Raw genomic sequence first — 144,179 nt, 5'->3', positions numbered from 1 at the left:
TACAAACAGCATGCTCTATTCTGCAAATGTACGACAATGTTAATCTCGTCCTGCCAATGTTTCGCTGTAAAACCAAGTTAGAAGTTTCGTGATTATGTGAATTTGGCCTCGAGTTCCATACTCCCATATTACCCTTGTGTCAGTTTTAGACTGGCGTTTGTCAATATGCTCTGTAATTGGCCATCCTTAAGCATTCTATACCCCCTGTTATCCCCTCCAGTTTGGGATGAATTAAATTCGTCTTTTGCGCTTTCCGCTGCTGCGGTCTCATTACCTGCATGAACACTCCTTTAGACTCCTGGTGGAAGTGCCTCTGGGTACTTTGGAGCTGTTTAGTGGTACCGGGCCTTATGTTGGGTCTGGCTGTTGACACACCGGGAGTCCAATGAATAATACAAACATCAGGGATGCTGCGCTGTGTTTTGAAAATCAACCCGAGGTTTATAATGAAACACATGCAACGTGGGGAGTGACACGCATAATCCGGCCCTAATCATTTCAGACGTTTTAACAAGGCGGACATGTCACATAAAATCAAAGTCAGGAATTCTGCTATAAAATACTGCATATAATAGTTTGCACAGGTTTGAAAAGTAAAAAAAGAAAAAAAAACAAAGACATTATTACTGCACACACACAACTGTTTGCCAAACTACCACTTTCTTTTGTTTTACAATTGTTTTCAAATAAAACAAAGCCGGCTTTCTCAGGGGAGGGGAGGCGAGGGCTCTCCGAACTCCTTTCCCTCTTTCTATAAAGACCTTGTGCTTAGCATACCTGCAATGTTTGATTCCACATAATTGAAACAAGGCGAGAGTGGGTTCTCGCCAGAACATGGCCTCACCATTTAAGGTAATGTTTGCGCTGCTAAAGCGGCTAATGAATCCAAGTCTTGGGAGCTGGCACGGTGACTCTCCTCACCAGGGCCTGAAAGCGCCTGAGGACGCTGTCCCCTTCCCTTCCACACAGCTGTGAGAGGTTTAAAAAGTCTGACCCCATAACATGAAACGGTTAGGGCGAATGCAACTGCAATTAAAAAGGGGGGAAAAATATAACTTTGGCATCCTGAGGTCATTATCCGAAGTTTATTGCCATTTGTACAGTGCTTTTATTTTGCTTTATATGAGGAGGATTGGCCTTGAAACACAGCATTTGCTTATTCCTCCTTGTAGTGTTTTTAATTTCAGAACGCTCGTATGCGTCAAAGGGGAAAAAATGGTCAGGCTACCATTGATGACCTTCCTCGTTTCTGCAATAGGTGTCTTTCATCCAGTCTTATATGTTCTTCCACTGGGATTGACCACACAGCTCATGACAAGAGGTATGGCATGCTAGACAGGCCTTGAGAACGCAACGCTCGTAACTAGCGCTCATTTAATAAGAGGTCAGACTGGGAGTCAAAGTAAGATAAAAAAAAGTTAAGTGTTGTTACTTACGGCTTGTTTGCTCCACACCATGATGGTTTTTATTCATAACAGCATCAAGGATCACAGATACATCGAGTCTATCTGTATCACGTCAATCTTTGCGTAATACAATTTAGGATCTGAGGACCTTCGGGGCAGAACCATTTGCGCATAATATGCCATAATAAATACCGAGTGCTCCTCTCATATGAAGGAGGTTTTGGCGATCTCATTCTGTTTGTTTAGTGTTAGCGTGGTTTATTTGTATTCTCTCTAAATGGATTAGGCGGTTTGTGATGAATCATTTGAAATTATATTTCTAATGGATCCAGCTTCCCCGCGTGCAACATTTAAATTCCAGTCAGCTATGTATGTCATAGATTACAAGCTGGCACGTCAGCAGCTTTGACGGGGACAAAGTGAACGAGTCCCTGAATGAGACCAGCACTGCCACATTTTTCAATACAAGTTGTATTATTATTATTTTTTTTTTAAACAGCTTTTCTTTGCGGAGGAGTAACACAATACAGACACGGCCGACACAGGACCAGACCGCGTTCTGCCAACAGTACAACAATTACATCTGTCCTCAAAATTAAGAACACATTCGAGACCACAGGCCGCAAATTTGCTTCAGAGGAAACACTACTTTTCAGCCATGTTAAGTTTCTTGTGTGGCTTACATTATTGAGCTGTCTGAGGAGTGGACCTAATCCACTAACTGGACCAGAGAGCAGCACCCTAACAGGGCTAATGCAGAGGCTCTCTGGGGCTCGCCCAGCTCCTGATTGACTGATTGGTGAAGATTGATTCTATCTGGTGCAGTGTAGATCCTTTGGGCATTTAAACAATATTAACATTGTTGGAAAGGGAGAGGGTGAGAGAGGGTGCGAGAAACAGAGAGGGAGGGAAGATGAGTGATGGCACCTGACAAATCAGTGTACATCATGACAAAGGCAGTTTTTATGACACTCTCTTGTTCCCTCTGTCAGCATCAATGACAAATGCTGCTACTGATCGTGTGTGTAGTCGGGAAGATGCATGAATGACTTGTGCCTCTAGCATAGCATTTGTTTAGCAGCGTAGCAGGAGTAGGTAGTAATTGTCCATCATGTGTTGTTTGGCCATAAATTGCAATTCAGTGGCTTTGCCACTCACCCAGAAACAACTTACCCTGTCGTTTCAGCCTTCTTTTTCTCTTCATTGGTTCACCATACGGAAATATTTCCAGACTGACACTAGACCAAGTGACACAGAAGATTAACAACTGGAGCAGTTTTAAAGCTAAAATCAAACTTGTGTGTTGTGAGGAGTATGGCTGTGCCTTCAAGTGTCACAGCTAATCACAGCCATACCACAATTCCACAAACCGGCGAACTGACCGCAAAGTTCAGACCTGTGTAAGCTGCAAACTTCACAGGTTTTAAATAACTGCAAACGACCAGGTTTGCAGACACGCTCACAAACCTGCTGTCCATCATACACTTCCAGACAGGCTTTAATTCAGAGGATACCTTCACTGGTATGTTGGGGTGGTTATAAACACATCCCTCAGCCTGGTGGGTAAGCAATACACGCTTCCACTGGGCTAACTGCATGTCGCATGTGTTGTCATGACTGGACTGTAATTCTTTAATAAATGCAGGGTATGAAGCTTTTCTGAAAGAAATGGCTATAGCATGAACACCCCAACCTGTGATATGCACTGTCCCATGAGTCTGTTGAATGTTGCAGAATTAAAGATTATGCATGTGTGCATATATTAATGTGAGGCCTCAGATGTCAGCTAGTTTATACAGCACACATCAAGGCAGAGACTTTCTAAGCAATTTGTGCGTGTGTATGCCCATCATTTCAAAGTGTAGTTTCCTTAGTAATTCAACATGTTCAAGATCTCTTATGTTTCAGTGTGCATTATGTTGTGCTTTCCACATTTTTATTGCAATAAAGCAATTACAGTGTTTTAACTTTTGCAACGGATACCTTAGTTTGAACCGTTCAAAGTTAAGATCTGAAACTTTTCCTGTGACGAGAACATCACAAACGCCTTCCGAGCTTCCGTTGAATAATCACAGCAAACCAAATTTACATTGTTTTCCAACTATAGTCCATCCTTGGCGAAAAGAGGCTGCAAAACCATCTTATGGTGATTTTCCCAGTTTGTTTCTTAGCAGCATAATGTTTGGCTGTATTGAATTAACGACGGTGAACAATTTAGATAATAAAACGGGAGATGTTTTGCCGTGGCACAATTGAGCGGAACAATATGGGGGCCATAATTAAATTACACCCCTCCCCTTTCACAGCTAAATGATCATCATCGCAAAGATTCACACGCCCATTTGCTAATTGATATGTTGAAGTTATTAAAGTAATCAGCAGCAAAGGAAATCCATTCAGAATTGATTGTGGAATATGCTGATTGCAGCGTGGTATTATTTGGAGGGAGACTCCAGTGTGGGAGTGATCATTAAGAGATCCTCCAAATGAATGGGAGTTATCTTTATCCTGGAGAGGGGGGCTTACGCAGGAGCGAGGGCCTCTCACTGAAACCAACCTTAATTAAGAGCTCCAACGTCGTTATCCAGCACCGGGAAACAGGCTAAATCTATGCCACAGCAGAGTGCCTTTGCAGAAATGGTGCAAGAAACATTTGACTGTCGTTGGTTAAGAACAGCGTCTGTGTTGCAGACAGTCTCCACATGACCGAGGCAGCGGTTTCATTCACCGGGCATCAAACTGATGTATGTCCCTTAGATTCCCTCCGTATGCTGAGATAACTTTCACTTTTAGTTGATTTGATGACACTTGGATATTACCGTTGCTACAGTTGTTTTCTTTGTTAAAAAAAATCAATGTTAATTAGCCCAGTGATATGATTTTGCATCTAAAATTGATGTTTACTTTTAAAGCAGTCGAAGCCAGTTAGCTCTGAGACCATGCATTCATTCACACTAAATCACATTAATAGGGGCTCGCCCACGATGATGGAGAATTTCAACTGGTGACATGAACACTTACCCATTTTTTTTTCTCTTTGCATTTTTTGCTGAAAACCCATTTGAGCGCTTCAATTTGACCTCGGAATAAAATGTCAGGTAATTCTCTTAGTTAAGCATTCACATTCAAGTGACTTTCATTTACAAGTGCAAGCAAAAGAAAAAAAAATATCAAGAAAACTGAAATTTCCCACTGAAAGAAGAAAAAAAAAGCATCTGGTTTTGCCTGCCGATATTGATAATTGCAGTCTTGAGGCGTTTGTCAAGGTTCACGTTACGATTTTTACTTAAAAAGCAGCAGAAAGAAGCTGGAAACAGGAAAAAAAATACATGTACAAACTAAAGTAATATTTTAGAAAACGCTTTAAAACAAATCAAGGACATTCAACAAACTAAATGATAGTGAAGAATATGTGGAGTTAATAACCTGTATTTAGTCATGCAAACTCACTGATAGAGTGGATTTAGAAAACATTCAAGTGTAACAGGAAAAAAACAACAAAAAACAAAAAACGATGGCATAAGCATATAGTTTACTGTAGAAGATTTGTTATTCTGACCTATTTTGCACCCATCTAATCCCACGCTGAGGTAGACTGTGCGAAAGCTCATCTCCCATCCCAGACCGTCCTACCGCCCATGTGATCTGATGAGCTCTCTACATGAGATACCGAGCCAGGCCAATCATGAGAGCTGACCACAATGTCTCTGTCGCTAGATGGGGGGGGGGGGGGGCTCATTGAGATGGAATCATAATTAAGGGCGGTTAAAGACACATCCCTGGATTAGCTGCTCCCATCATGCAATGTAAAAAAAAAGGTGGCCCAATTAGTGCCTGCCCAGGAGCACTTTAAGTCCGACCTGGATTTACACGCTCCAGTGCTGTGATTAGTGTCCAAATCCTTCATGTAAGGCCCCACTAAATCTTCCTTAGGTCTGTTTCACAACTCTATCTCCCCCAAAAACAAAAAACAAAAAAAGAAAGATAAAAGCCAAAACAAACTCTGCTTGCTTTTGAAATAATTTCCACTTTTTTATTAGGACTGCAATAGTCTTTAAAATCATGGCAGTTTACTGTAGTTCCCATGGGATTAGGCTCTGCAGGATGGTGACACATGCTTTGCTATTCAATGTTTTCGCACAAAATTTACGTGTTTTGTTTAGTTCGCACACTTTTCATCCGATAATGACGATACAGTTCCTAATTTCTCATTGAAGAAGTACGGTGCAGCAAAGCAAAGCTGCCTAGCTGTGATCACAGCCTGTCATCTATCCTTTGTTGAGAGGAGCTCAAGCAGAGGTGCACTTGGAGATGGAGGGTCCAGGAGAGGGTGCCATAGATCAGAATTCTCCTCCCTTCCTATCTCGCCCTATGGTAACAGATGCACAGACATGCACAAACACGCTCGTAAACCCACACACACACACACACACGCATGCACGCACGCACACATGCACACACACACACACCACACAAAAACAAATGCAAATGCCTACAGATACACACACAACTACACATACTGCCAGACGCACATGCACACACACATATGCACACACACACACACGCCACATGAAAACAAATGCACACATATACACACATACTCAAACCTACACACACGTGCATGCACACACTCACACCTACACACAAACACACACGCGCACCTACACACACACACACACATGCACGCACACCACACGAAAACACGCAAATTCATTCACGCACAACCACACACACCCCCAGACACACATACACATGCACACACGTACAAAAAACGCACACCACATGAAAAAAAACACAAACCCATATGCACACACACACATACACACACGCACACACACACACCAGAGGGAAAAGACCAGTGATGGGAGCTGGATCCTAGGTAGCTGTCTATCCTCCTCCAGACCTCATAAGGGTGTTGTTGAGAGGTCAGCCTCTAATTCGCTACGGCAGAACCGTGTTAATAACCATACAGTGAAGGAGCAGGAGGAAAGGCATTGGGAAAGGAGGAAAAGTGTACTTTTGTGGTGAGGTAAGTCATAAATGCTTTTATCCTGGACAATACAGAGATTTTTTTTTTTTGTCTTTTCTCCAAACCAGTGTGTGTACTCTCCCACAGGACCCAGGTGAAGAGTTATTTCTGCATCTGGCTTGAGGTTCCACTGAGCTTTTACATAATCAAATCAATATTGCTATGATTCACCCTCTGGCAACGACAGCCTCGTGCAAGTTTCACGAAAAAGAGAGCAAGTTGGGAAAGAAAACCATAGTTAAAAATCTCTGGCCTATTGATTTTATTTTTCCTCATTGGTCCTCTCACTATACCACCCTGCTACTCATCTTATTCTCCTTCTTCCATTTTTTACCTTTGTTGTGTCCTCCATGTCCGCGGTTTAATTTTTCAGTCAGGCGGATGAAGAAGTGGTCAAGCAGCAAGAGGCGGGGTGCCGGGCACAGGTGAGGCCCGAGGTGCACTGAGGTTTCTCTGTGAAAGGAGCACAGGAGAAGGCGGCATGATTTATCCTGATAAGTTGACGGGATATGGATGGGAGCAGCGCACCAAACAGAATCCTGAATGAAAGCAAATATGACAGCCAAACGTCGAAACCACCCTCCACCCATCCCGGCCCCACCCTGCATCTGCAAAAAAAACCCAAAACAAAACAACAAAAAAAAACAAAGAAAAAAGCCCCTGGAAATACTATGGTGAAAAGGTGGGTCTCAGCACTCACGTTTCTCCTGGGTGGTGGTTGTGAGGTTCACAATGCTAGATATCATTACAGACGCCCAAGGAGGGCACGGACGGAAAGCAACAGCAGTCGATGCACCGCACTCCCAGAAATCAGCGGCAAGACCACAGACGGACAAATCAGGACGCAGGGAAGAAAGGAGTGACAAAACGTGTGATTGACCGTGCCCTCTGCCTCCCTACTAGCAAAAGAGGGCTCGTTAAAGTGCACAGTTGAGTAACGTTATTTAGTTTCCAACAGATACCATCTTGGATTAGTCTTCAATGAATAGAGTCCAGGAGGACCGAACAAAAAGAAAAAAAAGAACATTTCTCACAAGGAAAACTCGCAATTTTTAAAAAAAAATCTCTATAGGTTTATAAATCATGACTGAAAAGAACTTAATTAAAGGTTCATCGAGAGCTTTGGGAGTTCTTCCAGCTTTTTCATCTTCATGCACTTACACTGTCTGAACAGGTACGGTGCTGCGCCGGAGCACATAAATATCCTTCCTCTTTGTCACTTTGATCAGGTTCCCCCTTTTTCCTCAAGTGTCCATCAGGAATGCAGGCGAGGCGGGGGGGGGGCAGCGGGGAGGGAGGGAGGGTGTGTGAGGTGAGGTGACAGGAGGTGGGGGTAGAGGGGATAGGGTGGGGTGGGGGGGGGGGGGGGTGGGGTGGGGGGGGAGATATATAGCATGTATCGCATCGCATTGATTTGGTCCATTTGGTGGACTGAACATGAACCCAATAATCAGATCTTGCTTAAGCACGCGCTTCCTCAGTAATTGACTCTCGTGTATTGATTAAGATGTTGATGTGTCCCAGTTCTGCTCCTGTGCTAATGCAACTGAGAATGAGCCTGACCCTCCCAACAACATCACCCCCCCACCCCACCCCACCCCGCCCCACCCCAAACATTCCTCGCATCCAACTTGCACACTGACACCCAAACACACAGCCACTCCAACAGACGCATGTACGCACACAAACATGCGTATACAAACACATGTACAGCCACGCATGGGAACAGGCACACACACGGAGGCCTACTTGTGTGTGCATGCACACGCTAACACACACACACACACAGCCGGAACCAGGCTGTCGTTGGGCTCAGACTAATAGATAAAGCTGTCATGCCGATGCTGCAGTGTCTCACCGGGCCGGCAGACCAAATTAGCCAGTCAATAATTTATGTAGAATGAGTAAAGAGGAAGAAATACAGAGAGAGAAAGCCCAACAACATCGGATGGGAATGGCAGATCTATTCACATTACTGGTGGGTATGACTGGTGCATTAAATAGATGTCAGTGTTATTTTTATGCATAGAGACAAAAGTGCGAACCGCTTTATAAGAAAAGTTTGGGATTAGTGAGAAGCAAATGTAAATGGACAATAGCCGTGCGTGCCCACCATTATCATTCTATAGGAGACAGAGGTGTGGGATTTGGTGGTGATGGTAAATGATACATATAAAGCCAGTGCACAAGATGTTTGCTATGCAATGCACCCATCCTCTTGATCCACTGCAACCTCACTCATAATAGACCTGTTACAGCGACTGTATTACGACAGGCTCAAGTATAGTTTCACGATGACATAATTTTGGATTGGATATATGATTTACTCCATACTTCACTTAGGCGGGGAATGACCTGTGAAAGTAGAAAGCATTTAGTGGAGGAAAAATATGATGTGCACGCAATACAACTTTCCTTTAATACTGTCGCCGTCACATCTTTTTTTTTTTTTTTTTTTTTTGATTTTCTCCCAAATTGTATCCAGCCAATTGCCCAACTCTTCCGAGCCATCCCGGTCGCTCCTCCACCCCCTGTGCCAATCCGGGGAGGGCTGCAGACTACCACATGCCTCCTCCGATACATGTGGAGTCGCCAGCTGCTTCTTTTCACCTGACGGTGAGTTTTGCCAAGGGGACGTAACACGTGGGAGGATCACGCCATTCCCTCCCAGCTCCCCCTCCTCCCTGAACAGGCACCCCGACCGACCAGAGGAGGCACTAGTGCAGCAACCAGGACATACCCAAAGCCGGCTTCCCACCCGCAGAAACGGCCAATTGTGTCTGTAGGGACACCTGACCAAACCGGAGGTAACATGGGGATTCGAACCAGCGATCCCCGTGTTGGTAGGCAACGGAATAGACAGCTACGCTACCCGGACGCCCATCACCATCATATCTTGACACGTCATTGCAACATATTGATAACGGAGCAAAATAACTGCAAAATATAATGCAAAAAAAAAATACAAGGGAAAAAAAGTAAAACCTGCATCAATGCAATAAATTAATCTCCTACTACTTTCGGCTGCTCCTGTTAGGGGTCGCCACAGCGGATCATCCGTTTCCAACTCTTCCTGTCCTCTGCATCTTCCTCTGTCACACCAGCCACCTTCATGTCCTCTCTCACCACATCCATAAACCTCCTCTTTGGCCTTCCTCTTTTCCTCTTCCCTGGCAGCTCCATATTCAGCATCCTTCTCCCCATATACCCAGCATCTCTCCTCCACACATGTCCAAACCATCTAAATCTTGTCTCTCTTGCTTTGTCTCTGAACTGTCCAACCTGAGTTGTCAATATACTCATTCCTAATCTTGTCCTTCATCACTCCCAGTGAAAATCTTAGCATCTTCAACTCTGCCACCTCCAGCTCCGCCTCCTGTCTTTCCGTAAGTGCCACTGTCTCTGAACCATATAACATAGCTGGTCTCACAACCATCTTGTAAACCTTCCCTTTAACTCTTGCTGGTACCCTTCCCAATGCAGTAAATTAATAAAAACACCAAAATGTTGATGGTGGGTTTACAGTTTAGCAGATGTTGACAGTTTACATCTTTACATTTTACAGCATCTACACGGCCCGTGCAGAATGTGCATCTTCAGCTTTGGACATTAGGAGATAAATGGTGTGGATGTGCATGTGTACTCTGCCAGACGTTAACGTGGTCCAGTGTGCACTTTAAGGTTATAAGTGTGAAAAGTAAGTGGACAAGCTGCTGACACAGCAACAGTGTGCTATCCACCTTAAAATCCACCTTAAATCACACAAGGTAACAGTTTTGCCTTACTTGCACATATTTATGCTTCAAACATCGTGCCTCTCGCTTTTTTTTTTGTAATTTACCAGCAATTTTTCAAAAGAAAAAAATAACCACCGAAGCATCGACAGAATTCATCGTCTTTAATGTGCAGAAGTTGGAGAACAAGAGTTTGACGTTAAACATTAAACAGCTCAATTATTTCATTCGGTTTCGGTACAGTGGACTTATATGTTCAAGAAATAAGTTATTTTATATTCTCAATAATCACTGTCAGCTTTATTTGTGAGCTGTCTTTCTACTGGGTTGTATTTATTCATTAAACAAATCAATACAATGCTGAGGGGAAAAAAACAACAACAACACACAACTGAGTGTTTTATAACAGCAGACAGTGAAGCGCTGACATTTTGACCAAAACAGCTGTTGATACGCCGTAAAATGCCTGACGTAGACGGATGTCTTGTGATTGTGAAATTTAAATGAACTTTGAAGAAGAGTGAGTTGGCTAAAACCTCTGTCTTGTATTCGTTGGGAAACGTTAGTATGTCTCCAGTACAACATAGGTATACAAATGTGTATTATTGTCTCCTCTTTGGGTTTTCATATGCATTATTAGACCTTACATAAGATAAGGAACCTGTGCAATTACGCTCATATCATTATTACCGACTTAACTTTTTTTCTCACACACACACACACACACACACACACACACACACACACACACACGCACATACACGACTCCTCCTCTCCACCACTTCAGACTCCAGTATTAAACAAGGCAGGGTTACAGTAGGCAAAGCTTGAATGCATTCTTGTTTGGTATTAACCCTTATCTTTTTGGGACTGCGGGTCCCATGATAAGAGGATATGTTGCCAAGGATCTGGGAGGAGAAAAGAACACAGTGTGTATTTGTGTCTTCACAAAAAGCATCATGTGATTGTGTGTGTGTGTGTGTGTGTGTGTGTATGTGTGTGGCCTTCAGGCCTCTGTAAGCCTGCTCCTGCCCTGATGGGAAGGCTGCCTGTAGCGAGGTGAAGCATCACTCTGAACCACCCACCCCCGCCCGTTTCTCCTCCCTCCCTCCTCCATCTCTCCAAGGAGTGGACCAACACCTCTCCACTGGCCAGAGGGAAGCCCAGCACCTCTCCTGGGCCTCTTCCGTGTCTCCAATCAGCCCGCACTGCCATGGCCCAAGGGCTGCAGCGATGTGATAATCTCTGCCTTTTGCGTTATGCATTGCCCTGATGATTTCATCTTGTGACCACCTGGCACTCGCTGTTAGGAATTCAAGTGCTTTTTTTTTTTTTTTGCAGTGGAGGCTGGGGCGAACGCTGTGAGGGACTGTTTTCTGACTGTCAGACAGACCCTCTTTTCTTCGCCAACCCCCCCACCCATCCACCCCCTTTCCCTTCACCTTTCCTCCTCCTCAATCGGCAGAATGTTTTAACCTCTCAGAAGACCCCACTGTATCTGCTGTCGAGGTGGCAGGAGAAGGATGCTTCACCTCGGCAGGACCTGTGTGGGAAAAAGCAGTGCCGGGTATTTAAAACGAAAAGAGCTGCATTGCTCTAAGACAAATTGAAACGCAAGAAGCTAGAGAGGAATGTGGCTGTCAGAGTCAAAAGATGCCAGCCCCCCCCCCCCCCCCGCTTGTGAATAATCACCAAGCTTGACCCGTGGAAGCTAAGGATTGTGTAACTGCACATTTTGTGAAATTAAAGGTCAATGCAAAACATATGGCCAAGCTTATGCCTTGTAACATCTGACTTTCTACAAAGCTGCTTTCTTTTGACCTCAATTAAATTATGGAAATAGAAACACAGGGCGGACTGTATCACTGTTGTGTTACAGGGTTGGGTCCACTTTATAATACAGGTTCAATCGAAATAATGAATTAATAGATGCATTTTTCATAAACCCTCAGCAAAATTGTGCACCCCTACACTGAAGAACCCAAATTTGAATACGGTCTCACATGTATGTAGTCACACTGCACTTGAAATAGCTTGTGGCTCAAATATTAGAAATTCATATTTTCTTCCTGGCTGCTTGTGTGTGTGTGTGTGTGTGTGTGTGTGTGTGTGTGTGTGTGTGTGTGTGTGTGTGTGTGTGTGTGTGGGAGAGAGAGACAGACAGAAATAGACAGAGATGAGGAAAAAGGAAAAAGGGTGAGAACGCAAGAGAGTCTCCATGTTTAGTGCATTGCACTAAATCTATAGTTTACACTTCCTTATAATTGGACTTTGCTGTTGCTGCTTATTGATTGCGGGTCCATATATTCTTATTTCCTGCAAGCGACAGAGTAGGATGTTTTAATTAACCACTTGGAAAACTTGTTTGACACTACACCAAGACTTGGCTGGTCTCGGTGGGAGAGAGAAAGGGCGAGAAACAAAGCTAGGTAGCGAGAGAGAGAGTGTGCGTGAGAGAGAGAGCTAAATAGAGAGAAATAGAGAGGAGTGAGAGAGAGAGAGAAAGCTAGATATAGTGTGCGTGAGAGAGAGAGAGAGAGAGAGAGAGAGAGAGAGAGAGAGAGAGAGAGAGAGAGAGAGAGAGAGAGAGAGATGAGAGAGCGAGAGAGCTAGATAGCGCGATAGAGAGGAGCGTGAGAGAGAGAAATCTAGCTGGAGAGAGACTGTGCGTGAGAGAGAGAAGAGCAAGAGACACTGTGAGAGAGAGAGAGAGAGAGAAAGCTAGATAGTGTGTGATAGAGGCGAGTGTGTGAGCGAGAGAGAGCTAGATAGAGAGATAGTCTAAGCGAGAGAGGAGATTGTGTGTGTGTGTGTGTGTGTGTGTGTGTGTGTGTGAGTGAGAGAGAGAGAGAGAGAGAGAGAGAGAGAGAGAGAGAGAGAGAGAGAGAGAGAGAGAGAGAGAGAGAGAGAGAGAGAGAGAGAGAGAGAGAGAGAGAGAGAGAGAGGGAGGGAGAGAGAGAGAGAGAAAGGTTGAGTGGGGAGACCAGCAGGTGATGGCATACACTGTGCAGAAACCAGGCGTGGGTCAGCTCTTTTGATTTCACTCTCATTTAATCATATTTCATATGAGCCAGACCAGGACACTAAACAGAGACACACCACTCACCACTTGGTCGCCTAACGGCATATTTTTTCAAACCCTAAAGAATGTATTTTTCCTGCGAATGAAAATAATCAAATGGAGGTTTGCCCTGTTTATTATGCCAATATGTTGAATTTTAAATGGATGATAAATTGCACTACACGGCAGCCATGCCAGGAAAATCTGATAAGAGACATATTTACCATCATTGTTATGCCAGTAAACCGCCAGTGATGGATGGACAAAGGACAGAACGGGACAAACTGGCTGGACCCTGCAACCCTACCTCCCAAAAAACAAAAAGTAGCTATTAAAGAACAAAAAAAAAATCTGTTCGTTCAGAGTTGTAATATAAATGGCTCCCATACTTTTTTGTTGGACCGTTCCTGAAACTGATGAAATAAAAACATCACCGTTTTATTAATTTTGATAACTTTTTGTCAATGCAAGCATTTAAATTACAGTATAAATCAGGATAAAACGATGAACAATACGTACAGGAAGACAGATTGATAGATGGATGTAGGATGATAGAAAGATAGACAGACAGATAGATAGACAGATTGATAGATGGATGTTGGATGATATATAGATAAATGGATAGATCGATAAATAGATGGATAGATTATGGATGGATGTGGAGGATAGATGGATGGATGGATGATGGATAGATAGAAAGATCTGCATCCCTGCTTTGTCAGTTAAAGCACATCTCACATGGTTGCAGGAGACATATTTTAAACAGTGTGGAAGGTCTTTTGTGGTCTCAGCACCAAGTCATGTAAGACTCAGACAGGTATGATACATCTTTGGGCCAAAGTTTCAATCACAATGCAATATTAATTAGAGAGGGGTAGGTTGCCAGGTCGCTGTCACTCTCTCATCATCCACAGGACTTTGGACTTGTTAGCTGCGTAGCTACAGGCTAAGCCCCATGGTAGGAGCTAGACAAGGAGCTGCTGAGTGGGCAGGTGTCTTTGTATCAAATCTCTCCCTTGTTTTTCCTGGACTAACTGTTTGTATTGCCGTGCCTCTGATCGTGAGGGGCAACCTTAATCGTGGTGGTTGAAGCCAAGCCAGCTCTGTGAGCTGTCATTAAAACGGCCCCCAAGGGCTCAGCACTGTGGTTATAATATAACACTCAGGGCTATCGAAATCGCCATCCAAGGAATCTTTCTCTCTAGCTGACTTCAAATTCCTCTCTTTTTAATCATCCTAACATTGTTTGATGGAAAAACGACAGCACTGTAACTACACTTGAAAGGGGCTCCAGAAACACACACCGCTGTTGTGGCTCGCTTTGGACGTATTGTATCATCAGCTAAATTTGGGTGGTTTGAGGAGCTGAGATTGGCTCAAAACCCAAAAGTTGAGCATTCGCCCCTTTTGTGGCGCTCCTTTGATGGAATGTTTTACAGGACTGAGAAACCATACGCATTACATTTAAAAGTGCAATAACTAGTTTGAGCATTCACTTGCTTTATTTTACATCATATTGCATACACAGGCATTGCTGTATGCAATATCACTGAGGTCCAACTAACCCAATACATGAGTGAGCCACAGTTGATTTGAAAAACTTCGCCGTTCCTCCATTTTGAAATCCATGTGCACTGATTTAATTTCAAGTATGGAAGGTACTGATTGCAAAACTGCAGATGGATTTTACAGAGAGCATTAAAAAGAGTATGGACGGGACATCCAGGTGGCATGGTGGTCTGTTCCATTGTCTACCAACAAGGGGATTGCTGGTTTGAATCCCTGTGTTACCGCCAGCTTGGTCGGGCGTCCCTACAGACACGATTGTCTGTGGGTGGGAAGCCGGATGTGGGTATGTGTCCTGGTTGCTGCACTAGTGCCTGCTCTGGTTGGTCAGGGCACCTTTTCGGGGGGGGGGGCAGGAGCAGGAGGGAATAGCATGATCCTCCCATGCGTTACATCCCCCTGGCGAAACTCCTCACTGTCATGTGAAAACAAGCAGCTGGCGATGCCACATATATCGGAGGAGGCATGTGGTAGTCTGCAGCCCTCCCCGGATTGGCAGAGGAGGTGGAGCAGTGACCGGGATGGCTCGGAAGAGTGGGGTAATTGGCCAGATACAATTGGGGGAAAAAGAGGGGAAAGCAAAAAAAAAGTATGGCGTACCCTCACCCACTCACCCACCAAGAAACCTGTGTCAGGTTTCTATGTAAACTCTCAAGCAACCAAGTACCAAGGGTCGGAGATTTAAAACATCAGGCAATTACACTTAATTAGATCAATCAGTTCCCTTGAAGTCTGCTATTATTTTAATTTCACCTCTCAAAGTTTGCAGGTGTCAGGCTACATTGGTTTTCATATACTGGGCCAAATTCTTGGATGAACAGTACCCTGCATAAGGCACACAGCTCGAATGGCGAGCTGTCCATGAGTGAGACAGTGTGACCTTGGTGGAGCAGAGCATTGGTCGAGAACAGACTAGGAGTGCTCTGCTCTGTGGAAGATCACCAGATGCCAGGAGCAATGGCATCAGCCCAGTCCTGACTTGTAGCCCACAGACTCTGAAATACCACTCAAGTGAAAGTAGTCTGTCAGCGAACCGATTAGACCCAATTAAGTATAATTGCACAGAGTCCATCATGGTTTGTTTAGAAGCTCCAACCCTGTTGTTGGGTGGTTTTTTTTTCTTCAACCTATTTCTCGTGGAGCCTTGCATCCTTGCGTTGGTTTGAGCACAGTAAGAGCTTTTTTAAAGTAAATCAAAATAAGGTACCAAGAAAGTCCTTGGCAACAACACCTGTGTAGAAATGTCCCAAGCTAAGATACAACATATAATGTGATGTGGAGGCAATGGCTCCTATACAGTTATATTGGATGCACAAATGAATATTACAACGAGCTGCGATGCTGTAAATAAAATGGATATAAGGACGTGCTTCAAACATGTACATAATACGAGCACCACGAAGGAGTTAAATTTCAACATCTAGATTATGAGGCAACCCCAGTTCCTCAAACCAGCCAACATTTTATTTGATATGCGACCTCAAAGGCAAGTTTGATAAGGATCTTAATAATGACAAATGTTTCAACCGGCTGGACTGTCATAGATAATTGATTTGGCATTTTATTGACAGCATTCTTTTCAATTCATTCAGGGTGTGTGTGTGTGTGTGTGTGTGTGTGTGTGTGTGTGTGTGTGTGTGTGTGTGTGTGTGTGTGTGTGTGTTAGGCGAGACAGGCAAGAACAGAACCACAAAGAAAGGAATTGGATGGAAGTGTTCATGTGTGCTGCGAGTGTCTCATAATCAGCTGGCAGAAAGAGTTCTCTCATTTAGGGTCTGTCCTCCTGCTCCTTTCTGCTGCTGCAGTCTAATAAGCATATCCTGTAATCACGTTAGCCGCCCTATTGGCCCCCAGCCAGGGGACCTAATTGGGACAGAGCCTTGGACAAAGTGAAAATTAATAACTTTTGTCAAGCTCCTGGCACATTGTCTCATGAAGCTGCACAGGTCAATTAGAATGCGTGATACGATAAGGTCCAAGCAGCAGAGGAGAGCTGACTCAATTAGGACAGGGACTGGACTGCTGAGCCCCTAGCCAGAGAGCAAGATGGAGAGAGATTACAGCCCTAAACTGCAGATTAATGTGCTGCAAAAATAGACTCTGTTGGTTGCATTTGAATAGCTTTTGTAATGTTCACGTGCCTGACCCCTCTATAGATTGAATGGAGAAATGTACTGTGCGGGAACACTTTTGTTGCTGCGTGTGTGTGTTTGTGTTTCTTTCTCTCTCTCTATATATATAGTGTGTGTGTGTGTGTGTGTGTGTGTGTGTGTGTGTGTGTGTGTGTGTGTGTGTGTGTGTGTGTGTGTGTGTGTGTGAAGCTGTCACAGAGATGGACTGTTCCCATGAAGTGCAAACCCCCAAAGCTCATATCAATGATGTGCATCAACGGAATTGTGTGAAGGCCTTTATAGGTGTAATGGATGGTCCCTCTTCTCTTTCATTTTTGTCTCCTGAAGATGTTAGTGTGGCGGTTCAACAACCCCGGGAAGACGACAAGACTCACCGGGATCTCCCCCGTCCTCTCCTCTTTGCCCTGCCATCATTAATGTTTTACTTTGTCGTTTAGGAATGCTTCCAAATTGATCGATGACAGAGCATTCTCTCTCTCTCTCTCTCTCTCTCTCTCTCTCTCTCTCTCTCTCTCTCTCTCTCTCTCCTCTCTCTCTCTCTCTCTCTCTCTCTCTCTCTCTCTCTCCCTCTCTCTCTCTCTCTCTCTCTCTCTCTCTCTCTCTCTCTCTCTCTCTCTCTCTCTCTCTCTCTCTCTCTCTCTACTCGCTGCCTCTATCCCTAACAGCTGCCTCTCTCTTGCCTGTACATGTGCAAATGATTTGTTGGATCTCCAGATTCCACAACACATGTAATTGAATTATCAGCTTGACTTTGTGTCAGTCTGTATTGTCTGCGAAGCAAAAGTGGTCTAAGGGTCTAACAACCGCAGGACTGTTCTCAGGGGAAGAGAAACATGGTAATCTTTGGGTCACCGTGTTGTTGTCCTGGGTTTCCATTCTTTCCTCAAACTTTTTTCCCAATTTCCGCTCATCATCCATTCTTAGCTTGAGAGTGTGTCACTGCAGTACCACAGCAATCGATGTCAATACATTTTTTTTAAATTCTTTAATATAAAGCACGAATAAGAAAGTGATTTAACTCATAGAGGGCAATAATGACCCGTGACTAATAAGAAGCTGTGGGCATAAAGTTAAGTGAGATGAGGCCTTCGTAAAATTACTTGACATATCAAAATTTATATTTCTGAAAGTCTACTGTTGTCTAATGGTTTCAGTTGTAAGGAGTAGTTACTACTGGTCCAATGACAGTGCCACTACACTGATCAGCCAGTGAATGATAATTTAAAATGTCATGCTTAACACGTCATCTCAATTAAGTTCACATGCAAATGAGAAATCGGATTGTTTAGGAGTTATCAGTTGAGGCAAATATTTTGATCATTGCATACACATGGATATTGGTAGTACGATTACAGGGGGCATCCGGCTGGCATGGCGGTCTGTTCCATTGCCTGCCAACATGGGGATCGCCGGTTCGAATCCCCGTGTTACCTCTGGCTTGGTCGGCCATCCTATAGACACAATTGGCCTTGTCTACGGGTGGGAAGCTGGATGTGGGTATGTGTCCTAGCTGCTGAACTAGCGCCTCCTCTGGTCAGTCGGGGCACCTGTTTGGGGAACTGGGGGGAATAGCATGATCCTCCCATGTGCTACATCCCCCTGGTGAAACTCCTCACTGTCAGGTGAAAAGAAGCAGCTAGCGACTCCACATGTATCGGAGGAGACATGTAGTAGTCTGCAGCCCTCCCAGGATCGGCAGAGGGGGTGGAGCAGCGACCGGGACAGCTTGGAAGAGTGGGGTAGCTGGACGGGTACAATTGGAGAGGAAAAAGGGGGGGGGGAATCCAAGAAAAATAAAAAGAGATATTGATAGTATGATTGCTATAATAGCATTGTCCATGATTCTTTGCATAATCGCTGTATGTTCAACAGAAATTACGTAGACTATCCACCCTTTAACCTGTGCAATGGATTTCCGGGATTTTAATTTATTGGCAGTTTTATTTTTGTTACTAAAAAATAGCTGACAACATAGCAAGTGGGCATACACCGATCAGCCAAAACATTAAAATCACTGACAGGTAAGTGAATAACTCTTATTATCTTGTTACAATCGCACCTGTCAAGGGGTGGGATATATTAGCCAGCAAGTCAGTTCTTGAACAGTCAATTCTTGAAGTTGATGTGTTGGAAGCAGGACAAAACGGGCAAGCGTAAGGATCCGAATGATTTTGACAAGGGCCAAATTGTGATGGCTAGATGACTGGGTCAGAGCATCTCCAAAACGGCAGGTCTTGTGGGGTGTTCCCGGTAGGCAGTGGACACTCCCTATCAAAAGTGGTCCATGGAAGGACAACCGGTGAACCAGCGACAGGGAAATGGTCGCCCAAGGCTCAATGATACACATTGGGAGCCTGTCTGGTCCGATCCCACAGAAGAGCTACTGTAGCTCAAATTGCTGAAAAAGTTGAAAGGTGTCAGAACACACAATCCATCACAACTTGCTGTGTATGGGGGCTGTGTAGCTGCAGACTGGTCAGAGTGCTCATGATGACCCCTGTCCACTGCTGAAAGCACCTACAATGGACATGAGCATCAGAACTGGACTATGGAGCAATAGAAGAAGGTGGCCTGGTCTGATGAGTCACAATTTCTTTTACATCATTTGGATGGCAGGGTTTGTGTGCATTGTTTACCTGGGGAAGATATGGCACCAGGATGCACTATGGGAAGAAGGCAAGCCAGAGGAGGCAATGTGATGCTCTGGGCAATTTTCTGCAGGGAAACCTTGGGTCCTGGCATACATGTGGATGTTACTTTGACATGTACCACCTACCTAAACAGTGTTGCAGACCAAGTACATCCCTTCATGGAAACTGTATTCCCTGATAGCATTGGCTTCTTTCAGCAGGATAATGCACCCTGCCACACTGCAAACATTGTTAGGGAATGGTTTGAGGAACATGACAAAGAGTTCAAGGTGTTGCCTTGGCCTCCAAATTCCCCAGATCTCACTCCAGTCGAGTATCTCTGGGATGTGCTGCAAAAAAAGTCTGATTAATGGAGGCCCCACCTCACAACTTACATAACTTAACGAATCTGTTGCTAACGTCTTGGTACTAGATACCACAGGACACCTTCAGAGGTCTTGTGAAGTCCATGCCTCGACAGTTCAGAACTGTTTTGGCAGCACGAGGGGGACCTACACAATATTAGGCAGGAGGCTTTAATGTTTTGGCTGATCAGTGTAGATGAAATTGTCATCAGCTTGTGTTTTTGCACCAGAGTACTGAAGAACTACAGAAGCATATTCTGCACCCTAGTAGTCATAGATGTATAAAACTCTGGATAATGTACCAAAAACAGCAGCCCATTCATTACAATGAGAGCTGCTCACTCAACATATATTCCTGGTATGGACCAAGGCATCTATGTTTGTTGTCATCCTGGATCTGCGACTTTCCCCTGACATGTGCAATTTCAAAAACTGACAGAAATCAGAGTAATCAGATGGTTACATGCATCAAAATCTCGAAAGATTTGGCAAAACTCCAGAGCTCCAAATCAGGTTTTGAATACGTTACGACCTAATGTCAATTTTCGAAATCAGATAAAGGCGTGCACATGAATATTTCAACAAATGCAGCATTACCATAATCGAGGTAAGATCGGTGTTGGTGCACAAGTAAAGGCACCAACTGAAACATGAAGTAAATGTCTGAATCTGCATTTTCCGATCCATTGGCAATTCAATCTTGGACTACAGTTGAGTGTAACTCAGTAAGCAGTCCCCCTGCCACCACATTATTGTTCTCTCCCATCAGTGTTCCCTCTCATGGAAGTTTCTTCTCCCCTACCGTCTAAGTAATGCAGACAAATGAGGCTTTAATGCTATTCAGGGTCCCATCCTACATTCCCCCGCTTTGTCATCAGTTTGCCTCCCTTTTAAACACATTTTTCCACCTTAAGCAGCACTTTATTGTGGCGTGTTAGTTTGTTCAATTGGATTAAATGGACGGTAACCAGGAATCCATTTGAACCTGATCCTCGCTCAGGCCTCCTCAGTTGACTCCATTAACTGTCGTACTTGTCCAGAAGCATCTCCTCCCCCTACGCAATGGCCAGATTTGTAAGTTGATGCATCATCGATAGCCACATAGAGAGCATTGCGCAGACTTTAAAAAGTAAAACCTTATATTTGATGTCTTTCCACTGAGGCGGCTGATCAAATCAGCACCAGCACAGCCCCTGGTCTAATGAGTTTAAACACTGATGAGAAGCAACTCTAGACTCCCCTGAATGGGACCGCGGTACTTCCACCCTTGGTGTCTCAGCTGTAATTGGTTTCATCCATGAATTTGGAGTGTGAGTGAAGGTGCAGGGAGGAAGAATCTCCTTTTTAGGGCCTTAGAGACCCGTCCCGTTTTATTTTCCTTCTATGGGAAGGTCTCTTTTGTGGAACTTTGAGTGGAGAGGGGAAGAAACTCAGCCGAGTGAACCCACGTAGTGAATGCCCCTCTATGGGCTTGGAGTATGGACCTCCCCCTTTTGCCTACTGGGATCCTCCATGGATGCTGTAGAGCGGAGGAAGCCACCGCCCTGAGCAGCCTGGAGCAAGGAGCCTCTCAGATTTATTGAAACTTCTTGTCCTGTCCCAGTAGCTCATTTGTCAGGAGACCTAATTTACACCGACCCTTAAGACTAATTGCAAATTTGCAAAAAAATGCTGATGTCGCTGGAACAGAGAAGGGCTTTTTCTGCCCCCTCCTTCAGTGTCCCTTGCCATGCATTCGCTAATGCGTTTCATCTGTGGAGCACAAAATAGGCAGTGTTTTTCTCCCATAGCTCTGTGTGTGTGTGTGTGTGTGTGTGTGTGTGTGTGTGTGTGTGTGTGTGTGTGTGTGTGTGTGTGTGTGTGTGTGTGTGTGTGTGTGTGTGTGTGTGTGTGTGTGCGCAAGAGAGAACGAGACAGCATGTGTTTCAGAGAGAGAATATTTTCTCTGCCCCCCTACCTAATGGGACTCCAAACAAATAGGAAACCATGACAAAAACACAAATGGTGTTTATCATTTAATTCAATTCTGGGAGGACAACACCCTCACATCTTCCCTACCGGGCTATCTAGATCAGAAACAAACCTCAAGACACCAGGCCACATGGCAGGGTCTATTCTTGGCACCGGCAGACAGCACGCTACAATTAGCACCACAATTAGCCTGGCCGCTGTTTGGATCTATGCGTAGAAAGCAATTCCTCATCATAAGAGGGACATCTTTCGATGGTCTGGTGTTACATGGAGTACATTTATACATGTTCATACATCAAAATGACGTAGTCTATAAAAGGATTTGACGATGCACGTCAGCAGCATTCCACGCAGAGGTGGTATGACTTATATAGTTACATGGAAATGTCTCAGTCAAAGAAATGCAAATTCCCGAGGTTCTGTTGATAATTCCAATACAGCCATAGAATTATACTATATAGATGAAAATAATGAATAATGGTTTATTGTTGCAGACAGATTATGGTTTCATGTTGACCAACAGGCATCATATTTAATTAACACCATCCAAAAATAATGTTTTTGACCATAAGGTAGTCTTCAAGAGGGTATGTGCCATTTCTATTTGAGTGCTGACCTATATTGTTCAGTGATGTGAGTAAAGACTACAAATCAAAACAGTCATGGCAAGCAGAGTCAAATAGAAAGGTAACAGATTGCCTGCAGGTTTCGACACCTACACCTTTCAAACCTCTGATATCAGTAGATAAGAGTTTGATGTGACCGCTTCATAGTTTACTGTTGACTCCTGCAAGTGCTTTTGGGGGATGTCTTAAAACTTCAAACAACAGCTGGCCCACCTGTTTTTGCAAAAATGACTCTGCTTTGTTTCAGTTGTTACTGCTAGGCAACCCCCTACTAAAATCTACAAGTGATCTATTAGCTTTAAATTTTCGTAACACTTCGATGGCAAAATAGCCATATTATGTCACAGGGAAGCCAGGATATGACGCAAACCCCCTTTAAGTGAAAGTTTTATAAGCTAAATGACAAAATGTCGCTGTTCTTGTTTTGCAGTTTCACTATATTTGAAATTTTTTTAGCTTTTCAGCTCATCACATGTGGGATGATGTGTAGCTCCATGACTCTTTCCCTTTCCTTGAGGGTTTGACAAGTCTGGAATTACTTGTGGCCATTTTCACATGCAAGTATTTAGAAAACTGACGCATTCTTGCCCTGGAGAACATGTGTGATATCTCTACATATGGCACAGCAGAAAGTTTGACTGAAGTTTCCCACATTTTTATAAAGATCAGTTGTGTTGCTCTCATATTTTACTTGTACTTCTTCCAAACCCCTCGGAGTATTGAAACCTACCCTGGGACATCGGCATGTAAAATAGCTATATACACACTCACATACACATAGACAAAACCAAACTGTGTTTTCTTTTGTGATTTGATGAAACACTTCTGAAGCTGGTCCAACACTGCCTTCTACATTTGTTTGACAGCAAACCATATGCACACACACAGAAAAATAATGGGGCGGGGGCAATTATCTGATTACCGAGGACATTATCTGTCAAAAAGAACAACAACATGTAATTGGGTTGCAGTGTTCGCTTAGTGAAGGGCCAGATGGAGGACTGTGTGCATGCCTGTCAATGTAATGGCTAACAGCCTGACCACAGTCCGTTAGGCATGCACCAGGAGAGCCTAAATAATAGCAGTAAGAACCGATGCTAACATTTGTTAGGACTACACGCTCAAATGTGATTGGTTGAATTGATACTCTAATGGGCATATAAATGATTTCTTGAGCCCAGAACAATGTGCTGGAGGGCAAGAGCAATGCCAGGTCATGGACACCCAGCGATTCACAACATCCCCCCCTTCTGGGCATACTTAGTTGCTTCCATTTCCACTTGTTGCCCTCTGCAGCCTTTTTCAAAAGTCAGTTGGGATGTTCTAAAGGCATTTATTAGCTGTGTGTGTGTGTGTGTGTGTGTGTGTGTGTGTGTGTGTGTGTGTGTGTGTGCGTTCGTGGGGGGGGTGGGGGTGGGGCTCTGGACCTCCCACACTCAGGTTCAACCACAGAGCCATGACTTTTCTGTTATGCCCCTCCTCACTTCTGACTCTCTCTCGCTCTCTCTCCCTTGCTCTCTCGCTCCCTCCCCCCCACATGTGCGAGAGTAGAAAAAGCTCTTTAACCAGAGGCACCTTTCCCTCACACCTTGCCCGCTCACTCTCCTTTCCATCGAAGACAACAAAGAGGGCCAGTGAGTCTACACATAGGGAACACATTTGCTCAGGCGAAGGGCCAGAGCATTACATTCCCATGGACCCGTGAAGGGAAAGAGCTGCAGAGCACATTTTACGCGTAAATATTCCGTATTGGATGTGGCACATCATTTTTTCTTTGTCCTCTTTTCTTCTCTCTCTCTCTCAGATGTCTCATCCCCCTTTCACTCAAATCAGGTTCCCATGTTTTGACTGGCCTCACTGACCATGGTGGACAAAACAGGAGGAGTAAAACAAAGCAGATAGAGGCTTTGGATTCATTTGATTTTGATTTGTATTGCATCAGGAATTCAGACTTACATTTTACGCTTGTTGTCCACATAAAACGGCCAACTTTACCTCATGGTTCAGATATTTCATGGGAGGGAGGGGGTAGAGCTTGTTTAGCACCGCTCCTCTAGAACCACCATGTGTTTTGCATGTAACCTTACTTGTCTTTGTGTATTTGTGCATGCGTGAGTGTTTGTCGAACTGTCACTGATGACTGAGGGCCCGAGGGCTTGTTGCCTTGTGTGTGTGTGTGTGTTTGAATGTGTGTGTGTGTTTGTGTGCTTGTGTATGTAAGCCTTGCCGCCCTGGTGAGACCTTGGTGTATAGTAACGTCTCAGGTTCCCCGCTGAGGTCCTCGGAGCTGATGCTGATCTCTATTTTCATCCCTTACGTAAGTAACTGGCACTAATGACTGGTGAGCTCCGACAGTGTGTTCATATGACTGCATGTGCATATTATAATGTTTGTGGTAGTAGTTCAGTTAATAGGAATCTGCTTATTTGAGTACTCATGTGTATGTGCTGCACACATTTCGTGTGTGTGTCTGCGAGAGAGTATTTCTTCGAATGTGTGTGTGCGTGCGTGAGTGCGTGCATGCATGCGTGTGTGCGTGTCTCTCTCGATCTCTCTCCCAGTGGTGGTGATGGTGGCAGTGGTAGGATTATGGAGTGGGTGTTTGCTCCCTTTCAACAGCCTCTCCACATGGCCTCCTGCCTCCTTTGTCTTTTTATAGCCTCCTTCTGGGAGACGCTGCTCTCTCCCCAAATGCTACACAAGCCAAAACACCCCTCAGTTCCTCTGCCAGAGCCTGCACTCAGGGAATACTGCTATTCCTCCCCTATTTTTCCACACACACACCTTCTCTCATCTCTCATCTCTCTCCTCCTCTCTCTCTCTCTCTCTCTCTCTCTCTCTCTCTCTCTCTCTCTCTCTCTCTCTCTCTCTCTCTCTCTCTCTCTCTCTCTCTCTCTCTCTCTCTCTCTCTCAGCAGTGTGAGCTGGACACAAATTTGCGTGTTTGTAGCAAATGTGGCGGTATGTGAGTCATAGCGTTGCATTAAAACCCCCCTCTCCACCCTTGGGTAGCATCTGAGTGTTTGAGGCTTCAAGTATGATAAGTTAAACTGAGATTCTGAGTCACTATGTCCTGAATCATTACGTCCACCCTTCACACATTGGTGTATTATTCTTTGCGGTATGAAATCTATTTAAGGGAAATTTCGCCAGTTTTTTTAGAGCTAGAAAAATAGTTAGATAGATTGTATTAATCTCCATGGGGAAATTCATCCTCTGCATTTATCCCATCCTAGCCGTGTAACTAGGAGTAGTGAGCAGTCACCGTGCAGTGCCCGGGGACCAACTTTAGTTCTTTCACCATGCCTTGATCAGGGGCAGACCAGAGTATTAACCCTAACACGCATGTCTTTTTGTTGGTGAGCGGAGACTGAAGCACCCGGAGGAAACCCACGTAGACATGGTCAGAACATGCAAACTCCACACAGAAAAGACCTGGGTTGGCATGGGGTTCAAACCCAGGACCTTCTTGCTGTGAGGCAACAGTACTAACCACTGGGCCACCGTGTGGATGCCCAATCAGTGTTGATGGCAAGTGTAGTCAATTGAAGCAAAAAATTCATAAATAAACTTCTATATTGACAGAGAAATCTGAGTTCTCCTGGCTGTGGAGCTGTGCCGAGAGTACCTACATGTACCAGGATGCATTGCGCGCAATTTTCTGACAAACAACCCCTAAATCCTTCCAAAACCTGCCCAGCTCGTGGAGGTGGGAATTTCTTGTGGCTCTGTGTAGAAAAAAGTTAGAGCGGCATCTTAAAATCTTCACTGTTCAACCAGAAAACTGAAAAAGACAAATTGAATTGGATTGGTTTTATCGACAACAAACATGCTTTGATCATATACATGCCCTGAAACATGAGCTGATCATATACAGTAACGTTGGCAGCTATTGTTAACACAAAACACAGTGGTCATTGTAACTGTAAGTTACCTGAGTGAAGACAACAAACAATGTAAGGGTGACGATACACCGGAGAAATTTTGGCCTATATGACAGCGCAGTGTGCTTGCCAACAGAAGATTTAGTGAGGCATGGGAAAATGTACTATAGAATTTATCTGGGTAACAAGAGGTTTCCATGCAATCAGTACAAACATGTTGAAAAAAACCGGTTGCCCAATGTTGCCGTGTATTACCACACCAGCCTATAGCTATTACTGCGTTGGCCAAAACATAGTGTACTCACTCAATGGTCATCTGCCGGCCTTGCTGGTCTTGGTTGTCTTTTCCAGTTTATCATCAGGATCCTGAAAAAGTGTTGGTGTTGGCGACAGCACCCAAAAAAACTGCTTATGCTGAAATTCATTGCAGCAGAATGATTCAGTTTCTGTTGGCATCGGAGGGCAATTTGAGCAAAGGCACTACCAGTCGCTGTTTACTCTCGGCAGCAGAGGTCTTCATGGGTCCAAAAATTCGTGCCCGAACCCAAAAAAATTTACCACCCAGAACCAGCAGCGTACCGTGAGATTTCAGTCAGGGCCTTCAGTAACGAAATGCAACCCCCCCCCCCACACACACACACACACACATACACACACACACACACAAATACACAACTTTCTCATATGGATGCCGATACAGCCAACAAAGGCACATACTTAATACACTATCTTGCACGATATGCACTACTGGATCAACACCAAGAAGACAGCTGATTTCTGATCTTCAACAACCACAACACACACCACTGTGCACTATAGCAGCTATTGCAGCATCACCATCAGATCTTCCTTTATGTCACTCAGCAACCAGACTGCACCCGCACACCACATGGCACAAAAACAAAAACAACTAGAAGAGTGCACTCAGTAGAGCACAGATCTTCACCAGGCGTATCTCTCCTTCTATGGTGCTTGGACTTGGCGACAAACCACCCCTTTTTTTACCTACCGGGAGAAGGGGCCCTTATTAAAAGACTTCAGATGTGTTTAACCTTTGCGGTTTTCATGATATAAAATGAATGAAAGCAAATGACTTTCATTCATTCTAAAGCAATAAAACAACGGTGAGAAAACATAGCTCAGCCATGGGAAATGTTTTATTGTAGCTACTGAGGTGATTTCCAGCTGTGACTGTGATTAATCCTACTCTTGAAAATGCATTTTTATAGCATAGTTTTAACATTGGAGTCTGTGGCACCTCTGCGTCTAATCCCCCTCATGATGTCAGTTAAACATGGTGGCGAGGTGAATAAAGAGAATTATTTTTGGTTCATCCAGTGTTCCTCCAGTTCTCCTGTGCTGAGATCAGTAGTGGATTTTTTGCTGATTTGCTAAATACGATCAACGTCTCGTTTACTTTCAACACTTGTACCCGAATACATAATGGACACTGTTGCTGCCCAAGCTAAATCAACGTTGCACATGCGTGCAGCGACAGAGCAGCATTGGTCGAGCGAGCTAGAGTGAATGAAGAAAGGGAGATGATACGGTGATAGCGAGAACAAATGTTTTCTGAAAGTCTGTAATCACTGCAACCACGAGAGGTTCTAGATCATATAGCTGTAACTGTGCACAAAAGATCTTAGGCTGGTTGGCCCATTAGTTTGCGGGATTAGCTGCAGACAGATACACATGCTACCAAACGCATACACCCCTCCAAGCTACCTCCTGGGGGAGATAACAAGCAAGTTTCCACAGTTGATGTAGTGTTCACCAGTCACTCACGCAACTTCAACAAATTCAATAAAGTATAGCCACAATATTGTCAGTACACCACCTTCAATTCAATAAGAAAAATGTTTACACCAATCTGGAGTTGAAGTTCCACCTCACTTGAGAGACTTGTGGCAGCATTCTCTTGCAAATTCATCCAGTAATTTAGTCCGTTTGGGAGAATGTGAAAAAAAAAAAAATGCAGACAATCCTACCAGATTCATTGAGTGATCGGCAACAAGGTCGTCAGTAGCGGTGAATGCGGTGGCCATTGCGCTGTGTTTGCTCACAACCCCCCAAAGGCTCAAGCTCAAAGTTGATGACGACACTGAGGCTAGCACCGATACATTGCAGGGTCCTGGGGCGTTCTGTCACTACACATCAAAATTTGATTGGCTGATGATACGGTCACTCAAAGTTGTAATCAGTTTGCAGCTTTGGGCTTCAACGAAAGGCTAGCGATACCACTAGTGCTGGTCCAAAGAGATGTGATACATTTAGATGACATAGTAAATCCCTGCTCACCCCCATGTGAAAACAAGCAATTGAATTCAGGCACATTTCAGGCACACTTCAATTTATCTAGGAAAAACAAATTATGGTTTTGATTTTGACAGGGCCAGCAGAGAAGGCCCTGATGGGTCTGACAGCCCACCACTGCCCAGAACTGAACTGGACCCTTCTATTATTTGAAAGCTGGGAACTGGACCCATGCAGAACTGAGAAACGTCGGACGATCAGTACTGATTTCACAGCTGATTATTATTAATAAGTTAACGTTAATTTATAAGTTGTCAAAACAAAACTTTGTGTCTTTCTTAACATTAGTAGCCTTCTCCCCTGTACCTGTGCGTGGCGCAGAAAAATCAATTTTCCATGCCTAGAAAGTTGGTAAAATAGATTCAGGTTTTCTGTTATTCCTCTCTTGCTGATTTTTTTTGGGGGGGGGGTTTCCCCTTTTTCTCCCCAGTTGTATCCACCCAATAACCCCACTCTTCCGAGCAATCTCAGTCATGGCTTAAACCCCCTCGGCTGATCCGGGGAGGGCTGTAAACTACCACATGTCTCCTCCAACACATGTGGAGTCACCAGCCGCTTCTTTTCACCTGACAGTGAGGAGTTTCGCCAGGGGGACGTAGCGCGTGGGAGGATCACGCTATTCCTCCCAGTTCCCCCTCCCTTCTGAAAAGGCGCCCCGACCGACCAGAGGAGGCGCTAGTGCAGTGACCAGGACACATACCCACATCCCGCTTCCCACCCGCAGACACGGCCAATTGTGTCTGTAGGGATTCCCGACCAAGCAGGAGGTAACACGACGATCTCTGTGTTGCAACAGAATAGACCGCTACGCTACCCGGAGGCCCTGTTCTTGCTAAATTAAATAGCATGACTCATTATGTCATCTTAAAATCCCACTTGCTGTCACGGTGACGGATGACAAACGCGACTCATTTGGAATCAGCTTTGCAGTTATGTTGCATCTAGCACAATAAAGATAGCTTCGACTGTTTGCCCTTTCGAACTATAATTACGAATGCCTGTTCATTGCCACGGTTGCTAATGTTAGCATTGCTAATCTGTGCTCTTCGAAACGAGTCTGACCTCTGCTCTTTCGGTGCTGTTTGATCACTGCTGGGTCTTCTCAGATTCACTCGGGGATTACTCATGATGTTAAATAGATCTAGGACCCGCGGTAATTGAACAGGACCCGACCCAGACCCAACTGACTGTATAAAACATGGATCTAGACCTGTACAGGTCCTAGGTCGGGTCTCAGGTCTTATGGTTCGAGTGGACCCGTGAAGACCTCTACTCGGCAGCTCAGGTTCTGGATCCCACTGACCATACCCTCTTGCTCGGCTAATGCAGCAAGCAGCTTTGGCCTCTCTCTGCTGCATTTCTTCAATCATGGTTGAATATCCAAGTCAGCCAAAACACTGTAAAATGTATATATCCTTGTCTATAAGATCCTTGGCACTCACATTTTGGGATGCCATTTTCGCTGTTGGAAACGTAGCTAGTTTGCAATACAAGGTGAAGAGAACAAGAAAGTTTTGTTTCTGAGTGGCATCTAGGGCATGCCCCCTTGCTGGGGCACAGGCGGAGACTAGAAATCCAAGCTGAACTTGCCCGTGGTTCTTCCTTGTCACCAACTACGTCACTGACTCGTCAAATGTCGGCGCTGGTGCCAGAAGAAGAACAGAATTTGCAACTATGTCCCAGAGACACAGAGAAAATTGCCAACAACTGCAGGCGTTTTTCACACTATATCTCCAATTTGGATCGATAGAGATGAGGCTGAGAATTGACAAAGTGGTATTTTAACTGTAAATTATAAAAACGTGCTGGTTGTTATGAGGCAAAAGGTTAGTTTATGTCACCTAGTGCTGTCATCACCCCCACTCCCCCCCCCACACACACATTGTTGTTTGAGAACGAACTTGGTTTCTTTCCAGAGTTGAGTGTAAATGTAGACAAGTGTATGTGTCTAGTACCAAGACTATTTTGATGCTTGGAACTGGTGAGTTTGTATGTTGTTTTTCTACACCGACTCTGGCAGCTACATCAACCATGCTGTGACTCATGCGCCTTATGTATCTCACGTGTCTTGCAGTTTAGATAGCTTATTGCCTTTCTCTCTGTCGGCCAGTGGCTTTGCTTAACCAGCCCATCCTAATCTGGCCCTGGCCCGCTGGCTGGTGCTTGCATTTCTCACCACACCCACCCTGTGCCCCTGGGTGGCATCAGACATACAGGCGGGCCACTGCACTGACATGGTCGTTTGTCTTATGACCACAGTGGCATATGGAGAGGGCTGGCACTGCACAGATGTCCACTAAGTGCTGATGAAGGGGCTGAGGAATGAATGGGCCGCGTCTAAGAGTTTTTGCAGCTGTACTGTACTGAAGAGAGAGGCAAAATACCAGTTCAGTAAACTGAGTGTATCTAAATATCTTGGAAAAAGAGTTCAAAAGTGAATGTTCAGTCCTTCTCTCTCTCTCTCTCTCTCTCTCCCTCTCTCTCTCTCTCTCTCTCTCTCTCTCTCTCTCTCTCTCTCGCTCGCTCTTTCTGTCTCTCTATCTCTCTTTCTGTCTCTCTGTCTCTGTCTCTCCCTGTGTGTGTGTGTGTGTGTGTGTGTGTGTGTGTGTGTGTGTGTGTGTGTGTGTGTGTGTGGTGTGTGTGTGAGTGTGGGTGCGCACAGGTTAGTGGGTGCAGCCCTGGTATACTAAAGAGAGTGAGGCAGTGGATTAAAGCCATAGGTAGAGCAGAGCAAGCCTGAAAAGAATAATTTGCAGCTTAAGGCCAATAGCTTCAAAGTCATGAATCCTCATGGGTAAGCCAGCCAGGCTCTGAACCTGTCAATGGTAACTTACTCCTCAGATACCACGCCAAAGACTTCAATAATGACATCACCCAGGCACTGCAGTAGGGGATAGGGCCTGGGGGTAGGAGGTGGCGGGGTAAGAGAGAGCCAAGAGATGGGCCAGCTTTATGGGGTGCAAGTATGGCCCCTTCAGGACACTTTGAAGTCCTGCTTGACGAGGGCTTTGCAGCTGCCTGATACCGGCCATGTTATTCTCTGGGACGATTGGCCATGGAAGCCACCAGGGTGGCTTATCAGATTTATTACGGCTTAGTTGTTGAAGTTCCATGTGTGTATATGTGATGTTGTGTTTTTGTGTGTGTGTGTGTGTGTGTAGGGGGATGATGATGAGGAGAAACCGGATGAATAGATAAAGGGTCATCCCTCTAACAATGCACTCGTTCCTGTTAACGTACGCCAAAGTCCAGGTCTGAGAGAGAGGAGTTTCTGCACCAGACCCTCATTAGAGTCCAAAAGAGTTCGAAGTGGAATCCGTATATCGTCTCAGATGAAATCCATCATTTTTCACTTAATAATATTGTTTTTGTTGTAGTGGTGTTGTGAAATTAAATCAAATTGAATTAAATTTGTCAGACCTGCTGTTTTTTATATGATGTGCAATATGATTAAATTTTTTACTGCCTAATACCACAGTCTGCCTGTATTCAATTGGTGAGCACACCACAAACTAATAGGATGTGGATACGTTACCTTGAATCGCGGTGTTCCTGGAGGAGAGAGTGTGCACCACAAGCCCGTCTCTGTCAGATTTCCCAAGCTAAGGTTTCATACATCCACTTCAAAGTCCTGCTAATGAGTGGAAAAACATCACCGACTGCTGCACGACATTAAAGAGAGCCATTTTTTCTCGTTGTTGCGTTATATTTCACAAGCTGTTCCTTCCAAATGTTAGCAACTCATTTTCACCTCCAGCACAAACAAACAGTGAAATATTGCCTATTGTAGCAAGATTCAAAGGCAGCATTTGTTAACAATAAATTGTTGGTTTGACAATGCTCCAACACAGATTTGTGCTCGTACACGTGGGCCAACAAAAATTTTTATGTCCCAGAAATTGAAAAAAGGGGAGACATGGTTGGAAGAATGAAAAAAGGTGATATATAAAGCATGCACAGGATTTGCCAGACACTCTACAGTACCTGAGTTTTATTTGATTGCTGAATTGCTGAGGCCTTTTTTTTTTCTCTTTTGGATGTCATGCTTTTTTTTTTTTTGGTTAGTTTTCCATTTTGACAGGCGCTGTGTCGTTTGGAATACTTGGCCCCTATTAAAAGCGTATCGGATTTAGGGATGTCCTTCCTGGCCTCCGTAACAGATATGGAGAATCGATAAGAGCATCGCAAGTCTGTGACAGAACCCCCCCCCCCGCCCCACACTCTCAGGTCTGGAATGACGGCAGTGTGACAACGGGTTGTGCTCGTGCTCATGAGAAACCTGTCCAAAGCGGATCACATTAGCGGCTAGGTGGCCGAAGCTGTGTTTAACCCCTTGACGACCACGCCCGCTTAGGTTGTCTGATTAAAGCGCCAGTGCGATTCAGCTGGCCCGCGTGCTAAATATCCCCACGTTGGAGGAGTTTTCACACTGGGTTTTGATGATGGGTTTTTGTGACGGTGGCTTTCTGGCTCCATCGGTATCTGTTTCTCCATAGTCTTAGATGCCTAAGTAACTTTGAGCTCCCTCTGCATCAGTATGAATTCCATTTAGGGGTAAAAATGTCAAATTCTCTCTCAACATGTTCCCAGGTGGAGGTTGGGGGGGGGGATAAAAGACAAAGAGAGATGGAGAGCGAGAGAGAGAAAGAAAGGAGGAGAGAGAGAGAGAGAGAGAGAGAGAGAGAGAGAGAGAGAGAGAGAGAGAGAGAGAGAGAGAGAGAGAGAGAGAGAGAGAGAAAGAGAGAGAGAGAGAGAGAGAGAGAGAGAGAGAGAGAGAGAGAGAGAGAGAGAGAGAGAGAGAGAGAGAGAGAGAGAGAGAGAGAGAGAGAGAGAGAGAGAGAAAGCAAACATAAAAAAATGAGCAGTGGGGTTTTGTTCAGGTTCAAGATGCATTGTGTCTATTGGCAGCTTGTTGGGCCAACATTGTTTGACGTTCCACCCCTAGTGCGTTTGTGGGCCTTTGAGGGCTTTATGGCTCGGTGTGACTCTGCCGCCAATAGGTTCCAGATGCCGCCGGTGTGGGAACCAGGGAATAGAAATAGAGAGGAAACAGGGAAGAAGCATAACCAGGTGTGACCCATCGCAATCCGGGATGTTCTCCATGGATATTCTGACTGATGTGAGTGTGGTTGTGTGTATACAGATGTGTGTGTGTGTGTGTGTGTGTGTGTGTGTGTGTGTGTGTGTGTGTGTGTGTGTGTGTGTGTGTGTGTGTGTGTGTGTGTGTGTGTGTGTGTGTGTGAAAGAAGTACAGTCACACAACTGAAAAAATTAAGGAGGGGTCAAATGTCTGACATTAAAAAGACAGACAGAAAGGCATGAGTACACACACACACACACACACACACACACACTCTTCTCTGTCTCTCTCTAACTGCTTTCGCCTCCACTCCTGCATGTTGCCTCTGTGCATACCCTCTGCCAAGGCACGGAGCTCATGGTTTGAGTCGCGTTGTTCAGCACATTTGCTGCTGGCACCGCTGAGGTTCAACATATGGCAACACTCTGAGTTTTCAGACCCAGCGTCGAGTCTCCGACCAGAACCTGCGAGCTCCACCGTGGCCTACTTTAAGGGAAAATCGTCAGCAGGCCCGTTTAAGGTCCCAAACCACAAGGACTGATAAATGTCTGCATTTCTCAATGTAATTACCTTCAATCCGGTGTCCCTTTTCCAAAAGGCCCGGAAGGAAACAACTGAAAAGCTTAGAACAACAACCGGGCTAACCGGTAAAACAGAAATGTTCCGAACATTGGATATATGGAGGTATGGTTCTGCTTTGTATGATTGGAAAAAAAGGAGAACTTGTGGGACGAGGTAGGGCTGAGTTCAGCAAATGTGCTTTTCATTTGAGGAAAGGTAATTTATATTGGGGGAAAAAATTGAATTGGCAAAACTTGTTTAGTTTAAAAATCTATGGTCACTTAGGATAACTAGATTAGGATATCAGTTGCCTGGAGCAGTACAGTGTTATTGTCCATATTTATACTGTTTATATGTTGTTGTGGTCCCACCAGGTAAGAAGAGAAACATGGCATCAGGAGTCTGGGACCGCTTTAGAAAACTGAGAGTTAGAGGTCTGATTGTGGATTTTACCTGTCATGTGGATCGTTTTTTATTCACTTCTCACATCAGGTAGGTCTTCTTGCCAATGTTCAATATCAATATTCTACATGGATTCGCAGAGGCCACTTATAGGCAGAAGGAACCAAAAATAGAGGAACCAATTAATAATTCAAAGCACCAATCAAGTTTACTCCTTAATCTAAATCATATCAGAATAAACTTGCAGCCTGAAGTGTCTGTGTATGTTTCAGAGACTGGCTTTGGGATGTAATGTTTAGTCTTGGGCAGATTAAAACGAGTCACAATTTCTTTTAGAGGATCAGCTCAAAGCTTTTGTGAGATGTACATTTTTACTGAGCCACCGTCTAACCGCACATACAAACCCCTTCCAAGTAAAATTACGGAAATTTGGACAGTAGGTAAATAATTTGAAAAATCTGGTAAATGTTCTCAAAAGTGATTCTGAAATAGCTGAAGCATTTTATCAACCAGGAACCCTCACCTTCCCTGACCCTGTTTATTTCTAAGCCTCTTTGTATTGAAATAGTCCAGGCTGGGTTTTCTCTCTGTGGCCTGCGGCATAGCCACCGGTGATAAGGCCTTCATCCTCAACCCCTATTCAACAAAATAAACACGGGCCACCCCGACTAGCGGCGGTCCGACTCGAAGGGGCGAGTGCCCAGTTAACCTGCTCGTAGAGGCCACCGGCTTGATGTGCCATCACCCCACCGCCGCGCCCCACTGTTCAGATTACTTCCACCAGAGCGGGGGACTCTCCAGCGTCACCGATAAGAGCACAGCAGGGAGGTGGCAAGAGGGTCAAACCACAAGGGGAATCAAAACTCGGGAAAATGCTCGAAAAATATCTCTTTTATCCCTTGGAAAAGTACTCCCCCCAAAAAAAAACTTCTTCACCATGGCACCAAGGCTATTACACTGATAGAAATTCCCCTCCCTGCCGGCAGTCTGGCCCTGAGTAGCGCGAGGGGGCTCAAGTCTTGGCCACATCTCGAGCTAATTTACAAAGATCACGAATTATTCTCTTATCTCAGGCTTTAAAGGTTCTAAGGTTGATTAACAAGGCCCCGTCCTGTTTATCAGTTTGGGGCTGGGTTTGGAAAATAGCCTGAGATAAGTGCACAGACCATTAAACACTCTATTTCCCCTAATATTTGTCGGCAACCATCTGCTTAACTGATCTCCCCTCACTTTAATTAAAAGGGATTCCCGTCTTGTTGGGGTCATTACGTGCCGGCGGACGCCAGGAGAGGGGTTTGTGATGAGTTCAGCGTTCCCTCTGTCCCTGGGTTGCCAGAGGGCTTTTTTTTTTCATCTTCCCATCCACTCTATCCTGAGTTAACCCCTTCCTGTCTTGCGGCACGTTTGTGGTCAAAGAAGGATGGGAGGGTTAGTCCAAGCATTTTATTGAAACGGATTCCAGGGTGTGCCGCTGCAAAGTTTTCTCTCCACCAGGGAAGCATATCCATAGACGCTCACACTGTCGCTCTGAACTCCAAGGCATAGGACTCAGGCTGTAATGGTTTGATTTGCCCGATGCTAGTTGGATCGATGCGCCTGTTTACAGTTTCTCCCTCTCATCCCTTTTGTCTTTTTTCTAATTTAGTGTTCCCAAACCATGGACAGGAGTCTGAGTCTGTCTGCTGCGCTTGCATCTTCGCCCTCCACCCAGCTCTCCATCACTGTCCATTGATGTTTTTTTCCGCTCTCCTTCCTCTCTCCTCTTCCTCTCCCCTTCGCTGGTCGGCCTGAGAAAAAGAGCTGCATGCCTCCACACTTCTGGACAAGACTGATGGCTCGTCAATAGCATTAGCCAGCACTGCAGGCCTCACTGGTGTAGAACCAAATCAATAGAGCCCAGTAAAAAGTCTAATACATGGACACGGGCTATCCTGGACCAGGCTCATGCTACCAGAGATTAGTTTTTATAAGGAATCGGGAGTCACCAGTCAGTTTAGTCCCCTTTAAACATCCTCAATGCTTTGCAAAGATTCATTGCTGCCTCCGTGCATACTTACTATTCTCCTATATACAAACGATCTTTTATATATCTCATAAATCCATATAATTTTGTTACCCTGTTTCAATGTTATGTCCTTCTCTCACTCCGATGTGTGACTAATGTCTTTTCTTGTCTCTTCTCCCGTGTATGTGAATGGTGCAATGTGAGTCTCCCTTGTGTGAATGTGTAGTCTGTCCTCCTGTCAGGTTTCCATGGTGATGGTGGTCGCATGGTTCAGGCTGTTCTGGTGGCATCTGGACACTGCTTGGTGTCCTCCTCATTATATTCTTCATAATTCTGTTATCCTCTTTCAATGTTGTATTCTGTAAATTGTGTATGCACAACATCCATTGCATGCAGAGATGGGCACAAATACATCAAAAAGTATCTTGTTACAAAGTGCAAATACTTGCTCATCAAATGTATCAAAATAAGATACAAAATACGGGTATGAGAAAATGTATTTAATTAAAATACAAGTAATTTGTAATTTGAAAATACAAAAATACATTCTATACAAACTGATATCACATTTTAGGAATTTAGTAGCCTTAATACGGGTCTGACCTTAACCCCCCCACACATTGAAAAGATGAGCTCTGCTAATTTCCCCACATCATAGATTTGAAGTGGCCAATCAGGATAACTTGGAGGTGGGGGGCTATGAAGTCAGGGGTGCATGCTGGGTGGTTCTGTCAGTCAAAGCGACCATTGACTGACTGAGTGAACAGCCAATTGAAATGCAACTGGGGGAACTGAACAGTTAGGCCACAGTGATACACTAGTTCTTTCAGAAGACGATAAGACTGGGCATTTGGCAGATGCCTTTTTCAAGAGCGATAAATATAAGTGCAGTAGAGTAAAAACTTTCTGAGATCTCCAACTTTACAAGCAACCAATTGAACAAGTGCAAGAGACACATAACAGTACCATTACAGCAGAGTATAATATAGTACAAAATAGTAGAAGAGAGAGAGAAGCACCCCCTGCCTTCCCAATGCTAACAAAAATCTAAAAAAAGAGTATACTCCTTTGTGTACCTCGTAACAATGCAGTCCTCCCATTTCCATTTCAGTTGTTTTTCAGCACAACTAATTTCTCCATCAGTTTAGCCTTCTGTGAGGGTGGTCAGTGGCGCTGGCAGCCGTAATTTTGTATGCACCGTGCGTACATTTTTTTATGATTTTGTTCATTTTTTTTAACATTTTATCTTGAAAATAAAATTGTGACAACAGCAGATCCTGTTAACGTCACTGGCTAATAGCGCACGGTGCATACAGATCCCTGTACGCATGGTGCGTACAGGATTATGGCTGCCAGCGCCACTGAGGGTGGTAAATCATGCCTGCAAAGGAAAAGAGATGCTCAACTAGTCCCGATTATGGCAAAGTGGGCTCGAATCTCACAAAAAGTGGCTTGATCAGCGGATATGAATCCAGCTAGGAAAGGTCCTTTCTGGGGTCTTCCAGAAAATGAAGAGTCTCCAACTCTGCTTGGCTGTGGCTGGGCAACGTCTCTCTTTCCAACTGGCTCTCAGTTCCTGTTGTTAGGATTGGAAACAGTAGAGGCAAACAGCAAAACAATGTTGCTATCAATTTACATTACAATCATTTTTGATATCACAAAAACATTTAAAAATGTGACACGGAACTAGCTATTCGTTTATTTTTTAATTGATGAATATTAATTTTTGATGATTAATTCGTGAAATTGCGGTTTAACCTTAAGACATGGGAAGTGAGAACAGTTTACCTGTACCCTGGTCAGAGAAGATGAAGAAATTACCTTCATTCTCTTCAGTGTTGTTTGATGAGGAAGTCTCACTTTCTGACACAAGGCCAAGCTCTTCAGCTGAATGCAGAAACAGTTGATGTATCCTCTTCTTCTCTGCAGCTAGTTTTGGAGGGAACCATCTCATCTTGAAAAATGGGTGGATTGCTGTAGCCAGGAGGGCTTCACTGACGTCAATCTTCAGCTGTAAGAAGCTATTGAACCTTTTCTCAAAGCCAGCTATGGTGGCTTGTAAGATATGTGAGCAGTACCACAGGTTTGAAGTTTGCAGGTCATGTAGTTTAGCCTGAACAGCAAAGACGGTAGGTATGAGCTCACCGTAGTAGCATGAGGTCTAACCTTGAAGGCAGTCAATTGCAATGGCAATGGGCTTGAGGACTCTGCAATATTCCTCAAGGAAATCAAGCTCTACCTCTTTGAATGGTGGGAGTTGCAAGGCAGGCATGATCTCAGGAAGCTTCTCCCAAAGAAATGTCAGCTGACTCAAAAAGTCATAAAGAGAATTCCACCTACAAACACAGGGTGTCCTCAGTTGCTGATTGGTCAAGTCATTGAGTATTTCCGCATATTTTGGTCTGCCAGAAGCATTCCATAGGCCTGAGCACTTTGCCATGGACGAATGATTCAGCCTGGAGAGAGTTGAATAGTCTTTAATTGCACTTTTGGCATTAGCGGTTGAAACCAAACTCAGTGTGAGTTGAACCCCTGACGTGAGGTGGTAGAATGATTGCACACTCTGACACTTCTTCTCCCTCTAGATCTATTATTGCAAATGAAAGATCCTGTTCCTGCCCATCTATCTCATCCTGTTCCTCTGAAATGACTGTGCTACTGAACTCTTGAAATGCTTTTGAGAAGTTGGTTGCATAGTCAGTTACAGTCCCCACAATATTGTCAGTTGTGAGTCCATATTTTGAATGGATTTCCTCCAGCAGTTCTGCAATGTGATTGTAGATATGTGGACTGGGAAAATGTCTGCAAGCAAGAGCAGCCAATTCAGGTTCTAGCATGTCTGTTTATATCCAATATACAGTGACTCCCATATAACTTGTTTTTTCAGTTGTCCAGATATCCGCAGTGGTGCAAACATGTTGTAGGCATGTTGTTGTTGTTTTTTTTGTTCAAGTCTTCATTGATTCTATTCCCAAGTGTCCTCCTGGACATAACTTTAGCACCTTGGCAAAGTCTCTGTGGCAAGTCTAAAAATTATTTATGCTCAACAGTGGCTAACAGGCACATGCCTTTAATGACAAAGGATGTGACAAGAGTTGATTTTATTTTGTCACTGGACCATGTTCAAAGAGAATAGTTTGTTTGCATGAGTCCTGATTGTTTTTGCTTTCCCCACTGGCACATTCCTTTTTGTGGTCTTCAAAGTCTTTATTTTATCAGGGTCCTTTCGTTTCAAGTGGGTTTTAAAATGTGATGTTGCTGCAAGAGAGCCACATATTATGGCCTTTTGTGTAGCTCACAGCTGACACTTGGCCTCCATCTTTCCGTTCGGGATCCACTTCACTATTTGGAAGTATATCCCATCCAGCATTGCACATTTGAGCATTGGTGTGGCTTCTTCTGCAGATGTGGCAGATGATGGGCCAGCCTGGCCAGGCTCTGATGGTTCATTGCCATTCATCCCCTGAGATGACTGACTTCTACCGAAAGAAAAATGCATAAAGATATCATTAAATTGATTAGGCCTACCAGTTGCAACTTAAAACCAACAGCATTCAAAAAACACTAACAACCCACAGAATAGACACTAAAACTCAGTCATTTATGTGTTACTTAAGCATTATCTAGGAATGGAATCAACTCACTTTGAATTGTATTAACTCTCTATAATCCATATTGTAAAATATTTTGTACAAAAAGATGAACAACAGATCAGAATGAAAGATTTTTAATTTAGACATGACTTGCTTTCTTAAAATCTGTGTTTTTTTTCTTCTTTTTTTTTAACCTGAATATTAACCTGACCATCCCCTGGCATAGCAAATATTGTGAAATTTTATCCTTATCCTCAAGAGGACTGCATAAGCTTTTTGCCTGACAACTATGAAGAATTGACACTATAAAATGCCTAAATGTAGCTATGCTAGAAAGTAATTTTCTCTTGGGTTACAGAAGTTGCTAACAATTAATCTCGCTAATGAAGCTTCTCATATGACGACAAACCACGATATGCCACTGTTCCAGGTGCCTGAGTGTGTCTGTGACGTTAGCTGGTATGCTAATGTCACTAGCTAGTAAGTATATTTGGCAGTTATAGAGCACATGTGTTTGCTAATTGCTTTTTTTTCTGTTTTATTTTAGAGTCATTCAGAAAGCTTGCCTTAGCATGCAATATCAGATCATATTTTGATTACATACCTTAGGGGAAATTTGCACCAAACACCAAAGCAGCTTCTATCCTCAAGCTACTGGTCACAAGGAACACAAATGAAATACAGTAGTTCACAGTGAGCGCGTTGCTGGATTTGACACATCACATGATTCATTTGCATTTAGCCAAAGACTGATTAGGCTAATTGTTTTTTTTTCCAAAGTTTAAACCTTGGGATGAAAATTTCTTATTTGAGAATAGAATTACATATTAAATAATGTATTTTAAGTATTTCAAACACACAAATACAAGGCCAGAAAGAGTTGCATTGTGTCTTTGTAGATTTAGAGAAAGCATATGACAAGGTGCCGAGAGAGGAGGTGTGGTATTGTATGAGTAAGTCGGGAGTTGCAGAGAAGTATGTAGGAGTGGTGCAGGATATGTATGAGGGAAGTGTGACAGTGGTGAGGCGTGCGGTTGGAATGACAGATAGGTTCAAGGTGGAGGTGGGATTACAACAAGGATCAGCTCTGAGCCCTTTCTTGTTTGCGATGGTGATGGACAGGTTGATGGACAAGATCAGGCAAGAGTCTCCATGGACGATGATGTTCACGGATGACATTGTGATCTGTAGCGAGAGTAGGGTGCAGGTTGAGGAGAGCCTGGAGAGGTGGAGGTATGCACTGGAGAGAAGAGGAATGAAAGTCAGTAGGAGTAAGATGGGATACCTATGTGTGAATGAGAGGGAGGAGAGTGGAATGGTCAGGATGCAAGGAGTTTAGGTGACAAAGGCATTTGAGTTTAAATACTTTGGGTCAACTGTCCAAAGTAACGGGGAGTGCAGAAGAGAGGTGAAGAAGAGAGTGCGGGCAGGGTGGAGTGGGTGGAGAAGTGTGTCAGGAGTGATTTGTGACAGAAGGGTACCAGCAAGAGTTAAAGGGAAGGTTTACAAGATGGTTGTGAGACCAGCTATGTTATATGGTTTGGAGACAGTGGCACTGACGAAAAGACAGGAGGTGGAGCTGGAGGTGGCAGAGTTGAAGAGGCTAAGATTTTCACTGGGAGTGACAAAGAAGGACAGGATTAGGAATGAGTATATTAGAGGGACTGCTCAGGTTGGATGGTTTGGAGACAAAGCAAGAGAGGCAAGATTGAGATGGCTTGGACATGTGTGGAGGAGAAATGGTGGGTATATGGGGAGAAGGATACTGAATATGGAGCTGCCAGGCAAGAGGAAAAGAGGAAGGCCAAAGAGGAGGTTTATGGATGTGGTGAGGGAAGACATGCAGGTGGCTGGTGTGACAGAGGAAGATGCAGAGGACAGGAAGAGTTGGAAACGGATGATCCGCTGTGGCAACCCCTAACGGGAGCAGCTGAAAGTAGGAGAAGGTCTTAAAGTATTTTGTTACAAATACTTTTTTTTGTCCAGCAAAATACAAATTAAAAAATACTCAAAAGTAATTAAATACGTATTTTATATAAATTTAATTGAAATACTGCCCATCTCTGATTGCGCATCTGTCCGTCTTGGAAGAGAGATCCCTCCTCCCATGTTCTCCCTGAGGTTTCGTCCTATTTTTTCTGCCTGTTAATTTTAATTTTAATTTTATTTTTTTAAGGAGTTGTCCTTATCCGATGCAAGGGTCTAAGGGCAAGATGTTGCGTTGCTATAAAGCCCCCTGAGGCAAATTTGTAATGTGTGATAATGGGCTATACAAATGAAATTGACTTGATCTAACTTGACTTGATGGCTGCAATATCTACTACTACTACTACTACTACTACTACTACTTTCGGCTGCTCCCATTAGGGGTCGCCACAGCAGATCATCCGTTTCCAACTCTTCCTGTCCTCTGCATCTTCCTCTGTCACACCAGCCACCTGCATGTCCTCCCTCACCACATCCATAAACCTCGTCTTTGGCTTTTCTCTTCCCTGGCAGCTCCATATTCAGCATCCTTCTCCCAATATACCCAACATCTCTCCTCCCCACATGTCCAAGCCATCTCATTCTTGCCTCTCTTGCTTTGTCTCCAAACCGTCCAACTTGAGCGGTCCCTCTAATATAATCATTCCTAATCCTGTCCTTTTTTGTCACTCCCAGTGAAAATCTTAGCATCTTCAACTCTGCCACCTCCAGCTCCACCTCCTGTCTTTTCGTCAGTGCCACTGTCTCCAAACCATATAACATAGCTGGTCTCACAACCAGCTTGTAAACCTTCCCTTTAACTCTTGCTGGTACCCTTCTGTCACAAATCACTCCTGACACTCTTCTCCACCCAGTCCACCCTGCCTGCACTCTCTTCTCCACCTCTCTCCTGCACTCCCCGTTACTTTGGACAGTTGACCCCAAGTATTTAAACTCAAATGCCTTTGTCACCTCCACTCCTTGCATCCTGACCATTCCACTGTCCTTCCTCTCATTCACGCATAGGTATTCCGTCCTGCTCCTACTGACTTTCATATGCAATATATAAGTTGCAATATATGTGTAATGTTATAAAAGAGGGTCATTGTTACATGACCTAGGGAAATGTACAGCAGCCTTACTGATGGGTCCCCCCCCCCCCGCACAGGGATGATGCCAACACAAGCTTCTCTGATCAGTCCTTCCAAATTCAGGTGAATTTTGCTCTAAATTGAATTTGCAGTTAGAATCAATTGGACCTGAATGAGGATCGATTGTTGCTCACATTGTAGTAATGATGTGTGTGTGCGTGTGCGTGCGTGTGAGTGAAAGACTTTTCTACATCATTAGTTAACAAAAATCTAATATTACATCTCTCTTTTAACTCATTATTACAGAACCAAATGGATTCATGAACGGTAAACCTCCAACACAGGCTGTCATCATTAGTCACCACCTTTTTTTCCCCTTATAACACAAATGTTATCTAAACATTACCATTGTTTATGTATAAGTCACTGATACACCATTAATACATTTGCATGAGAAATAAAATTGCTGGCTGAATAACTGACCCTGCAAACCAAAAAGAGCACATTTTTTATTGCACTTTTTAAAATTCACAAAACACATTGTCCATAATGATCCTGACTGTTCCTTTTCTTCATGAGCGAACTATATCGCTCAAGAAAATTAAACTTAAAGACAGGGACAATTAACCATCACCAGCTAATATAATAAAACATGTTCACCCTGATAAGACAGTATTAAACCTTATTTTCACACGCATGTTTGTCTTTCAGTAAAACAGCGGCTGTGCTTTGCCACTGAGTTTGCGTGTCTGGCTTTAAAGGGGCTCCCGTTGGCAGATGCTTCCTCCGTGCACATGTCGCTCTTGATAAAGTGCTTCTCTAAAGAGCCCTCTGGAAAATAGACCTGCTGAACTGGCAAGTCCCGTCAAAGGTCCTCTCGCCCTCTCCCTCTCCCTCTCTCTCTTCCATATGTCTTGCAGTTTCACTCTGTGTCGCACACCTCAACAGCCCCAATCTTCACAAAACCCAACCCAGGCATTAGTTAGCAGACTTGAACTGGGAGACCAGGCAGCACTAGATAAACTGAATCCACATCCAGCATCCCTGTGTCGAGCTCATCAAGCCATGAGGCATGAGCTGTGTCAGAAATCACTCCCTGTTGGCTGTAAAGTACATTACATTCACCTTAATCCATTTTGTTTGTGTTCATCATATTCACAGTAAAATGGGGCGTCCGGGTGGTGTGGCGGTCTATTCCGTTGCCTACCAACACGGGGATCGCCGGTTCGAATCCCCGCAGAACCAATTGAGACACAATTGTCTGTGTCTGCGGGTGGGAAGCCGGATGTGGGTATGTGTCCTGGTTGCTGCAGTAGCGCCTCCTCTGGTCGCTCGGGGCGCCTGTTTGAGGGGGAGTGGAACTGGGGGGAATAGCGTGATCCTCCCACGCGCTAAGTATTCCTGGCGAAATTCCTAACTGTCAGGTGAAAAGAAGCGGCTGGCGACTCCACATGTATCGGAGGAGACATGTGGTAGTCTGCAGCCCTCCCCGGATCGGTAGAGGGGGGTGGAGCAACGACCGGGACCGCCCGGAAAATATGTTAATTGGTTGAGTACAATTGGGAAGAAAAAAAAAGGGGGGGGGGAATTCACAGTAAAATTCATTCGCTATTTAGTGCCCTCAAAATTACCCACAATGCAACTGGAAATGAAACGTAAATTCCAATACATGTACACCATTTTGTGCTTAAAAAACACACAATGCAGTGCTTAAGCTCTTCTCTGTGCAATTTTTTTTGACTGTCAAACATCAACGTGATTGGACGGGAAGAAGCTGCAAAATGATGTGTCTGTAGTGTCCGGAATCGCCGTTTATTGCCCCCTACAGAGTAGCCTTTTGAGTGTTTCATACGTATCAATTCCAGACACAGCTATGATCTCACAGCATCCTGATGATCATAGTTTATTTGTATTGCAATGCAAAAGAGCATAAACCTGTGCCTCAAACAAAACAATAACATCTGTTAATGCGGTATAAAGTCATCATGTTCTTATTTCTTACTTGCCGTGCCAAACTTTTTTGTTGTTTAAAATGTTCTTTGAAGAGAAAATGCAATGTTTTTTTCTTCTTCTTTTCATGACATTCTATAAATTCTGTGCTAAAATTTAACTTTGGTCAAGATCTGTGTCACCTAGATCCAAACTCTTAAGCGGAGACGCAGAACATTATTAATTACTACTGTGGCTCGACCCAAGGGACAGGAGGATGCTTTGATCGACATCATACCCCATCAACCACATCCCATCCCTCACGCAGCATCTTATCCTGCTCAGATGCAACGGAGCACACCCTGAAGCCTGTCTACCTGCCTACCTGCATGTCTGTCTGTGCACACCTGCTGCAGAGAACGCTCCCTCTCAAAGGTCATCTGAGGGCTGCCGTGTTTGGCAGGTCAATCGATGGCCTGCCACGTCAGGAACACGCTTAGTTATGTATCAAGCGGGTTGGCTGACGGGCCAACAGCTCCCACCAATACCCCTGGTGGGAGGCCCTAGCCAAAGGGAGGAGGGAGAAGGTGTGTGTTATTTTACGTGAGTACTTGTGTACATGTGCAATTGCCTGAAATAGGTTGTGGGGTGGTGGTGAGTATCTGCACGCAGTGGAGGGATATCTCCCGCTAACCGTCCAAATAATCAATACTAGCCAGCTCTATTAATTCTGAAATACGGTGTGTGTGTGTGTGTGTGTGTGGTGCATATGCCTGTATGTTGTGGGGTCTGAAGCAGAGACAGCAGATGGCTAACTGGCATGTGACATAGAAAAATTGTGTTGAATTCAAGGGCGCCAAGTCCTGTCACTCCTTTACTTACTTTCAATGAAGAAATGGAGAAGGCATTATATTGGTATTGGTTACTACAGCAAACATGAAAACCCCACTGGAGCTCATATCAATTTGTAACATATCCCCCACTCACAGCAAATGATGTCAGCACGAGTTCCTTTTTCGAGAGTGTCCCTCTAATGAGGTTGTCGATTTTTGGCCTTTATATCATCCTCATTGTTGTTGAATTACTTTAAACTGACTGGTGTAAAAATGTGTTCACTGTTTTGTCTGATGTGAGCAGCTTCAGGGCTCGTAGACAGATTAGGTCCCACTGCAGAACTTTTGTAGTATCGATGTTCCATAGTGGGTGCAGAGATGAGGTCTGTATTTGAGGCTCTTCAAACCTTCGGTAATTTCCCAGCAATCAGCATAGAGGGATTCGTATGGTGCGCCTAATACAGCGGTCTTTGTATGGATGTATTCATCTCAAAATACCCAACCATCATCGAGTTAAGGATAAGGAGTCATTTTACAGAATGCAAACTCCCTGCTCTGAGTATTATTTAGATGTGCAGCATTGGATCGATACATTTCATACTGCCTAACAAAAGCCAGTTTTATTAGATTTCTGCATTTGAGTGGCAAATGCATGCGCTTTGATTTTTCCCGTATCCCATGACCTCCTTGCTAATTTGCTAACACCGGCAACTGCTACTGCTGCTAACCTGCTGCTCAGTATCTCATTTTCAATGACTCTATTAATCTAATCGTCCACTAATTGGTCAAGATAGACTTTTCCCTCATGATTTTTATCGTAGGCTAATTAAAGGAGTCCGGTAAAACCTGCTGAAATCATGCCGTCTCGTTAAAATAGCTTGACTGACATATTGTCCCTTTGCCTCTCTTGTTAATTCTCTACGGTTTACTCTGACGCCGATTCTTTAAATCTGTTAATAACGCCGTAACTTTTCACAGCCCCGACCTCCACCAGGGAGGGGAAAAATGTGACGTCAAATGGCCAGTGACTGATAAATCTTTAATATAAAAATTGTACAAGAATTCTGATACAAATTACAAGAGGTATTTGGACAAAATATGAATAAAATTCCATTTACATCCCAAAACCCTTATGCATTTTATGCAAAACCATAGACCGTTATGATACAGAAACAAGTACAAGGAAAACAAAAACTAAAGAAAAAGGAAAGAAGTAATCATTAAAAAAAAAAGAGGAAAAAAAAAAAAAAGAGGACCACTTTTTCCTCCTGTCTGCAAATAGGAAACACCTGTCCAGGTTACATACACTATTCATGAGGCCGGCCAATATCACCATAATGTAATCAAAGTGATGAGCTCCTCTGCTGTAATGGGTCTTTGCAGTGGGACTATGGAACCATGCTATGCTATGCTATGCTAGCAGAAATAGGGCTGTCAAGTGTCACTGTGGTAACATGGGCATTTTACAACACAAACACAAATGCATTAGATACACCAAAACACAACTGGAACAAAATAATTGAAATTTCCAAAAGTCTTCAAGCTTATTTATACTTTATGACAGGACTATAAAAATAGGATTGGCAATGGAAAACATCACTTCTTGAACATTTTTTTTTACCTTGAAATATTCGTTTTCAGGAGCATTGTGTCATAGTTTCCAGTTCAAAATGTAATAAGGTAAACTTTCCATTAACATATTACACGTTAATTAAGACTAAAGCATCTACACAAACCCACCTTGCTGTGTTATTTGTGTGCACCCATAGAACATGTTCGTTCAGATTTGCTCCATGAATGGTCTTAACCAGATGGTTTGCATGCAGCATAAACTCCCTTCCTCTCTGCTTGTACACCTCCTGTCCTCACTCACTTAGTGACAAGAACAAAGTTGACAAAAACCTTATAATAGTTAAAGGGTCAGTGGCTGTAACCTCTGCCAGCCCTCCCTGTGTTTACGTGCCATGAAGAATTATTGAATAACCGAAGCTTGCAATTCCTCTGATCAAATATTAAAGGTTGACTGTGCTCACCGAGGCCAGCGGGGGGTTCAAAAAGATGTTTTGCGGGGGATCCAGTCAGACTGTAATGGTCCCAATAGCCTGGTCTCTAGTTACTAATATGCACCTGGACCCATGTGGCTGGACAAGAGGAAGAGAGGAAGATTGGTTTGGGAGCTTTCTTGGAGGAGAGGAGAAAATTGACGTTCATTTCTCGGAGGAGAGTGGGCGGGGGATGGGGGGGTGTTGGGATTGCGAGGGGTGGCTCCATCGTTCTCCAAGAGGCAATCAAGAAGAAGCTGGCGTGGAGTCCTGGGGAGTCCTGGCCCTGCTGCTCTCTCTCTCTCTATCTCCCTCTTTCTCTCTCCCTGTGTTTCTGTCTCTGTACCCCGCCTTGTTAAGTGACTGCCACAAGGCTCTGACCAGACCACTTTCTCAGCCCAGTCCCCCTCCTCCATCCCTCTTTCCCCCTGTCTCCCTGGCTGTGCTGGACAGTCTTTTGCGTGTTGGGGCAGTTTTCTCAGCTCATTTACAACCTCCTAGAACTCAGAGCTCTGCTGTGCTGGCATGAACAGAGCTGTGCAGAGAGAGGGAGAGAGAGAGAGGGAGAGAAAGAGAGTGAGCGAGCGAGAGCGCGAGTGCGAGAGAGAGAGAGAGAGAGAGTAGAAGCCAGTAGGAAGTCAGAGAAAGCCATTGTAAAAAAGAAAAAAAACCTGTACGTTTTTAGCTTTTTGTTTGGCACCTAAATAAATGTACAGATACTATGGAGAGAGTTGATGGCTTGCAGCTGCTGCCTGGTAAAGGGACAGGTTTGAACAGGATATCAGGAATGCGTTAGTGCGAAAAACATGGCTCAAGACTTGTTTTCTGTCCAATCATATAGGGTATGGAGGCTGAGGTCGTCGGCTTAAATGCATTTGTCAAGATGACTTTAAAAGTGGCCTATCATCAGTTCTCAGTTTTCTATATACACTTCATTCAACATTGTTAGCCTCCGCAGCACTGCTCATTTGTTTTTCAAAACACCACTCCATAAGCATAGTGGTCCAAACCTTTGCTAATAAACAAGTTGGATAAGTCGAATGTGTTATTTAAAAGAAGTTTGGCATTTCCGTCGCTGTTTGACTCAATGCAGGCTCACACCATTCTCCGTAATGAAGTGTTAGGCTTCTCTGTAGTGGCAGGGGCTATAATGTTAATGCTGGATGGGGAGTTTCATTTCCTGTAGTGAGACTACTCTCAATTTTTCTCTACACTTGTCTCTTCCATCACTAGAGGTTAACAAGTCATCTTGTTGCTGTCATCCCTCTGGCCTGTGAGTGGGAAGTGTATGTGTGTCTGTCCTTTGCGCGTGTGTGCATGTGTGTGTGTGTGCACGCGCATGTGTGTGTGTGTCAGAGCAAGAGAGAGAGAGAGAGAGAGAGACAGCTGTCAGCAGGATTCCTGGAGTAGCTTTTTTTTTTATTTCAGCCAGAGAGAGAGAGAGAGAGAGAGAGCGGAGGGATGGAGTGAGTGAACGAGGCAGCAGGCTCCTCAGTGAAACCCGCTCCCGGGAGCAGCCAGGGGTTCCTGTGCTCAATTTTCCCTTCACTTGGGATAAACAGGCAATTACCCATCCCTTTTTCCTATGCCGTGGCCGTCCAGTGAACTTAAGCATACACTATTAAGTGTGTGTCCCTATAGGACGGCACTGTGGGGTGTGGAGGTGGCGTGTGAGTGGCGGCTTGGAGAAACGGGGAAGTGGGGTGTTAAATGACTGTGAGACGAAGAGAGGGAAAGGGAAAGAGGAGGAGAGGTTGAAATGGCTGAAAAAGCTCCACTGAAATGAAACGAATTGAGTAGAATTGACCCGAAGAGAGCGGAATTGAACTTGACACAATTGAATGGAATTGGAATTCAACACAGTACAATTTGATTGAGTTCTAATGTAATCAAATTGAACTGAATCCGGTTAAAGCGAACTGAATTGAATTGACTGAATTGAGTTCAATTTAGTTGAATTGAATTGAATTGAGTTGAACTGAAATGAACTGAATTGAACTGTATCGGTCTTCACTGATTTGAAATGAATGGAGAGGGGCTGGGTTGGAAGGAGTGTTTTGCAGCACTCACTCTCTCTTCTTCTTTTCTCTTTCTTTCTGTCAGCGTCACAGGCTTGTCAGCAGCCTTGGCATCTGGCAGCGAAACAAAGTGACAAGTGAGTTATTAGACAGATGACTGCTGGAATGGCAGGGACGCCTCCAGGTAACGGAGAAGCAGCACATTTTTAATGATCCTTGCTGTCATCCTTTCCTCCCTAGTCAGCCTTCCACCTCCACAACCTTTCCATCAGCCTCAGCGCCCCCTCTCTCTCTCTCTCCCTCTCTCTCTCACTCTCTCACACACACACTTTCTCGATCTCATGAAACGAGGGGTTTGAAAACTGTATGTGTCGTGTAGGTGGAGTCTTAAAAAAGATGGATGAGAAAGTCTCAGAGTTGCACCGGCGTAAGCCATGTCCATACAGCCAAATGGGTTGAAGTAATAAGACAAATGGAATTCAACACTGTCAATTGATGTAAGCGCTTTTGAATACTGTACAGCATATTACATAACACTGCATACGTTTTCCTCCGTCAGAAGCACCAGCCATGAAAGAGGAGCTTTCCTTGTAAAGTAACACAGGACATTGCTAACACATTGATAAACAAGTCAAAATGAGGAACAAGCTCTATTTTCTTTCTTTTTCTTTTCTTTTTTTTTTTTTTTTTTACAAAAGGTTTTGTCGCACTGGACAACAACATCTGTATGAAGATTACATCACCCACCAATAAATACCCCTTACCCCTGGCTACTTTGCCCAGTTCTTGGAAATACTTGTACCGTGATAGTCCTGGACAATTTAAAACGGCTCCAACCGACAGCCAGGAAAACAGTATTATCTTTCACAGAGCACGTTTGTAGTTGACACTAAGCAATGAAAACCCATACCTCAAATATCACAGCAAAAAGATTTAAGACTCAAGTGCATCGTATCACTTCAATGGGGTATTATTACAGTAAGTAAAATGTTAAACTTAAAAAAAAAGTTTTAATTAAGCAAACACTTTTTTGTTTTGGTCACAGTTGAAGGACTATTTTCTCTCTCTTTTCTCAGTTTCTTTTTTAATTTTTTCATGACAGTGGTGTTTCATTAGGAAACTCATTTCTGACTCTTATTGGTGAACAGGCACCAGCTCTAGCAATGATAATGTCCTGTGACCACGTCACCAAAACGTACATGCAGTAGAGAGTACTCTACCAAACCTCCAAACTCATTATTGTAATAACTGGCAAATCATACTGTCTTTGCACAAATTATTCCTTAAACAAAAGAGGGGGGGGCGGGGAGAGACAATCTTCAATACTTATATCATCTGCGTAAAACAGCAGTTCATGTTTGGTTGCACATCAGATCTGATTTGACCCAAAAAAAAACAAAAACAAAAAAAAGACTTTGATCTGTGGGTTAAGATGTTGGGTTTCATTCAGGGGAGCCTTTTTTTTCATTGTGAGATAGCGTTTTGAATTTAGCATGTGCAAAAAATAAACTGGCACAATGATGCTGAAGGTAGTGTCATTTCCCTTGGCACTGTAGCCATCAATGACCCCAAACAACACCAAAACTCACCATTGCAAAAGTCCTCATTATAATAATATTACACATCCCCTTGTATAGATGCAAAGTGCAAAAAACTGAATTGGTATACTAAAGCTAATAAACATGAAAGACAGAACCAAAACAAATCAATAGAAGAACAGAGGATGATATCAGTGTAGAAGCCTAAAAAAGCATGCCGGCAACCTCTGAATATCTAATAAGTAGATAAAACAAGTCACATGATATTCCTTTTTTTTCAGAGTTCTCAGTTTAAAACGTGTCTTTGAAGCGAACATAAATGAGTCAAGCTAGTAAGTTGCTACCTCTTTCTTGCCTATAGCTGGAAGTATTGTACTGTACTGTAACATAAAAACCATTAAGAGAGAGGAAAAAAAGAAGCAAACAACCATCAATACAACTGTTTTACACCAAAATCCTCTTAAGACATTATTTACAAACAAAGCTTTCATGCTGTTGAAAGGGGTTCCTTTAAAAGCTATCATTACACAAATACAACGAGAAGACTTTCTTTTTTAATACTATCGTTTCTGCAGGCAAAGTCACAAATAAGAGTTTGAATAGATTCTTTGGAGACCGACTTAAAACAAAGTGGGGAGCGCTTTAAAAGAAAAGGGGGCGGGGCTTATGTTGAAATGGTTGGAGTTGTTCTCGAATAGCGCAAACTCCACGCTTAAGTGTCTCATCCTATTCTTCCAAAGAAGGAAATGTCAAAGGTCACAATGATTACTTGTGTTTTATCGTCAATGAAGTTGATCAAAGGGACACAAATGTGGGAGTGTGACTTACAGAGGATGGGTGGGAGCCATACAGGCATTTATTTACCTTTTGTATGAGGGCCCAGAAGTGGGATGAATGACAGAGTTGAGGAGGAGGTTAAGGGTGAGAAGGAAAGGAGGAGTGGGCAGACTGACAGGAGGGTAGAGAAACAGGTAATTTGTTAGTCTATTATAGTGGAGAAGGGCATATTTTTATGGAGATTGGGGTTCTGAGAGTGCCGGTTACGACTGCGCACGGAGCTGAACACCATGTTGCAGCCCGGGATTTTGCACTTGTGCATCTCGCGCAAGTGCACAGTCTTGTAGTGCACACGCAGGGTCCCTTTGTTGCTGTACATTTTGTGGCAGATATTACAGAGGATCCCACTGCCACCGCCATTACTGCCCCCAGTGGACGAGAGGAGAATTGGTGAGGAGGAAGGTTCCATTTCCTCATCTCGCCCCTCTCCTTTTTTTAGCTCTCCAGTCACATCCCGATGCCCCCCTTCAGCCTGCCCCCTGGCATTCTGGGAATAGTCCTCCCCTTCACTGTTGCCCTCCTCATCCTCTCCTCCTTCCTCCTCTAGGTCATCCAGTAGGATGCCCTCATCGCTGCCCTCATCCGACTCATGTGAGGAGTGGATACTGCCGCTGGATTGAACACTGGATGTTGTGCTGAGGTCCAACACCATGTAATCATCTGGCTGGCTCCTGTAAAAGCCATTGGTATGTTGGTTTATGAGGTTTTGGTGATTAAGCAGGTGTTGGGGAGACTCAATACTTGCAGGGGAGCTGGAATCGCAGTTAAGCCCAATGTTCCTTAGGCTTGGGCCGCCAATGCCAACACCACTCATAGCGTCCATGCTTAAGTGGTGCCCAGCATAGATCTTGGTCAGGAACTCAGCTCGCAGGTCCTTGGGCAGCGGCGTGAGATGGGGGTCCAGGACGATGTCGTCCAGCTCTTTGGTCAGCAGTTTACGGTGCAGGTTGATGTTGGAACTGTGCCTACCATGGAAAAAGAGATAAAAAGAGGATGTATAGTACCTCAAATAAAACAGATAATGCATCGCACTGATTTAAAATGTCTGTACAATCCAATGTGATTCATCATGTCAGTAGCTTTCTCTGAAATCTGGCTAATTCAGTCTTAAGGCAACAGTATAAATCCACGGTCAGGGAAGAACTTTTAACCCCAACTAGCCCATCATATTTAAAAGCTGCTTCGGGGAGTTTTGGATTTTTGACTGGCTTTGTGTGATCCCGTGGACAAAAGGGGTAGTGTTTTGTAGAAGAAGGACATCTTTGTCCAAAGAGCTATTTTCACCCTCTGGTAGCTTGCATTTTTTTGAAGAGAAAAGTGATAGTTGTCGTGGTGTTTGCAAGATATACAGCAATGATGTAAGTTATCCCTAATTGTGACTATGTATTGCATCTGTATGCTGTAAATCATTTTGTCAGATTTCAAGGGGAACCCTGGTCTCATTTACTTATGTCGGTCATATAAAGGCATCAAGATTAAACTGAGAATGTTGAATAATCAGTGAAAAACTCCTCGTAACAGCTTTAAAAGGAGGAACAATCCATAAAGACATATATTCAGGGACCTTTGCCCTGTGTCTTTCCTCAACAAAATGCACTAGCATGGCAAAGGAGAGCATGTTTATTCATGTAGTATGTTCATGTTTACCACTGTCAGCATGTCTGCACAGCACAGCCCTCAAATCCAATAGCCTCTGACTCAATTAAATACTCCATCATATTGAATGGAAGTTTATCAATTGATTTGGGCTGCAGTAATGTGATAATCGAGGGGAACTGGATAGCATATTAGCACCGGGGACTGACAGCGGTATCATATTTGTTCCCTATTGGAGGTGGCCTAATCAAGCGCCCCAATGAATGTGTCACCCTTGTAGCACTGGGTTTAATAAAGGTGAACATTTTTCCCAGACACAAGGCAAGCTCCACTGAATGATGTGCTTAATCTGATAAAATAAAGGAAATCAGGAGTTTTGACAAGTATATATATATATATATCAAGTGCCATGCTAAAGCAGGGATGCCAGTGAGCTAGGTTTCGTTAGCAAACAAAGCCATGCTAAAGGATGTAAGGTGAAATGGGTTTGACAAGAGAAATTCAGTGCTCTTTAACGCAATTTCATGGTTGTCAATTCAATATAAGAAAAAAGGGACCCACAGCACACATGTCACAATAAAATTACATTACACAGAAGGGACATTTTAGCAGATAATGTCTGGTATCATACGACATACACAAGGCCCACTCCTCTCGTGTCAGGTCAGGACTTAAATTAACTAAGAACATGAGAAAACACTCAGTACTTTTAATGTGAGGGGTTTCCATGCAGGGAGGGCACATGTGTGTAAAAAAAACAAACAAAAAAAGAAAAAGAAAAGGGTTATCCTTGGCAGGGCGGGCAAAGATGGAGTCACAATGGGTAGTAGAGCTTACCAGCAGTGGCAGGGTTGATGCAGTCAAAAAGGGTCCCTTTCCTTTAATTATTTACTTCCCTATCCGACATTCTCCTGCAAGAGGTAAAAATACATTCATTTCAGGGACCCTTTTCTGTGAACAAGGCAACCAGGAGCCCGTCCACTCGAGCATCGTCAGCATTGTAGAGAGAGCGTGGCAAATCGATTGGCCATGGCTGTCACAGTGTTTCTGTGTGTGTGTGTGTGTGTGTGTGTGTGTGTGTGTGTGTGTGTGTGTGTGTGTGTGTGTGTGTGTGTGTGTGTGTGTGCGTGTGTGTGTGTGTAAATATACTACTTCCATATAGTGGGACTTTGATCAAAAAGGCTATATAAATCCTTTGTTCTTCTTCTATCCATTGATAAAATAGTTGCATCCATATGACAATAGCTTATAGTTCAATTATGGGACTTGTGATTCAGTGTCTGCTGTACTGTATCTCGACCCATTGAAATGCGTCTGGATGGTGGGCTGTGAAAGGCCTAAATTGTTCGATACAGTCTGAACAATGCTGTAATCAATAATCATTTTTGCTTTAATCTTACTTGTAGGGATACCAACCAACACGCTTTGGTGTACGTCGGGGCTTACAGACGTCTGGTTGGTTAAGCCTGAGGGGCGTAATGCTATCGATGATGCTCAGGTAGGCGGGTCCTTTGCAAAAAGTGTCCATGTCTAAAACAACACCTTCTCACTGCTAATAAGCTCTAGGTTACCATGACTTACTCAGGTCTTAAGATGTTAAATTCAACATGCTTAATGTCATGCAGTAAGTACCCTATCCTACAAGGAATGCTGAAATATATACCAAGTTGTTAGAATATTAATACCACATTGATACAAACAATATTCACACAATTTCTGCTATTTTTTTGCTTATTCTTTTTTATATATACATGAAAAGAAAAGAAAAATGAAAATTGATGTGTGTGTGTGTGTGTGTGTGTGTGTGTGTGTGTGTGTGTGTGTGTGTGTGTGTGTGTGTGTGTGTGACAGCTGGAAGACCTAAACACCAGACAAAGAGAAAGACTGCCATGTTTGCAATCATTTTGCAATACAGTATTATTCAGCACCTGTATTCCCCGCTTACCTAACTCTTACTGTATTAAATGAGTCAGTTGCTGTGACACAGTGAGCATGACGCACGCATCCCTTCAATCATGTATTTTAGATTTTAATTTCACTTGCACAAGGCATCAGTCACTCCATATCTACACGAACTCCTTTGTTTCCTACTTCCTCCACCGTTTTGTCCCTGCCCACCAGTAATGTGGCTGAGAAACTGATTTGACAGTCTCACATTCACCCAGAAGATGGGGAAGGTGCTCAGGGAGCTCGTACTTGACTTTGTAGAGGAGGTAGGGCAAGAGCCTGCTCATCTCCACTGGGGTTAATCATCTTTAGGCTCCTCAGATGGCCCTTGCCCTACCCTTTGTGTGTGTGTGTGTGTGTGTGTGTGTGTGTGTGTGTGTGCGTGCGTGCATGTGTGCACATGTATGTGAGTTTGGGGGTGAGTAAGCGTGTGTGTGTGTGTGTGCATATGTATGTGTGTGTGTGTGTGTGTGTGTGCGGGGTTGTGCAGAGACTAAATGAGTCATAATGTGTAAATGAGAGAGGAGGCCAAGTGATATTAAAATAACAGCAATGGTCCTTTGTCTTCCCTGTCATTTGGGGTGTGTTATGAGGTTCTGGGTGGACGTGGGAGGACAAGAGATTTTTTTTTCCATGAATCATTATCTGTCAGACCATTCCACCTCATCCTCCTTTGCTATTGTTCAAGTCAATTGAACAGCAAAAGCTGGCATGATGACTCTCAAACTGTCTGGGGTGGGGTGGGATGGGGTGGGGGTGGGGGGGTTAGACAAAAGATAAATCAAGTGCCCTTACAAATTTATGACTTGGAAGTACTTGCATTACTAGTGTCAGTATGCTGACAGAAGACTTTATGCATCTAGCAGTCAAAAATCCTTATCATTCCACATAAAATACATCACAAAGAAAAACTCACTGATAAATAAAGAAAAGCACTTTTTAATCACATGATATTTTGAACTTGGATGAGCGGCTTTTGCTAACGTATTCTCTCTATAAGCACTGTGCCCTTTGTTTAGAAGAGGCAAACGCTGAGCGGGTTATGAAGGAGCAGAGCTGGGCCCACATGCCGTGAGGGGAACAAGGGAAAAAGAGAGAGGGAGGGTTGGGTTGGGAAGGAAAGAGACTCTCAGACATAATTAACCTTCACTCTCTCTTTATGCAATGGCCCGTGCAGGGACTGTGGGCTGCACACTAGTGCATCGTGGGAATGTGGAAGAGGGAGGCCACCTGGTTATGGTGGCAACATCGAGAGAACAGGTCAAATAATGGAGTGTGTAACAAAAAAAAAGAAAACCTGGGATAAGTGAAGTAAGCCATGTCATTGGCTTTAAAAATATGATTAACGAGGCTAATAACAGTGATGATTACTGGCACGCACGCCTTTCCAGTACTTAATCACGCAGCTTCTTCCGCGGTGCTGCCGACACTACCCGCTCCCCACTATAAATATGCAATCATTTACCTCAATGCAGCAGGCGGTCAGGGGGCTAGGGGAAAACGCCCAGCTGAACACACACTCACACACACACACACACACACAAACACACACACACACACACACACACACACAGATAATCTAACGTGACCTCTTGCAAGCCTGTAGTGGTGTGTGTGTGTGTGTGTGTGTGTGTGTGTGTGTGTGTGTGTGTGTGTGTGTGTGTGTGTGTGTGTGTGTTGGAACTACCGATTTGAACATAAATTGTCTTTCAAAATGTGTCCGACTGTGAAATATTCTCTGAACAACATTTGACATGATGTCCCTCGGCTGTCATATCACTTATCCACTCACATTTAGGCTAGCGTTAGGGTTAATCTTAGCCCAAAGTCAGCATATAAAACGTTAATCTGACAACATCTCTCACCTGCAAAAATCATGATATGTGCAATCCTCGTATATCCACTGTTCTTCTAAACTGTTCTCTGTTCTTACTGTGAGACGGGAGCTTTTTTTTTCGTTTGTTTTTTGGATGGGGTCCCTATGTGCATCTGGGGTGTTACAGCTGAGTCACATATTGTGGCTTTGCAGACGCACTTACCTAAATTCGGGAGATGATGAGTGGAAGGTTTGCATATAAAAGGTTGGCTCTAGTATACAATGATCAGCTGCAATAAAAAACAATCAGTCGCCCCCATTGGGCTATTTAGCTACTGGTTTAGCATGCTCCAGAATACTGCCAAGTTTTATTTATTGGCCTATTTTTCATGAAATAAGACAGTACGAGAGAAATATCACTTGCAACACATCCATTGATCCATTCATCAATTCCCTTTGCCAACTTGCTCCAATTTTTTTTTTCCTTCATCCCCCCCAACTGTACCTGGCCAATTACCCCACTCTTCCGAGCTGTCCCGGTCGCTGCCCCCCTTCTGCCGATCCGGGGAGGGCTGCAAACTACCACATGCCTCCTCCGATACACATGGAGTCGCCAGCCGCTTCTTTTCACCTGACACTGAGGAGTTTCGCCAGGGGGATGTAGCGCATGGGAGGATCATGCTATTCCACCCAGTTCCCCCTCCCCCCCTGAACAGGCGCCCCGACTGATCAGAGGAGGCGCTAGTGCAGCGACCAGGACACACACCCACATCCGGCTTCCCACCCGCAGATATGGCCAATTGTTTCATTAGGGATGTCTGACCAAGCCGGAGGTAACACGGGGAGTTGAACCAGAGATCCCCATGTTGGTAGGCAACAGAATAGGCTGCTACGCTACCCGGACGCCCCAACTTGCTCGATTGTAGGTGTGTAGGAGACTGAAGTTTATGAGAATGCGATATCTCCGCATACTTTGGGCAGAAGGAAGGGAGACAACCTGGACAGGTCACCAGTCTATTGTGGGGCCAGCATACAGATGCTGACTCTCCCCATAATACCTATATATCCATTTATTTCCTCTCCAGTTCACCTGCTGCTCAAGAATTTAGACCTCAGGAGGAAACAGGCCATGTGGAGATAACCTATGTAAACACCGGACACGACTTGCTATGTGGCAACAGCGCTAACCACAAAAACACCATGCCACCTACACTAATAATACAATGCATTGATAACTTAAATATGTGGGAAAAAAAACCCCATTTATCTGGTACATGTAATTTGAGAAAGAATCTTATTATAGAACATACTACTATGAAAACAACCAAATTATTCCTCCACATACCGCTATCATTACACTCGAACATACATTATGTAGTTACAGGATTACCCAGGGACAGATTTGATGAGAGTTTGGCGAGAGAACTGACTCGCCCCAAATCTCTGCTGTCATTTCCCCATTTCAACCCAAAGAACAGCAGCAGAGTAATATGTCCCATATGCTATCAGGAATTCATCCCGCACAGAAAAAAAGTATGGAAATAATTGTGCGCTTAACTCTCAGTTAAACAGAGCCACGCACCCCTACCTCAAAGATGTATCATGTTCACAGCGGAAATTTCCCCTCCTTGATACACACCTAGCCAAACGCCCTGCCGCTTGTGCTTTCGAATCACGTTTAAATCACGGCATTCCTCATCACGGAGTCAAACCGTTACGACTAATTTCACAGGGAAACAATTCCAAGCTGTGACACCACGATAAGGGGCATAGTTACGGGTTCATGTTAAACCATGTCCAAAACACACAATTCTCATTTTCAAGCCATGATAACGGACAAGCCATACACTTCTCTGAAACATTTCTGAAGCATTAATTTTCCTCTTTGGCACCAAATCCTTGATGACAAGTCATCAGAGAGAAGACCCTCTTCACCTTATGTTGTTTTTTTCCACATCCTTTTTTTATTCTACGTCTTCATCTAATGACACCTTTCTCTCCTCTAATCCAGTGCTGGAGTTCATGTTTGAAGGCCAAGGTCAGGGTTGCCAATGCATATGTAAGTAGGGAGCGCGCTAATGTCGAGGCACTCTAATAAAAAGATCAAGACTACTAAATTACATCAGCGGGGAGACAAGCGGAGCAGATGAAGTGGTGGGGCGCTCGCTCTTTTTGACCATTAAGAATGACAGCAATATCTCCTGATTATGACTGACCCACTTTCCATGGGGGATTTTTTTTTTTAGTAAGTACCAGGTCATTTCCTTCATTTGAGTCTACAAAGCTTTTAAATGACTGAATATAATTCATCTGTCATATTAATTTCTTCCATAACTGCACAATGAGTAGCTCCCCTGGTAATCTTAGACCGAGAGGGTATTTGTTGGAATTAAATAAATATTTGAAGAAGTGAACAGACTAAGAGAGATAGCAAGTCATTCTCCCCAATCCATATGCATAGTCTGTGTGTGTGTGTGTGTGTGTGTGTGTGTGTGTGTGTGTGTGTGCGCGTACACAAGTGCATACATGTGTGCAAGACAGCAGGGCTGTCATGCCTTGGGCCCTTTCTGTCCCTGAAGTCTTGTCAGGAACGCATTTCTGGTAGTAAGCTGCATCGTGGCAACGCATGCTTTAATAACACCCCCTGTCATCTCCCTGCTGTTGGCACAGCTGTGTCAGGTGAGCAGCATGATTGCACCTTCGCTAACACTAACCCATGCCCCCCGTTCCCCATCTCATCCACTCCGACAGAGTCACAGTGTCACCGGCTCCGTGTATGTGCCGCAAATGAACAAACAGCGGTACGAACAGATGCCACTCAAATGAGCAACCTAATAGAGACTAAGGATGGAGGATGAACAAAGGCGATGAGGGGGTGAGCTTGTGTTTTGTTTTTTTTTTTTATGGGTGAGACTATACATCGTTAAAGAAAGCTCTCTCTGAGAAGCTTCTTCTTTTTTTTTTACAATTACAAAAGCTTTGGCTGCAACTTGGTCCATAAAAGTAAGCAGTACTGTCGCAATTTTTTTTAAAATTCTTTAACACTCTATTCCCCCTTAGGAGTGGGATGAGTGGATATTTTTCTACATGGCTTTCCTCCGTGTCATGTCAATACAGAGTCATGCAGTGCAGTGGTGCTCAACTAAACTAATAGACTGAAATGGAGGGAGCGAAAAGGATGCATTCGTTACACTTGAGGAGCTGTGTGTGTTTTAGAGGAGTAGGATGAAATCTGTGATTCCTTTTCAAGGACCATTTTACGCCCTTGTCCCTCTGCTGCTTTGAGTGACTGGATCGCTCAGTCGGGCAATCTCTCTTGTTTACGTGACAGTCGAGGGAATGTGTTTGAAAGTGTTGCCAGGCCTGGAAAAATGTGCTCACATACTACAGCTCTCATTTCAATAGCTTTGTTATGGTCCCGATGACGATGGTTTATTCTACAAATATTGTCCAAGGGCTATATTTTTACAACGAAGATTATTCTGACTCATTAGGAAGTCTTGGATCTTGGCCAGTTTGATGCTAAAAATCCTCACCTTATGCGAAAAAGAACTGGTACTAGCAATCCCCTGGGGAAGCCATGTTAGCCCAGGGCGTTTGTGATGTTATGTACCCAGGGCATGTGTTATGCTGTCAAACTGTTTCTGGTGCCGCTGCTGTATATATTCTGGGGAGCGAGCATGTAGGACGAAAACGTGCTAACAAGCCCAGGTGAGCATGGCTAGCCTCACCTCCTGATGCGTTAATAAATGCAGCGGTTTTGACAGACCGCTGTCTATGTTAATGTATGCACTTTCACCTGTCAGTGATAAGGTGAGGTAGTGAGGGCACGTAAACAACACACTGCCACTGGGGGGGTTGATCAGGATGGCCAAGTGTGTTGTGTGTATGTGAATGCACATTTTCTCACACTTGACACCATACCAGTTCTGACCGCTGACACTGACAAAGAGCAGATGTCACAGAATTTATCTCTCGGTGTTTCGTTAACTTAACAGATGTTAAGTGATAGCTTATCTCAGCAAAGGAATATGAATAAGGAAAGGGAATAAGGCGGTTGTTAGAGAGCTAAGGATATTTTTTTTTAAATAAGAACCAAATATTATATATCTCAGAAACGTAAATATCAAGCACCCTATACTACACCTTTGCTATTATAAAATTGTTATCAGGAACAACTCAATTAAATTGTTATGAATTTTTATATATTTTTTAAAAAGTTATCAGTTTATTACTTATTATTATTTGCATTCTATATCATTGATTAAATAATGGTTGTGTAATGAGAAAAGATTAAATTAAACATTTCTTAAAAACCTACCTGTGACTGATACATCTATATAAACTTTGATATTTATCTGAACATATCCAAACGTGCATCTGCCGGCACTAACCTGTCTCGGCTCCGTCGGGAAGGGAAAGCAGCATTGCAGCCTGCCACGGTGCACACATGCATCTCTTTGAGGTGCACATTCTTGTAGTGCAGTTTGACGCTGTAGGAGCTCTTGAAGCTCTTCTTACACACATAGCAGATCTTGGGGTCAGGACTTGAGCACAAATCTCCCTCTGGTGATTGTGAGGACGGGAACTTAGGAGGGCTGGCGCCATAGCCCATTGAAGAGATGAAGCTTTCATGCAGAGCAGCCATGCTTGCTGCGGCAGCAGCTGCTGCTGCCATGCCTCCATTGTAGAGGCCATACTGGCTCATGCAGAACATGTCATAGGTAGGGTCATTGAGTTCCTCCTTGATTTTGATGGGGAGCTGGTGAGACGAGGGTGAAGAGTTATTCTTATCCTCCATCTCTTTCTTCAAGTGGGCTTCATCACTGGTCTCCTCCTCTTGCTCCTTGCCTAGACCACTTCCACTCCTGCCATGTTTCTGCTGATCTTCTACCTCCATCATCTCATCACGGTAGAACATCTTGGAGTCAGAGGTTTCAGACTCATTCTCAAAGTCTCTTTCATGATCCTGATCCTCAGAGGTGAAGCTGTCCATGCAGCGGAGCTCATTGGAACCTCGAAGATCATTACCGCTCCTGCTTTCACTGCCAGTCCCTTCTCGGCACTCATCTTCGCTGTGCCTCATCATGCCTCTCAGGGCCAGGCTGGGGCTCATCTCATCCTGTGAGGGTGATTGGTGTCCACTACCACCACTGTGGTTCCCACTACCACTGCTGTTGTTGTTGTTGCTGTTACAATTTCCGTTTATTTTGACATTGTTGTGAAGGAGGGATGCTGGGTGGTGGTGGTGGTGGTGGTGGTGGTGGTGATGATGGATGTCATCGTCGTCCTCATCTTTGTCCTCATACTCATCTGCCACATCAATCACCTCCTTTTCAATCTTCACTGGCATGCTGGATTTGCGAGGCTTCTTCTTGGGCGTGGGGTCACTGGTGCCAGTGATGAGGTCCTGATTTGCACTAGGGGTGGGCAGTCGATGAGACATGTGCCCAGCCTCTGACATATGAGGATTATTGTTATTGTGGGAGGCTGCAGCTGCAGCAGCCAGGATCTGCTGCTGCTGGTCCATCAAAGAAGTGCTGTTGGTGGTGGTGGGCAGGATAGGGCTGGTAGGCAGTGATACAGGAGGACTGACTAGATCTGCAGGGGATAGTAGTGTACGGTAGAATGGGGGCACTGGCTGTACTGGCTGCACTGACTTCAAGGAAGGGAATACTAGTGGGCTCTGCAGAGGTGACTGAAGCATAGGATCCAGGGGTGGGGTGGTGAAGCCTAGAGGTGGCCTTCCAGGGCTGGTGAGGGCAAAGCCACAACTCTTAGTGCTGGAGATGACAGGTGTACCGGTGGTTGAATTTGCACGAATGAGGTCTTTGTCTCGGTTGTTGCGTAACATAGGCATGTGCAGACGTGGATTGGGGTTGGCACTGTGGCGGTTCCGGCTGCGCAGGGAGCTGAAGACCATGTTGCAGCCCTCAATGGTGCATCGGTGTTTAATCTTCAGGTGCACAGCATTGTAGTGGATCTTCAGAGTACCTTTGTCATAAAAGGTCTTGCCGCAAGAGTTGCAACACACACGGCCCTTACGTGAGGTAGCACCCATGCGGCGCATGCGATGCATCTTGGAGGAAAAGGAGGAGTGGGTGATGGTCTTGGATTGCTCATTTTTCACAAAATGATGGTGAACCTGATGGTCATTCAGATGGCTGGGCTGCTGTGGTTGATTCTGAGGCGGCTGCTGGCCTTGCTGCTGTTGCTGCTGCTGTTGCTGCTGCTGCTGGAGCTGTGTCTGCTGTTGCTGCTGTTGCTGAGCCTGGTGAGTGGAAGGGGTTGGTGAAATTGGTGATGCACGGTTGTTGGGCTCTGTCTTGGGTTCAATATTGTTGTTCATGGCTCCCAAGACTCCACGACTGGGGCTCTGGCCGGTACGGAACGGAGACAGAGACACTTCAGACTCACTGGTCTCCACCTGCTCACTTTGGTTGGGCAGGCTGGGTTCACGAAGCCGGAGGGCAGACTGCTCCATAGAGAGGCCATTGGGAGGCAGGCCCAGCATGGGGGCAGAGACAGGGTTGATATACTGGAAGGGCAGCAGGAAGGCTAAGCTGTTTGGGATGTTCTCAAAGTGGTGGATGCTAGAGGGGCTACTGTTTTCCAGATGTGTCAGAAGCCCTGGGCTGCGGGTCCGATTGTTACTCTCAATGAATGTCCTTATCCCGGAGTCTGTCTTGGAAGAAGGAACTGTAACCGCCTGACCTTCTTTCTCCTGAATGGCCATTAGCTCCACTATGGATTTGGTCTCACCGAAGCGCAGGAACTGCTGCAGGGTGATGATCTCCTCTTCTCGAGACATGATGGTCCAGCGGTCCAGCACCTTGCCTGCAGCATCCTTCAGGCCAGAAAAAAAGACAAGAGAGAAAACAAATACACAAAATAATTATTGATTGTGCATAATCAGTGTGGTGGGACGTTTTTGTTGTTGTTGTTTTGTTTTGTTTTCAGTAAATGGGGGGGGGGGCTGGAGCAACGTAAATGATAGAGCTTTGTCTAAAAGCATCTTCCTCCATCCTGTTTCTTTACCAAACATTTTAACACCTTGAATTTTACCTATTAATCAACCATGAAAATTTAGTCATTAACCACAATGATGAAAATGCACTCATTAACCACAATGATGAGAGTAGGCAAGAGTTCAGCTGAGTCTAAAGCAAACAAATTGAGAGCACTGAGGTGGGCTATTAGCGGGTCTCGGTGAATTCCAGCATTGTAGGGACGTTAATCTACTTGCTGTGAGGCTCTTTAACAAAAACAGCTTTCCAAACATGTGAACTCTTGGTGAGACTCCCTCTGTACATGAAAACAGAATCCTTTATATTTACATGTGGTGTGGCATTAGCCACAGGAAAAAATGTTGTTGAGATAAATAATAGAGTAATTAGTGCAAGCCACTAATCATATCTCAGGTGGCAGACAATTTTCTTAGTGTGTTCTCCATCTCTAAGGGAATATAATCCTCTAAAGAAAAGGGTTCTGCAATACACCGAGAAAGAGTGTTGCAAATTCAAATAAGGACATTCATGTTTATTTAAGGTCATCTTAAAAGACATCTTATAGGTGACACAAAGCTTGCATTCCATTCATTAAGCTGTCCATGGATCAGTATTCACCATGCTTTATGTTGATGAAGTTTACAGGCTGCATATTGTATGTCGAATTGAATATTAATGAAGCCATTCTTTATCGTGAAGGACTGTGTCAACAGTAAATTCAGGTGCTTTCATGTATTTGGCTGATCAAGAAAAATGACAGGCAAAACTGTAGCATAGCAAATTTTGATCGGAAATATTTTATATGAACCGTTGTGTTTCCCTTGGTGTTTTCTGAAATTTTGAAAGCGTGGGAAACAAGTTTTCATCTTAAGAGAACAGAATCAATCCAATGGGAAACTTGAGTGTTATTCCAAAAGGAGCACTTTCCTTGGCTGCCGTCTTTTGGAGATGGTGCTATTAACAGCTGAAAAATAAAACGCCTTGACTCCTTGCAAACGTTCACATTGCCAAACATCAAGACATGGCAAGGGATTCTGGGAAAAGAATCTTGGCAACCCCCGAGCATTTGGTTTGCAGTTGAGCTCCCAACTCTGATGCACAGACAACATAACCTTGTGTTTTTATCGTTTTGTGTGGCTCTACTTCCCGAAACTATTTCAAAAAATGATCTGTTCCATTCCATTATTCAAGCAAAAAAATCAGAATTCAAACAATATTAGTAAAATTAATCCTTAGCAAAATGGTCTTCACGAATTCAGCCTTTGTTGCTATTTTGCAAGATGTTGTGAATTGACATGAAATAGAGAGGGAGAAAAGCAAAATAAGTGTAAATACTGTGGTTAAGGTCCTATGAGACCAGAAACAAGTGACATCAAGGGAACGACACAGGTATCAACAATTAGTCTCCGTGCTATGGTAACATCTCATATGTGCTCCTGCCTGCTAGGATCTATAAAAGATAAATGGCATCTCTGGTGCGTAAAAAGCCATAAAAACCAACATCACAAAGCACAAAGGGCCTGCAAGGAGAAAACAGAAGATAAATGTTTTAGGAGAGACAGAGAAAGAGAGATAGAACGTGCGAGACAGAGGAAGAGAAGCAGAAAAACAGAGAAAATGAAAGCGTGCGGGAGAAGAAGGCAGGGGGTTGTTGAGTGGCTTCATATCATACCCTCAGATATACTGGAGAAATGGATTCTTCTGAGACGAAACATCAATAGTCACTGGGGTATTTGTTGTTAAATATACATTAAAAAACATTTTACACTTTCATTCTGTGTGCGCTCTGGAGTTTTTGCCTGGAGGTATGACTTAAAATTCTAGCCTGGCGACTATTATTTCACACTCGATGGGCATTTGGGCATTTGTACTTCCATTTGATTTAACTGATACAAAAAATAAAAGCAAATTAGAAAGTGAATCCTTAAATAGATCTTCAGCCGGCGTGTTTCTGAAGAAATTGCTGTTCTGAAAGATAAAGCAGTCTTTTAATGTTTTAGCCATGAAACATACACTCAGGTACAAATACAGGTGTGATTCTGAACACTGACAAGTACAAAATAATAAAAAATATATGTATTTATAGTTTCTAGAAATAAATTCACTGATATTAACTCCTTGAAATATGGTACCTCTTTTTAATAAATTAATATCTCAACCTGATTTGAATCAAGGCTTACGTTCAATTTAATTTCCAGTGGGAGGGACCTGTCTTTGCATGTTCGTTAAAGGGCTATCACATATAACTCTCCTTCACCGATGTCAGTTCCTTTAAATTCAGATTGAATAAAAATATAAGAAAGTCTCAATCTCACAGATAAAAAAAAAAAGGTCATTTTGAGAGGAAGGCAATAAATCAGTGCTGGGTATCTGTCATACACTGTCAGCAATAGTGTTAAATGAAACTAAAGGAAGCATCGTAAGTTCAAAGGTTAACAAGGTGACTTGACCGAAACCACCCCTCCAAATCCACAGAGAGTTACCCATTCCTGTGCTGATCATCACCTGAAACAAGCAAATCGTATTACCTTGCACCACCGTGGGCCTTCACTGTCCCGAACTTTGTTAAACATGACAAAAGCCTTAACGTGATGATACAGGACATAATGTTTAACAAAAGGACCCTGTTAGTCTTACCAAGGGCCAGCCAACAGCCAGATTACAGGGCAGCAATTATGTTATGCATGAGGTGCTGTCTGAGAGGAGGCTATGAAAATACCCCCGGTTTGTTGTTCCGCAAATTACTGGAGCCCAATCAACAGGGGCTTAGTTCATGAGTGAGCTTGAAACAGAGAGTGATCAGAGGGAAACGCAATAGTGGAGAAAAGCATCACAGCCACCCGTAACAGTTCAGAACAGCAAAAGCTTCACCACAGACTTTTTGTACAAGGCTGAAATGTCATGTGCTTTTTATTTACGTTATGGAACTCCTCTTCACATGGCCCATTTTTAACTGTAATTTCATAACTGTAGTGTGTAAGACATCTTGAAATAGCTTATTTCATGGTAACAATATCAAATTCCACATCAAGTGATCTCACATAAGGAAACATTTTATATACATGTAACGATCATCAAAATTAACAAATTTTATGGCATTCGCAGCAGCATCAAACCTCCAACATTCTCTTTTCAGACATAATATTTGCAGACCTACACAGATCTCTGTATTGCTTACTACGTCTCAATGTATTAGCCTTGTGATGCTTGAGAGTAACAAATATGCCATTAAAATCCCTTTTACAAGCAGGCACTCATCTACCAATTAGCTTAATGTGGCCCCCTTTTTCTTATTTTCCACCCCCCGACACTCCCTCCAGTAAAATCTCATTAATCCACAGCCTCCCTCTCACCTCCCCTGCGCACTATGACATATTAGTCTGTCATTATGCATCCCAGAGTCCTTTAAACAATACAATGAAAACCTCTGTTTGCCAGGTTAATGACTATTAGCCAATAATTACAGCAGAGTGACGATGGGGTGCACATTTTATCTGGTGGAAAGCATGTTGCAGTTAGTTTACTTTATCCGCTTGCCTCTGTATCACTCACAATTAATCTGAAAACAGCTGTATTTAGTCACCTCACTGCTGCTGCAGTGCATTCTTCTTGGTTGGAGCTAACTCGCTAATATTGCGCTTTTTATATAATGTGTCAGGGTCATGTAAGGTGATATCTGCCTTGTAAATTGCTGACAAGTAGGATGAACAAATTATGGCCTTGTCATGGGCCAAGGCGCAACTGTCAGTTAAAACAAAGCAGGCAATTATGTAATTAGCCGGCCATGCACTGTACTGTATTAACAGACCTGGGGGCGTATTTAGGGTGGTTTGCATTTGGGATGATCTGCCTAGCATAAACACGCTTTTCGGTAATCATCACCTATCATCCTCATTGACCAACTCTAGTTGGTAAGCACTGGACAGAGATGCAGTGCTAAGCACAAGCAAATAAGGCAAATATTAGTTATTAGTACAGGCACACTTCACTGTCTTATGTACATAGTGTAAATGGGAGATCCACGAACCTCAAAGAACTAATTTGTTCATTATATAATAAAATGGGCTAAACTATTTACATTTTCATACTGGTCTACAGATCGAGTATTATGTCACGTTTGTGTGAGATGACAGTTACTCAGAAATTATATATATCTTACAGCAGAACACTATGACCAAGCACTTATAAGCAAGTATCACACTCAATATTGGAGACAGAATCCCAAAGTGGACCATGGGAACCTCATTGATCCACCAATCATCTTGCAGTGAATGTGATCCTGAGCCTCGAGGGAACCCTCATTGATCCCCAAGCCTGGTCTCAGATCTAGATCTCTGAAAAAGCTGTTCTATCCTTGTGTTCGCCACTTCAAGGGAGGTTAAGCAGAAGTTCCTTGTGATCTGAGAAGGTCTTGAACCTTTGTGCTTCCTCTTCCATATTCTGTTTCTCCCCCGCCCCGTCTCTGGTTCCATGAATAATGCAGAAGTGCTAGTGGCGAGGGGTGCCATGGGGGTTGGGTTAACACAAATCCCACTGCCTGGAGCCATCACATCAGAGGGCCAGAGCTCCCCCGACCTAGACCCCTCTACCTCTAGTTCCCGAGTGGCAGGTCAGGGGTCATCTTTGAACAACCAATTCTACTTCATCCACTGTGATGGACCACAGGGGAGTCAATAAGTCCAGACATGGGCAGAGGACATTTGTGAGAACTCTAAAGGTTGAAATTACCAGTGTGTGATCATGGTAAAGTCCATGTTCTTGTCCACACATCAAAGAACTATAACTGCCTCAGCAGTTGGTTTTTCCTCATCTGTAGTAACATAGACTTACAAATGTATAGCAAGTTATGAAAGTGCATATTGTGGTAATTAAAAAGCCAAAATAATATCAATAAATATCTTTGCGTTTATTATTTATTTCCAATATTTTACTTGCTATTTTATAATGCTGATCTATATCAGAGAAGATATATTTAATTCAAGCACCAGATAGAACCTAATCAAAAAATGTTACAGCTTCTTATGCTGAGTGACAGAAGAAACCTATTGTGACTGAAGAATAGGAACTCGTCTTGACTCCTTTGGGAAGGGGAAGGGCACAAGCCAGGCTTGGTGGATCCTGTTTTCCCCATGATGCAAACTCCAATTAAAAGACAACTGACATGGACATACAAGTGATCAAATTAGCTCCACACATGGCCCTATGTGCTCACTCATTTCTCATTACAACTTGGAACAGATCTATTCAAGTTTGATTCCTAGTCTATTATTTAGTTAGCATTCATGCAAAGGGCCTTGTACTGGTCAATATTGTGTTCATTGCTGCCAGAGTAGAGGGCCTGCTGGTGGTAGAGAAAGTGATGAGGCCACAGGCCTATTTCACTAGGCCAGACACACTGATCAACCAACTAGCCCCCAGAAACCTTGCCTTCACCCCTCAATCTGATTTAACTCAAGGCTTTGGTTAAAAATTCATGACTGTGTATCAGTTGTTGCTAAGGGCACACTAATCGACTAACATAAGATTTATAGCTCAGTTGAAGACTGCGCTGGGGAGGTATGGGCTTAGGGTGGGAGAACAGTCGGAAGGTTACATAGAATTTCATTACAGGTGAGTCACTGTCTGGCAGCCTGCAACCACATTTTGTTTTCAAGTTGTCCCTCTGCATATTTTATTGAAGACAGTCCTCTGGCCATAGTCCAGCAGAGGTGTAGATGGGGCAGCACGTGGATGTCTTTTTGGGGCCCAGTGTGCTGTGGAGCAAAGTCGGCTATGGTCTGAGAGCAGAACATCCAAAGAAGTTCCCCACAGCAGTTAAATGTGAGCACTTTCTGAGCCTGAACTGATCTATCGATTCCCTGTCGTCTTTCACAAGGCAACCATGACAACATTGGTCACCCGCAACCCACTGTGCCAAGCAACCAACCATGGTCATCATCAATGTGTAAAACTTAGTGGACCCAGTACAGGGCTAGAGGGGATGCCTCAGAGGCGAAGGGTAGAGTCATAAGAGCAGCGAGGAAGCGCCTTATGGTTCACATTAATTGAGGATGATTCGTGTGATCTGCTAGGTTCAGATACAGCAGCCAGATCTGTCCTGAGCCTGGGAGACAGATGTGGGGGCCAATGTGTTCCCCCCAGGCCAATGAAGAGCAGTGAAGCAGCTGAGAAATGGCCTGTCTGTCCAGCGGGTGGTGGATGGGGGTGAGATGCTTTGGTGTGACGACCTCTTTTTCTCTGCCTTTATAGCACATCTCTTTTGTCTTGATTACTATTTTGGCAAGAAGCTAGTGGAGTAAAGGTGCATTAACATATGTTCACAATTTGCTCCTTGGCTGCATAGTAATGTATTTGTTCTGTGTACTGATGTGTCATGATTCTACTCCCCATTTAGTGTAATTCTCACCCCCATCCCATGCTATGTACAATTAGGCTTCTATGGGGAAACAAACTATTTGAAACAATCTCAGACGATCACATATGACATATGTTGTGTTTTCCTTCTTAATAATTAAATATTTTTGTTAGATGTCCAGCAGAAAAAGGCACCATCACTCCAAAAACTGTTCTTCATAACGATAAACAAATTATTTGGTAAAAATAGAAGACTAAAGCATATTGGGTGAATTGCAAAAATAGTGAAGTTGTTTATGGTGACATTTTGATTGCAAAGGCAACCTCAGTGAGTGGGAGGTTTCTCTTTTCATCATGACCTTTCCTACCTTCTTTCCACCTGTAGTTTACGCTGATCATGTTTACAAACATACAGTTTGAATGACTAAGCAAAGTATTTCCAATAAGAAAGCAATGCACATTATTTGAAATGATTTTAGCTGTAATAAAACTCCAGTACATGACCAAAATAGCCTACATGCCACATAAATTCACTTTAATTTTGCTATAAAAAATGCAATGCATGAACTGATAAGATAATGCACTATAGGTAAACTCTAAGTCATTCTTTCATGGTCTAGGTTGTGAGAGGTCTAAAGATGTATGTACCAACCAGACACACTGCATTAGCGGAGCTCTTCTGCTTTCGCCTTCTCGTTTTTGCTACAGAGCATGTAGAGGGAAAGAGAATAAGCTAATGGACTCTTTACTTAATGTGATCAGAGCCATTATTGACATGCTGCCAGGAAGATGCAAGACCATTAACTCAGCTCTCTTTCTCCAGTCCCTCCCCTCCACCCTACCGCCTTTACGCTCCAGTATTTCACTGCCCCAAGTGCCATCAACGCAGGGAGAGAGGGCCCATTGAGAGGGGAGTCTAAGGCTCTCCTAACTAATCTGTGTCACATTCACTGGGATTCAATGAAAGGCAAATAAACAATGCTTTGCATGGAACTTGCTTACTTCAAATCTTTAGTTATGGCAATGTGTAACATTTAGATGTTTCAACATTTACCCTCAAATATTCAATTTTAAGTTAAATCTATCACAGGAGAAATTAAAAATTAGAAGAGACAACAGATAACACTTTATATGCCCTCTGTTGAAATTTTTAAAAAGTAATGTTTTCTTCTCTTAATAGCACTTGAATTTAACTGGTGACAACAAATTATTGAAAGCTACAGGCAGTTTCACAACCAATGAATGAACTATGCATGTTAAACATATTAGCGCTTAAAGTGAATTGTTGCACTGAGTTGCACTGAGTGAGAGAAATCTCAGTGAATAAACCTCAAATGAAATTACAACAGTGCTGTATCTTTTTTTTTCTTTTTTTTTAATTGGCCCACTGGAATTGTTGCCTGGCATGTTAGATGGTCAATTCATCTTCGAGGCAGTGGGTGCCTGTGTGGCTGCAATGTGATTTACACTACGCCAACCAATGTGCCAGAATACATCTAGCCCTGTGGCCGAGGGACTCACATAACCAACAGCCCAGAGAATGTTTGTGTGTGTGTGTGTGTGTGTGTGTGTGTGTGTGTGTGTGTGTGTGTGTGTGTGTGTGTGTGTGTGTGTGTGTGTGTGTGTGTGTGTGTGTGTGTGTGTGTGTGTGTGTGTGTGTGCGTGTGTGTGTGTGCGTGTGTGTGTGTTTGTGTGTGTGTGTGTATGATTGTGTGGGTACAACAGGAAGTGGTGCTCTGGTCTCTCGGGGCATGGATCCAGGTCCCTGGGCCTGTCTACTGTCATGAGTTCCAGGATGGTGATTACTTACTGCAAAAATAAACATCATTACCATCTGCTGCTGCCTCCCTGTACTGTAACTTATACACTAAGAAAAGCTGTAGACCATCACAACACAGAGGATGGAGAACAATCACAAAACGTTAGCTATATGCTTAAAAGTTTGTGTGCAGTCTTTGAATTTACTTACATGCATGCAAGCGTATGCCACATAATAACTCAGATGAATGCATCTCATTTTGAATGCTCAGAAGGAAACCAAATTCAGTCTGAAGAGGTAGTTGCTTAAAAACATGTCCTGATAGATGAGAAATGCAAGGTAGTGAAGGAGAAAAGGTTTCACCATGGTGAGTGAGAAGGGACGGTGCAGGTCATTCAAGACCAGTGAGGCCTTGCAGACCCAACAGATGTTTGATCTATTTGAGGCACATCTGGTCCTCAACACACTTAATCCATTTAACTGGACCTCTCCTTTTTTAGATTTTTCATTGTTCCTCACGGTCCACTAAACTCTGCCTCCACCCTTGCGGCTCACAAAAATTCACTATTTGCCATCATTCATATTACCCACTTAGAGTAATAGTTAACATACAGGCTTTAAGCATTTGCATGTGATTTGTGCATTTTTTTAAGGTCTAAATGATATTTTATTTCTTCACAAATATCCACATATGCTTTATACCCCCACAGCTGCAAACATGTCTTTTTTGCAAGACAGCTTTACCTTTAATATCCCAGCAAGAGACTGTGATCCCAGCGGCACAAGGCAGCAAAAGAAAAGCAGTCATTCTAATTGTTGTGGGCCCAGTGAGGGTCGTACAGTGTTTAACAGCTTCATTGTTTCTTTTATCGTTGTGAGCAGCAAGCGGCACAAACTACACAGAACTCTGGATCCTGGAAGGCAATGTGACAAGAGGACTGTCAACTCCCTGTAACTCGTATAGCAACTTCCTTTAATAAATGTCAAGTCTGTGACCTAGCAGCAAATCCCTAGCAGGGTGGGTGGGCGTCCCAGTGAACCAACGGGCCATACAATGTCTGGGGCTGGCCCCCGGTGACACAAAGGAAGTAGAAGGAACCACTGCTCTGTTTGTTCAGAGGGAGCCATGGAGCAACCTGGAGGCCTTGGACCAGGACGACCACAGGAAAACATAACAGCTAGGGTGAAAGTGTGTGCCTGTGTGTGCATGCCTGTGTCTACTTTATGTCTGTACTCACAAATGTATGGGCATATGACAAAAGGTGCTATAATTATAGACCGTGTTCAAAATTGATATGTGCTGATGGATTTGAACGTTAATACATGCCTGTATTTGAAAGCAAGCTGAACGTCTGTGGACAGCATTTGCAAAAGTAATTTCTTAAGGCACATACAACATATAAGCATGCCTGTGCATATCTTGACCTATGTGTAATACAATCTGCTGGTGTTTGGGGCTAGCCTGGTCTGACACCGCTGTGCATTGCAGGCCCATCGATCCCTACAGCCCTGTGGTCTACAGGGTTCCTGTCAGTAAACTCATTGAGCCGGGACATCCTTCGTTCCCCCTCTCTACCTTGTGTAACGCTACAAGCTAAACACACATCACAGAAACTCAATACGGCCAGACTGGACCCTGGTTCTGGGCTAGCTGCAGTGCCATTGTCCCAAGAGGCACGAGCTAAGTCAATTTAGCACAAGCGCAGCATCTCGCCTTGCAGACCTGTTGCCAGGCTCACTTGTAAGTGCTAATATGCCTCTCTATATGAATTACAAGGCTGGGAGAGGGACCCAGATGCAATAAGTATGGATTAGCTAATGTCCAGGTCCTGTCTAGGTGGTGTTAAGAGGGAGGAGAGGATAGCAATAGTATCTGCGTCTAACAGGGTGTCTGGCTGTACCTTGGAGGTGAAAGAGAAAGAGGCATATAGACTTCAGGGATTTGTAAGTTCTGGGTAATGAACTTCCTTTAACATTCCTGTCTGGTGAAGAGGGGGAAGGGAGGGGGGCGAGGGGGATATCATTGAAAAAACGATTAGTGGAAAAAGAGAGAGATGGAAAGAGAGACACACTGTTAATGTTTTTATCTGACTATTGATCAACCAGGAAGGTTAGAGGGGCTTGGGTTAAAGGTACTGAAGCTTACCTTGGTTGCTTTGTGTGTTTGTGCTTGCCTGTGTGTGAGGTCATTGACTGCTATCACAATCGTATGCTTGGCCTTTGTGTAGGCCAACACCCTTGACAGAGTGAGAACAGGGATGGGAGCAGGTCTTGAAAGGAGAAGAAACAGGAAGGTGAGCCAACTCAGTCACCAGAATAAAATGTTGGCATTTTACGTTTCTGCAAACGTAAATCTTGACGTTTCTGAACCAAAAATACATTTCATATCATTGTGCCAACATATAGCTAGTGTTGGTGAAGCCTGCATTCATATCACATTACTGTAGAGTTTCTGTCTGCGAAAAGAAAAACAAATGGCTTACATTCCTTTTATTCTCAGAGGAAAATGTGATGTTTTAAGATAGTTTCGGCATTAAAATATGTTTTGATAACATTTCTAGCGAACATTTGCATTTTATTATCATAATCTTCGTTCAGTGAATGTATATGATCTTTAGTTTATTAGTTATTATGAACATGCTTAGGTCTCGCCAGAAAATTGTTTGAATGCAATGTTTCCGACATTGAACACAACACCAAAATGTGTTTCTACAATACTTGCTAAAATATCCTAAATAAACCACCAGTTGTATGCTTTTTCTTTTCAAATAAACCACCTAAATGCAGTGTAATTTGTTTCAGCTGCAGTAAATATTGTAAATATTCTGTAAATACATTTTTATGAACCTATTTACAACACAATTTTGCAAATAGGAAGAACTACAACTATGGTGCCGATCTGTATCATGCTGCAGGGCATGGCTCAAAGGAATTGTATTTGTATTTCCTATCACTGGAAGTTGTAAATATTGAGTTGAGAGTACACTGAGGGGTTTAAGGGACAGGAAGCACATTTGTGTGATCAGATTTTAAATATCTAAATGTTAAGTGGGTGAACATTAATTTTGACCATATTTGACAGCAACCCCACTTGGTGACTATACCCATATGGCCATATAGCTGAAGTCAAGAGCACTCTATAACAGCTGGTCCAATGTCCATGTCTGTTGCTGAAGGACAATTCTTCCAACATGCACTGAGGCCAAGGTTCAGAGGTCAATGTTTCAAAGTAGGAACCATGTACAATCTTCAGACTGGCATAGTGTTACTCAACAGGTTGAGACCTTTCCAACGATGTATTTGGTTTAGTCCTACAGCAAAGTTTTAATTTTCACGCTCATGGACACACCCTTAACCTGGGCTTACTTTCAGAGAGCCCTTTGGGGGTCCAACACATTAAATGAAAGGTCTTTCGTTTTTTGTTTGTTTTTGTGGAAATAGTGACAATCATCATTTAAGGTAATCATTTTTGAATAATTTGCAACCAAACTGGTAATTTTGGCCTACTTTGAAGCTTATTTTTCTGATGAAATGCAAGACCTTTCTTTACAGACCTAACCTTAACCCAATCAATTCAGGCCCTCTACCTTTATTAATGCCCTGGATGGTGAACAGGATTGCAATATGTAAAGGTGACTCATTTCAAAAACAAACAAACAAACAAACGAAATAACTTTCATTTCATGTATTGGGCCCCCAAAGGGCTCTCTGAAACTAGGCCTGTGCCAAGGCTGAGCCCTATTGCTGAGCACTATTTACACAAAAACAGACAAAAAAACAAAAAACTAAAAAACTAAAACTAAATTCATGTTGTGTCTGTCATGTCTCAATAAACGTTGTGTCCAGATGAACTGATTCACCTTTCTGTGACAAAATTCATGTCATGTGTTTGGCCTCCAAAGGGCTCTCTGAGAGTAAGCCTGGGTCAAGATGGCATCCATAAAATTTGAAAATTAAAACTGTCATGGGACTAAACCAAACACATTGTTGGAAAGGTTTCAACCTATAGTGTAACATTATGTCAGTTTGAAGATTGTAAATGGCTCCTGTTTTGAAATATTGACCTCTGAACCTTGACCTCAGTGCATGTTGGAAGTTTTGTCATTCAGCAGCAGAAGGGGCTACAGACATGAAACCACCTGGTAGAGCGAGCGCGTGACTTCAACTATGTGACTATACCCGAGTGGGGCACTGTCAAATATGGTCAAAATTGATTTTAATCCATTCAATAATTAGATAGATTCAGTGTCGTTAATGCATTCAAACAATTTTCAGGTGAGACCTGAAAGAATCGTCATAATAACTAATGAACTGAAGATCATATAAATTTACTGAATGGATATTATGAAAATAAAATGCATGCCCATTTCTCACTAGAAATGTTATCAAAATGCATTTTAATGCCAAAACGATCTTAAAATATTACATTTTAAACTGAGAATAAAAGGAATGTCAGCCATTTTTTTTTATTTTTGCAGACAGAACCTTGACAGTGATGTGATGTGGACACAGGTTCCACCAACATTGGCTATACATTGAAATGTTGATATGAAACGTATTTTTGATTCAGAGACGTCAAGATTTTAACGTATCCGTGGTTTGCAGTAACGTAAAATGCCAACATTTTAGTCTGGCGATTGGGTTGGGTGAGCGCACGGTCAAACGGGCACATAAGTACAAAACATGTTTCTTCTAAACTATGTATTGATTGGGCTAATTCACAATCACCATATCTTCTCCTCAGCCAATGTTCCGAAATGTTTTAATAATTCATGTTACATATATCTTGTGTACACAGATAACCAATACCCATTTACACCTGGTAAATATGTTCCCAAGCATACAACACCAAAGTCATCTATCTGACCTGATTTCCTATACACTTGAGGCTTTCAGTAGTCCTCTCTAGACTCTGAGCATGTCAGTATTAAAAACATATGTCTGCTTTTATATCGATATTTCATCTTGTCATCACATCATAGACCTAATTAGTCACAGAGAATCTCATCAAATGTCAGATTATAGTCTGTATTCTTACATTACAGCCCCGCAGAAGTCTTATAGAAAATCAAATTGCACAAATTGAGCATAATAGCAAGGGTTTGGTCCTAGCTGCCACTCAGCTAACTTCTGCAGTTTGTTTATGTCTGTGGTTCATCCTGAATGAACAAGTTGAAGCTTGGTATCTGACTAAAAGTACAGTAGTAGGCTTTTGATGTGATAGCTCAATTGTAGTTGGGTTAATGAATGCCACAGTGTATATTTCTGTTATGCTATGTAAAAGTGCCTGACTTGGACAAACCTGAAGGCGATTAAATTTAGGTTTAATTTAAAAAAAAAAAGTGTGAGCAATTCGAGACTTTTGCTAAATTGAAGCTGTGGTCACTTGACTTTGAAGAGGTTTAGCCAATCCTACCAAAATTTGCCAGAAGCATGACTGCAAACACTTAACAAAGTCAGAAAAAAACTATAGTTTATACAAACCCAGAATAAGATACATAGTTTGATCGTTCTCTCAAAATGATCTCTCTCTCTCTCTCTCTCTCTCTCTCTCTCTCTCTCTCTCTCTCTCTCTCTCTCTCTCTCTCTCTCTCTCTCTCTCTCTCTCTCTCTCTCTCTCTCTCTCTCTCTCTCTCTCTCTCACACACACACACACACACACACACACACACACACACACACACACACACACACATATACACACACCAACATACTCAGACTGTCTGACCAGGCATCATGCCTGCTGTTGGCAGTTCCTGCAGGCAGATGTGGGTTGTGTGCCAGGGCCCTGCTGAGTAAGAGGGCCAATGTGCTCCTAGTTCAATGCTGGGCACTAGGCTGAGCTGCTTTGATGTGTACGTGTGTATGTGTTTGTGTGGTGTGTAAGGGCAGGTCAGAGAGACAGCAACGGGACTGTGTAATCCTCTGTTAAGTCTGTGGAAAAATACAAGGGGTCCCTCTGACAGTGGTTGCACTGCTGGGTCAGAAGACTGTCCACAGGTTCGAGAATAAGGGGCTGGTTGCAGGCTCTGGGGCAATATGAATAGGCACACACACACACACACACACACACACACACACACACACACACACACACACACACACACACACACACACACACACACACACACACACACACACACACATTTAAATGAAGCACAAACACATGTGCAATTAAACTGCATTGCTATGCTATAGAGTCAATCTCCCCTGTGAAGTCTCTAGCTGGTTGACACCGATTTTTAGGAGGCTAGGTCACCAGCAAGCCTGTGGAGTGACCACATAGGATGTGTGCCAGGCCTTAAAAAGCAGGCTGCATATTCTTTGCAAGCCTGCTCATATACTCCCCAATGCCCCCCCCACACACACACACACACACACTGGTGCACCCAAATGAACCAGCATGATACCTTCTGGCTAGTGCATCACTGATAAAATCCCTTTATGTTAGGATCTGACAGGACAGTACATAGTGAAAAGCTTTAGTTTTATTCTCTTACTTTTCCAATTAGGGATGTTTTGTTAACTACTAAAATGTTCAAATTGTCATAGACATGGTGTACATTATCATGAAAGTTTGCTCTTTTCTAAACAATGACAGGGACATTTTCTCCTTTCGATTTCGACAGGGTTACTTGCCTCCTCTACATGTGAGGAGCGGCTTTCGGCAGATCTACCTCGACAGTATATATACCTCGTGAGAAAGTACCCGGGCAGGTCAAAGTCTATTAAACATTAATCAGCAACAGCTGGGAACTAACATGAATAACAATACACATTAATGAAACAATGACACCAAAAAATAAAATAAAATAACTAAACAATGGCTCACATTTCATCTGTTTATTGTGTAATCACCCATCTGCCTGCCTGTTCACTGTTAACTCTTGAGATATGGGCTAATAGCCCCGTAATGGAATTATTTACTAGCCATGGCAGGAGGTCAAATGGGTCAAATTGTGTGTGTGTGTGTGTGTGTGTGTGTGTGTGTCATCTCTCCTTGTCTGCAGAGTGACTTGGAGGGAATGATGGAGTCACTGAAGCACACCGTGACAGAGAGCGGAGGAGAAAGGAAAGAGGGATGGGAGGAGAGGTGGAGATAGTGGCTAAAGTGAAAAGGCATGCCAAGGTACAGAGGGGTCTGTTGGGGTCCACTGAGAGAGGTGACTACATCTACCCCTGCACTCAAGTGCTCTTAAATGCTCCCCCCCTCCCTCTCCTTTCTTCCCTCCATTCTACACCCCTCTTCCCCGGAGTGTTCGTTCTTTCAGGCAAGGTACAAATGGCTATTTGCTGTACAACTCCCACACCATGTTTGTGTCTGTTAGTGCTCATCGCTAACAGCATGTAAAACAAAAAACAAAAAAAAAGAAAAAAGGAAAAAAAGAGGACCATGTCTTTATTCACAAATGGTCCCCGGAACACAATGGAGATGTCAGAGTGCTATTAGGAACGGCTGAACTGGAAGGGGCTGGCTGCCGCACAGCTCCCTTGTCAATAGGCTTTTATGCACCAAGGAACTGGGAACAGCCATTGTGTGTGTGTGTGTGTGTGTGTGTGTGTGTGTGTGTGTGTGTGTGTGTGTGTGTGTGTGTGTGTGTGTGTGTGTGTGTGTGTGTGTGTGTGTGCGTGTGCGTGTGCGTGTGTGTGTGTGTGTTGCCTGTCTATCTGCCTGTTATTGTCTGTGTGTCTTTAAATGCCCGTGTTTTGTTAAAACCTAGTTTCCAAAACACGTATTAGGAATTCTGCCCTTAAGTTAAAAAGAATTTTTATCAGCCAATGAGGTGGCTAATAAATGAGGCACAACAGTGATGCACCAAGGTTTTTTGGGGGGGGGGGGTTTGACATACAATGACCTTTTTAGATTTCTGAGCAACAAAAATCCAAGTAGTTTTTGTTTTAAGCGAAATATTAAATGACTCCCTTTAAGTTGGTTACTGCTAAAAAAACAAAAAAAAACCAAAACGTTTGAAAATGACCGTTTCCCACATCACCCAATCCTACCTGAACCTAATTATGTCATGTTGAGAGCACAGCTGAATGGAGAGGGGGTGTAATAAAAAGATGAAGGCTGTCTGTGTTAAGGGAATCAACAGCACTGCTGTCACCTGCCGGGGTTAACCCCGCAGATGCCAACATGTCCAGAACAGATGAAACACCACAGCAGACAAGCCTTTTATTCCTGCACTCACAGCAGCCTTTCTGTCAGCAGTACATAGTTGTGTGTGTGTGTGTGTGTGTGTGTGTGTGTGTGTGTGTGTCTGCGTGCTCACGCACATGCTGAATGTGTTTGGGTGCATGTTTGGATACAGACATATTTCCACCTCTAATTAGCACGAGGGAGTCCTGGGGGCGATCAGAGCCGAGGTTAATGAGAAAGGGAGAGAGCGGAAGAGTGGAGGTAGGGGTGCGGCAAGTGACGTGCACTGTGCTGCACTGACGCTACAGCACAATACACCCCTCTCATCACGCTGTCATGCTGACGACAGAGCATCAGCCTCACGGCAAACACGTTGAGGCTTGGCGTATGTGTGTGTGTGTGTGTGTGTGTGTGTGTGTGTGTGTGTGTGTGTGTGTTTGAGTGCACAACAGAGAAAGAAACGGAAAAAGAGAGAGATACTGTATCTGTGCCATGGCGATCCTTGTATTCATCTTTATGTCATGCTACCTCTTACTTCAGTTCTCTCTCCCCCTCTCTCCCCCTCTCTCTCTCCTTCTATTGCTATCTCTAGGGGGCCCATTTTTGAAAGCATATTTCCTGTATCAGTGGCAGCGGGTACTATTGTTGACACACACTAAAAGAAAATAGAGAGGGAGAAAGACAGAGCTGCCACAACGGTTTTGGCATCTGTTGAAAAGTTTGGCAGTGCTGGTGAGAGAAAAATGCGGCCTAGTAAATTTCCTTGTTGAGATTTTGTCCTGGAAATATGAACACTGACTCAAGCACAAGGCACACAAATATTCTCTCTCAAACTGATTATACACACACACACACACACATATATATATATATGGTGGCTCATTTGGCTGTCACTCCCATTATGATGGGGATGAGTAAAGAGGAGAGAGGGAGCTGGGGACACACAAGAGAGGTTGTTGCATTATTTATGACAGTGCAATCATTAAACATATTTATACGTGATGCTAATGCTATTAAAGATAAGCTCTAACACACGCTCACATGTACGTGCATACAATATACATAGAACAAACATAGAGACCCCCCCCCCCCCACACACACACACACACTAGCACCTATACGGTGACCTTAGGGCTTTGGTAATATCAACATTTTGTGCAGAGACAACCATGTATAATATGTGCAAAAAGATGTGATCCCTGGTAAAAATGATCATGAGATTCAAGTAAACAATGTGTTGCTTTTCCAGTCATCTTCAGGTTTTACAGTAAAAGCTCTGTTTGTAATATTAAAAGTGTGTTTCACTCCCTTTGATTTCCCTCATGCACCACTGCCAACAAGGATCTAATTTAAAAGGTGCATGTGGCCAACCAAAACATTGCAATTGTTCAGTGATTAAAGATATTGAGCGCACATGTACCTCACATTATTTTCTGCGTGTCTGATTCATGTCACATAGCAAATACAAGTGTTTTTTTCTCTCTCTTGTGTCTTTAGGACGGCTGTACCGAGTATGGATGGCTATCTTCTCCCTGTCTAGTCTTCTGTCTTGTTTCTGTTCTTCTTAGCCATTGCCAATAATGCAGAAGAGGTCGGCACAGATGTAAGAAGTGTCAGCTTTGCTGAGGTACAATAAGATGAGGGGGAAAAGATAGAGAATGAGAAAAAGTGAAACGGGATTGGGGGGGGGGGGGTGACGGCACTCACAAGCATCAATCATGGATTTACGGCCATTGCTCCCTGAACCGAGACACATAAATTTCTATTGTGACATCCGTTTCTACTGCTTCCAAGCCGACTAAACCTCCGTCCCCCCAGATATCCTCCCCAGACACACACTTGGAACCTTTAAGAACAGATATCGTGCCAGATGTAGTCCGCCTTTACTTTCATTTAAGTTTTTTTTTCCAACTTTTGAAATGTTGACCTTTTTCCGACATTGGAATCACTAAGGTGGGGGGGGGGGTTTACATCTCAAAGGGCTGCTGCTCATGGTTTTTTGATGTGGCCGCTGGCATACACACAGAAACGCATTTGTGCACTAACTTCCAGAAATAAACACACTCACATACACACACACACACACACACACACACACACACACACACACACACACACACACACATATATATATACAATATGCACATGTGCAAATATAAGAATGCATGACAATAAATCAGGGGTGTGACGCATTTGTGAGTAGACTAAGGATGCAAAGAAGAACTGAAGAGGACCAAGGGAGGTTCAGTTTTCGAGTTAGAGTAAGAGAGAGCGAGAGCGAGAGAGAGAGAGAGAGAAGAGCTATGTGTTTAGCTTAGCGTCGCTCATCTCTGAGTGATGGATGTTTTCAGAGTTCAGACATGATGTCTCTTTAATATCTCTATCGATAGACATAAAAATTGATGTAAGCAAAGAAAAAGAGAGAGAGAGAGAATTGAGGGAGGCGAAGGGGACTGAGGAAGGTTGCTAGGGTTGGCTATGAACTTAATTGATTTTTATTCTTTGTGACTTTAATGGCAAGGCAGCGCACACCAAAAAAACACAGACTCATCCACAAACAAACACACAGAGTAGACACAGAGTAGACACAGAGTAGACACAGAGTAGACACAGCTAGAAACATGAAAACAGAGAAATGAGGAGCGGCGGCTCGTCAGACGTTAAGCTCATATGAAAACTAAGGTTCTCAAAAGCTCTCTCATCTCTCTCCCACCTGCATATGCATGCATGTCTGTGGCGCTGACTCTATTACCAGCTAATTACTAGCTCACCTACATTCCTCCTGAGGAGAGTCTGGAGCTGGGAACTCGTGCGGCCTTACAGGAACATCTTGATGTCTTTGCTGGTCGCACGTCAGCACCATACCTGGCTTTGTCTTTGGAGCACTTAGGGCCAATAGGGGGCATGTAGAGAGTACTTGTAACAAGGGGAACCTATGGCAAGTCGGTTTTTTACATTATTCTCGTATATAAACAATTGTAATGAGTCCGGTCTTCAACTCTCCGATGCAAAAGAAATAAGATCTTGGACCCTTAGCCAAAAGTGGAATTTGCAAAGAAAACACAGGCACAGAGGACTACAAGTTGCACTGATGGCAGATTGTGCTAAAGGCCCGACACCTGTTTCAACTTAAAACGTGGAGGCCAGTAGCAGGATTAGCTAAACATGTCCATAAAGGGAAAAGGTGCCTGGGCTCTGATAACAGAAAAGAAAAGAAAAGAAAAGAAAAGAACGGAGGCACAGAACAGAAAACAACAGACTTCTGGCAGACGTTGGCCTGTAGATACTTCACAACGACTGAGTAAACCCTGCTGCAACCACACTTTGAAATGACACAAAGGTAACAATTCAGTTTTACTGATGGACTTCTGTCATTTATCCAGTAAAGATCTCAGGTAGGCTGTACGTTTAGTCTTGAAGCATTTCTAGTTTGACCTGAGATAGCTGTCAATCAATCTGGCCATTGCATTACATATCATGTATACCTATCAGAGGTCATCTCAGCAATAAAAAAAAAGGCAGGGTTCCTCCAGCTTGTCAGGCGCCGGATGTAGGTATGTGTCCTGGTCGCTGCACTAGCGCCTCCTCTGGTCAGTCAGGGCGCCTGTTTGGGGGGGGGGGACTGGGGGGAATAGCATGATCCTCCCACGTGCTACGTCCCCTTGGCGAAACTCCTCACTGTCGGGTGAAAAGAAGCGGCTGGCAACTACACATGTATCTAAGGAGGCATGTGGTAGTCTGCAGCCCTCCCCAGATCGGCAGAGAGGGTGGAGCAGCGACCGGGATCACTCGGAAGTGTGGGGTAATTGGCCATGTACAATTGGGGAGAAAGGGGGGGGGGGACTCCCGCCCAAAAAAGCAGGGTTGAGTTATAGATGTCATGGCTGGCAATATTAAAGATGTAAACCCCTGACTTAAAGTATTTGAAGGTGTCAGCTGATGAACAGATACTGAGATTTACACTACCTCTCACTTCCATGCGTCATGAAAAGCCATGCATAAATATCCCCTACAACGGTCTCGTGTTAACCCAAAGCAACGCCACGGAAATAGGAATGAGTGATTTAAAAACATGCTCCATGTTTAGACCTGGGAATGGGGGAAATCGATGAAAGCCAGCGATCTTCCTCTCCTGGGGGACAGTAGGAGTATATCTTGCAGCAGAGGACTTAATCTAAGACTGATCTGGGGAAGTATTTCATGTTATATCGGGTTGACGGTCTGGCTAAGTGGGGAAACGCTTTGTACTGTGTCACCTCATCAGGCTGGGTCTTGTGTAGGATCAAGGTGGAGACAGCCCCCCACATACCCAGACAGGAAGTACTGCTTGTCAAAGGTGTGATTCAATACTTATTGTGAGACTGGAGCTGACAAAGCCATTGTCAAGTTGTGAGGATGCTCTGGCACATTTGTGAGTGGCTGCTGTGATGTTATTGTCATGTCACTTGCAAATCTGTGTTGTGTGAGAGCTGATGTGAGACAGCTAGGCGTTCACACCTCTCTGACAGCGGCAGTTACCGGTTAGCGGTTAGCCGTGGTGGTGGTTAGCATTCTAACACTGTGGCAAATGGCTTTTGCCTGCTGTTTCAGGAACTTGACTGTACAATTGGAACTTTGCAAACACTAACAACTTACACAACCATGCACACAGAGCCACGCGACTGTGGTCTCGCAGTAATAGCTTTGTTCCTCATGGGGCCTGGTGCTGAGCGTTCCTGCTCTTATCTTTGTTTATGTGTATGGTGCATGTCTGCAACTGTGTGTTCCTGTGTTTGTATGTGTATGTGTGTGTGTGTGTGTGTGTGTGTGTGTGTGCGTGCATGCATGCGTGTGTGTGTGTGTGTTATATTCATGCAAGACCGTGTTTAGTGTACACATGTGTACAAAAATACAACTCTGTGTGTGTGTGTGTGTGTGTGTGTGTTGGGGATGATAAGGCCAAACTGGCACTGTGCCCTAGATCCTAGTGATGGTAAATATTTGTGTGTGTGTGAATAAACCGTCCACCCCAGCCCCAGCCCCAGACACACACACACACACACACACACACACACACACACACACACACACACACACACACACACACACACACACACAACCCATACAATGAGCTTAGATGCTGAGGATACAGAGAGGAGTCTGTCACAATTAATTACAAGCCCCTATGCCTGTGTGTGGGTGTGTGTGTATGTGTGTGCGTGTGTGTGTGTGAGTTCACTGAGGTCAGTCACCTGTGGAAGTGTATTGATCCTCTTTCCTCAGAAGGCCCTCTTGTCTTGTCTTTGGTGATTACTGCCCCCCCCTCTCTCTCTCTTTGTCATGGATACACATATACACACACTGATTTTAAAAGAGGAGGCTGGAGAAAGCCAAGAGGATGTTACACAAGCTCTTGGCATGTTTTCCTCTCATAGGGGTGAGAAGGAATAGGAAAGCTACCAAAGTGAACATCCCTGTTTTCGTCTGCTGAGAAATGATGCATCCATCAGATTTTAAACTGATATTTCTGGTGACTCTATCACGAGTGCGGCAGCACTCGACCCATAGAGAGCAGTATTCCAGTGATTGCATGTCTCAATTGGTGGTCCCAGCACTAAGCCACTTAGCCATTTAATAAAACTGTCTTTAAGAGGAGTGAGCCAAGCCTATGCACAGAGGTCGACATTTTTCCCCCTTTTGACTCTCTTTTACAAGAGCTCTTCATAGGAGGCCCAGGGACTGGCATCTGCCAAGCCTGTATTTTTGTTTGTGCTTCTTTTTTATGTGTGTGTGTGTGTGTGTGTGTGTTAAGGGGGGCATGGGGTTGTCCAAGTGTGAACCAGTATTTTCTGCCTGCCTCTCTCTCTCAGGCTCTGTCTTTGCGTGTGCCTTTCTCACTCGCTCCCCTTTGTTTCTGTGAGATTCTAATAAACAGTAAGGCAGCACCATGCTGGGATGCCCTGTAATGGGCTCCTAATTAGCCCCTCCAAACACAGAGCGCGGCTGCTTCACGCCTCGTTTTCTGCACTCATCTGGGCAAAACTGGATGAATTGATTCCATTTGCTCTCCACTTAATGCACTGATTGTTTATTGGCATGGCTCCGGATGAAAAAAATAAAAAAATAAAATAAAAAATAAAACCTGTCTTAAGGCTTGCAAAGCAAACAAACTGTAATCACCGTTAAAAAGCCTGACCTTGGACTGAATTCCTCTAACTTTGAAGCTTGTTGATGGAATTTATTTTAAAATGAAACCAATATGATGTCCCTGGACATCATATTCTATGACTCTTGAGTGGAGAACATGAATGCACTTTTTACACTACTGGTGCAGGGTGCACCCCAGTGACTCTCTGCTCCTCCATCCATCTCTCTGTTGCTGTCTGAAGGGAAGTGAAGCCAGACCAACTGCGGGAGGAGTGGCAGTGTCAGCGTGGCAGAGAGAAAGAGTGTGAGAGTAGGACCGAGAGAGTGACAGACAGACAAACAGACAGACAGACAGACAGACAGACAGACAGACAGACAGACAGACAGACAGACAGACAGACAGACAGACAGACAGACAGACAGAAAAAGTGTGAGAGTAGGACCGTGAGTGAGTGAGAGAGAGAGAGAGAGAGAGAGAGAGAGAGAGAGAGAGAGAGAGAGAGAGAGAGAGAGAGAGAGAGAGAGAGAGAGAGAGAGAGAGAGAGAGAGAGAGAACTAAGGTGAGAGGGTGTGAACCAGCCGTCCTCCTTCTCTCACACATGCATGGCAGGCCTCGCTCCTTAACAAAGGCACTCTTGCACAACACATTAGAGAAGTTACGCTTAGCGAGAGAAGAGAAAAAGACAAAATATGGAGTGGGAACATGAGAAATAAGGCAACACCGTTGAGTTTGCAAGCTGGGGAGGTGTTGTGTCATTTAGAGGTGGCCAAGAGGAGGGACATGCTCAAGTGAGTGACAAGTTAGGGTCCTGTTGGGGAAAAAGGGGGTACCAGTTGAGCAGAGGTGTCATTTGCAGAAGTTTCCCACGTGATTTCCAGTTCTATAGTGGCCCTCCACAGGAATATGCTTACTACTATTTGTTCATTATAGGCTCATTTAACCACTGTGGGATGGTGGTATAATCCTGGCAGTCCTGTGCCAATGACATCACAGCATCCAGGAGAAAACACAGGAAGTCAAACACAGCTGGAGTCGTTGGTAAAACACGAGGGTGAAAGACGTGGTGCACAACCTCAGTCAGTGTGTGTGTGTGTGTGTGTGTGTGTGTACACACGTGTGTCTGTGAATAATTTCCGTGTGTGTAACGAATAGTGAGAGAGTAAAGCCTGTATGTATGGGTGGGTGTACCCGTATGTTAGTGCACATGTGTATACGTTTTTGATTTTGTATGAGCGTGTGTTTGTGTCTATAAGTGTGTGTGAGGTCCATCAGTGTAATGTGTGTCATGCTTCTCTCCCTCCAGTCTGCCTAGCTCATTTCCTCTACAGGCTGCCTCCCTGCTACTTTATGAGTGAGAGCTTCTACAGCTTTCACCTCAGGACACACTTCAGTGTCTAAATGTTTCCATTCACGGGGGAAGTGACACACATACACCCTCACTGTGGGGCAGCTACCTCTGCCATAACTAACCGCCTGTATATGGAAGGCACTGAAACAGGAATGTGATTGGTTCAATTTTCTGCGTGTGTGTGTGTGTGTGTGTGTGTGTGTGTGTGTGTGTGTATGTATGTGCACATGTGCATGCATTGAAGCATGCATACTTTTAGCTGCATACTTTGATTCTAAAGCATTATAATTTCATCCGGTATGACTTTACTTTATTGACTTTGCTGTTTTGAGGACTTCACCGAATTTACTAGTGCTGTTGTTGGTTGGTATGTAAATTGTCCTTCAATAAAATAAGGACCACTGGGGCATCCAGGTAGCGTGGTGGTCCATTCCGTTGCCTGCCAACATGGGGCTCGGCGGTTTGAATCCCTGTGTTACCTCTGACTTGGTCGGGCGTCCCTACAGACACAATTGTCCGTGTTTGCGGGTGGGAAACTGGATGTGGGTATGTGTCCTGGTCTCTGCACTAGCACCTCCTCTGGTCGGTCGGGACGCCTGTTCGAGGGGGAGGGGGAACTGGGGGGAATAGCGTGATCCTCCCATGTGCTATGCCCCCCTAGCGAAACTCCTCACTGTCAGGTGAAAAGAAGCGGCTGGCAACTCCACATGTATCAGAGGAGGCATGTGGTAGTCTGCAGCCCTCTCCAGATTGGCAGAGGGGGTGGCGCAGTGACCGGGATGATTCAGAAGACTGGGGTAATTGGCCAAGTACAACTGGGGAGGAAAAGGGGGAAAGTTTATCAAAAAAAATAGGACCATTTAAAGTGAACGTGGCCCCAATGTACCAATTCTGCTGCACTGTTGACTGCACCCCACTGCCCCCATCGCATCCCCACCACAAAACAATGAAGAGTGACAATTGGCGCGAGGCGAGAAGCTCTCTTACAGATCGATATGATGGGATACCGCCTTGACAAACTAGCCCTGTGCCAGATCAACGCATTCCCACCCTGTCATTAATGTCACTGACCTTGAAGTAAAATTCAATTTCCCTTCCCAACATTGAAACCTACAGCCCCGGTAGGACAGCCACTTCAGATCTTAGCAGCCATTTCCTCCCTCAGAAATAGAGGCAGGATATCATCACTTAAAGAAAGGGCTGGATGGAGCGAGGGGTGCTGACAGAAAGAGAATGATTCTGTTTGAGGAGATAATTATCACATGGCTTTCTTTGAAAAGAAAAAAGGGCAGAGCCTGCCGGAGGTAAATAAGAGTCCCAGACAAGGAGGATGGCAGATCCCCAGCCTCAATTAGGGTGCACAGCTGACTATGTAAGCCTCTCTTGGGCTGATCCAGCCACACCAGGGTAGTCTCTAGGACCCACTGGGGGAATTCTCCCAGGGCCTGGACACTGGGTAGAAAGAGAAAGGCAAATGTGGGGTGAGAAAACCAGAGATCCCATTACAGGGATCAGTGTTGGGCATATCAGTTCGGAGGAGGAGGGGGGGAAAGGGTACTCTGAGAGCATCCCATTAAGACAGGCGGTATATTCCTTTTCATGTAATTATGACATGCAAGTGGATCTTGGAAAGGAAGAGGAGAAGCACCCGTGGCCCAGCTTCTCCGCTTAGATGTGGAGATGGGGGAAGAAGCATAGAGATGGCTGTTTTACTCACATATAGATCGAGAGTGTTAAGGAAGAGGTGCAGCCAGCTCATCAAACCAGCATCTCAGATAAAGCAGTAGGATTGGCTGCAAGTCTTTGAAGTCAGCTGTATTGTGGGGGAACTCGGTAGGGGGGTGGTCATGTGTGTGTGTGTGTGTGTATGTGTATGTGTTTGTGCATGAGTGACTTTGTGTGTGTGGGGGGGTTGGGAGGTCGGCTAAGTGCAGCTTGATCAAACCCTTGCTGAGATCCCAGGGGAACCCCTTAGACCTGACCATGTATGTTGCAAATATCATCTTCACCTCCCATGTTTGTATTGCACAGTGAATTAACTCCCCGATCACATTTCATTTGATGCCACCCCCCCTTTCCTACCATACATTTCATGATGGAATATTCATCATCTTTAAATCTAACCATATATTGGTTCATCTCTGGTAAGCTGAAATCAAGTTTTGAAACAGACATGTGACCACCATACATGCAATGGATGCATCAGCGAAAATTTTTATCAGATGTGGTGCAATTACATGAGTATCTCTTGAGGAGACATGTTACGGTGTATATTGGCTCCTTACCACTCTAAGCGACAGCATGTCCATGTGTCCATGAGCCAGCAACCGTGTGTGTGTGTGTGTGTGTGTGTGTGTGTGTGTGTGTGTGTGTGTGTGTGTGTGTGTGTGCGTGCGTGCACGGTGTAGGGATGAACTAGAGGAACTGCTTCAAATGATTCTGAGAGACAGAGAGAGAAAAAAGAGAAGGAGCTCATTGTGGCTCCACTGGCAGTCAATTCTTAAAACAACAACGTAAGGCTAAATAACACAGTAAAACACAATACTTCATAACAGATAAGTCCAGAGTCCACAAACACTAACCCATCCCCTACATCTCATCTCTAGCTGAGACGGGTAGACAGAGAATGGCAGGGGTGCTAGGACATTATTGCATATTGGAGTACAGAGTAAAAGCACAAAAAAAAAGAAAAGAAAAGAAAAAAGACAAAAACTAGGAGGGTAAGAAAATACATTTAAAGGTGTTATAGTTAAATTACAAAAAGCTAACTATTTACTGTTACAGAGAAACCAATGGTAATTAGATTACATGTATGCATCAAAATCCATCTGATAATGGAAGGTTAAGGTAAGGCACTAAGCCTTGCTAACAAGGATAATAAAAATCATTTGCAAATTGAATTAAAAAAATGATGATAGATGAAAAGCGAATATGGAACTGCTACAGTGACATGCATGTCAGTAGGCGCCAGGCGAGCAAGTCACCCAACAAAAATGCTTTTACTGGATGGAAATCAGCAAATATTTCACTTTCAAAAGTGAAATGGGGGAGAACATGTGTGTGCAGTGCAAAGCATGTCCAGAGTCCACACACACCAACCCATCCCCTGCATCTCTTACATCACTGCCAACAGTGAAAATACTATTGGTTTCAAAGAAATTCATGGCCAGTTTGAGGAAGCCTCGACCTTATATGTAAACCTAGCATAACAAACTGTTGTCAGCTGCTAAATATAGCTGAACTGCTGCTTTCCTTTTGCTTAGTTAGGGAGCTGGTTTGCCTTCTTTTGCTTTGGTGGATTCGAGCTATGCCTTTTCCATCTCTCACTGGCTCCAGCTGCCCGCCGAGACACTCATTTTTAAAACATGTATTTAAAAAGTCATCTAAAAAAGCTAAAGGTTTCATCAATCATTTGTAGTAATCAAAATGATTGTGTTATCAATTACAGTTTCTGGGAGGTAATCAGTAATTGGTTACAGATTACATTTAAACTGCAACCTTCCCAATACTGAAAACAAGTAAGCGTGGACTGATTTTAGAACAATAAAAATAATAAGGAAGACTCTGAGGACCATAGAGGTCAACAACATAATAACTAATCCTAATAACTGCCAATGATCTATTGAAACTAAAGGTAATGACGGCCCTAGTGCAATTAAAAAAATCTATTATGCAATAAAATCTTGAAAGAATAATGTAATAACTTATTGGTCTATTCGGTGGTCATTAAAGCTGGAGTGCGGGACTTTTACATATTAATGAACGCCCCTTACATCCAAGCCCTTGTCAAATTACTTCATACAATGCTGGTTAATCCCATCACTGCCAGGTAAATCTCTTTATTTCACAGTACACCGGAGTTTTAACTCTGGTGTCTGAAGCGACTTTCCCGTGCTGGAGCATCGGCACTGATGCGTTTTCTGTCAGCCAGCAATGATTGCTTTGCAAGATCCATCCACCGCTTATCCTGCTCTCAGGGTCGTGGGGACCCTGGAGCCCATCTCAACAGTCATTGGGCGGCAGGCGGCGACACACCCTGGACAGGCCGCCAGACCTGTCCGGGTTGTTTGCATACCTCTGATTGGCTGACCCTAACCTTAAGCGTCCAAGAAAAGTTTCTGTTGCTCAAGAGAAAAAGAGAAACTCGGCGTTCAGAGGAAGGATTAAAGGTGCTATTTGAGATTTTGAACATAAATATTGCAGCAAACAACTATTTGCTATGTAAAGAGATAGTGGCGTAATGGTGTCCTGAGCTGAGAATGAAGACACACACCCTCCGTGTGTGTTGTAATCCGAGTTTCTCTGTTCTTTGTTTTGGAAGCCGGTCCGGCCACGCGTGCATGCTAGTGCATGTGAGCTAGCTAACGTTAGCAGGATAGCTAGCAAACTAATACGTTACATGGGTTTAGGCCACTCGGCAGATCAAAGAAATAGATCCTTAGCAAGCCGAATACGTTACTAATGTTAATTAAATAACTATATACTGTAGAAATCAATATTCCAACCGAACGAAATAATAGCCGAGAACGCAAAGGGAGGGGGGAGGTTTGGCTTGGTTTGGTCTGAGATGCTGGTGCTGAATATCGTTTATAGCACCTTTAAAGTCTAAAGAAGAAAGGGGTAGACGGCGAGGACAAACACATAACCATTGGTGTAGTTTTTCATCGTTGGAGAGCGCCGGAAGAAGAGGGACTGGGGCAGAAACGGATGTCGCGTTACTTGCTGCTCTTGGACAAGTTGGTATTTGTAAAATATTTGGCGTAGGCTATGTAGCTATTACATTTACTCTACCTACATAATGGATCATTGTCTTGGAACTGTGGAAATGTCTTTGTAATTTTGTAATTATTTTGGGCACTATTTCTGAACACGACCCGGCAGTGTTTGTGTAATTAATCTCACTTCCAGAAGGGGAGACAAAAGCTTCACACTGCTAAATGATGCACTCAGTTACCATTCTTTGTCTGAACAATGCCATAAAATACAACGACGCTGTAATAACATTCTGAAACATCTATGCATTTTCACGTGCCGCAAGAAGGCTAGCACTGAGACAAATACTGGATTATTCTAAATGTTTATACTTTGAATAAATACTCTGATATGCATTCTAGTATTATATATTAGGCTTGTTAACACGGCTGCAGATTAGTCTTCTCTTTGCTAAGAAAACGTTTCTCTCAATGTCAACAAATCTCATCGAGTTAATTGTGAGTAATGGCAAAACAATCCTTTGTGTTGGAGGGTAAGGAACAAAAGCTCCATTAGTATAAGAGTTAAATTCGGGAAGTGAAAAGCTGGACTCACTGGACTGTTAGTTTAGGGCAGGGGTCGGCAACCTTTTGGATGCCCGTGCTACTTTAAGTCAAGTCAAGTGAAAAAAAAAAATCACAGACGTGAGTGTCAGTTCATTTTCATAAAGAACGTTTATCAATTTATTTATTTACTGCTGCTGCTTGTCTCCCCGTCTGGTCTGGATTTCGCATGTCAAAAGATCTGCGCTCCACACACACACACACACACACACACACACACACACACACACACACACACACACACACACACACACACACACACACACACACACTCTTTACCATTTGTGTAAATGTATGAAAATTGCTAGGGCACAAAAGAAAATTAATTCAGTGTTACCGATTTAGTGTGACCCTTGTTTGTTGCAATATCTGGTAACCACTGCTAGACATAGAATGTTGTTTACATCCACACTATTGTCGAGCGCTACACTGAATACCGATGCATCTTTCAATGCAAGAGTTTGCTGGTGCCTTATGTTTTCAGCCATGTCTGTAATGCACCTCTCTACAGTTCTCTAGAAACGGGCATTTCTTTAATCCTGTTGATGATCGTGTCCTTGTTTGATAACCCATCAAATATGACCTCCGAACTGCTGAGGAAAGCCTCCTTGATATACCGTCCATCGGAGAATGGCTTCCCGTGTTAAGTAATGCACTGTACGACTTTATAGCTGCCCTCTGTAGCTTGGTGTTCGGCAACACATCGGGTTGTAAACACGCTGCTTTGCTTCCCGTACTGGGCCACTGCCCTCTTGGTTGATTCAGCTTTATCAGCCTTCTCGTTAAATTTTTGTCGTGCCTTGTTTCAAAATTACGTTTTACACTTGAAGTTCGACACATTTTCGCAGTAGAGTGCACACAGCTTCATGAAATAAATCCGAATTTGTTTGTCCAAGATGGCTGAAAGAGGTGAATATTAGACAATGTTGCTTCTGCCATCGTCAGTTGTTCTTGACATAAAGCAAAAGAGAAAGCTAGCTAGCTATGCTACGCTGTCACTACCTCTGTGATGCTGCACTCGTTGGCAGATTAGTGGGAGGAGGGGGATGATAAACCACATCCATTGAGTGCGTTCTCTTGCTGTCAAAAACAATGGTGTATTTTGAGACTAATTAGTTATTTCAGTATTGCAAATCGAATTGTTCGTTTAGCTCACCATTAGGCTAAATCTTTTATTAAAATGTTTTTTATCAAAAAAAGAAGATTAAAAAATATATTTTATTGAATTGCTGTGTTCCCATGTTAATGGCATCACGTGCCACCATGGGCACGCATGTCATAGGATGCCAATCCCTGGTCTAGGGCATGTTTTCCTTTCATGTAGACAGAATTGGACAGAATTTAAAAGCCTACTCCTGGAAACTCAGTTGCGACCTAAAGATTCAGTCAAAGCAGAAACAAGATATTCCTGGGCAGGCTATGTGATGTTTTGATATAAAACACATTAATGCATAAAAGTTAAGCTAATTATTATGGATGTACTGTATATGCAGCTGGGTGGCACAGTGGCGCAGTGGTTAGCGTGGTCGCCTCACAGCAAGAAGGTTCTGGGTTTGAGCCACGGGGTAGTAACCTTGGGAGTCATCCCAGGTCGTCCTCTGTGTGGAGTTTGCATGTTCTCCCTGTGTCGGCGTGGGTTTCCTCTGGGTGCTCTGGTTTCCTCCCGCAGTCCAAAGACATGTAGGTCAGGTGAATCGGCCACACTAAATTGCCCCTAGGTATGATTGTGTGTGTGTGTGTGTGTGTGTGTGTGTGTGTGTGTGTGTGTGTGTGTGTGTGTGTGTGTGTGTGTGTGTGTGTGTGTGTGTGTGTGTGTGTGTGTGTGTGTGTGTGTGTGTGTGTGTGTGTGCGTGAGTGATGGCCTGGCGGTCTGTCCAGGGTGTCTCCCCGCCTGCCGCCCAGTGACTGCTGGGATAGGCTGCAGCATCCATGCGACCCTGAGAGCAGGATAAGCGGTTCGGATAATGGATGGATGGATGTGTATGCAGCTTCAGGTTATCTCTTACTTTGTTTCTGGTCAGTCACTTGCAGTAGCATTTGAATGATTACTGGCATTCATATAGTGAAAAGACTGTTTTTACATCCTGAACTGTGTCATGGTGTGAAAAGTCGGATGGGTCAGGAAGAGACCATTTTAAATCATTTGTCTACCAAAGACCTTTTTTCTTCATTGTAATTTATATGTAATTAATAAATAACATTGACAAAATTGATAAATGCAAAAGAAGTTGAAGGTTGTTTATTTTCTCAATTTTATTATGTTGTAGGCTTTATTGCATTTAGTTGCGATTACAATATTAGCATTTGCTACTTCATAAGCATATTAATAATGCTTCAAGAGTCTCCACAGACAGTGAAAATTGAGAGGATTAACAAAAAATATGGCAAGTGTGCATGACCTGTGAGTACATGATGTGTTTAAGGTTCAGATGTTTGTGTGTTTGAATTAGTGATTTGTTTTAATGCATGTGTGAACACGTGTGTGTGTGTCTGTGTGTGTGTGTGTGTGTGTGTGTGTTTGTGTGTGTGTGTGTGTGTGTGTGTGCGTACCAGTCTCTGCCTGTGCAACAGAAGTCAGCATTTGCCAACCACAGACTGCTTTTTGTTTAAACTCGGAGACTCCATAGTACAGGTTAGCATGCAGCACCAGTCGAGCTAACAACAGCCTTGGGTGATTAGTTTAACAACTAGGATTGGGGCAGGTGGAAGATGCTTATCTCTAATCAGTAGACCTACTCAGCACTCAAGGCAATTTCCTCTGGTAGCTGTCTATGTCTCCCCCCCCCCACCACCACCACACACACATACACACACACCACTTTCCCCCACTCACCCACCCCAGCGCCCCCACCAACATCCTGCAGGATAAATTAAGCAACAACACCCTCCGTGTACGTACACACTCAAACACGTACATTGGATTCTCATTTGCCATTCACACTTTTTTCATGTACATCATACCCCTATTCTAACTCCATATTCTGAAGGTAAACCAACAGACTTTTGATATTGCACGAACTTTCACTGTCATTACAAGCCCAAGTAATTGGCTGTAATTTTCACTAGTAAGAGGCAAATTGTTTCTCTTTTGCCTACGGCGACATAGTTGCACATGCTGGCACTGTGTTTTGTGTGTGTGTGTGTGTGTGTGTGTGTGTGTGTGTGTGTGTGTGTGTGTGTGTGTGTGTTGCTGTGTGTGTGTGTGTGTGTGTGTGTGTGTGTTTGCCAGGTGTATGAGAGTTGAGTGGGAGGACCCTGGTTCAAAGCTGTAGCAGGTCCATGACCTGAATGTACTGCAAACCCTCTTTGACAAACAGGATCAATGACAGGCGCTGAACCCATCTCACCTCAGGGCCCTGTGTAGCCTCACAGAGAAAAACACAGAGACAGGGACTGCAGAAGTGCAATGCCCAGGATACTATCATCCAAGGCTTGAGCAATTGAAGCTCTGGAAATCCCAATTCCACAGTTTATAACAGCTATCATTTTACTTTCTTTTACTTTCTTTAAGAAACATTTTTTCCCCTCCACCTCTGACTGATGTGTTGTCAGGTGTCACGAGCTAATCCGACACCATAGAGCAAAACTGATTTCACTTGCTAATTTATTGCTATGAATCTTTGGTCAGATTTTAACTTGCTCCGTCACAGCAGGTTATGAGGTCTTGTTCAAACTGAGGCAAGAGTCGGAATGCCAACCGAATTCAATATAAGGGGAATTACTACCCAAATTCCGGCATACAATGTAACCTGTTCATAACCTTGCTGTCCATCTTGAATTCATTTGAGGCTTGGGTTCAGGATTTGAGATGGTGGGACGGAGGATTTGGCATGGGCACGACTTATTTTAGGAGTGGGTGGTGAGCTTAGGAAGTGCTGGGAAAAAGGACAACGAACATTCTCACAGTTTCTGTCAACATGGTAAACTTTGAGCTGTACTTTTGAAATTGTTTTTTTTTCCATCACTGACTGAACACCTTTTAAAGGTTTCTGGTTAAAAAATAAAAAATAAAAAAAGAAGGAATTTCAAATATTAAGTATTGGCCATGTTATCAAATCATACCGCTTTAACACTTCGCCAGCGGAGCCGTTGTGCCTTGCATCACCCAAACCTCAAAGCTCAAATCACATTCTTTTATCTTCATTTGACTTATACGTGATTGATAATTGAAAATAAGAGGAGTAACACACTGATAGGAACACTAGGGAGGACAAGTGTGAGCATACGTATGTGTGTGTGTGTGTGTGTGTGTGTGTGTGTGTTTGAAGGAGGTGGGGGAGGGGGGGTCAAAATCACCTTGATTCAGTACACCAGCCCTCTTTGAAGTGCTTGGAGCTCAGCACGCCTTGCGCAGAGCCAACCATGAGCCTTCCAGCAAAAATCTATCCTGACGTCCCCACAAAATCATAACCATATGAACATAAGAATTTCCACCTTTGGAGAATGCTTTCTCTCCCGTCCATCTCCCAGGATGAAGCATTAACTAGTGATAACAGAAAACAGGTTTTGAAAGGAGTGGAGGCATTGGGAGGTGATAGAGGGTGCAGAGGACAGGAGGAGGAGTGGAGTAGGAGACGGGTAGCGAGTGTGTTGTATGGAAGGGAGCAGAAAAGGGGATTGTGTCCAAAAAATGTTGAAAAGAGCCTGACTACCTAAAATGGAAGTTTCTCGGGTGAGGATCGTGCGATACGGTGACCTTCGCCGTTGACAGAGAGAGAGAGACAGAAAACTACACAGGGGAGTAAAGAAATTCAACTCTCACTCTAATTTGACTCTAACCCTTTCTAGATCCTTGTACAGCGCCTGAACGGGACCTTTGCTAAGGCCACAGGAACTACCTGCGACTGGAAATGGTTTCCTGTCTTACACCAAAAAAAAAAAAAAAAAAAAGTTACACCCTAATCCATGCAATTACCTCTCATGTTGCACACATGTAAGTACAGATGTACAACATTAAAGTGTCAGTTGTTACAATCATCTGACACCCCCAGATCCAAGCCTTATTCTGATTCAGATTTGATCAATTTATTGCACAAATATTAGTTTAATTGAATGAAGATACATCTAGTTTAATAACTATACAGATTAAGAATAATGGCATGAGCAACTGCACACATGCATGCACGTGTGTGTGCGTGTGCGCACACATGCACACAAACATCTGTGTGCCCAGGCTTGCACTGCTGGAAATAATTCCTTAGTGCAAGCCCAAGATGAGCAGGGTGAACCACTGTGCCCAAATCTGAGCATATTTGAATAAAATGGTTCCATTGTGACGCCCCCTCTCATTTTCTCTCTCTCCTCTAATCTCTGTGTCTGTATATGTGTTTGTATGTGTGTGTAAGAGAGTGAGAGATAGAGGGATGGAAACGTTGCCAGGCTGTCAGACAAGTGTGTTTGTATGGGTGTGTGTATATGTGTGCCTGATAGTTTGCATTCGCATTCTTCAGCATGTCTACATGCAATTAGGGTGAGGGGTGAATGTGTGTGTATGTGGGATGGTGGTGGTGACGCTGGTGGTGCAGTGGTTGTTAGCAGTTCCATCTGGGTCTCCTGGAAGCAGTGTGGAGTCAGGAAAACCACATCTCATAAAAGGGGAGGCAGCCTAATGTTCGACAAGTACAGAACATTACTGAGAATGTCGCTCAGGAAAACCCTGGGCTCAGGTCCACATGTTGGCTACACAAGTAATCTCTCTCTCTCTCCATCTCTCCCTCTCCCTGTGCTCTCCCTCTCGTTTCATCTCTATGTTGTTCTGTCTTTATCCCGCGACTTAGTTTTGATTGTTTAAAGGAGAAGAGAGAACAGGGGAAGACAAAGAAGATGATCTTGAGAGAGAGATGGACAGAGAATAGGAGGGGTACAGAGAGAGCGAGAGAGCATGCACGAGACAGAGAGAGAGGAAGACACGCCAGCACTGATAGCAATTCCATCTGCCAGTATTGAACGGAGGGATGAGCAGTGACAGACGGGGGGGGGGCATCTGGTCTGCATTGGCTGTGGGTCTGTCTGGAAACAACCATGGGGGTGGATAGAGAGGGATGAGTAAAGGGAGGGATCAGCGGCTGAAGGTTGGAGGTAGAGTCCTGCCAAAGTGAAGGGCAAGAGACAGAGGAAAATATATCTTGGCAATGATCAACTGTGTCTCCATTTTTCACATATTGCCTTGGATTGAACCTGATGCCGGCGAAAAGGAGAGAAACAGTTGAAAAACCATGCAGTGTGCATGATGAAACATGTCTAAACACACATGCGCACACAGACATGTGCACACACACATGTGCGCACACACACACACACATACATGTAGGTGAGGACAGCCACATGTACTTTGCCAACTGTATTGTTTTATGGATTTTTCTTGAAAGATTATCTGTATATTACCTGAGTATATCATCTATGACTACTGTCCGGGCATGGCAGTATGGCAGCTTGTCGTTTTCGTGTCACTTTAACTGACGAAATTGTGAACTAGAATGATGTACACTGTGATAGAGCAGTTGACAAAAAAAAAACAAACAAAAAAAACAAAACACTGCGAGACGAAGTATGAAGTTGTCCTTGAAGACATCTGATTAAATAGAGGCAGTGTCAGTAAAGAGAAATTTGTCTGAAATCATCTTTTTTTTTCAGAACAATCTTCTGAAAAAAAGAGGTGAGGATTTCTTACCATGTTTAAAGGCATCAAGTGGAGAGAACCATTGCAAAGGCCACTTAACTTTTTTTATTTAAGATACTTGAATATAGGGTCCGCGGTGGTGTAGCGGTCTAAGCATCGGCTCTGTGTCGATGCAGTTGCCCACTGGGGACTGGGGTTCGCGCCCCGGTCTCGTCAGATCCGACTATGGCCGGACTCGACGAAGCAGCGATCATTGGCAACGCTGTCTTCGGGAGGGGGGCGGAGTCGGCGTGTGTTCGTCACGTGAATGCGTCTCTGTGTGTGTCGGAAAAACAGTGGTTCGGCTTGGAGTCGCCTTGTCACGAAAGTGGCGAGGCGGTCTCCTTCGAGACTGCCGGCCGGAGAGATGCAGTTGGCGAACGCATACAGTGCGAGGGTGGGTGTTTGAATTAAAATAGGGATCGATTGGCCACTAAATTGGGAGAAAAAAGGGAAAAATCAGAGATAAATTTATAAAAAAAAAAAAAAGATACTTGAATATGTGATGTGGGCGGCACAGTGGGGCAGTGGTTAGCACGGGCGCCTCACAGCAAGAAGGTTCTGGGTTCGAGCCCCAGGGTAGTCCAACCTTAGGGGTCGTCCCGGGTCATCCTCTGTGTGGCGTTTGCATGTTCTCCCCGTGTCTGTGCGGGTTTCCTCCGGTTGCTCCGGTTTCCTCCCACAGTCCAAAGACATGTAGGTCAGGTGAATCGGCCATACTAAATTGTCCCTAGGTATTACTAATGTGTGTGCATGTGTATGTGTGTGTGTATGTCGGCCATGTGTGATGGCCTGGCAGCCTGTCTAGGGTGTCTCCCTGCCTGCCGCCCAATGACTGCTGGGATAGGCTCCAGCATCCCCGCGACCCTGAGAGCAGGATAAGCGGTTCGCATAATGGATGGAATATATGATGACAGAGCTTTTCTATTCTCCCTGGTGCAGCAGTAAGAATGTGTTTGCTGAGAACACCAGCACTCCCAGACTTATCAAATTATTGTATTATGTGTGCGTGCAAACATGTGTGTTCGCACATAAAATTGCATTCTGAAACGTGTTGTGCTGGCCTGCAGAGTGTGTTAACGATATGTGCATATGTGTACTTAACATGTGCATGACTTAAGTTTACATATGTGTGCCTACATTTATAGAAGAAAAAAAAATGAAGTTAAGGTAAGGACATAGTTCATGGTTAGAGCGAGTGTGTGTGCATTTGTGTGCGTGAGAGAGAGATGGGGAGAGATAAAGGTAAAGAGAGAGACAATTATTCATTTTAATGGCTATTGATGCCATATATAATTCCTCTTCTTTACAAAACAAAATCCCAATCACCTGATAAGCCATTGAGTTTTTATGCTATCGATTAATTTCCTCTGCTTAATCAGCCTATTACAATGGTAAATTGGAAAGTTTACGCATATTTAGTCATACCTCTTCAGTGTGTTTACTCCTTTGGTGCCGCACATGGCGAGGCATGCATCAGATCAGCAGCACCTTCTATTGATCAATCTCTTATGTAAATTGGAATTGAATGGGAGCATATGGAGACCGATTAACCTAATTGTAATTGATATTGGTTCATTCTGTAGGGTTCTCTAATCACGGTGATTATGATAATAATACTAATCTAAACGTCAACAGTGTTGTCAGAGTTGATGTTAGCGTCAGTTTCCCAATGAGAACGCAAGAGACGGTGATGACAGCGACGATTACAGCCATACTGACTAAATGAAACCCGACTGGCTTATTCCACATAGTTTTGCATGCACCAGTCGTGGAGGTCTGTGAGTCCTTGGCTCACATTTTCTGTGTGTGCTGAGAAAGTCAGGTGAACACTACAGGAAATATCCTTAATATTTACCTTGGGGAAAAGAAACAAACCAGATGGGCGTCTGGGTAGCGTGGCGGTCTATTCTGTTGCCTACCAACATAGGGATCACCGGTTCGAATCCCCGTGTTACCTCTGGCTTGGTCGGGTGTCCCTACAGACGCAATTGGCTGTGTCTGCGGGTGGGAAGCCAGATGTGGGTATGTGTCCTGGTTGCTGCTCTAGCGCCTCCTCTGGTCAGTCAGGGCGCCTGTTTGGGGGGGGGGGGGATAGCGTGATCCTCCCACGCGCTACGTCCCTCTGGCAAAACTCCTCACTGTCAGGTGAAAAGAAGCGGCTGGCGACTCCACATGTATCAGAGCAAGCATGTAGTAGTCTGCAGCCCTCCCCGGATCGGCTCGGCAGAGGGGGTGGGGCAGCGACCGGGATGGCTCGAAATTTAGGGTAATTGGCCAGATACAATTGGGGAGAAAAAGGGAGGGAAAAAATCCAAAAAAGAAAGAAAGAAAAGAAAAAGAAACAAACCAGATGAGAATCTCGAGCCTGCAAAGTCGACACAAGACAGTCAGCAGCTACCGCGCTGTGCACATATGAACATACATGCACAGCAGTGCGCTTACATGCACATATTCCTCTAAGAGTGTGATGAAGGGGAAGAAAAAGAAAGTGTGTAAATGAATGCATTTTTATATTATACTATGTTTGGGAGCTGTGTGGGTTACAGCAAATGGATCTAAATGGGGATGCAGTAGACTAGGGAGAGCTTAAAAATGACTATTACCTCATCTTATGTTAGCTGAGTGAGCACTAGGGGCACGAGGCGCTAGGCACCACTACACAGGAATACATTTCATCATCCTGACTCTTTGTGCAAGTGTATATCAGCGCGTCTGTGACTGTCTGAGTGGTTGCGGGGTTCTGTGTGTTTGATGGTAGGTAAAGGTGTGTGTTTTCCCTCCCAGTACAGCATGTGTACAGACAGTGGTCAGGCATCAGAGGAGCCGAAGGTATACTGTCAGCTCAGTGTCCTTAGCTCTCTGGTGCGTCACTGACACCCAAACACACTGACACCCTGCACACACACACACACACACACACACACACACACACACACACACACACACACACACACACACACACACACACACACACACACACACACATCATGTCCCTCTTTATAAAAACGGTTCTATCTATCATCTAAAGGGTAACAGATATCGTTTAGAATAATAGAGGCATCATTATAAAAGGCTCTGGTAGATAGATAGATAGATAGATAGATAGATAGATAGATAGATAGACAGACAGACAGACAGACAGACAGACAGACAGACAGACAGACAGACAGACAGACAGATAGACAGATAGATAGACAGATAGACAGATAGATAGACAGATAGATAGATAGATAGATAGATAGATAGATAGATAGATAGATAGATAGATAGATAGATAGATAGATAGATAGATAGATAGATAGATAGATAGATAGATAGATAGATAGATAGATAGATAGATAGATAGATAGATAGATAAAATAAATGTAGAAAAACTAAAAACAGTAAAACAGACGATCGAAGAAGGTTGAATCAGTTCATCTGGATACAACGTTTCTGTCAATAAACGTCGTATCCAGATGAACTGATTCAACCTTCTTTGATGTTTTTACCTGGATTATTGAGCATGCATCAAGACAATAAAACAGATGGTTTTTTTTAAAGCAACAACTACATTGATACTACAGTGATATATTCAAAGTGATATTATAATTACAACAGTTGTTTTCTTCCTATTGCATAATAATACCTAAACAACAACAATTATTATTATTGTTATTATTGTTGCTGCTGTATAATAATAATAATTATTATTATTATTATTATAGGGGAGTTATTACTTTTATCAAAAATTGAAATTGTTAAACAAATGTTATTAGAAAGGATTACGCTAGAATAATTTGTAATGAATTAACAAATAATAGCCTCTGTTATCGATGTAAAAAAAAAATCTTATCGGTCACCTATTTCATTGTCAAAGTTCTAATTCCATCTCTCATTTACTGAAGTGTAATCCTGACTCAACACGCTGCCAGCAACCCCGACGCACAGCGTGGCTTGGAGGGTTGTGCACGATGATTGAATTTCATAGATACTTACTGGCTAATAGGGCCATACAACGGCTACTTACTGTCCTTAAGTGACTGACTATTACTCCACCACCGCGGCCCCTTTGAAGCCCTCTCAGGGAGATCTAGGGGATTTAGGCAGTAGCGTGACATGAGGCCGAGCAGTTGAGCAACGATGCTCCCACCAGCCTACTATTAAAACCAGCTGATAAAAACAGAGAGAGGGACTTCAACTATGGGAACTGCAATATTGCAATTGTTACTCAATACAGGGCTTTCCCACACCCGGGGCTCCGAGTACTCAGGGAAGGCTGTCCAAGACAGATATATGAAAAGAAAAAAAGGTTTTTTAAATGGTGAAAATTATGGGGGTGGAATAAAATTATTAGAAAAATGTGGAAAATACGGAAAAATAACAGAGGAGAAATATGTGCTCGAAAGCATGAGGGTGATTTTTTTTTTAACATTTAAACGTCTGGACTGATAAAATCCAAACCTGCTAAATACAGTGTAAACTGGTAAAAGCTTGAATTGTGTTGTTATCAATTTGTATTAGTAATTGAATGTGTATGTGTGTTTGTATTTGTGCGTATTCTCAGCATGTGTGTGTGTGTGTGTGTGTGTGTGTGTGTGTGTGTGTGTGTGTGTGTGTGTGTGTGTGTGTGTGTGTGTGTGTGTGTGTGTGTGTATTCTTTTGAGAAGAAGAGACGGAATCTGTGAGTGGTTTACTCACAGAAGCTGTTTCCACGTACAAGGCCTCAAACCAACCTCTGCTCACCATACTGTTCCACTTACACTCTTGGAAAGCTAAACTATGCGCACACACACACACACACACACACACACACACACACACACACACACACACACACACACACACCATCAAATGTGTATGGACACACACATTCACAACGTCTCTCTGTCATACACATGCATGCACGCATGCGCGCACACACACACACACACACACACACATACACACACACACACACACACACGAGGCTAACCACAAGCACATGTTCACTTGCTCTTAACTAATTCATTCAGGAACACTTTGGTTTGGGTTTTCGAGACCAAAACCTCCATACCTTTGATTGAGAAATGTGTCTGACTGCAATTATATGGGAGGGAGGGTTGGAGGGAGGAAATGTACTACAGTGGTTTTATAGTTTGCTGGCATGACATTTTTCTCCATCTTTTCTTTTCTTTCCCTTTTTTTTCCATTTGTGGGGCATAGTGTTGACAGGGCAGGAAAAAGGGCGCAGAGCAAAGTTGTGGCGATGGCAGGGAAAATGTGAAGAAAATGGATGGGTAGTAAAGTGGCCTAAATTGTCACCACTGCAAGTTTGGTAAATGCTTGGTAAACTAACTGCAATGTAAGTGAGTGAGGGTTTGTGTATAGAGTGGGAAACATTGCGTGTCACATTTTGATGTGTGTGTGTGTGTGTGTGTGTGTGTGTGTGTGTGTGTATAAACAAATGTGTGTGGCTCAAATGCATGTGCACATGCATCCATCTTTGGCAGAAAGCAATGTGTTTGGCAGGAGAAAATAAACATTAGAAAATATAAGTTATCCACGCTCACGTTAATCTCACAGAGTGAACTGTGAAACCACGTTATGAGTGCAGAACATGACCTCTTGAAGGTGTGTCGGTGTGTGTTGACCGCTGCTAACCTGCAGTATGTAGCCCCTGACGTAGTCTCGGAGGGTCCAGCCCAGGCCGTGCAGGATGTGCAGCACCTCTTCTTGTTTGAGCACACTGAACAGGCGGTCCAGAAGGATTTTGAGCCTGACAGGGACGGCCTGGGTCCCATACAGCATCAGACTGCTGATGTCGAACACCACGTTGGACTGAACAATCTCAACCTGGGTCGGGTGATATAGGTGCTGGGTGCTCAGCTTGTCCAGAGCTACACACACACACACACGCACGCACACACGCACACACACACACACAGAAGACAGTTAATGTCTATCAGGTTTCCTCTCTCATCTTCACTCCTCCTGAGCAGGTTGCTGCCCACTCAGCAGTAGGCGATAATAACAAATCTACGAGATAAAAGCAGGGCCATTAATGATTAATGTAATTGTCTGCCTATCTTACTATTTCAGAGCATCTGTGGCTCCTCTGCATTTAGTCTTGCTCTGCTCCAATCTCCTTTTCTTTTCCCTCTCCATCAGTGTCTCTTTCTATCTGCTTTGCCCTGCCTCTCTCTCTCTCTCTCTCTCTCTCTCTCTCTCTCTCTCTCTCTCTCTCTCTCTCTCTCTCTCTCTCTCTCTCTCTCTCTCTCTCTCTCTCTCTCTCTCTCTCTCTCTCTCTCTCTCTCTCTCTCTCTCTCTCTCTCTCTCTCTCTCTCTCTCTCTCTCTCTCTCTCTCTCTCTCTCTCTCTCTCTCTCTCTCTCTCTCTCTCTCTCTCTCTCTCGCTCTATGTTTGTGTTGCTATCTGGATTTCTTCATACCAGCTTCAGTTTTCATAGCTGGCTTGCGCACCGTTGATGTGCAAACGCTGGTTTATACTTGAAGTTAATTTTTTCAGTTTGTCAATATTTGAATTTTAACAGCTTGCATTTTTCCCCCACATTCTTTTCTCCTTCCCACCTGTTCTCAACTTTCAACTTCTAAAATGCTTTTACTTCTCCATCAAGCTCAACAACTCCATCACCACTTCAACCTTCTGTCTCTCTTTCCCTCTCTCTTTCTACCTCCCTCTCCCTTTGCCTATCTGTGAGACACCTGTTTGAGTCTTGCTCGCTCCTCTCAGTCTCAATCCCCCCTCCTACCCTACCTCATACCTCTTCCCGCCTCCCTCTCCTCTGTCTGTCTGGGTGACACCTGGTTAGGTCTCTCTGATCCTAGGATGGCTTTTTCCTGCTGACGAGGGCTTTGCCTGACAACGCTGTGCGGCCAGACACGAACATAATAAAAAATGAAGAAGTACTTGTCAGAGTCCCTGCCAATGCCGACATGAAATGAAAAGTGGGGGAGAGGAGAGATGGGTGCCTGACAGTTCAGAGGGGGAGATTAAAAAAATACTCAATGGGGTCCTGTACGTTCCCCAGAAGGGCCGCGGCCCTCTCTCGCCCGGACGCTAGCCAAACAGGTGTTTTCCTTTATCTTTGTTCCCCTCCTGCCTCCCTTTGTACTTTCTGGACTCTCTCCTTCATCTTCTCTTCTTGTGCCCAAATCATTAGGTGTGTGCTCTCTCTCTCTCTCTCGCTCTCTCTCCTGGTTTTTCCCTCTCATTCCTGTATTTCTTTCTCCTTTGTGTTTTTTTTTTACTCAAAGGTACATGTACAGACGAAATAACAAGGGGAAATAAAAATGCCAAACTTGCTTATATCATCGAGTCAGTAAACACATTTGGATCACACCTGCACCTTCAAAATTTAAGAAGGGAAGCCAAGTTCTGCTTTGAAACTAAATAAGACAATAGCTGGAAGTACTCTGACATGCGTTAGCGATGCTGGTGTCTGCCTGCATTGGTTGTTTACACAGAGAGTACCCCTGCAAAACCTGGAGCGCTGCAGCCTATGCAGGTGCATAACTAAGGGGCATACAAGGGTCTAAAGACCCATACCCCCATACAAGAGACAAGCGGAAAAACAAGAGCGAGCGAGCGAGAGAGAGAGACAGCGAGAGAGAGAGTAGTCACCACTGCGGTTTCTCTTAAACTATCCAAATATGAACGTGGCGTTCAGAATAAAATCAAACATGGCCGTCTCTTACCGTGAGCCACCCAGCCATGTTTACACTGGTCACATGTTCGCAGGTGAATCTTGCCTGGCTGGAAACACTCACACGTGCAGTTCACCAGGGTGCAGCGAATGGCCTGAAAATGACAGAGCGAGAAAGAGAGAGAGAGAGAGAGAGAGAGAGAGAGAGAGAGAGAGAGAGAGAGAGAGAGAGAGAGAGAGAGAGAGAGAGAGAGAGAGAGAGAGAAATCACTGTTAGTCACCACTCATAAGTTTAGAGAGAAAAAGATTGTTTGACAAAAGAAAAAAAAAAGGAAAGAGGAGGAAGAGAGAGCTAGAGGACAGACACTGATCTGACAGTCACAACCAGAACTGAAAAGCAGCCGGACAACTGCAAAGCAATTAAAGCACAAATCAGTTATTTCTTTGCCCCCACAGAATGTGATGAAATTGTCATAAAAACTAAACTTCACTCAGTAAATAAAACAAGTAGAGCAGCTGAAACAAGATGTGTTTAAAGAAACCAACTTTCCCAGAACATTTGAACCACTGAGTGGACTGTGTTGTTAACTGTTTGGGTGTTTTGTTTTTTGTTTTTTTTTGCTTTGTTCTCTCTGTTTTTGAATGTTTTTGTTGGTGTCGTTTTTTGGAAGTTTTGGATGTGTGTTTTTATCTTTTGTGTTGCACTGCTGTGGGCTGGGTGAAACAAAATTTCGCTTCTTTTGTGTACGCAATTACATGAAAGAAAGAAATGACAATAAATTGTTCCTGATCCCTGATTCCATATGTGAGCCTAATTGTATTAATTCCTGTATGGGTATTAATCAAACGCCGATGATCAAAAACATTATAATCACTCACAGATGAACCGAATAATGTTGATCATCTCCAAACAAGGACACATGTCAATGTGTGGGTAGATTAGATGGTGAGCAAATAATCATTTCTCGTAGTCAACCTATTGGACGCAGGAGAAATTGGCAGGAGTGAAGACCTGAGCGACTTTGACAAGGGCCAAATTGTTATGGCCAGACGACTGGGTCAGAGCATCTCTGAAACGGCAAGGCTTGTGGGCACTCCTCATCAGCAGTGGTGAGTACCTACTAACAGTGGTCCAAGGAGGGACAAACCACAAACCAGCGACAAGGTGTTGGGCGCCCAAGGCTCATCGATGCACGAGGGCAACAAACTATCCCATCTGGTCCGAATCAACAGAAAGTGTACTGTTGCACAAGTCACAGACATTTTTAACGATGGCTACGGGAGGAATGTGTCACAACACACAGTGCATCACTCCCTGCTGCTTATGCAGCCGTGTAGCTGTGGACTGGTCAGAGTCCCCATGATGACCCCTGTCCACCGTTGAAAGCACCTACAATGGGCACACAAGCATCAGAACTAGACCTTTCAGTGCTGGAAGAAGGTTGCCTAGTCCGACGAGTCCCGTTTTATTGTAGATCATGTGGGTGGCCATGTATGTGTGCGCCGTTTACCTGGAGAAAAGACTGCACCAAGATGCAATGTAGAAAGATGACAAGCCGGTGGAGGCAGTATGATGTGCTGGGAAATGTACTGCTGGGAAACACTGGGTCCTGGCATTCATGTGGCTGTTACTTTGACACATCCCACCTACCTAAACTTCACTGCAGACTAGGTAGACCCCTTCATGGTAACAGTATTTCCTGATAGCAGTGGCCTCTTTCACCAGGATAATGCACCCTGCCACACTGCACACATTGTTCAGGAATGGCTTGAGGAACATGATGAAGTGTTCAAGGTGTTGCCCTGGCCTCCAAATTCTCCAGATCTCAATCTGATTGAGCCTCTGTGGAATGTGCTGGACCGACAAGTGCGATCCACGGCGGCTCCACTTCACAACACTCAGGAACTTGAAGGATCTCCTGCTAATGTTTTGGTGCCAGATACCATAGGGCACATTCATGGGTCTTGTAGAGTCCATGTCTCAGCAGGTCGGCGCTGTTTTGGCGGCACATGGAGGACCAACGGTATATTAGGCAGGTGGTCATAATGTTTTGGCTCATTTGTGTATATAGTGAATGATTTAAACTCACAAAGCTCATTTAAAAAGGAAAGGGCATCCTTTCCTGCTTTCCTGAATACAGAGGAGTGGCTCTTGGTTTGACAGAGAAATATATTGGCCATTACTCACTAGTAGAACTGTGTCAGGGTTGACCCCAGAAATGCTTGTAATGGAAGAGGGGTTACATGTCCTGACTTCTATCTAAACCTTCATCAGTGGCCAGCTCTCAAGATGTTCAGGAAGTCAAGGCATTTTGCAGGGAGCAGTTTACACCACCAGTTGTCTCTCACTCCTAAATATTTTGTTCTTTTCTCTTTTTTCTTAAACTTGTCTGCATCTTCTCAAGGGATTTTGAGGAATGTTTATTTTCTAAATCTCAATAATGATTTCCATTCAGGTTTCCACCCACAAATAAAGCTCTGCCTTCTAAGTGAATGCAGCTCCAATAAAAACAGAAATCAATTAATATCCAAAAGAGATATCAATTTACGCTGGCATCACTCATCTTATCAGTCCAATTATTTCAGGAAAAAAAAAGAAAAAGAGGGAAGTGGTGATTCAAAATAACATGTGAAAACCTCTCAGTTTTCCAACGAACTGCATTAAATATAAACAAAACCAAGAAAACATTTTTTTTTTTTTTTTGGTGAAGCAAGCCTTGCTCTGGAAAACATTTTCCTGAAATAATCCTCCTCTTTTAAAAAAAACGTATTATTATCTTTTTATTCAAGTACTTCCTGATATGTTAATATGTGATTCATTTACTTTGGGTGCTAATGTGCAAATGAAGAAAGTTAATAACTTGGTACAATAAACAGATATTCTGCGTTATAAGGATTATCTATTTCACATTTGGCACATATGGTATTGAGTCGATTCAAAAAAACTGTGCTCCTGCCCCAAGATTCCAGAGGCAGCGAGGAAGAAGAAAAAAGTAATCACTGAAATTACAGAGCAAAACGTTTCAGGCATGTTCGTGGCAGGAACTTGTGCCCAAAGTGATGGATGTGCTTGGCTATCTATTTATTTTGACTGAAAAATCACACTGTTAAAGGAAGAATCTGCACAAGTGCGTGTGCGTGCATGCGTGTTTGTGTGTGTGCGTGTGTGCATGTAAGTGAGTAGGATATCCTCAAAGTGAAGCCCTAATCAGGGCTTTATGAATTTACAATCCACACTAAATATATTATGTCATATTGTCCACACACACACACACACACACACAAAAAAGGGTCAAAGGTTGGAGTACTTGTGTGACGAGCGTGACCCATTTTTCACAACGACAGAAACAAATGATCAGCACTTCCCAATGCACGACGATTTGCAGAACAGATCAGCCCTTTTCCACATACACTGTAGCTGTTTAGCATAAACAAAGAACAGTTACAGCCACTGAATACATTACTGCTATTCAGGAGAAGTTAAGTAGAAATCAGCCCAAAGTAATTGACACCATTTCGAGTACCTGTTTCTAACAGCAGCAAACAACATTAATGGCTTACACCACTCTCTGGACTTCAGAGTTCAAAAAATTCTGCTCAACTCATAATCTACCGAGAGAGACAATAAAACACCCCCCCCCCCCCCCGGTGTTGTAAACCACTTTGACAACTGCAGGTGCCAAAGCGGACATGGACTAATCCAAGATTAAGCACAGAATTACAAAACTTCCAACCATGTCATATCAGTTTGACACAGAGACATGAGACAGAGATTACTTGACTTAACACCATTTTAAACCTCTGCAGGTGCAGGCATGACAAACCTTACGGTAAATGAAGATTTTACAGCGTGTGTCAGACGAGGTGCTCTTAAACACTTGATACCGATGCTAGTGTGCATCAGTATCACTTCTACGCAGTTGCTGATTTTAAGAGGAAACGTGCGGGTATGCACTGATCACTGGCTGCTGCAGAGAAATAGCTTGTGACCTCTCAGATGTAGGACAGTTTTTTTGGGGTTTTTTTGCGTTTTCCCTCTTTTTCTCCCCAATTGTACCGTCCAATTGCCCTATTTTCCAAGCTGTCCCGGTCGCTGCTCCACCCCTCTTTGCCGATCTGGGGATCCGGGGAGGGCTGCAGACTACCACATGTTTCCTCCGATACATGTGGAGCTGCCCGCCGCTTCTTTTCACCTGACAGTGAGGAGTTTCACCAGGGGGACATAGCACATGGGAGGATCACACCATTCGCCCCAGTCTCCCCTCCACCCCAAACAGGCGCCCGACCGACCAGAGGAGGCGATAGTGCTGCAACCAGGACACATACCCACATCCGGCTTCCCACCCGCAGACACGGCCAATTGTGTCTGTAGGGAGACCCGACCAAGCCGGAGGTAACACAGGCATTTGAACCGGCGATCCCCATGTTGGTAGGCAACGGAATAGACCGCTACGCTACTCAAGACTCCCCAGGACAGTTATATCTTAACTCAACCTGCCGTCCCTCTGTGATTTTACCTGAGGGAGTAACTGACATCAAGTGTTCATTTTCAGACAGATCGTACGTCTTTGAAGCCGTGCTCTGGAAAGAACGCTTTTTAGTGTTGTGCATGTTTTGAATATGAGTGCACGGCATACTGTGCTCTTCGTCCATCAATCCAGCATTAATTAAGGCCTCCCTCAGATAAATTTGTCACACAATTGACATTTACCGCAGCGTGGAGATGTCGGGGGGAGAAAAAAAACTTTTGTGGTTGAACATGACACAATTTAAAGCATGTTTCTCACTCCAGACACATTCAGCACACTGACGTCAAGCAACAAAGCCCTCTTCCAATTATCCCTTTGGTGCAGCAGCGCTAACGGCAGCACACGAAAATAAACAAATGAAAATATCAAGCCCGCCTCTTCTGTTTACGAGCTGGGGTCTGACAGCTGACAAGATAGTTAAGGGGTGTCTAATACAGCAATTAGAGCGTGCCACTGTCTGCAGGCCTGCTGCTGTGACAGGGCACCCTCTAATCACTGACTTATTACACCAGCTCCAAGCACCTCTCATATCTGGCCCATTAAGCAGACAGCGGTATTAAGAAGCATTAAAGCAGCACTGCCTTTCTGCTGAAAAAGCACTGAGGGGAGAAAGGAGTGGGGAGGTGATGCACCGTGCATGTTATTTCTCGGGATTAATTTGTACATTATTCCACATACAGTTTGAGACGTAATGAATGGAAAGACCCCAAACAAGGTGAATTCAAAATGGATAACACACCGTGTCAAGGGAAATTTATGGTCTTTGATAATAGATTAAAGATGTAAAAAAAAAAAAGATAAATAAAAAAAAGGAGGTAGATGGATTGTCAAAAATGGCCATCGGAGAGGTGAGATTGTGTGTGTGTGTCTGTGAAAACAAGAGAGACAAAAAAGGGAAAGACAAACAGTCATGATTCTCACTTGTTTAACACTTTCTCCGCGCATGTGGGCCGGCGCAGATCTGCGTTGCATTTGGCCTGCGTTTAACCTATGTCTGGCCTGGGTTGGGTCAGGGAAGAGCGTGGGCCTGGATCCCTACACTCACATATATCTGTCCCAGCAGGTTGGGGGGGGGGGCTGTGTTATCCGAGGCCTGGCCAGATAAAAAGTATTAGTCACTATGTGAGTGTCTCGCCAGGGTTTCCTCTTTGGCTCACAACTAAAGGGGACAACGATGAGGAACAAGACAGTGTGTGTGTGTGTGTGTGTGTGTGTGTGTGTGTGTGTGTGTGTGTGTGTGTGTGTGTGTGTGTGTGTGTGTGTGTGTGTGTGTGCGTGTGGGGTGGGGGGTGGGGGGGTGTCTGCATATGAAGACAGAAAGAGAAAATTCATCAAGCCATAAATATTAGAGAGTCAGAGCGATATAAGGGACTTCTCCGGGAGTGGAAGAAAATCGCACAAGCTGTAAAAGTTACATGAGAACAAAACGGCAGTACATTCAAAATCTCACACGTTGTGCTGCCACTACGGCAAACAGCACAACTGGTGTTTCGAAAAAGACATTTTCGGCTCTTATCTGGCTGAAGTGTGTGTGTGTCTAACTGCTGGGTCTTGTTTAGATGGAGGCTTGATGTTCAGTGGATGTTTTGGTTGGCTTGTGGACCCTGTCCCAGCCCTATTGTATAAACACTGACACTGAGCAGCGGTCAGCCTCAGACTGGGGAGGACTCTCAATTAAAACACTGTTACATGGTCAAATAGACTGAAAAACTAGGAAACAGGCGTTGCAGAGAAAGGCGGCTGCTGTCTGGACTCTCCTGGATGGTTTCTAGTGGACCATTGACTGATGCACCAGGCATGGACTGACCGCAGGGTCTAGACTCAGAGCAATCACCATTTTACACAACTCAAGAAACCCAAGGATGAACCAGAAAAGAAAAAAAAAGCCCATCACATCACTGCCTAGGTCCTCAAATAGTTTTGTGAATCCATAAAACCAATGTTGATAATGTCTTGCTTATCTTTGTGCCTTTTTTTTCTTTTTTCTTTTTTTTTTTACCGTCAATACTGCATTTCTGTGCTGAATGCCAATTCTGTGACATCTTGTTGACACCCTCCCAAATGTTTACATGCCTTCCTTGAGAGGAAGAGAAACTAGATGATCACGAGTCCCTTGTCGCTCTCAAACCCCTCTGAATCCACCCCGGCCAGAAGACGGAGGGAAGCCAGCTGGGACAGCTGGCGGAGGCTGAGTGGGTATTGTTCCTTCGCCTTTAATTGAAACCTTTACCATGTTCAACACAGAGCCACAGACCACATTTCTTGTTTGGTGAGTTAAGGAAAGCCGAGATTTAAATTAAAACCCCGTGTCTGCGATGGGCGTACAGTGTGTGTCTGCGTGTATGTGTGAGCGCGTGCGCGCCTCGGCTCTGCAGCAGCGGCTTCAGATTTAGATTTGTCTCTGCTTAGGGTCACTGTAAAACACTGGGAGCATCTTGTCCTCTCTTCCACCCACAAGATATTATCTCATCCATGAGCTAGCTGCTGAAATGCTGTCAATTTCCTGCCAGAAATGTGCAGCCAACGTGTTCAGGAAAAGAGGCACAGCAGCTTTGCGTGTCATAAAGCGGACCCTGGCTCCAACAGATATCTCGAGACTTCACCATGTTCATATTGAAAACAGGTGACAAATAAAACACGCTGGATGAAGAAAAAAAAGAGAAAAGAAAAGAAACTCTTTGTAGTCAGACACTGTGCACCGCAAGATTCAGGGGAGTAAACGTTTTACGCCAAGGCTAATTTTTGCTTGTTCGACTTTATTTGTTTGGTTTGAGTTGAAACAGTCCCTTCTTGCCTCTACAAAGTGCTGAAAAATAAACAACGGTTAATCATTTATGCACTGACTTCAGCGTAAAAGCCCTTTCAAGATCCAAAGATGTAATCGGAAGACGAGGCAATCCGTCGGAAAACCCCGTAGCGAGGCCCATCCTCCGTGTCGGCTGTAGCTGTGAGCCCCGGCTGGCAGTCGCGGAGCCAGAGGTCCCTGTCCTGTGTGCAGCTGTGCATCTGGGCTCTGACACAGGGCAGAGGGACCAGAGCTATGCTAATGGGAACCAAATGGGGCGTGAGTCCCTGGTGAATTGCAGAAGAAGAGGCGAAGCATGTGCTTTCATATGGCGACCTGGGAGCCCTGGGAGCCCTGTCCTTTTCTTCCCTTTCTTTCTTTTCTTTCCTCTCGGTCAAAGAAATGAGAAACAGCCACGTCTCGTCTTTTGCACGTCTTCTCAACTCGACGAGCGCCGAGATAACGTCACGACTCGACGACCGCGTCTCGCATTTCACGTGACATTCTACGTCTAAGAGGCGCTTCGAACGTTTGCTTGACAGCTCTTTCCGTGCAAAATGGAAGTGTGCGCCGCTTCGTTTAAAGTGGGGAAAGGGCCACGTTTTAAAGAGGGGTTCGAGAAAAAGAAGTAACAAAGACTTGGTGAATAATAAAGCCAGATGATTTTCAGATGTTTGGCAGCCCTTTGGAGGTGCTGTTGTTGTGAGGATGGGATACACCAGATCCCATCTCAGGCCCAGCTGTGACAGCATGGTGCCCACAAGGGTGTGCCATCACCGACGGCTCTTCTTCCTTGGAACGAGCATCTTAAAGCCCCGCGGTCCCACAGACCCGGGAGAGAGGGGGCAGATTACTTGGCAGTGTTGCCGATTGCAAGACCTAATGGGAGACAAGTAAGAGTGAAAATGCGACGGGGGGACATATCTAATCTGGTTTAGGTGTCACCCTCATACAAATAAAGACCGAAGGAAGCGTTCTGAGTTGGCTGGATCCTCTCACACAGCTGGCACGGAGTCGCGCTTACAAAGTAAAGCCGATTAGCTTTGAAAACGGCATTTTGTGTAAAATACTGTATTATGGTATATAGAAATAACAAAATTCTGTCACTACTGGTGGTGAGCATACATCTGAGATGCATAATAAGACAACTGTTCAAATTAAACTGAAAATGATGTTATCTATCATCAAATATCTTGCCAGATGACTTTTATTTTCAACTTTATTTAGCCTGCCTTGCTTTTGTCTGCTGTCAGATATTCTATATGCCTTAATTTATACATGCACATGCATGCACGCACACACACACACACACACACACACACACACACACACACACACACACACACACACACACACACACACACACACACACATACACGATTCAGTAAAAGTCCTACCTCCCACATGTTTATCATTGTGTCTGCTGTTTTATATGGAAGAAATCAGCCCATGATGAGCAATTCTCTCGAAACGCACAAGTACAAGCCGATCAATGACAAAACTCCAGTCTGAATGACTCACTCGCCTGATAAATGGCTGCACGTATTCTGGAGAATAGTCATGCTTGTTTATGAAATGGCCGGGTTAAAGGACCCAGCTGGCTGAGATGACTTGGGAAACATGGCGAGAAGGAGAGAGAGCATTATATTCTAATCATGAGCCAGTAACACAATCCTGTGATTTCCCAATCCAGGGCCATGTTCTCAGATCTGCACCACACTGTGAGAGCTGGACCACACTGCCCATCCACATGTAATGAATTCTGCCCTCTTCCTCAAACATTACAGTAACAGCGTACTCTGTGCATATACTGTGATATAAGCATCAAGGGAGCAGCAGTCTCTCCCATCCTTTGAGAAGACGGGGCCCGGGCAGAGGAGCTAGGTCCAGGCCGCTGGCAACTCTCAGCTCTCCTCAAAGCATTTCCCCAGCCAGAGATCAAACCACCGGCCCAGTGACACACCCTTTGGGTCAAAAAAGACACAGGAGCGGTTTCAAAGAAAGGTGCTAGGGGAGTCGGGGAGGGAGGTAGAGAAAGGGAACGAGGGGAGGGTGCTGAGGAGGCATGGAAGTAAGATGGAAAAGGAGGAGATGAGACAGCGGGGGTGCCTGGGGAAAGGTGGGGAGGGGGTGGGGTTGGGGGGGCAAACTGGCAGATTGGAGTGGTGGAGACGGGTTGGGGGTGGGGGGGTGAGGTTAGAGTAGGCAGAAGAGAGATACTGTGTGGAGGTGGTTGTGTTGGGGGGGGTATATTATGTTTGCTGAGTATCTGGGAGAAAGTTCTCAAAAAGAAAGATGACTGGCTTTTTTCTTTTCTTTTTTTCTTTTCTCTGAGGCTTGCTTGACCTGTTATGTTTGTCCGAAACTAAAATTTTGGTTTCACAGTACAGAGAATTTGCCCAGGTCAGGCTGTGTGTTTTTCAGTGACTCCTGACACGACCACTAGTTGGTCTATTATCTGGGAAAGAAAACAGAAAACAGGACAGTGTTACACACCAGCAACACCAGATACTCCAACCAGATATGGACAAGTCTCTGTCACACGTGATACCTGCACTCTCTGGCCCGCTGACAACCACTCTCTCTCTCTCTCTCTCTCTCTCTCTCTCTCTCTCTCTCTCTCTCTCTCTCTCTCTCTCTCTCTCTCTCTCTCTCTCTCTCTCTCTCTCTCACACACACACACACACACAGGCACGTGCATGCGCACACATCTGTGAAAATGTGCAACTACTCACAAAGCAAACGTAACCTCGTCTTAATGAGGTAAGAGTAAGCTTAATGCATCACAGACATCACAGGGTGACAGCATACGTTGCAAACAGCTACGTTTTGTCTGCAGAGCTTAGCGACTAAAACGACCACACAGTGTGTGACCAGACACGTGTTTGGGTAAGAGAGCCAAAGGGCTGTTCAGAGGACAAGAGAGAACACAAGACGATGGGGGGTGAGATGGTAAATATGTAAGAGCCAGAGATAGAGAGAACGAGAGAGAGAAGGAAGAGAGAGATGAACAAAAGCGTCTGTTCCCTAGCCCTTCTCCCCATCTCCACACACGCACGCAGATAAATGGGACGTATTAGTCAAAGCCTAAACATCTCACACCCGCGCCGACCCCTCTCTGAGAGGGGACATCTCTATGGCGACTGGCGCTTGGCGTGGGTGACAGGACACACACGGCGTGGGTTTGACGGGAATGTGAAGACAGGCAGCCAGGACTGCAGAGACTCCCCCAAATTGACATTTAGTCATCACACTAGTCTACAGGGCGGGACTCCAACTCCTGCACTACACACACACACACACACACACACACACACACACACACACACATACACACACACACTGAAATCCCCCACTCAAACTAACTTCCAGCCAGAGGAGTCTTGGAAGAGCTCCTAGATTTAATCTACCAAATAGCTCCATATTTTCTTTGACTATTGTTAATGCAAAAACCCTGTTCAAACTGTGTAAGCAATGTCCTAATCATGCATATGTGTGTTTTTGTTGTTTTGTTTTTTTTACCTAAATTGATCACTACTGTGTACCAATTGGCTGTTTCTCAAGACACACAAGCGGGCAATAATATTTGTTTCTTTCCTCAGAGCTTTGTTCAAACAATATGTCAGCATGGTGGTTCAGTTGTAAACACTCAGGCCTGCTCACCTGACAGCTGTGAAAATATAAATTATTTTGAATTGGAAATAGTTTCTCTATTCACATTGTTCAAAACCAATTATGGCACTCCGCACAGTAACACTTTTGCTTGTGTGTCACTCACATAAATCCTGTCATTTTTAGATATATAGCACTGAGGTGTTCATCGGCACAACAATCGGAAACACAGCAAGCAAATCACTGAGGCAATGAAAAACACTGTTCACCACCAGCCACCAAAACACAGAAAAGTGCCGTTCCTAAACACACATGAGCATTTACCTTAGCCAGCATAATTAGAGGGTTGGTCCGGATTCACTCTCAAGTGGTGCTCCCTCTTTAGATAGCATACTCCGAGGAAAAACTAAAGTTTCCATTAGTATAATTCAATCTCGGTCAGTCAGGGACTTTGTGAGACAGACATAGAGGAAGGGGGAGCAGAGAGAGAGCGAGAGAGCGAGAGAGAGACAGAGAGACAGAGAGACAGAGAGGAAGAGGGAGAGGGAGAGTAATATATTCAACTCCTCACTACATTACTGCAATGACAAGTGTCACTCCCATTGCCACACTAAAGAGAGGAATTATCTTTTATTAAATGTGTGTGCATGTGTGTGTGTGTGTGTGTGTGTGTGTGTGTGTGTGTGTGTGTGTGTGTGTGTGTGTGCGTGTTTGTGTGTGCGTGTGGGGGGGCAGTGTGTCTGCATGTTATGTGGTAGGACAAAGAGAGTTGGAGGAGGAACTAAAGAAAAGTCCATCAGGGCGTTTTTCGTCTTTATCAGTCTTACAAAGTTCAGAGATAGTCGGGCTGAAGTGGCGGCTAGACAGTGTGTCAGTCACAGGTCACACGGAGAGAAAGAAAGAAAGGAAGAAAGAGAGGAAGGTTGAAATCAGAATCCAGGTTTCAGTTGCATTGTCTCGTGGGGAAAGGTGCTGAGGGTCCATGACCACCGTTCCTCTACTGGCCCAACCACGTTGCCAATTGCCTCTTAGGCTGCAATCCTCATTTCTGCAATTAAAACACCACTGGCACATTTGGCACACGTCAGCATGTCTCCCGGCCCCCGGGTGCAAGTGGCAGTGCTACAGATTCATTAGCTTTGACAAATTGTGACAGACTTTTTCATAGCCGCCCAATCATGAGAAATAAGACTGTGGTCCAGGAGTTAACGAGTGGCATGTCCCCCCCCCCCACTCTTAGCCCTTTCCACTCACAAGCCCCCACCCCCATATTTATAATTTTACCACATCCTAACAATAACACGGCGCAAAACACGCGGGCCCTGGCCTAATGAATCACATGCCTTCACTGCGGTAAAATGGCCAGTAAGTACTACCATCTGCGACACTCTCCTCCTCGCTCGCTCTCCCTCTCAGTTTCTCCCTCTCCCTCGCCTTGGCGTTGCTTGTGGGGGCGGGGAAATAGAGGGGATGAGGGGAGAATTCGGGTGGACAGGACAGACACATCAGAGTGCAGCTGGACTGGGACAGCGGGGAGATGGAGGGAGGGAGGAGGAGGAGGAGGAGGAGAAGAAATGTGGGGGAGGGAAGGGGAGGGAGACCACAAGCGTCCATGTTTCCAGCTGCCTTTCTCAGGGGTTCGGTTTTCTCTCCCCCCTCCTGGTTTTTCGCAAGGCCCCTCCGGTCTGGTCCTTCTTGTAGAGTCACACACACACACCCACAAATACACACACACACACACACACAAATACGCAGCCCATCGGCCAGACCAGACATACGCACATACAGACACAGACACAGACAGACACACAAACACATACACAAACACACACATAATCACACACACACACACACACACACACACACACACACACACACACACAGACACATGACACACACACAAACACACACACACACACACACACACACACACACACACACACACAAGCACACACACACCCTGATCCACCTCCCCTCGGTCCCTCACGTTCGGCCATCTTTGTTTGGACAGGGCTCAGGAGTTCCAGAAAAGCTCTCTCAGATGTGCTGAAGTAAGGGAAAATCAAAACAAACTGGCCCTCATGCGCGCGCACACACACAAACACACACACACACACACACACACACACACACACACACACACACACACACATATACACACATACACAAATGCTGATACCAACATGTAGCTGCATTCTGTACAAGCACACAAAACACACTGTGTAGTAAGACAGAGAATATTACACACTTTCGCAGTTATGAATATTTTCACATGTGTGAATATATTGAAATTCCGGCTTCAACTAGGGAACAAATTTGTAGCAAAGAAGGGATCTGCACAGTGGTGGGCAGAACTACAGTACCATTTAAGGCAGGACGCTGCTTGTGTGTGTGTGTGTATGTGTGTGTGTGTGTGTGTGTGTGTGTGTGTGTGTGTGTGTGTGTGTGTGTGTGTGCGCGCGCCCCAATCCCAGATCATAGCACAAGGGCAAGCCTAAAGCATACCTCAACATGTGTTACCTCTTTGTAATATTGACTTTGTTATAGCTATACGAGTGGGAGAGCCGAGCCAAGAATTGGGCCTTGAACTAGTGGGGCCCCAGAGCTCACTCCCTAGCAAACAAACACCCGAGCAAACCGGGACAATTGAAAACAGCGCCACAAGAGAAAGTTACAAAGAAAAAAAATCTATATTCAAATAAATAATGAAATGTCCCTCATTAATAGCCCTAGCAGCTTCTACATTGGGACAGTTCTATGTCCAAATCCATTTCCGCGCTGTGATATTAACGAAGACATGGGATTCGGCCACCGAAGCCGATCTCGGCCAACTTTTCTCTAAATTTACTGGGTTTGCTAGGCGTCGAGAAATGTTCCAATTCCGAAGCATTAATTTGTTTTTAAATTTCATCTTGGTACCAAGCTGCTTCTGGGCCAGCCGAAACCGGAATCTCAGAGCCGACAATTCCTGTTCAAGGAACGAGCGTATCGAGACGCTGGATCACTTACAAAAAAACAAAAAAGACTGGATGTATTATGAGAGAAATGATGGAAATTCATTTCTGGTAAATCTTAGAAGAAACTCTTGAATTTGAGATGGTGCAAACAAAGGCAATCCGGCTAAAGAAACCACACATACAATTTGTTTATTTGATGCTTTGGGGAAAAGAGAGATTGATTATCCTTCTCTTTGCTCTGGCAGTGTGAAGCCCGTCTTAACCGTTTCCCCAGTGGTGACTTTGCTTATACATATGAATAATGAAGGCAAGTGATTTGAATATTCTTTCTGTATTAAAAAAAAATGTTTTACACGATGCAGCAATATTAGCCATGTTACTAATTGGGCTCTTTGGACTTTCTCAATAGAAAGGCTAAATTAATTACTTATGTTGACAAAATGTCAGACATGCCGATCTAATAATTACATCTGTTTGCACCAGTGTTGTTATCAATGCACTTTTCTTAATTTCCTGTGTGCGTGTGTGTGTGTGTGCGTGTGCGTGTGCGTGTGTGCTGTATTGTGAGAGCATATCCACTACCCTAAGTTAGATCAGATGAACGAGATAGGAACAAAATGCTTTGACATCCTCTCCATGTTTTATGGGTGGCCCCTGAGAGTCTTTCTCCAATATTCATCTCCTCTCCTCAATCTAATCAGCCACTAAGGTATTGACTGGGCTTGCAAAATGACTCACATTACTGCGTGTTTGTGCTGCGTGCACATCCCTACATACAAATTTACATTCAAGTGTGACAATCGACAACTCGCGGTTTGCAAATAACCTGGTTAGAGAGAGAGAGAGTGGATTATTTCCACGTATGCGCTTGTGTGTGGCGATGCGTGTGTGCGTGGCATGTGTGAATGGGCGTGATGTGTTTTACGTTCATTAATGTGTAACCAACACCAATGGGGCTTTGAAGTACCACAGTTTTTCTATTTTTCCCCCCTTTTTTTTGTTTTTTAGCTTTCGGCTGTTTTCTATCTAGAGGGAAAAGGGGAAAAAAACGATATCAGCGCATTTTCCCCAAGTACGAATAAACATTAGACTTTGGTGGGGATAGGGAGACATTAAGAGTACGTGTGTGTGTGTGTGCGCGTGCGGGCACATGTACAGTTACAGTGAGCTTGTGCGAGAGCTGACAGTGAGGCCTGCTGATGCCATGTTTCAGACGACCCCTTGAAGTGGAAATGAGCCTCTTGGTCTTGTAACTAATCCGTTCTCACAAAGTCAGCAAACTCATACGCCCACACCACCAACCTCATCACCCCCCCCCCCTCCCTTTGGTCAGCAGCAAGGCTGAAAACGCCACCCGACCCACAAAACGGAAAGAATTCCTCCTTATTTCATCTTCTCTTAATTTGAATGCAGGACGGAGAGCAGACGAGAGGAGAGGAGAGCAAAGGAGAGGAGAAGCGAGGCGAGGGGGGAAGAGAAGAGGAGAGGAGAGAAGAGAAGAGGAGCAGAAGAGAGGACAGGGGAGCAGAGGAGAGGAGAGGAAAGAACAGAAGAGAAGAGAAGAGAAGAGAAGAGAAGAGAAGAGAAGAGAAGAGAAGAGGAGAGGAGAGGAGAGGAGAGGAGAGGAGAGGAGAGGAGAGGAGAGGAGAGGAGAGGAGAGGAGAGGAGAGGAGAGGAGAGGAGAGGAGAGGAGAGGAGAGGAGAGGAGAGGAGAAGAGAAGAGAAGAGAAGAGAAGAGAAGAGAAGAGAAGAGAAGAGAAGAGAAGAGAAGAGAAGAGAAGAGAAGAGAAGAGAAGAGAAGAGACGAGACGAGACGAGACGAGACGAGACAAGAAGAGGAGAAAAGAGGAGAGTAGAGGAGTGGAGAGGAGAGGAGCATAGAGGGGAGGATAGAAGTGGGGAGGAGAGGAGACAGGAGGAGAGGAGAGGACAGGAGAAGAGAGGAGGGGGAGGAGAGGGGAGGAGATGAGAGGAGAGAGGAGAGAAGAAGAGAGGAAAGGAGAGGGGCATGACAACAGCCTTGCTGCTTAGGTCTTGTTCAGGCTGCAGGCAAATCAGATTTGTTTCTCAAATCAGATCTTAACACAGATTGTCCGCACTGTTATTTGCAAGTGATCAGATTGGATTTGTGTGTCCAGACATCACCAATCTGCTGTGGTAATGATGTAGGCGTGAGTAACTACTACGGTTTAACAACGTGGACGCATGAGAAATGGAGACCCTCCAAACAGTCATGCAGTCAAGTCGCGGTGCAGAACTCCTCCATCGCAGCTGACAAACTTAGTGACGGAGGAGGCTGGTATACACTGCAATGTTCGGTGCTGCAGTCATGGCACGCTCCACTTCTGTCACTCTGGATCTGACGTCGTAGTGAGTTGTGTTGTGAGTGACGCAGTTTGAAATCCGATTTGGGCATACAGAGGGGAGCATGACTATGTTTCCTCAGCCCTACTTCATTGAATTTACCTAAACTTTGCCTAATTGACCTTACCCTGACTCAACCTCAACCTCTACCTAACCCTAACCTTAATCCAATGCTCACTTTAACCTAACCTTAACCGATAGCTAACCTATTCGCTAGCTAACCCACAGGGCATTTCAAACCACCTGCAAATGTGGTTTAGATCCGATTTGCAAAAATCACATTTCATGTGGGTTTTTGCTGTCCAGACTTTCTAAAATCAACCTGGTTACAAACTGGACATGCCAAAAACTGGGTTTGGGCTGGCAGTCTGAACAAGGCCTTAGAGTGCCAGGGCTGAGCATCCTTGACAAGAGCGCAGTCAAGTAGACTCCACTGGAGAGAGCACATCTACATTAGAACCAACTCACACCGTTGCATGTAGAGGTGGGCTCCGATATTACATGTCAGAAGAACCCATATATATATATGCTCTTGTTTCAATAGGTATTGTGTTTTATTTCCTTTGTTGTTTTTTTAATAAACATGTACTATCATGGACCTACAAACTGATGTAATATAACATATGCAACTTAATTTCTTCTTGCCTTTGGAGGAACATGGTTTTTGTCCATCTTTAAAGAATTTGCAACATGTATGCATCCATTTGGATTTGGAAATTTGCCGTGTGTGTGTGTGTGTGTGTGTGCGTGCGTGCGTGCGTGCGTGCGTGCGTGCATCAGACTGGTTGATCTACATGAGTTTCAGCCCAATCAGGCCCATCACCCCTTACCCTCCATGCTACGACCCTGACATATGGTGACCCACTCTTGCATTTGAGTTACATTCAGCACGCATAGCTGTGTTTGGATTTTTGTGCACTTTGTGCTTGGTATAAAACACAATTGAATCAAATTCATACTTAATCAGAAGCTACTTTTACAACCTTGAAGCAATTTTTCTCTTAATATTCTGCCCCGTGTGCTTGCGTGCATGTGTCTAACATGGACGGTGTGGTGCTGTGTGAGTGAACCTGTGTAAACACCTGAGGGTCTATCCCAAACCATCCTCAGGGTTGGGATCGACAGCTGTACAGTGATGCTGTAGTGATAGGCATCATCGGCTTGCCGGTGCCTAATTGGTCTGCGGCGCTCCTCCGAGTGGCCTCGCTAATTAATTAGAAAGGCAGTGGAGCTGAAATTTTTAATCAGGATGCCAGGCTCTCCAGCAGGCAGGAAAAAAAAGGATACATCACCCCATCATTTCATGTAATCCACCTGACACTGATCTCACACGTTGTCATATGGAGCGTGTTGTGTATTTAGGTATGCCCATGATCTGGCCAGGGAATAGGAAACGGATTTACTACGGGGCTTGTTATATTGGTTTAATTTCAAAGATTTTGAGAATTCTGACCCCATGGTACACTCTGGTATGATATTCCTGATTTACATTTGGTTTGGATGGAATGTCTTTACCTGTGTGTGTGTGTGTGTGTGTGTGTGTGTGTGTGTGTGTGTGTGTGTGTGTGTGTGTGTGTGTGTGTGTGTGTGTGTGTGTGTGTGTGTGTGTGTGCATGTGTGTGTGTCGTGTGCGTGTGTGTGTGTGTGTGCGTGCGTGCGTGCGTGCGTGCGTGCGTGCGTGCGTGCGTGCTGTGCGTGCATTTTTCTTTACATTATTGTACTATATACTATATAGACATGGTTGACAAGTAAGACATTAAACGTGTGATCCTTCTAATATTTGTAGCAAGGCACTGCACATACAAAGAGAGTAGAATAGCATAGAATGATAGAGGAGCAAGACTGTTACTCTCTCTGATAAGACAAAGGAAAATTAAGAAAGGCCTCCATGTATGTGGTAGCATGTACGTTCATGTGTTTTCATCATCTGTGTGTGTGTGTGTGTGTGTGTGTATTCTGCTCACCCCTATCTGTTCTTAGCTAATTAAAAGCAGTCAGTCAAACCAACAAACTCTGACACTCTACGAGGAAGCTCTGGAAATCGCACGTTCATTAAAAAAAATGACAGAAAAAGGGCTACGGTTTTGTATTTCCTTCTGGAGAGGGAAGAGATGATTCTGAAGACTGTGCTTTCACACCACTTTGGGGACTGAGTTGTGTCCCACAGCTGTACGCAGCGCACCACAATGATTTGCGGTGAAGGGGCAGAGTCTGCAAGGAATCAACAAGAGACCAAAAGACAAGAGGCATGCTAAAAACAGAGCTCCACTAGTCTGCCACTTCACACAGACGACAAGAGAACCAACACGTGTCCATCCTCCCACAAATGGGAAAACCACTATAAGGCCAACGCTCTGTGCAAAACTACAGTGCATGGAAAAGTCGCTTATACGAGAGGCTAAACAATCCGGTTATTTGGATGGGTTTCAGATAGAGCAAGCGAGTTGATGATTTTGTGCACGTTTTACAAAGGCCTTCTCACTTCTGTACCATCATCACTTAGTGCTCTGGTTTCAAGGGGGTGAGGAGATGCATGCATATGTGCAGCACGCACACACACACACACACACACACACACACACACACACACACACATATATATACATACATACATATATATATATATGTGTGTGTGTGTGTGTGTGTGTGTGTGTGTGTGTGTGTGTGTGTGTGTGTATGTATGTATGTATGCATGCATGCATGCATGCACACCCGTTTAACCATTGTGGTGACACTAACTTTGTGCAGTAAGCTAAATATGTGTTTGATTGGCTGTGCTCTGTGGTAATCAGCCAGCCAGTCTTATCAGCCTGTTGCTTTTGCCAAAGCAAACACGCACCTCCTTTTTATTGCTTTGTTTTCACAGGTCATTAGGGGAAGGAGAATAGAAGCATTGATTACTTTTCCAGATTGTTGGATTATTGTTGTGTTATGACTACCATCATTAGGTTTCATTAAGGCTGTGGTTGCATGTGTTTCCAGGAGAGAGAGAGAGAGAGAGAGAGAGAGAGAGAGAGAGAGAGAGAGAGAGAGAGAGAGAGAGAGAGAGAGAGAGAGAGAGAGGAGAGAGAGAGAGAGAGAGAGAGAGAGAGAGAGAGAGAGAGAGAGAGAGAGACAATACAGGAAAAGGAGAGGTGGTCTGAGGGAAAAGGGAATTGCATCATAGAGCGTGAGGTGAGGGAAGTGAGCAAGCTGGTCAGTTTACTTGTGCGCTAATCAATACACCGGTAATGACACAGGAGCCACGGTAGTACATTTCAGCATTTCAGATGTGAACATGGTCTCACTTGTTACACTGATAGAAAAGTTCAAATGTACGCGGCAAACCCCTTTGAAGTATACAACGAAAAACAGAACAAAAGAGGAACTAATGAAGCAGAGTCGGTCCCTGGCCAGGTCTCCCCGGCCAGCTCTGCTCTGTAACTGCACATACAGTCTCAGAGATATGGGGACTGGCTCTGTCGCCAGGCTAATTAGTGTGTGTTAGCTTGTTAGAGAGTGGGCGGCCTCTTAAGATGTCTACCAAAGTGGAGTAAATGCCGGGGCAAGGAGCGTACTAATGGCCCACTTCCTCCCCATAGGGACGCTGCCTGCTGCTCTGCACGTGCTGGCACCACCGCAGCCATGGGGCACCCACCGGGCTGTCACAGTGCCAGGGGCAGAGGCGGCCGCCAGGGGGGCATGCTCGGAAAGCAGCATGGTTTTTGCCAGTGTCATTTTCATGCACCACTGAGCTCTCTTCATGTGACGCTAAGAGATCTAACAGCAGGTGACAATGACACTCAGTAGTTCACACACTACACACACACACACACACACACACATCCATAGACACAGATAAACCAAGAGTGACATGCAGGCTAACAGATTCATCAGCCTGTGAAATAGTTCAGACAGCCGGGGCGCTAGCTAGCTGCTGAGTATTGGTAGATACATTATTTAAAGGGGAGCCGGGGCCTTAGCGGGCTCTTTGGCACTTGCTTAGCAATTGCAGACAGCGAAGCGCTAACAGTATGCTACTGTATCTCTGTCAGTGTGAGTACACAAACGCCAGGGACATGGTGTGACAGGGCAAGCAGCCTGCCACCCTGACACACACATGCACGCATGCACAAACGCACACACACACACACACACACACACACGGACAGACTCAAAAGTCACTTGGGAGGCAAGTGAAAATGGGAGAAAAGCAAAAGGGGTTAGGCATCCATTTTTAAAAAGACCTTTCCAGCATTTGTCCCCAGGCCAGATGCTGTGACTACACTCGACTAATGTCAGAACAGCACTTAACCACCTTAACCAGGCATTTCCAGTTGTCACGGGCAGTGAGGAATACATGTGATCGGGGAAGATATGGCAAGAGTCAGCCATAGGGTAAAAATATGGACAAATCAAAAACAAAAAAAAAGAAACTTGCTTTTTGCAGTTTGGTTTTTGTACATTATTCTGCTTTAGTGCATTCTCCCTCTCTCTTTCTCTGTATGATTTCTGCTTCCAACTTGCCAGTGGTTGAAGAAGTGGAGTTATAATGAAGTGTAATAAAGTCCTGGGGGGGGGGCATAGGAGCTGGCCAGAGATCCTACTGAGGAAACATAATTGATTGAAAAAAAAGAGAGATGATAACTATAATAATAAAAATCTTTACTTGTATACCACCTTTCTCACACCCAAGGATGCTGTACCGAAATGATAAATAAAAGTAGACAACTACAGAATGTTTGCACCAAATTTTAAAAGCAAAACTGCAAAATTTACTATGCATGTAGTAAGCATGTACTAGTTGAAATATAAATACAGTAAGAGACTGACAGCTAGAGAGGAGAGAAGTATATTTGTCCAGATTGTCTTCCAAATGTTCCAACCATGTTTTCAACACAGCTGTTGACACCAACGAGGGTATTGACCTATTTTCCTCCTGCAAGAGGCACTTCAGTGGATCGCCACTTCCCTGGCGTATTCGTCCGGAATGGAGGGAATGAAATACTTTAATTTGGTCACCTGTCCCCATGTTTATCATGTGTCAGTCGGGCCATTCCCTCAGCCCCGTGCCTGCTGGCTCTGAGGGAGGGTGAGGGACCCGTGGCCGTCGCTGGTATTTGCCTTTTAAACACAGACACCGATGGGGGAACACAAGCGTCCCTTTTTTAGCCCAGTCCATCATTATCTCAAGTGGCACATAATCATTTTGTGTGGTGAGCTCCATTATGCATCCACCGAGAGCACAGGCTAATTGTAGGGGGATTTACTTATTCAGTGACATTCAGTCATCCCAATAACATTTTGGGAGAGGGAGGAATAGATATCCATGTTATATTTGTTATCAGGAAACTGGTAGTGTGGTGAAAGGCACAAAGTTCCTGATTTGCTCCCAAAGGAAGCTGACTATCAGCATGTGACAGAGGATAGGATCTGAACCAGCACCACACCCATTTTAACACTTTACTGAGCAGGCGAACACAAAGGGTATCTTGATGTCAAAGTTGTTTAAGAGTAGTTGTAAAGAATGGGGATCATATGTACAGTAAGCTGCTGTTAGCTTTCAGAGGGAACGCTTGGCACGGAGAGGTGGATGTCAACAAAATTGGAAAAGAGTCAAAAATTAAGATTTAACAGATCTAATCGGCTTGGTCGGGCGTCCCTAGAGACACAATTGGCCGTGTCTGTGGGTGGGAAGCCGGGTGTGCGTATGTGTCCTGGTTGCTGCACTAGCGCCTCCTCTGGTCGGTCGGGGCGCCTGTTCGGGGGGGGGGGCGGGGGGAGAGAACTGGGGGGAATGGCGTGATGCTCCCATGAGCTACGTCCCCCTGGTGAAACTCCTCACTGTCAGGTGAAAAAATCATCCACATGCATAGGAGGGAGCACGTGGTAGTCTGCAGCCCTCCCCGGATCGGCAGAGGGGATGGAGCGGCAACCGGGACGGCTTGGAACAGCGGGGTAATTGGCCGGATACAATTGGGGAGAAAAAGGGGGACCCCCCCCCCAAAAAAAAAACAGACTTAATAAGTGTTAGTGCATGTGTGTGCATGTGCGTATGCGCATGCGTGTGTACCTAAATGTGTGCATGAGGTAATTTAAATGACATTCAATGCAGCATCTCACAACTGTTTGTTCTGTGCACACAGAGACCAGTATACGTGTTTATTCTTGATAAATTAAGTCCATTCTTTCAGTAAATAAAGATAATTCTTGAACAAGCCCCTTGGATTTAACACATTAAGTTAATGTAAGCAGATGTAATTAAAGATCGGCTTTGATCAAATTTACACAGTGACAGAGGCAATAATCTGCACCGAGGCTGACTAAACAGTTATATATGGCCAAAAGGGGTGTGTGGGATATTTTCCCTCAACGTAGGGCTGGAATAAGAGGACAGGCGTGCTTAAGACTTGAAGTTGCTTGTCTAGTTTGGAGGGGAAAAAAAGAAAATCCACTGGCCCTTGTTCTGGCTTGTTGCCAACCATTTCATTATATATCTGGTTCATACTTAACTCCTGCATTAATAATATGGATCTGCATCACTATCAATGCTATATTAACTCAGCTAATAGATACAGTACTCTATATGATGGGCTGCTGTATTTTGCCAGTTTTGGCTATTGATGCTTGCTTACACAAAGATTAGGTTCATGTTTCCGTAGCCAGGACTAATTATGGCTGAGGTGAAATAACGTGGGTCCAGCGGGTGCAAAGTCAGAACCAAAAATAACACTGTTCTTTAAATCCACTTCTCAAGTCCCCACTTCCATACTTAATACACAAGCTTACAAATCTGTAACTCTAACAAGTTAGCTAATTCAATTAGGGCTGCATTTCTTTCAAATTCTGCAAAAAGAGAGTTCATGAATACATTCCCTCACAACTCTACATAGACGCTTTTTAAAAAAAAAGGCCTTTTATTCATATGCTTCACTCTACAAGAAAAGGAACTTGCTGAGCTTGTTAGCAAAATACCCTGATCTGAGGGAAGAGATGTGTGACTAAAGCTGGGTCTCTTAAGTGTCTGTCACCCAGTGATCTAACCCGGGGAAAACTCTTTGTAGACTGTGTTTTTCTGTCTGTTTCTCCGGCTGAGCTCCTGAGCGACTGGGGATGAGTCCTGCTGTGTAGCTGCAGGTGACAAGGAGCCTTTTTGTTGTCTAATCCTGATGGAGCTTCCACATATAAAAAAAAAGAAGAAAACCACTTCAGCACTGCTGCTGATGCGCTCCTCTCTTCTCTCTCCTCTCGCTCGCTCTATCTCTGTCTCTGCAGCTCTGAGAGTCAGCACTGACATGGAGACAGAAAGAGTCAATCTCTTTCTCCTTTTCTCTTACGCTCTCTTGTTTGTCAGGCTCCATCTCAGTCGGTACCGTTTTTTTTTTTTTTGCTCTCCCCATACTCCTGTCTCCTCTTCCCTTTTCCTTTGCTTCTCCTTTCTTGGCCAGCCTTTTCTTCTCTCTGCTACTCCTTCCCCCGCTCCTCCCTCCCACCCTTCACTCGCTTTCCCCTGGCTTATAGATCTGAGTGGGGTCTCGGGAGGAAAATTCAAGTCAAGCTATTGTCATTTCAAACAGCGTGATAACCAGACACCAGGCTGCCCACTGACAACTCTGGGGAACTGGCCCTGGCTTTGACTGTTAGCTCTTCTCTCTCTCTCTCGCTCTCATTTTCTCCCCGGCTCTCTCCTTCTTTCCCTGCCTCTCCTGTTTTTTTAAAGCATTCCTTACTCTCTCTTTTTCCTCTCCTCCCATCTCTTTGCACCCCCCCAACCCCCAACCCCACCCCAAGCCTGCAGCCCTTGACAGAGGAGACTTGGTAGCTAGTTGTTGTTGCTCACTATTGCTGTGTCTCATATCTCCTCTCCCCTCCTCTCTCCTCTCTGTGCCGTAGGGGGCCAGGGGGAATAGTTGTCTTGGAGTGTGTACCAAGGTCAGTGCTCTCCACATGACAGTTCTCTGCTTCTCGACAAGGCGGGAAATCAATACTTTCGGACTTGTGGCGCTGCCCTTGGTGTAACAACAACACCGCCTGGCGCAGCGCATGGTTCAGACACCTGACACATCCCCAGCAGCCCTTCTAGCCCTGCTAGGGACCCCCCCCCATCCACCCACCCCTACCCTTACAGCCATCCCCTTAATATTTAAGGCCTTTTGTTTCATTGGGTTTCACCTTTACCTCTTCATACTCTTATCTTCTTCAGGCTTGCAACCCAAAGTTTATTCCCTCTTACCTTTACTAGTATGTTACGCATGCTACTATTTGTTTGTAAAAAGGGGGGGGGGGGTATGGAAGGATCTGGGGTTGGAGGATGAATTGGTATCACCTGTATCTGCCATGTTTTGGAGAGAGAGTGACGAGGGAAGGAAAAGCAGTGGATGAAAGAGGAAAAGGAGAGCGAGTGATCAAGCCTCAGAAAGACAGAAAGAGGGCGTCCGGGTTGCGTAGCGGTCTGTTCCGTTGCCTACCGACATGGGGACCGGCGGTTCAAATCCCCGTGTTACCTCCGGCTTGGTCGGGCATCCCTACAGACACAATTGGCCGTGTCTGCAGGTGGGAAGGCGGATGTGGGTATGTGTCCTGGTTGCTGCACTGGCACCTCCTCTGGTCGGCCGGGCGCACCTGTTCAGGGGGGAGGGGGAACTGGGGGGAATAGCGGGATCCTCCCACACGCTACACACCCTGGTGAAACTCCTCACTCCCAGGTAAAAAGAAGCGGCTGGTGACTCCACATTTATCAGAGGAGGCATGTGGTAGTCTGCAGCCCTCCTTGGATTGGCAGAGGGGGTGGAGCAGCGACCGGGACGGCTCAGAAAATAAGGTAATTGGCCGGATACAATTGGGGAGTCAAGTACAAAAGGGGGGAAAATCCAAAAAAAAAATAGACAGAAAGAGAGCAGCAGTACACAGGCATGCATACACATAAGCATAAACATATGACCGAATGTATACACACGCACACACTCACATATTTACATGCACGTACGCACGCACGCACACACACACATGCATGCATGGACACACACTAACACACACACATTCCTTCTTAATACTCAACTAAGGTCTAAACATGCTTCCCTGTACTTGAACTGTTCACTGAATCGGTATTGGCTGCCAGCGAAAGCTCAAGAAAGAAGAGAGAAATTTCTGGTGGAGCCCACCGTACTGATTGTTAACCTTGTCTCTAATGACGAGACAGAGTGTGCAACAACCAATTACTGCTGCCGTCCCTAAGCAGTCAGATGGAGTAAAACTCTCCCTCTCAGCCCCTGTGGGGAGCAGCCACAATCGACCAGAGCCCCCCCCCCCCCCGTGTCACCGAGGGACGTACGCAGACACACGTTCATGCATTTTATGTGTGCAACTGGATGTCCATCAACAAGGCCAGCTCCACCCCACATCATCTCCTGGCTCGCTCCGCCTGGTTTGTCTACTTGGGCCAGAGTAGAAAAAAAGTGCATCAAATAAAAAGGCCACTTTAATGAATTAGATATTGAACCGTTCATTAAAAAAATTCAAATTTCCCCCAAAGCCAGCGGGGGACACACAATAACAACTGTAACCCGGGAATGACGGGGACTTGTTAAGTGGAGACATAAAACACAGCAGTCTGATGACTCAACCCAACGCTGTCTGCAGAAGTCTCCCGTTGGAAGTCTCACAGTACATTTTCTCACATGATCATTTCAAGGTAGTTTAAATTCTTCCTAGCTCTGTCCCATCCACTTCCACGTACTGCACTAAAATCCTGCATACCATCCACACTCTCACTGACGGTAAGAGTTTAAACTAATGAAGATTTAAGACTTAAGCTTCAGATGTCAGGTAATTAAGATGCGGGTTATGTTGGGAGAGAGGAAAAAAAGAACCTGAAATTTGGTAGTGTGTCCAAACACCAAACAGATTTTGCAGAAGAAAAACCTACTAGATTTATAAGACATGTGTGCAAAAGTGTATGTGACTCCTCTGCAATAGGTAAAAAAATTAAAAAAATAAAAAAATAAAAAAACACTTGCAGGAGTAAAATTATACATCTGCTCAGGCCTGATACCTGTTTTTATTGGCTTGGAGTCCAGGTAGTACTTAAAACCCTCTCTGACTGCCTCTCCCAACACTGCTGACTACCAGGGTTTCTACATGGGGGGAAAAAGGCCAGGGACACGGTCCTGCTCGCACACCAACGATGTTCACCGATACCTAATAAAGAATGATAAAAGGCTAATCTGATTCGAATATTCAACAGTGACTCTGTCAGAGACTAGCCAAACAGATAGCACTCTAAAAGGGCGATAAGCGTAGAAGTGAGGGGGTCTATATTTCCTCCAGTAGGTTTATCTCTGGCAAGCCCACCATCTGCCTCGCATCAGTTGGACTGAGAGATTTAAAGGAGGCCATCCTTCCTCGATTTCCCTCCTCTGCCTCTCTCCGTAGATGGATGTGATCTAAAGCACCCAATCTCCATACTGTGTGTGTCTTGTTTTTTTTTCCCTTCGGGTGACAGGCTTTTTCACAAATTAAAAGAGGAAATCATTGATTTTGCCATTGCTTAAATTTGCAACTTAATCCCCTTAGATATGTCTCAAATCTACCAGTCTGTCAATAGATGCCACTACAGCTGACGAGAGGCAGTGCAAGGTTTCCAGCGGAGACGAGAGGACGAGCGGGGGAGAAAGGGCTGACAAGACAAAGGCGAGAATTATTCTGAGGGAAGGCAACCGGAGGCTAGGTTGACCAGTGACTGCGGTGGTCTTGGATTTTCTAGATCATGTATCGAGAACATTTTTGTTGATCATTAACGCCAACATGTCGTTTTGAATTCCCACCACATGTGTTTTCTTCTTCTTTTTTTTTTTCAAACCGGACAGGAACAAACCCACCATCACACATTACGGATATTGCAAATATCAGAGGAAGACGTCACATCCTAACATTTATATGGCTAATAAACCAATCACAGTTCTTCATCTGTGTCGTGTAAACGGTTGCCGTCCAATGAATAAATAACATCATATAACCAAAAGCCAATAGACAAAATAAATTGCCTGGAAATGAAATGGTAAAACGGAGCATTTGTTCCCATCTGAGAGAGGGGTTTCAATATGTAACAGGATACCACACACTACTACACAGCTCTGCCCAGGAGCAAACAAGCCCAAATTCAGTGCCTTAATTCACAATAAGCACCATAATGTTCTCATCTGACTCTTAATGTCGTCTATAAATCTCCGGTACACTGCTCAGCCTCTGTGTAAAGCTTTGCATTAACAGTCTGATCTTTATAACGAGTGGCCAACAGCCTATGGACCGACTTTTCCTCTTTACATACACCAGATGAAAACAACATTGTTATTAATATGATTGTTGAGAAACACAGAATTCTGGGAAGGAGGCGACAGTGTGCCAAGAAATAGCTGTACACTTTTATATTATACAGAGTGACCCTCACTGTTTTCATGACCCCATCCACTCCTCTGGTCCTAAAACCTATCCCATAAGCCTCTGGGGTGGTATGGCTCCTTGCCAGTAGCTATGCTGTTGTTGGCAATGGCTTTTCTTTGTGGCCCAGTATTTGTGTAAGCCATAACACCGCGATACACGCACAGGCGAGCAGGCAAGATGCACACCCCATACCCCCCCTATCGCAGACACACTGTATCCACCACACATACTGTACAAATCAACACACGTCACAAACGCACAAAATCACTACTCTCACCGCTCTCTTCCACACGCTCATCTGCATGCCAACAATGCACAGAAGAGCCACAGATGCATAAGGAAAAGGGGGAAAAAACACAATGTATCCTTGACAGGGCTCATCTGTTTCCACTTTGGTGCAGATGCTCAGGTTTTATTGCTGCAGTCTAGTGTTTCATGGCAGATTTAGCCAGCGGTTTGGTAGCTCTAATGATGGCACATCTCTTGTAAATTGCGGCACACCAATAATATCTTGCTCAAAGGGTTTTTGAACACACACCCCACCGCCGCTGCCACCCCCCACACACACAATGCATGCACATTTACAAAACTACACACTTCCAACTACAGTCGAAAGTGCACGCACTTGACATTCTTCTCAATCCTTGCTCTTGTCGACAAAACCACGCGGCTACAGAGTGCGCTGTCGATATGCACACACAGTACCGAGCACCGAGCTAATTGCGCAGGTAGTGCTCAGATCAGATAATTGTGTTTTTATTTAAAAAAGAAACACACTTTTAGCAGGAATGTTGCTGAGACTGAACGCTTATTTAAATATGTGAAAGCACCACATGTACTGTTCGCCGATCAGGAAGTTTATGAGGCTGTTCTGCCTTGTGGCCCTCTTGTCAACGAAATGAATTTCCATTTGACCTTGAGATACCCCCCCCAGCTCCAAACACGAGTTTATAAAAAAAAAAAACACACACAAGGATAACGACTCTCACACTGAATACAACCGGCTTCATCGCAGACAGCGTCATGGAAAACAGATGATGTGCCCATGCTTATTACACTTTTTAGGCTCTCAAACACACACACACTCACACATATTTTCCCTATGCACGTGCCTATCTCAGCAATGCATGAAGGCAGGGTGATGCTGTCTCGAGACAGGACTGTACCGTTGAGTGTCTCTTAACTGGCTCGTTTAGTCTTGATGGCTTAAATGATTTCATCACTATTAATGACAGGGACCACCGCTCCCCACGACGCATCGCCAGATGCTCGGGGACCGCTGCAGATCCCTATCTCTTCATCTCACACTCAGCCACTTCTTTCCATCCCTCCTTCTGTGCAGCCTAATGATTGTCCTCTACATGCCCCCTATCACCTCTTCCTTCAGACTTTTCTTTTCTTCCTGTGCTCTCCCATGGATTGCAAAACATAGGGTAAAGACACTAGTTTGGCACTTGTGTGAACGAGGTGCAGGACCTTTGGGCTGCTCTTTCTCCCAAGCACAGACTGCTGTTATTATGCTGTTTAGACTGCACGTAGGGCACATGGATAACTGTACCCACCGCTATGAAACTGTTAGTTGGCGACAAGGCATGTGCAGTAAGAGCTCTATAATCTTTGGCTTGGCTGCTGGACCATTGACAAATCGGAGCCGTCCCATAGCTGTCAAGAGATCAGCGGTAAGATATGGGAGGTCATTTGGCTTTGAACCAGGCTGCACTCTGAGGGTCCGTCCCTGGACTGGGAACCAAAGCCTCTGAGTGAAGCAGCCTACCGCCACACTGAGCCCCTGCCTCCCTACCTCTCTTCATTCACCCTGTCGTGTCATATAATTACTAGGTTCATTTCAAGACAGGTTCACAGGCCTGCCTTCAAAAGCATGGATTTGATTTTAATGAAAGACTTGGGTGTCATTTTTGCTCTCTCTAGCTTCCCTCTTGCTCTCTATCCTTGCTCTCTCTCTCGCTCACCCTCACTCACTCTCTCTCTCTCTCTCTCTCTCTCTCTGTCTGTCTGTCTCCCCCCCCCCCCCCACACACACACACTCTTGCTGAGCTCCTCTGTGCCAGTAAAGTAATGATATTTTAATTCACAGGGAGTGTGCAGGAAACCACTGCTCTTTAGTGAACGCAGAAGGGTCTATGTCCTTCCTGGAATTGTCACCGACAGGCCGGGTGAGGGTTACACATATGCTTAATAACTTGAGTAATTTTTGCAGACCTGTTAAACTGGCCCTTCAGCATGGGGGGAGGGGGATCAAAGATGTGGCTTTGAGATTACCAAATGTTATGTAGTAATGTTTTGTCAATAAAAATCTTAAGCATATTAGCATAAACATGCTTTTTCGTATTTTTGGTACCCCGCTGAGAGAGGAAAGTCCCTTTGTGTCGTGCATGTAGGGCGACATTCTTGATACAAAAGAAGTTTGAGCATGCACGTGAGTGTGTGTGTCTGTGCATGTGAAGAGTCTTAATTTCCCAGAGCCTAAAGTGCCATCGATCTACATGCACTGGTCTTCCCAAGGAACAGGGAGAGGATTATGGCTTTAAAATAAGCTTTCTCGTTGCAGATATTAGGTCATTAATTTCACAGGCTTACATATGAAAATATTGACGCGTCCCTGACATCCCCCTATATCCTCTGTACCCAGTCCCAGCCTTGTACAAATAAATCTGTTCAACCATGCAGTATCGATAGTTCATCGATTTATTCCTTTGAGATACTGATAAATAAGCAAATGTATTGAATTATCGTTTAATTACTAACGAGCTCAATTGATTTCAATGGGAACGGAGAACGTATGAGCGTTGCATGTGCTATCTGAGAATTTGCCGCTATAACTAAAACGCTACAACATTGTACTTTCTGGAGCCAAACCTAAAGCCTCACCTCTGTGCAGCTTTCTTCTGGTTTGACAGTCCGTTGAATATTTGACAAAACATAATAATAAAACGGCTCGAAATCTCAAAATGAAATCTCACAGTCTCATTTTTCTGTAAGCTTTTTTTTAAATTATTATCATTATTATGATGATTATTATTATTCTGCTTATGCTTTTCGGTGCTTTGCCTTCCTTGGCGATTACTCGGCTCTTTCCAGTTAAGTGCCCCGGTGAATTGTTGAGTAACCGTAAGACCGTTAAACACAAACCGATGCAACACTGTGACACACAGTACTCCTTCCTCCAATTCTTGTGACTCGTCATAGGAGTTGAACCAGTTTATTTCTGATCCACTGCGTAGAACTGAAGCTCGGAGGATCAAGTCTGCCGTTCGACTGGGGTGACAAACGGAGACAGAGACACACACGGACCTGACAATGGAGCCCGTACAAGGCGTGCACACACTAAGGCCCGCCTGGGAGAGGGGTGCAACTCTGCATCCCCGCATAGCAGACATGGGATGGGCAGGCTACAGGAAAACAAAAGAGTGAGGGGAGAGTGAGAGAGGAGGGAGTGAGAGTGCAAAGGTTGTGACAGACGAGTCACCGCACCGGAGGAGGAGGGGAAAGGAGAGAGAGAGAGAGAAAGGAGGAGGGGAAAGGAGAGAGAGAGAGAGAAAGAGAGAGAGAGAGAGAGAGAGAGAGAGAGAGAGAGAGAGAGAGAGAGAGAGAGAGAGAGAGAGAGAGAGAGAGAGAGAGAGAGAGAGAGAGAGAGATGGAGGGGAGGGGAGGGCGCGTTCCAAACCTCTCACATCTGTTATTCGTTTGTCCTGAGCTGGGAAGAAAATAGCAGGAAGCGTTCTGGTGGTGGCGGAAGATGAAAAGACAAGAAGAATGAATAAAAAAACATGTGTCGCACACGCACTGTGGCTGATTGGATGTGTCCCGTAGATTATCCCCGAGAGAGGCTTGCCAGGTCAGAAAACACAAAAGAGCCCGTGCCCTGACACACACACACACACACACAGAGGCAGGAAGAAGAGTCCCCCCCCCCCTCATTCATAATGCAGCTTGGCATACACACCCTCTCCCTGTCTACATGGCATGTTGGAGTTAGATCGACGCCTGTGGCCTCAGCACACTGGTGTCTAACCAAACCTCCCAGCTTTTCTTGGCTAACAAAACACTTACTTTGCTGCAGATCCCGTTACACTGCCTACATCAGCCCACATCTGGACTCCTGTACTAATATACATAGAATCTACAGCACTCGTAAGCCGGTATCATTTGCTACGCCAAACAGCAGGATTTTTGTTGTTGTTGTTGCTCATTACAGACACACCAGGTATGTACAACTGAAATAAAGACAGACACAGATGCCACAGTCATCCGAAACGCAACACGACAACACCAAGTGGCAGCCATTAAAAGCTCGTCACTCGCCCACATGGTGAGATCCCCCATTGTTAGCGAGGTGGAATGTGTCGGGACATGGGCAGGTAGAAGTGATGCCTCCACAATTATGTTAAGCGTGCATTTTTGCTTGTGTAGGCATGTATGTAGTATGTGTGTGCGTGCCATGTGTGTATGTAGGCGTGCATGCACTGTGCCACTGAAGACCCATCCCACAGCTCATTACCAGTAATAAGTGACTGCTGCCACCTCTTTTTTGTCAGCGGGGGTGTGAGCCAATCAATAGGGTCATTTCACATCATAACGGCTTACCAGAGCACATTATGGCACTTGTTTGTGGCTGGGAATGGCTGCCATTAGTGGCATAGGCAGATTAGATAAGGGCTGGATGGTTGGGGGAGGGAGGGGAGGGGGCAGATGGAGAGAGAATTAAAGAGGAGGGAGGAGAGGGGGGTGGATCAATATATGGATAGCCATGGAGATAACATCACAATAGGGTGTCTGGGAAAGATAGGACATGAGGATACTCTTTTTATTTATTTATTAATACTGTTTTTTGTCTTAGGTAGAAAGGTTGTTTGTGTGTTTGCGTGTGTGTGTGTGTGTGTGTGTGTGAAGGAGGGCTTTGTGAGTTTTATCTAACCCTCTAGGTGTGTGTGAAAGCCTGTCTATGAATGAGTCAATTGAGTGTGCACACAGATTTGAGCATGTGTTACAAGCAAGTGTGAATTATGACAATCTACCTACGGCTCTCCACCACGCTGTGTTTGTGTGTGTGTGTGTGTGTGTGTGTGTGTCTGTGGGGGGGGTGCACTCCCTCCTGTTTAATTACAGATTGGGCTTTGAGCAGTGGCAAACAGTGCTATAATTATAGGAAACATATCCTTTAATATTTTATGCAAATTTACCTTGCTGTGCAACCCCATTGTGTCACACATCTTGAATGTGTGTGTGTGTGTGTGTGTGTGTTTGGGGGGGAGAAGATTAGAAACAAATTAAAAAGAGAGAGAGCATGATTCCAGGTTGAGAAAGCTCATTCAGTCTGACCTCGGATTTCCTTCCTCAGGACCTTTCACCCTCCCTTTAACCCCTCCTTAACTCTCCCAACCTCTCATATCGCATTTTTTTTTTGTTTCAAAATAGTTACTCTAAATACCCCCCCCACACACACACACACACACACTTCTGAATTGCTGCCTCTCAAATATTTATACTCCTTTTTACAGGACCAAAGACGGGAGATGAGGATGAAGGAAGAGGGCAGAGAGGAGGCTTAGATCTATCAATTAAAGATGAGGAACATCTCCAATGCATAAAGAGGGATGATGAGTGCACTTGCTCAGGGATGGTTAGGTGATGGCCATGACTACATGCTTATTGGCCCTCCGTGAAAACGAGTAAGTTTACACTAGATGATCCACTGCAAAAGAAAACAGTGTGTGTGCAGAAAGACAAAACCTTCAGGTGTGAGTGATCATAAAATGTTGTGTTTTTTTTAGGGGGGGTTTCCCCCCTTTTTCTCCCCAATTGTATCCAGCCAATTACCCCTCTCTTCCGAGCCGTCCCGGTCGCTGCTCCACCCCCTCTGCCGATCTGGGGAGGGCTGCAGACTACCACATGCCTCCTGCGATACATGTGGAGTCGCCAGCCGCTTCTTTTCACCTGACAGTGAGGAGTTTCGCCAGGGGGATGGAGTGCGTGAGAGGATCACGCTATTCCCCCCAGTTCCCCCTCCCCCTTGAACAGGCTCCCCGACCAACCAGAGGAGGCGCTAGTGCAGCGACCAGGACACATACCCACATCAGGCTCCCAACCCGCAGACATGGCCAATTGTGTCTGTAGGGATGCCCGACCAAGCCGGAGGTAACACGGGGATTCGAACAGGCGATCCCCGTGTTGGTAGGCAACGAAATAGACCGCTATGCTACCCGGACACCCATAAGACAAAGTTTGACATTGCAAAGACCCCATTTACCTTGAGCATGTTTGGACTTAGCTTGGTGCCTGCATCTCTCGTCATACTCTCCAGTCCCAATGACTGTTAGAAATTAGTTAGAAAGTTTTCATCACAAAATGCTTCCAGCACCACGCGAGTCCTGATTTAATGTTTGATTGTTGTTGATTTTTGTTTTGTTTTTTTTATGAGGCGGTGCAGGGGCCAAGCCAAACACATGTTCTTTCTTTGCCTGAAGTGACACACACACACACACACACACACACACACACACACTCCCACGCATCCACACTCACGCGCTGGAAACACAGCCGCACACAAACACATGATGACTGGCAATACGCTGACATGCAGTCACTAAGCCAATCCCTCGCTTTAATGCTCAACACACTGGGAGACAGTGGGGCTTGGCTCCACTGGTAGCATGCTTACTGCTCTTTGATATGCACAAGCCATTAAAAATAGATGGCGAGCAATCATTACAGGCATCGGAATTAATCTAATTAGCCCCACACACTGAGCCTCTCCGGTATAGCGGGGAACGAGGAGGCATTCTGCAAACAGAGCCACCCGGCTAATGCAGTGTAAGCAGAGAGGACTGGGACGCTATGGGGTGTTAGGGAGGGGTGGGGGGGATAATCCGCCTTGATTTATTAATACGCACAAACAAGATTTAGCTCCTCAAAGAAAACAAATGCTGTTAGGACTGGGGGAGAGGGCAAGGAGAGAGGAACCAGGAGAAAAAGCAGCACAGCGGACAAGCAGGCAGAGATAAATTATGTAAGCCCACATGGACTATAAGGAGAGCTCCAAGTGGTAAGAATGGACTTGAAGTGAGTAAAATATATACGATTGATACCACCATGAGTATACCTTGGTTAAACCTTTTCCTATCTCCGGTGTTGGTACTACTACAGAGGAATCGGTGTGCTACCACTTGGACGATGCGTAGGTTCATAATGATCTCAACGGATGTTCCCTGTTACACAAACTATAAAATACATACAAAGCTACCCACAGTCGCACAGCACTCCAGCTTAAAAAAGATCTCTATAAGGGCCACTGTGAACAGACTTGAGTCTTTTATTGACTTAATAGTCGATGAAGTGCTTAGCCCATGACCCTTCTTGACCTCTGTCATGGGTAATGACTGCAGCAATGGGAGATGGGTAATGTGCACTGCAGATTTGGGCAGTAGCCCTCTTTTGCCTGAGGAGATCGCTTCCAACACCTGCAAATGTGTCCTGGCACATACAAGGCATCGAAGCACTGGGCTACAGAGGCAGGTCCAAATGACCTCCAAAATCTCCAATCATTTAAGCACAAGAACAGCTACTTAGTCTTATACCATCGCTCCCGGAATACTGCTTCAGCTTTCGGGATTGGAATTAGTTAAGAATGCTAACGGCACTTGGATCCCGGTGCTGGCCACTATCACGCCTTCACCCCATCCAAACATTAGGCCACTCCTGGCTGATTGCAAGTCAGTTTAATTTGTCAACATTACTTTTGGTGTTATTCATCAGTGAACTGGACTGCACACACAAAGCAGTAGTAGTTGTAGACTGGGGCCAAAGGCAGTGCCAAACCAGCAGACTCCCATCTCAGTGGGATTGTTGGCCATTCTTTCATCCTAGCTTCCCTAATGCTAGCAGACGGTCATTACCATCTCTTTGATAGTAGGGGTCCCAGCTGTGCTCAGGAGTCTAAGAACCTTCAACCTCTGCCCCTCCTTCCTCTGTCCATCCCACCTTCTACCTACCGCTCCATCCATCCCGCACATGGCCAGTCTCCGAACAGTCTCCTTTAAAATTTGAATACAGCTCAGTAGACAGAGGTAAGGGAGGGCGGAGAGACTGAGTGGAAGGGAGAGAGAGGGAAAGAAAACTCTCCGATGACCAAAGTCTATCAAAAGCCAGCGCAGCAGACACCCGTGCCATCCTGATGAGGAGGGAGCGGAGGTT

At 44.5% G+C, this 144,179-nt stretch overlaps 1 protein-coding gene across 1 annotated transcript; it reads right to left on the bottom strand.

Moving 5' to 3' along the window:
• Positions 1-50,395: 50,395 nt before the first annotated feature.
• Positions 50,396-119,685, bottom strand: bnc2 (basonuclin 2). Its single transcript, XM_056280193.1, has 5 exons — positions 119,554-119,685; positions 108,356-108,458; positions 106,303-106,538; positions 62,364-64,816; positions 50,396-53,575 (listed from the first exon to the last, which is right to left on the bottom strand). The coding sequence occupies exons 1-5, from the start codon at positions 119,563-119,565 to the stop codon at positions 52,753-52,755; spliced, it is 3,627 nt and encodes a 1,208-aa protein (XP_056136168.1). The 5' UTR covers positions 119,566-119,685; the 3' UTR covers positions 50,396-52,752.
• Positions 119,686-144,179: the final 24,494 nt, after the last annotated feature.

Source organism: Lampris incognitus, chromosome 5, assembly GCF_029633865.1.
Source record: "Lampris incognitus isolate fLamInc1 chromosome 5, fLamInc1.hap2, whole genome shotgun sequence".
Taxonomy (NCBI): Eukaryota; Metazoa; Chordata; class Actinopteri; order Lampriformes; family Lampridae; genus Lampris; species Lampris incognitus.
This window is presented reverse-complemented; position numbering and strand designations above follow the sequence as displayed.

Coding starts and splice junctions, on each gene's coding strand:
- bnc2 (XM_056280193.1), bottom strand. Junction 106,539..108,355: donor ACATGGCTGGGTGGCTCACG/GTAAGAGACGGC, acceptor GTGTGTGTGTAG/CTCTGGACAAGCTGAGCACC. Junction 64,817..106,302: donor TCAGGGGCTACATACTGCAG/GTTAGCAGCGGT, acceptor TCTGGCCTGAAG/GATGCTGCAGGCAAGGTGCT.